Below are 142792 nucleotides of genomic sequence, written 5' to 3'. Positions count from 1 at the left end.
AACTAGTTTAATTTAAAAGTTAAACTTATATAAAAACAGATGTAGGCCTAATGATAATTTGGGAAATCAATCTTTTAGGATTACTTCAATAATTTTACATGAAGTACTACGTAAAATATTCTGAGAGCATAGCTAAACTAACCTGCCTATAGGTACCTAAAGTAAAAGTAGCTATCTAAAATGATAACTCTATGACAAACTAAAGGCAAACTATACCACGTGTAGTTTCGTTATCTTGGTTTTATTATATTTAAAGGAACGTCAATGATTCTCTTCTTTTCGTTCTGTGCCGTGAACCTATTCTTTATGATATTGGACTCGACAGGGAAACCTAGTTTTCTTCACAAGTACAAAATACAAAAGGACAAGAACATGCCGGTCAGAATGCAATATATCCTTTTATTAGGTATCACAAAAAACATATACGTGTTGTTGCCAAGTCATTATAAAAAAATACCTAATCCAAGTCAAGTTATTCGTAAAACAGTTGAGTGGATTCAATACTAAATAAAAACTTTTCTATTGAGCCGTTGCCATTGAATGTTAAGTCTATTTAAATATCATTTGTACTGAAAACATATTCTAAGATCTGAAAACTACTTAACTTCCGATTAATATTTGGCAAGAAAAATACTCTTTTAAGCGGGTAAATTAATTTAGCCTACGTGTGCAATGTAAGTGTAAACGAGACACTCAAAATATATTCAATAAAAACAATAAAGTCTTTGCTCTAATCAAAAGTCATTTTTTACCCAATTAGGACAAGTAGAGTCCTTTAAAAAGAGTAATCTTCACTTTATATGAAATCATAACGAAGCAATTTGTAACGATTCGTGGGAATCATTAAACAATGTTTCACGATTTTGTGTTTATGATAAAAACAATTGAACACTGTAGTAAACAACAAGATTTTAATTTAATTTATCCCAAAGGCTATGCAGTTTATTTCTACGTTGACGACATGGCTATATAGTTGTCCAATTGCCGCTGAAGCCTAAGTAAAATTTAAAAGTGGCAGCTAGAGAAAAGTACTCGATCACACATTAAAAATATAATATGTTTACAGATAGTTAAAGTATTTTTTAACACACTGAGAAATGCGAAAACGACTAGCCGTGTCACTTTTTTATATTCAAATTTACCCAATTTCAAATTTTGTCTATAGTTTTATCTATTTGATAAGTAAACCGACCTCTCATCAGGCTATGTTTGTGTAGGTGGACACCCCTCGATTTATACACTGCTGTCGCGTCGTCTTCCGAAACGAGCTACTGTCGTGCGGGGTCGTTCTGTTGTCTTACCCGCTAATGAGGTGGTCGGGTATGTCCTGTCAAACCCCGTTACCACCGGTTTGGCGAGCCCTATTTGACTTTGTAGTGTTTGTCCTAGTTGACGAGTTTATCTTCTACTACTCGCACAGGTTTGTTGCGTGTAATTGTTTTTTTAATTCTGTCGGGTTCGTGTTTAAACGTGTTGTTACTGGCTCTTTTCGCAGTTAAACGGAAGAGATGGGATTTCTTTTGTAATATTGAATCGAAAATACAAACTTTATTTTAATCTCGTGATGCCGGAGTTGACTACACACGGCCCGTGGGCCAGATGACTAAGGCGCAATATATTTAAAAAGCCCGTACAGACTAAAGCACATTCAACTCTTTTTTGCAGGATGTTGATGTTTCTAACGGGATCTTAGACAATTTTGACTTTGTATTTTATCGCACTGTAATTTCATTAGGTCCACTGCGGACTTCTTCATTTTACATTCGAATTTGATTTACATTCGAATTTAAAACACTTTTGCGTGTCTTTATAAAACAATAAATATTCTACCTGATACAACTCCAACGTTGCAAACCTCGCAACTGATCTGTTTGCTATAGCCAAACACTGTAAACAGAAAAATAAGTTAAGAAAATCGTCTACAATTTGTTGATCCATTTACTAAAAACGTTTTTCAACAAATGATTTTTTATTATGTTGTTTGAACGTAGCATATAAAATTATTTTCCTGCCTGAAGGATGTTTCATTGGCCCTCTTTGTATAAGCACATCCACAAAATGCATCACGAGTGGATCGCTCCAATCAGCATCGCTGCCTCTTATGCGCATCCCATCGAACACTTAGTAAGTTTTTAAGTTTTTTTAATTAATTTTTAGGTTAAAAATCCGCTCTTTTGTGCTTTGTTAATAGGTTGCCGTATTAAGGCCCGTTTACACTACAGCTGCACTGAGCTGCGCTGGGCGTAAACATCGCTCCAAACGTAACGTGTTTCTATAGCTGCACTGGGCTTGAGTTTAGCAAAGCGTGAAAATCGCTCCAAAGCGTATTTTTAAGCTAGCTGCAGCTGCTGCACAGGGCTTGAGTTTAGCAAAGCTTGAAACCCTCGCCACAATAGAATTTAAATGCAAATTACGCTTTGCTCAGCTCAGTGCAGCTGTAGTGTAAACGGGCCTTTAGTCATGCGCCTCGTAATACAACTATTTTATTATGATAAATAAGTCCTCGCGTTATTTACAAAATAACTTGTTCATTCGTTTTCAGAAATAATTATAAATTGTTTTAATCCAAGTCGTGAGATAGCAAAGTAGAAAAACGACTTTATATTTGTTACGTCACAAAAGCTAACATGAGACCAAGCTATTAGGGCCAACCAACGCCAAATACACGGCGATTCGATGCTTTTAACAAAAGGTTTGTTACGCAATCAAAGTGTCGCATTTTTAGCCGGTCTAAAATTGCGTTTTTTGCATTCACTTGGCAAAAGGTTTTTAAGCAGGAGACTTGACATATTAACATATTGGACGCATAAACAGATTAGCAATGTATTTACTCCTTAACTGAATGGCTGCACGAAAACAAACAAAAAACTGCGTGCGGTATACTTTTCAGATTTCAAACGCCATTCCACTGTTAGCCGGGCCGATACTGATGGGCTCGCATCTATCAATTACCTGGTTGTGGCTTGTTATCGGCCAGTTCGAGACTTGCCTTCATCACTGCAACTACCACTTCCCCATCATGTCTTCGCCTCAGTTTCACGACTATCACCATCTTAAGTAAGATAAAATGAAAAACAAACAAATACCATACAATTGAATAAAATAACTTGTAGGATATTACGAAACAGCTAGGTGTTCAACTCCAACATGCCGACGTGCCAAAAAGTGGCCTACCCAGCGGCGCCCGCAGAAAATTTTTCAGGGGGTGCATTATTAATATTTTCACTTAATTTAACTTTATTACCTATGATATTAATATGTACATACGATTTTTTATCAGTATAAATGTATATACAAATCAATATTACTCCACAACCTTTATAAAGAATACATTTTACACTTATAAACAATAATAATAATCGCATTTTGAAATTCCAAAAGGGGCACCGGTGGGGGCGCCCATGAGCCTACCCGACTATTTATACACAGGGCTGCGGAATCGGTTGAAAATAGCCCTAGTCCGACTCCGGCTCTAAAGCCTGTATTTAACACATTTTCGTTACTTAAATAAGGTGAACATTTAGCAATCCACTCATAGTGGTGTCATATATTTCATCTGCCCACAACACAAGATAGGAATATCTTCTACAATATGCTAGTCCTTCTTTAGGTTACAATTTACATTTTGCGGCCTTACCGGTTTCGAAATGTGGTAATGCGCATGCGCACGTCCGACTCCGTCTTACATTACTGGAGTCCCGAGTTCCAAGTCCGAATCCAGCAAAATTAACCGTTTCCCTCGAGTCCTAAGAGTTCGACTCCGACACGCAGCTCTGCTTATTGGCAAAATAAAGTTGCAATGTATTCACTTACCCAACAATCGTTTTGAGATAAGTTTTCAAAGTTTTTTTTCAAAGATGTTTTTTCGATATTTTCAAGGATAATTGGTTTTTCGATTTCGATTCCTGGAAATTCCCTAATCGACATTTTTGGCAAACAAAGTTGTCCGGATTAACGAGGTCTCTGTACTTTAACATTAGAGGTTTTTAATAGGCTACCAAAATTTAGCAACGAATTTCCAAAAGCCAAAGAAGCGTGCCGTGTCAAAAGTTAATACAGCTAATTTATACCTAAAAAATTTCAATTGATCTACAGATTCAACGAATGTTTCGGTACCAACGGACTTTTGGATTGGTTCCACAAAACTGACGTGCAGTTCAAGCAATCTATCCAATTTAAAAGGCATATCACGTTTTATAAATTGTCTCCAATAACTGAACAATTTCCGAGCAAGAACGAAAAGGAGAACTAAATGTATTTATCCGGCTTGGACAGAAAATTAAAATAATTAGGATTGTTTTTTATCAATTAGTTTTAATTAAATCGAGGTTTATTTAATTAAGATTTGGGTGGTCGATTGTTCGTTCGTTTGTATCGTGAAGAACTGGCCGTTAAAGAAAGGTGTAATCGTTATTTATAATTTTTAGTTTTACGGCTCATGTGATCTTGAGTTGTGTTCGCATAAATTGACTTAAAGAAACTTGTTAAAAAATGATGTAAAGCCAGGGGTGAAACTAATAGAATTGTCTTACGCATGAAAGTTTTCATAGATGACTTTATAGGGCTATACGTCCTAACGAGGTGTCTAAACAAGTAACCCTATATACGAAATCTAAAACTGTTCGTTCAATGTAGTTTGTCAATATGCAACTAAAATCCAGTTTAAATGCATTCCAAGTGATTAACACTGCTTAGAACCCTTTCCCCGCTGACTCGCCACATACATTTTAGCACTCGCCACATAAATTTTAGCACTTAAAAAATAGTATACTCTAGTCTAGTTACTTTAAAACGTTTTCTGCAAGAATATACTGAAGAACGATTTTAGATTGAAAACGACGTTTCGCCCAGTTCAGCTACGACGACACTGGTAATGCCACGCCTTGAACACAACGTTCAATTGCAGCTTCTTATTCGCACCTTATTTACAAGATATTTCAGCTTTTGCTAGATTTTCTGGCGTCAAGGTTAGAACAACATTTTACACTTATGTATATGAGCGTTTTAATTAGGTCAGATTGGACACTAAATATTTTTCAATAGACCTATACGACTATTCGTACTAATATCATTCAGTTTTAGTCACGAAGTTAACAGCATATCGGTCAGATTTAGAACGTCTTGAGGGTGGATATATGGTTTCATTGGCTTTATTTATATAGCAATGAAAATCTATTTCACAATAAAATGGTTAATAATACCCAATGGCCAACAACAAAAAATACCAATTAATGTTTTAGTTATAAATAATATTCATTGTAAAGCAAGGACTAAAGTACTGCATATCGAAAATAAGTTACCTTAAAACCAAGTTTGTTTATATAACCATATCAATGTGATTTCGAACAACATTGCGTTTACGCTTTTATTTACAACATCTAAACGAAATAAATCATTACGATGTATATAGTTAAAATATTCATAATTTACATTATATTTTAAGCATTTACGAGTGCTTATTGTTTGTTTGTTTTTTAAACCAAGGGAGGGAGCAATTGGTTTAACTAAACTAAAGGTTGAGTTTTATCTTACGGAACGGCATCCACATTGGTCAGTTTTGTTTCAGCGAATACCTTGTTGTGTGTCTCTTTATTTGCCGCACCTTGTGAAACATTGTGTGCTAGAAATGGGCAACACATTTTTCTTAGCTTTTTAAAGGCAATGTTAACTACGTTAGAATAAATCAATGGGTTTAGGGCGCTGTTGATCGGAAGTAAAATTCCGGCGCTGACAATGTACACTGTTTTCGAAATCGGTACCCCTGCTATTGTTAAAAAACCCAGGATACAAATCGGAACCCAGCAACAAAAATCGGTAAACAAGAGAAAAGTAATGCGTTTTTGCAATGAACTGTTGGCCATGCCCTTGCTTTTGACTTTAGTCATCGCAGTACTACGGGTGTACATCAATACATACGATACAAACATAAAGAGAAACAGGATCAAATCGATGCTAATAATCAAAGCAGAATATCTCCACGAAGCATCGTGAACTGTGGCAAATAACCTTGGCAAACAAACGCTTGAAGTGCCGTAATATTTAAATTGACCTTTGATAGGGAAACTTGGAAACGACACTCGAACCGAATTTAATATCTTATCCCACGATGGTGGATTTGCTTGTAATGACACATTATTAGAATATAAATATATTCGTTCGGCAAGTATCAAAATATTGGCTTTCGATACCTCATTGGTCTTAAAAAAATTGCTAACATACCAGACTTCAGATACAAAGTAACCGGATTCAAAATAAAATACTGGAATAACAGCAACTACCAACGCCGCCAACCAGGCGCAAAAACATGCAAGATTAATCCATTTCAGCTTCAAAGATCTACTGGCAAAAGGATAATAAATTGAATATAGTCTGAAAGCTGTCATGATTGCCATCGAGTTTGCCGATGCCTGTATTGCAAGAATACTTAATACGCCTAGAGCCGAACATGTGCTGCTGGTTCTCCACTTGGCATCCTCGTAACAGTATCTGCCAGATAAAATTGCACCCTTTGCTGCAATTCCTAGCAAATAAATGCTCATTAAAAAATCGGCAAAAGACAAACTTAAAATGAACATCCTAGTGGCAATTTTAACGTTCGGCATGCTCACTTTTTCGGTAAGCATTTGTTTGGCAGTCGTCGTAAAGACTAGAAAATTACCAACCAACGCTATAAACCCCATAACCCAAAATAGTCCTCGAAAAATTGGATTCGCGATCATTTCCTTTTGGTTAGAGAAAATTGTGTCTTTGCTGCTAACAGGAGGGCATTCATCACTTCCGTCCGAGCACTGAGCAGTTCCATCTTCAACGAAGCTTTTATCCACCGAAAGTGTGTCTCCTGTAACGCAATAGAACCGAGTTGAGTTGCACCGAGCTCTGGTTTCGTCCGATCCGTCGTCGCAGTTAATAATCCCGTCACAAAGCTGACTGACATCGATGCTGGACAGATTGCCGTTTCTGCACGCGTATCGTTTGGGGCAAAGGTGCCTTGCATTTTCATCGCACGCATCACTACCCAAGGTAATGAATCCCATGCAAACACTGATGCCATAACGTGAAAGTTGTCGGGTACAGCGATCATTACAAAATGGAGGTGGGTCTTTACATTGGCACTCGTCAGAATAATCGCTACAATCCGGGCGTCCATCACACATTGCCGCTTGTAGGCCTACCTGGCCAAATCTGGTACACGTTTTTGTGTTACCGCTGTTGGCAAACTTCGGGTCAATGCAATACTCAAGATTTCTGGTGCAGTTTATGCTTTTGTTACACAAGGCAACGTCTAAGTTGACACAAGCTGTTTCGTTGTTGCAGTACATTTGTTTCGGCCCGCACCTTTCTATAGCGTTTCCTACAACGGCCTGACACACCGTTTGGTTCTCACAGAAACACTCGTCTGAAAGATCAAAACAATCCGTAATTCCGTCGCAAACTTGACTTCGCGATATGACAAGTTTTTTGTCCATGCAAAGAAAGCACTTAAAAGACCCGTTTACAAAGCATAAATCCGATTTGTCAGCGCATTGTGGCTGGTTATCGTACAAATTCGTTTGCGACAAAACGCACTTGCCGAAATGGCCAGTCGGCCCAGAGCATTTGAATCCAACACCGGTAGAAATTTCATCTACTTCACATCCATAATTACCATCGCAAAATTCATTTTTGGGAACAAAATGGTTGTTTTCGCACAGATATACCGCTGGACAACTCGCGGAATAGCAGATCCACTTGCCAGTAAAACAGGCCTTATCTTTGCGGTCACCACACGGTCCCATCATCTTGTCGCAGTGGAACGTCGCCCAGAAGTTGTTCTCGAGAAATTCCTTTGCGCCTTTGGTGAGGCAAACATACGGACTCGCACATTCGTCGTTGAGCTCCCTGAAAGTCCTTCGGCTTAACTTTGAGCAGAGCTCGTCCTCACCACCGGGACAGTCTTTTGTGTCGTCGCCAAATTTCTTATTGTTGACGCACTTTCCTGTAGCATTGCAAGGTGGGCCGCCAAGACAACCGCACATCAGGGCATCGTGATTGCACGAAAAGCAGTCGCGCTCGTCGCTTCCGTCAGAACAATCACTGATCCCGTTACACCTCTGTGGAGGTCGAACGCACTTTCCGCTCGGTTTACATTGGCTTGAGTTGAAGCATCCGCACATGGTGGAACCTTTGGCGCAACTGGTACAGTTTAACTCGTCCCCGCCATTTTGACAGTCTAGTTTTCCATCGCAGATATTACTCTCTTTGACACACTCATTTTTTTGTGAGCAATCGCCCTCCACACAACCGCACAACTTCGCACCAACAGAACAGCCTTGGCAGTTGTACTCGTCTTGGCCATCCTTGCATTGCTTTGTACCGTCGCACCTTTGTTTATAGTTAATGCAACGCCCAGTCGGAACGCAGCTCCGCCTATTAATACAGCCACACATAAACGCTCCAGCATTACAGTAGGTACAATTTTTCTCGTCTATCCCGTCATCGCAGTCCTCGCGGCCGTCGCAGAACCGATAGACGGGAAGGCACCGGCGAGCAATTGTGCACGATGGCGCTTTGGTGCATACACACATAAGTGCTCTACCTCTGCACTCCGCACAGTTCATCTCATCGCTGCCGTCATGACAATCCGGATGTCCGTTGCAAAGATATTCAGTTGTAATGCACCGACCCCTTGCGTTACACTCGGACTTGTTTAGGCATCCGCATAGCAGACCGTTTTCTGAACAACTCAAGCAGTTTGCTTCTTCGTCAATGTTGTAGCAGTCGACTCGCCCGTCGCACTTCTGTCGCAAGTCGATGCACTGACGAGTCCCCTCTCGTTTTCCGCAATCGAATTGAGTCGTTTCGTTGCATTCCAGCGATAGGCAGTGAGAAATTACCACCAAGTAAACCACTAAAAGCGAAATCATACTTCCAATCTATTTTTCCCTGTAAACAAACGGATTCCTCGTTAGGTTTGTCAACAATCCATGCTCGAATTTAGTTTCAGCCAGAAAGTTTGGCGCATTTATAAACGTGACACTACACTATCTTAAACCATAGGCTACTAAGGGTTTATATTCATAAATTATAATAAAGATCCTAACTAAAATTACAGCGCTGTGAAATTGGCCAACATCAAGGTGTAGTTTTATCACAAATTAAGAAAAATTAATTGAGCTTGTGCTAAAATACACTTTTATTGGTTTAGTAAAACGTACTTGGAATAGACTGGCAAAACTAGAGCGATAATAAACTTAAATAATCTGAGCGGCATAGCAAGTAAACATCGCAAAGAGGAATAAATTTTAAGTTTTATCATTGACGTCGCATAAACATCATAGCAATGTGTTTAAAGAAACATTTGTATTCAAACGAAGCCCGACAGCCTACAAAAAATGGTATAGCGGGAAACCAATCGATTTGTTTAGTTCTCAAGGAAGTTGCTATTAATAAAAAAGCGTTTACAAAAGTTTGTCCATCTAACGATGCTACAGTGTAAGCAATAAACCATGCCCAACCACGACTTCCCACATGCGTGATTGATCATGTCAGCGAGATAGCATTTTTATTTATTTATTATATACGCTATATTTCATTGTTCAGCAATTTTTTTATTATAAAATGTCAAGACATTACATTTCGAGTAACAGGTTGGGATGTTGGTTTGATAACTGTACCTACCACTTAAGTCGTGACATCAGTTGTTAATAGGCTACTACGGTATGAGTTGTTAGTTATATGCAGTGTTTACAAAACCTATTTTTCGTCCTAAAATCCATGTGACTTTCCTCGCAAAGAGTATAAATAAATGAAACCACCAAAGGTATTTCAGACGAGAATTAAAATTAAACCTCGATAATAGCTCTAGATTGATAAAAAATCTCATTGAATCTGCCTAGATCTGTTTGATATTAAATTTCAACGCGAGCACTGTACTTCATACTCCATTGAACAAGTTTCTCCCTGTGTATTGCATTATTTGTTAGCCTTTAACTTGAGCCAGAATGAAACAATCTGTGCTTGCATTTTACCCTGCGGCACTTTTTAAACAGCTCACAGCCACGTTTGAAATTTGTCGAAAAGTCTTAAAATGAAACAAAAACCTGCTAAAATGTTTAATAGGTATCCGCTAAGCCTGCCATCTGCAAACGTATTTCCAATATGGAATACTTAAAATGTTTTAAAATTTCCCAGTCCTCCTACCAAAGTATAACTAAAACCGTTTTATGAGCTTGTTTGAAGCAACCTCATAAATCTATATCAACATACTGTAGCGTAAAGAAGTCCAACCGAATCCTAACCGAATTTCTATTAACCGGTTTTGTGTTGATTTTTTTCCGAAATGGAACTAAACCAAATTATTTTAGTAAACTGAAATTAAAAAAAAAAACAATGTTTGGCTGTCAATATTTGAAAGAGCGCATAGGATAACTATCATTTGTGGACGTAATTTTAGGCTATCATGTTGATAACTTTAAATCATTATGAAGCCATCAAGGTAGCCTACGTAATGAAAGATGATCTTAAAAAGGGTAATCGAGTTATAAACTGAACCGCCCTTAAACTGATTAAGAAGTGATACAAGCTTCGACAGTGCCGATGAAAATACAGTACGTGTTCATTAAACAAAACGTTGTATTGTTCTTTTTCAGGTAAAAACTGAACCACAACTGGATGTTTTTATTTGCTACGAACAAAAAACGAAACTATCGTTAAACCTGAATAGAAATGTCCGATAATATTGGATCGAAGCTATTAACCGATACGCGGTTATGGTATCGAAACTTATCAGAGACCGGGTTGGAATGTTTACCGTTGTAATTCCATAATAATTTGTGCATTATACAGCCATGTTTTACAATCAGAGTGGAACTTTCCACTATGAAATGTAAAAGCAAATGTCAGCCAAACACCCTGGAAATCTTTCCTGCATTTATTAAGTGTGACCAAGTTTGCTTATTTGAACATTATGATGTCATCTAATATCGGATCGGACCAAGAAACGTTACTTAAAATGTCGATTATTAGTATCGTAATAATATAGCAAGTATCAAACATTCGTTTTTGTTTAAGAGGGGGACATGACATTTTTTAAAGAGATGGAGTTACATATAGTTACGTCATTAAAGAAGTATATCTAAAAAAACTTGCCGTTTTCGGTCGAACTCGTAGGCCAGTGGTTTTCCAAGCGGGGGTCGCGACACCAGGTTGTAAACAACTGCTTTATATGATTCCTTGCAAAGTGTGTATTAAACAAATATTAAGAACGCGGCATATATCGTGTTTATATCAGTGTTGTTCAACCGGTGTGAAAGGCGCACCCCAGAGTGCACTAAAATATCCATGAGCGCACCAGTACAAAAGGTGCACAAGGATACATAAAAAAATTCTCGAAATATGTCCCGAATCGTTTTATACCCTTGACGATATATATTCCCGCAAACGGCAAAAAATATTTAAAAATTAACTGTACTTCGTTTAAATCGCATTTTTAGAGAATATGCGTTCTCATCAATAATGAAAGAAAATTCTCTTCTGGAACCAGTAAAAAATTTGACGTTAATCTATATACGGTTAGCAAAATTTTATTTTTGAATAGGACGATTTTTTAACGTTAACGTTTAGTTTAGTTAAAGTTGGCAGCGTAGTTAAGTTCTAGTTAAAAGTTCTGCATTGGTTAGGGTTAGGGGTTATTGACTAGGTTTAGAATTTGGTTTAAGTATAAAGTTAATTCATCTTTGATTTTTTTACTAGATAGGCTACGTTTTTATCGAAATTGAGGTATTTTTCTTCTTACAGTATATGAAACTAAATCTGGAAAAAAATTTCAATCATATACAGCCATATAATGATGAAGGGGCAATTAAAATGGACATAACCCCTCGGGTAAGTTAAAACTACCCCAGTCCCGAGTTTGACTTTCGCATGCGTACTGCCAAATTCGCAACCGGCAAGGTCACAATACTACATATTAAAGGAAGAATAGGGACCATTTTCCAACCATGTGTTGGGGATGGATGAGTCCTCTGCTCCCATAAGTGGATTAAAATACTATGTTTGGCCAACGGTTGAATTTACGAAGTTAAAGTAGGTAGAAATAGTTTGGTGGTCCATTGTCTCGTAAGCCGTAACCCGAACGCCCCTCTGTACCCTTCCCTGTGATCTGTTTAATTTATGTCAAACAACTCGTGATTGAACGTATAACCAATAAATCATTTGCACCATCTTAAAACCGATAAAGATCCCTGTAATTTATTTACTTACCGCAAAGAGATTCTTTGCTTATTGCTTTGAATTCCGATCAGTGTGAATACTGCATGGCCTTAACTGTGCTATTCAAAACGCTTAATATCTGAGCAGTTTCATGCCATTAATTCGAATAAGCCCAATAACATTTTTATGTTAGCTTCAAGTTTAGTTAGAGTTATTCAATTTGTGTAGTTATTCGTTTTCAATGCGATATAATAATTAAAGCGACCTAATAATTTCATCAGCTAATGTCAAACAAACTACTACTCATGCGTGTAAACTACGTATATAACTGACGTTTGATTTGCAAAATAGGTTATCGATGGACTTAGTCATGCTGACAGAATTTTTCCAATTTTGTATTTTTATAAAACCATATAAAAATGTTTCTAAATGTTTTGTTTTGATATTTAATAATTATGCAATAAAACTTTTGCATAATTTTACGTGTAATCCAGGTCTACAGGTGTAACATACAAATAATAATGGATATTTCTAAACGATATATACCTTATGTATTTTTTTAATTTTTAGCATAGTTTGTAGCGATTCTTTACGTTATTTTGAGGTTTAACATTTTTTTCGAACTTTTGGCTTACTCGAAGAAAAGTTCAGCAACCACGCGATAGAGTCAAATAAATAATTATTTTTTAAAACTCTCTTTAGAAATGTGACAAATTTGAAAGTTTCGCCTAATAAACCTATATATTCTTCCTGAAAAAAGTCATCCCACTTAAGCTGGTACAAATATTAATTCTTAAACTTGTAGCCTACAACCTTTGCCATCTTACCCAAAGTATATTTGGCAAACAATAACGACACACTTGGTACACCGGGAAAAGTGCTAACCGAAATTAGTCAATCAAATAAAGAATTTTTGTCAAGCTCTGTACTTCCGCAGGTTCTTCGTGGAAATTAATTAATAATGCTGCAACGTAAATAAGCGAACTATTTCTCTTTATAAAGCCTAAATTTGTTGACGATCTATTGCATTACTTTATTAAACATAGCCATTTTATTCCGCTTTAAAAGGAAACAAAAGCAAAATATACAGAATTAAACAGAAAGCCAATTGCGAATCAACCTTAATAATCTTAATTTTCTTTAGCCTAACTGACACGCATACGAATATACAGGCCTCGTAATGCGAGTTGTGTTTAGCCGCGTGCTGCCCAACGGAATATGTACGTCGGAAACGAGAAGCGATGAGCCTTCTACATTTGGCAAGAAATCGAAACAAGAATTATTAAAGTCATTAAGTGAGGTGTTTAATGGCAAACTAAATGTGTAAAACTTTAAATCTTTTAGAACTTACAGGTAAACGATTACATGACTTCAAATGGAAGCAAAAATTATTTTACTTTCAATTACTACAAACCAATTTATATGTTTATTTTGTTTTGATGTTTGTTTTGTTTGAAGAATAAGTTGTGTTTAACTTAGAAATCCGAAATCTTAGTAATTTCTCTCGCAGCAATAAACATTGGGCGATGAAAAAGTGTTTATTTCTATATTTATTTACATGCAATAACTTTTTACGCTCGGTAAAATATTTATACTTGAACATTTTGCATTGTCCATAATACTTTTGTTATGTAACGATTTTTAAACAAGACAGTAGTTAAAAAATAATACATGCAAGATTGCAGTTAAAATTTACTTAACTAAAAAAGCTATAAAAAAAGTGTTAACACTGGATGTGGTATCCGCAGTTTAAAAAAAGTATATTAAAACAAAAAATCCTGCGAGAATAGGAATGCAAACTGCTTTGTGCCCCTCACAAGCTGTAATTTTTATATAGTCCTTCTATACTATTTATTTTAACTACAAGCGTCCTTTTCACCCGACCCGTCAGAAATTAGTGCAGTTCTAAGCAAGAAGCTAAACGACAATTAGTGCATCCAAAGGATCAAAATGCCTGACTTTTAGACCTCGAGTTCTTGGACAAAGCACTAATGACTTAACAAATCTGCATAAGAAGATTAAGTTTAATAATACTTGACCCAACCCAACCCAACCCAAACGCTAACCAGCACACTAACCCTATTAATGTGCGTTGATTTAATAAACGCTTCAGGTCCCAATACCTCAATTTGTGACGTAACAATCCTATATACCCTGGACAAGGAATTATCTTCTGCCTACTCGAGTTTGGCCTTTCCCCGAGCGTTTAAATACTTAAATAGTTACTTATTTAAGATACATTATTTGCGTTTGGGTTCGGGTGGGTCAAGTATTTATTACCTCTAATCCTCTATCTCACATTATTTGTTTTCATGTGAATTTTCAGCGAATATTCTTAATTTATCTATGCCAGGAGGAAAGGTCCAGTGCATTGTCACAACCTCAAGGTCTAAAAGTCAGACCTTTCTGCCTTTAAATGCATTAATTGTTGTCGACCTTTTTGCTTAGGAATGCACTAATTTCTAATGGATCGGGTGGCGTTTTAGTTTAAATATATATTAGTTTTTTTAAATATTTTTTGCTAAAAGTGTGTTTGCTGGATAGCTAAAGCCAATACAAGGACTGTATACAAAGTTTAGCTTAATAACTGCACAACTTTCAAAGATATTGCCCAAAAAAATCTCAGCGCACCAAGTTCGACCAGGTGATTCTAGACCAGCGCCATTTTTTCTTGCATTGAAAGTAGTTATCTTCCTTAAAACATAACAAAATTTAATTTGAATAAGTTTATTTGAATTTGTGTTGCAGCAGGACAAAAAGTAAATAAATTTTGTTGATCATTAAAGAAAAAAATATTAAAGATTCGATTTTCTTCCTTTGTAGAGCGCTATAAACTAATAAATTTCATAAAGGCCATGAGTAAACTTTCTTAAAAGCTAAATTTTGTAGAATGCAGTAAACTTTATATAACCTTTTCTACCTTTGCCTAAAACAGTATATTAAGTTTATGCAAAACACATTTTACAGCAGGGAACATTGTTTATTGTTAGATTAAAACACTAATGGAATGTGATGACAGATAATGTCACATAAGGAGTTTCAAATTACTGTCAATATTTTTAAATCACTTTTAAGTTTATTTGTTATTGAAATCTTAAAATTCTAACACACATAAACCCTTTTTTAGCTTTCCAAATATTTATTCACTTTTGTAAAATAGTTTACTTATACAATGAATTCATCAGAAAAAAGTTTCTCTTACAATGATGGTAGTGAATATGGTATACAAAGTTCTCTACATACCAAGTAAGAAGTTATTGCTTATCTTGCGAAATTAACAGCTTTTAATTTATTATTAAATCTATGAAGTCCGGTATATATTACTAACATTATATATATACATTTAAGAATGAGTTATAGGGAATTATCATCAATTGTTTTTGTAAACAGTAATCAACAAGTTTTTATAAAATGCCATATTAGAGACCACTTGGTAGGTAAAACATTTGTTGCTGAATTTTTATGTTTTTGGGTGTCCATCAGTACTTAATATTCCAACCCTGTTATAGTTACTTAATTTATATATTGTTTAAAAACTTTGTTAGGCTTCACTTGTTGACTGGTCTGGTACTAGTTGAATTACAATTTTAACAATTTAATATCACCTTAAAGCTTAAGGACAGTCCAAAAAGATGTGAAAATTGGGCATCCTCTCGAGTCTACAGCAAAATCATTTAGTAGTCAAATGGATACAACCATGCTTCGTAATAATCAGGTAAATTTATGTGTGACTCTTATGATTCCACAAGCAAATTTACATTAAAAATTACTTTTTCTCTATTTTTTTTTCATAACTCTTTAATTAACCCCTGTGGATCACTAATTTTGTGTTTAAATGTACATCTGTAAAGTTTGGTTTAGGTAATTTGCTAGTCGGTGTAACATTGCAAATGTGTTTTATAGGGCATACATGCTCCACTGAGACTTCAAATGGAGATAAATGCTGTTAACAAAGCCATTACACGACTTCCTTGTTTACCCTCATCAAACTTTGCACTGGAGATTTTAAATGGTACAGATGACATAATTAGTCCTGAACACATACTTGGTAAGCCAAACTTGTAAACCAGGCCTGTGTAGTTTGTTTGCTGATTTTTTTTACCAGTATTGGTAACAATCGCAGTGCAGTATGTTTGATAGCAATATATGATAAAAAAAGGTTTTATTTGAATTATTGATTTTGTTAAGAACCGATTCTATTATCTTTCTTAAGGTTTTTCGGATTATGCAATATTATAATTTTTTGTTTAGGCTGCGAAGACAGTGAAGTAATGGGTGACCCACATCTAATGATGGAACACAAACTTGGTTTGAAGCCACTATAATTTAAAGTGGCGACTTTTGTGTTTTGTCTGCTAGATGAGATGATGAAGAACATTGTCCGCTTTTTGTTTGTTTTGAGCTGCTTTCACAGAATAAAGCACAGGCCACTCTTCCGAGTCATGCTTGCTACGTTAAAGCTCTAATCCAGGAATTCCCAACCTTTTTACGATCTCGTACCATGCACTTGGACGCTCTGTAGTGTCACGCGTACCACTTGCAGAACAACTAATTTGATCGAATCATATTTTTATCTATTTTTAGCTTACAACCAGCATTATTCAATGCTATTCGTAACTTAAACTATAAAACTGTAGATGATATCTATCTAGAGCAATTTTTTGACATGATTAACGCCCACTGTCCCACAGCGTTGTACGCTTTACAAAGTAACTGTGCTCCTTGTTGACAATTGACATGACCTGTATGTTGAAGATCGCATTGTTTTGAAACAACAGAAATAGTTACGTAACAATAAGAATGGGCTTCGGGGGGGGGGGGGGATTTTTTTTACGTAAACAAAACCAGATAAACAAAATATAAAGTTGTGAAACCAGGTTTTGTGAAAAAAAAAAACGGAAACTACTCGCGTACCACAGGTTGGAAACCCCTGCTCTAATCTAATAGTGTAATGTAGACTTGCTGTCGATTTTATTTTCCCCTATACTAAACTACTTAATTCGCCACTCTTTTTACGTTCGGCATGTTAACAAGATTTTTTCTGGGCTGCACAACATTGCAAGTGTGCATCAGGGCTGCGGACTCGATCTGAAACAACTCTGGTCCTTTATGTCAGTCAAATAAACCAAGAACGAATCCCCACAGCGAGCAACCCGCTGTTAGAAGTGATTACTTTGTCAAATAGTGTTTGCCATATTTTCCACTTTTTTTTTTTTTTTTTTTTTTTAAGTTATCAACGGCAAATAAGCTTCAAACGACAAGACAACGCAATGCTTTCTATATTACAGTAAACATCGTCGGCGTGCCTGGCGATGTGTGGCTTGACTTTGACGTTGCTACTTTACGTGATATATATGCTCATGTTTATTTTTTTTTAATAATTCGATAAACAGGTATATAAGTCCCAGGTTTATGGATTAATAATAATTGACAACAGCGCTAAATGCCGCAAAACCTTCCAAACTAAATGAGCAAACTGACACGACGGTGACCGTGTCTATGTCTTTATTGTGCTATCGCAACGGTCGTAAACCTATGGCTCGCGAGCCACGTGGGCTCTTTTAAAGACGGCGTCTGGGTCGCAGGTAAATCTAAATATATCCAAGTAAACCAAATAAATATTTTTATTTAAACAACGTAGTGAAACATTTTTTAGGCCTAATGCAGTTCTTCTCAACCTATGCATCGCTTTTGATTTGGTTGATTCGCGCAGTGCAGCATTTCACATTGTTCAGTATAAAATTCTTCACGTTAATAACAATACAGCCATTAATCAACGAATAAATGCACTTATTTTCTAAAAATTTAACAAATAAGTCATTTTAGTTCAAACTAACTTATTAGTGAGTCGTTACAATTTTTTTTCTTCGATGCCACCAAAGTTTTTTTTTTATATTCGGCCCTGTTTTGTACTGATCCAAGCGATGTCACTACATTCGTCGAGATGATTACTCGATTTTCGTTTTATCAATGCGTTACTATTAGCCTATACTTGACAAATAAGCTGCATAAACCGCTAAATGTTGGCCTAAAATGACCTTTTGAATAACCCGGTAGCGTAGGCTACCTTATGCGTTTTACGGTGAAATGTTTCTTTTGCAACTTAACGCCCTTAAAGGAAATTGCGAACCGTTGCACCTGGTAATACACACTAGTTGTTCGCCTAACAGCATTTGTCGGACACTTAGGCCTAACGATTAGGCGAAGGGTATCGCCAAGTAATAATTGGCCGCTCGAAAAAAAACGCTGACGCTGCACGATACAACTGGTAAACTTTGAAAATAGTGACACTTTGTTTTTTGCAATATCTATAGCTGGAGAGTTATGCCGGTGGCCCCCCAATGACAGCTCCGTGGCCCCCCAGGGGGGCCGAGGGCCACGGTTGAGAAACCCTGATCTAGATGATGTCGACTTACTCGACCTTTTTGGCTATGCAATTCATATCAAGTTGCAAGTTCTTGTTGCATAAAAACTTGTGTAAAGCTGATGGGCGTAGGCTAACTTGCAAAGTTAAGCTGTTTGTATCTTCTTTGTTGTTCGGAGTTTAATTCAGAAATTCCTGGATCCCCCCTGTGTGACATCGTCCCGTTTAACATTAAAAAAACAAGTTATTCTCTCCTCCCACACACCCCCGTCATAAATTTGAGTGTCATACCCGAAAGCAAGTCGGGATTTGTTGATTGCGGTAACAAGAAAAATTTCAAGTTGAACCTTAATCGCACAATAAAGCGCGAAAATATTGTTTTAAAATAGCGAAACTTACTACATTAGACATAACACATTCCGCACCCACAAAAAGCATATTGCTTGCGCTTTACAAAACGGTCCCAATTAACGCGCTTTTAATTTAAAAGCCCACCTAGAAACGAATAAAAAATGCTAGTTAAAACATTGACAAATCGCAAAACTATAAATCATATTTGGCAACAAACTAGACGGGTGAAAATTTAAATTGGGCTAAAGCATATATGTAGGCTTGCCATACGTCCCGGTTTAGCCGGGACAGTCCCGGTTTCAAGGCCTTGTCCCGGTGTCCCGGCCGGTTAACCAATTTGTCCCGGATTTTTCAGTTTGAGATTTACAAAAAAAAATTAAAAAATGTAAAAACTCTAGTTAGCCATATAGCAATTCTTTCTGAAAACTAAGTAATACTTTTTACTTTTCATTTTTGGTTGGTGAGGCTGTCAAGCAAATTTTTTTAACATAAATTGATTATTTTTCCAGCGGGTGTTAAGAAATATTTTTCTGGAGTGAGGTTGCGGGGAGGGCTAGTTTTTTTTGTGTGAGGTGAGTAAAAAAATGTAAATGGATATTATCCGGCGGGTGCTTGGAGATATCTTTTTGAGAAAGGTAAGCGAGCGCCGTCGCAAACCGGTCAACGTTAAGCAATTTTTATTTTCAAGGTTTTTTTTACGTATGACGCAGTTTGGTGCCGGTATTATTTGCTTGAATATTACGTAAGTCTAAACAATTGCTGTTACAATTTAAAGTTTAACGTTTGTTAGTAATTTTGGATCGTTAAATGTTTCAGCATTATAAATCAAATTGAAGTCATAACATACTGATTGCCTTAAGAGAAATAAGTTTTAATGTTTCCAACTTTCGCATTTAAAATTTCGCATTTAATGCGGTGGTTTTAATCGTAACCAATTTTCAGTTTCAAACGAGATTTTATCTATGTTGGACGCAGTATGGTAGCCTACCACGATTAGGCCTACGTATGGTACCAGGATTAGTTTAGCCGTACCCTTTGCTGAATATCACGCAATGCGAACAATGGTTGCTACAACTTAAGGTTTTACGTAAGTGAGTGGTTCCCTATTGACATATATGTCTCTCGTTTTCGTTACGTAAAATATGTTTGACGTGCTTAGCCGTTCGGGATTTAGTTGTTTCATTTCAAATAAGCACACATTATTTGGAATTTTGTTTCAACAATAAACTGTAAAAATTAAGTTTGCGAAGACGAAAATTAGATGTTTCACAGTCACGCAGATGAATGCGATAATTTATAACACGCCATCCGATTAAATGCTGCTTCCACACAGGCTAAATAATGTGACTCCATTTGTGTGGAAGCATTTAGTTAACCATTTTCAGGCACAATAAGCAAAAAAATAGTCAAGGGACGACCGTCATGCTGCACAACAGTTAACGATTAGAGAAATTAAAATGTTTGATTATGAAAAATTTAAAATGTTTACCACTTTACACGTACTATTTAGCACTCAAGCCAGGATATTACGCTTTCTGTTACATTACTTTTCAGTAACATGGTAAATTACCTTTTTAAATCGTCGGCAATAATGCGACTCAAGCAAATGACGCAGAGTATAATAATATGTAATTTTTTTAAGAGACCATCAGCTTGATGGAATCTTACATTTGTTTAACCTATGCTTGAGAATGATTTGGTCCCGGAAATACGAATTTTTTATGGACATTTTTTTATCGCCTTTGCCAAATGTACGGCCTAATGTTGTTGCTGCTTTTACGAGGGCCGCAATTGTAAAAAGTATTTACCCGACTCATTTTATTCACAAAACAGAACATTACTTTCGGTTACAATTTAAATTACTTGGACAAACCACTCTGAAAAATACCCCCTGACAAAATATAAAACAACCGCAACCCCGTTAAGTTATTAGTTGCGTTAAATTTTTTTGGAGTAGGTGTACATTAAGTTTGTTAGCAGTTTTCAGTATGCGTCCCGGATTTACGTTTCTAAAAAATGGCAAGCCTACATATATGACTGCATAAAAGCATAATTACCACCAAGCGTAATATGGACCTGTTATAATCAATATACACAAAGTTAAATTTTGTAGAGTAGACCTAAAAATGGGTTGGGAGCAAAGAGATTATAATCTCCTTGGTTGGGGAATAGGAATGACGTCATTAGGTATCGGATCGGATCTCGCAAATATATATCTACAAACGGGTAAAAAAGAATGTTATCAAGATTTTTTTATATCCCTTCAATACATAGTAGTGAAACATTTTTTCCAGTGCTTTGAAATAGAAAACTTCCACATACCTTAACTTAACAGAATGCGACGATGTGTAACAAACTCCTGTATAACGAACTCCTTCGTCACGGTATAACAAGGATGATAAAAAAGAACTACTTGCTGATATTATAACCAAACGGCAATATTAAGCCTAGGGATGTTTGCCATTGGATCAGAGCCGATTCCTTCATAGTAAGTGACTAGTTTAAGAGAATATGATATTCTTATTAATATTATTTACTGGTAAGTTATCGATTTCTACATTCCTGGTGTAGCAGTAAACAAATTAAAATATCCATTCAAAAACATTTACTGTAAAAACATTTTTAGCAACAAATTAAAATTTACAAGTAATTCGTTAATTAGTAGGCATGTTAAACTGAAAACAGTTATTCATAATTAAAAAAACATTAGTCAAATAACTTGGCGATAAACACCAGATCTTGATTCAAAGAAATTTGTGTGCACACCTGAATTAATATATTGCACACCCATATGTGGAAAAAAAGGTTTGAATTTCAGTGTTGTAATTAATTGAGTCGTCAAAATAACTTGGGTAAAAATTAACTGTTGGTCAATTTTTTGTTAATAAAACGAGGATATAAATCTCAACTGTTGCACATAAACCATTTGACTGCTGTATATCTTTTTTTTTAATCAGAAGAGTGTATGAATTTTAATAGTTTTATGCTTTATTTTTTTGTCAATGACTTGACTTGGGCAACGGACCTCCGGTATGCAAAATATGATTGCACGCCCAAGAAGGCCCATGAAATGCACACTAACAATATTTTTAATTAAAATAAAATATTTACATAACCTACAAAAATGGTTTAATTCTAAGTAAGAGTGACATGTATGAAAATATTCGGTTTGAGTTGTTGTTTGACTTTATTGATGAATTTTGACAACTGCATTTTTATTTCTGCAGCTGCTTTTTTTAAATAATAAATATGCATTTAACTTTTTAGAATTTCTTTTAGAGTTTTTTAAAAAATGGCATCAACTTGTATTGGATTTGGTTATCTTCCAGAGCATGGAGATTTGGATATACACCCCAATGAACGTGCAGTATATACCATGGCAATAGAATGCCAAAAAACAATACTGTGCAATATGTGGTATCGTCATAAGGAGTCAGCATGTCCAAACAATGGTTATCACAACTTTACATCTAAAAATCAAAATAATGGTGAATCAGATGAAATGGTTAATTTAAACTGTGAAGACAGTAGTTTCACTGTTAACTGCGCGAAAGAACCTAATTTGTCTACATCAATGGCTACCTCTAGCACACCTCAATGTAAACAAAATAGCAGTGTTGGGATAAGCTCAAACAAAGTTGTTGATGACTCTAACAGCCAAGTCACCACTGCAACTAACACAGATAAAGTAAGTGGGATTGACCCCGGTGATGACATGTTTTTCCAAAAAAAGTTGGTATCTAGTACACCAGATAGGGTAATAAAAGTATGGGGTTCATCAGTCGAGTTGCAACCAACAAACCAACAAAAGAGAACCCTCAAAGACTTTGGTAGTATACACTTGGATTCACAACAGCAAACTTACTCAACAATTTATCCAGATTCACCTGGCCCAAATGATTTAATATTAAATAAATTTTGTCAAGACAAGGAAATCTGCATTTCTCTGGAAAGAGATATTTCAGTTTCACATACAAATTCTAACACATCCCTAGACATTGAAACTGCTTCACCAGTTAATGACTCCTGTAAAGAACCTGCATACAATGATGATACCGCTACTGAAAAGCATACTGCTAACAATGCAATCAAGATTATGTTACATGATATTGGTAAACAATTAGAAAATCATAAAGTTTATACATCAGATGAAGATTCTTCAAACGGGTCCACACAGAAGGCTGATTACAGACAGAAAAAGATTGATCAGAAAGTTCTTGAAAAAAACAATAATTTTCAAAATTTATTCTGTCCTTTAGCAGAAGCCATTGCTGCTATGTCAACAGAATATAATTGTCAGATGCTATCTGGGGAGTATGTAATAGATAATTAGGTTTTACTGCAAAACAATTATCCCTAAGTATAATTTAACACTGTATACTTAATTAAGCATATTTTGTTTGTATGTTTGAATTTATTTAGAGAATCGGAATATTCAACTGTAAAATTTTAGGAGAAAAGGTGTTCTTATGCAAACAGAACTGATTCAAGGTCTATATATAATTACCTTAAAGTTACACTCTTTGGAAGTTGGTAATCAATTTTGCTTTATATATGGTTTCTCTTTTACCTTTCTTTTTACCCATTTTTTCTCACAACCCAAAAGATGATAACAATTGGCATCAACTATACAGTTTTTTAGTAAAGCAAAGCTTGTAAATAAGCAAGATTTTATATATTTACCTTTAACGTTTTTTAAAGTATTTTTAAGCTATGTTTAGCTTTGAAAAACTTTAGTATGAAATAAGAAAACAAAAACTTATTTTCTGACTGCAACTGATGCCACGATTTCATCCGCAATGAGCAGTATAGCAACAACACGCATTCAAAGAGAACTCAAAGACATTAAAGCAGAGGTAATTCTATTTATAGCCTAGGGAATACTACCAACTATAGCAGGGGTCGCAACCTTTTCACATTTTTTGAACTGCAGTTAATGTAGGCCTATTCGTCACCCCTGAAATACTTTTGCACGACCCACAGATTGGGCAGCCCTGATTTAAACAGTATAGTGCTTATCTAACGAAGAATTAGTTTTTTACTTTTATCCTTTCCTGAAAATGATTGATAACATTTCGTATTTCTAAAGAGACAAATGGGTCATTAAAAATCTGTGGTGGGTCATACTGACATCTGTTATCGGCCTATGTTTATTATGAATGGCCAATTGCAGCTGCAAAAAGAACCACCTTGAAAAGTTTTTATGTGCTAGGCTTGGGTGCCCAAAAATTTGGAGCAGTTTGCAATAGGTTTCTGGCTGAATGATTTACAGTGGTGGGCCAGATTTGGCATGTACGCCGACTTGAACTATAGTTTGCCGTGCAAGAATTTTGTTTTAAAAAATCTTACTAGGTTACTACTGTCTGGCATTTAAAACGTATTTGTACAAATTTAGTAAACAAAAACAGTCAAGTCATTTTTTAACTATACTTTTAATCTAATTACATTGGTTAAACAGTAGCTTTAGGGCAAATGTAAACTTTAATAACTAAAAGTATTAATAAAATAATTAGCTTGTTATTTTTAAGTGTTCAGGGCAGAATATCAAGATAGAATTGCGCAATGAGGAATTCAACAACTTGATTGGTGAAATAATTGGCCCCCCTGGTACTCCATATCATGGTTAGTCAACTATAATACCCATACTCTTTTAATGATAAAATATCATGAATTCTAATTTTTAAGTGGCACAAGGTCATACTTCACCAGATATGTTTAAATTAGAATATCAGATCCTTAGGATTTAAATCTATAGGTATATCTGCGATAAATATATATATCAGGTAATACGAACCGCTATACTTTTTTTAAATGTAAATGTAAGGTGCTCTAAATTTGTATATACTTAAGAGTTAAATGGAAGACAAGTCACTGCAGCATTTTTGTTTTTATTGACTTATAACATTTAAAACTACAAATTTTGGCTCAAACTTTAAAGGGGTAAATCCTATCATTCTTGCAAAACAACAAATTCCAATGCCAAGAGTCAAATGTTCTTGTTCACAATTATAATGCTTTGTTACACTGAATTTTCTGCAGAAGTTAAGTTAATCTACTAAAAATATGGTAACAGCATTTGTATTTGGTTTAGGTGGTGTTTTCAAACTAACTATCAAGATACCAGAATCATATCCTTTTAATCCACCAAAAGTGAATTTTGAAACCAGAATATGGCATCCAAACATCAGTTCAGTTACTGGGGCAATTTGTCTAGACATTCTTAAAGATCAATGGTAAGATGACATCGGTTAGTAGTTGCAACACACAAACAACTTTCTTACATTTACACAGGGCTGCTGCTCTAACATTACGCACTGTTCTTTTGTCACTTCAAGCTTTACTTTCCGCTGCTGAACCTGACGATCCACAAGATGCTGTTGTAGCCCGTCAGTACAAGGAAAACAAAAAGGTTTTTCTTAAAACAGCAAAATTTTGGTCCCAACATTATGCAAACGGTAATATCTGTGGCATTACTTTTAATTGTAATTGTTTCTGGCTAAAAACATTGCCCTGTTTTAATTTTAGCACCGGGACCTATTGATCGAGATTGCACAGATAAGCTAAAAAGGGCAGTAGAGATGGGTTTTTACCAGGTACAAAATGTGTTACAAAACTATTATAGAATACTTCATATAGTTTAATTTGCTGGTGTTGTACTTTCAGGACCTATCTCTTGACGCCTTGTCCTATCATTCTTGGAATTTAGAAAACGCAATACAGCATATGACAACTTGATTGAACTTTTTTGTGACAACTTGTACAATCAACCACTTTCAGCCAAAACCATCAGTGTGGTGCATTCTATAAAGTGCAAATGTCTGCTTTTTCTTGTTTCGAGGCTCACCAACTTACGTTTATTGCTTTCAGTGTATTTTTAACTTTATTTCTACTAGGATTTAGAATGTTTAATATAATATGCAGAGTATTCATGTTTAAACCAAACGTAAACAAATTGAACAATGGGATGCTTAACAATTTTTTATTAAAGTGGTGCTTATATTTGGACGGTAATATTTCAAATTAATTCTGATTGTACCATTCGGGGTAATATGGTGATTTGCAAATGAAATTTTTTGTTGTACCTCTTATGAAACATGAGTATAATATATTGAGCTTTGTTGGTATTTCCCATTTTAATGAAACATGCTTTATTTATGGGCATACTTAACATGTATTGTAATTGCAGCTAGTTGCTTGCTGCCGCTAAATTTTTAATATAGTTTACTGCAGTGGTCTCAACCTGGGGGTCATTACACACCATGGGGTGTCACCATGTAGTATTTATAAAGAAAGAAAAAACAATATAAACTAAATTGCAAAAATGTGTGTTTGTTGCTTTTGCTGCAGTAAAGTTGATTGGACCAGTGTTGTTTATGATGCCACCTTAATATCAGTTTTAAAGCATAAACATTCATCTAGTAAAAATTGCTTAACTGTAACTTGAATCCAGACATTTAAGCCAATTTCGAACAAATCGTTCTAAAAATGTAAACACTTTGTGAAAACACCATAATTGGGGGGCAACAGATCACGAAAACAAAAATGTTGGAAATCACTGGTGCTTTTGACTGGAGTATTTCTACTGTGTTCTCAACGTTTAAGAAATGCAGGAACTATCTCACTTGATTTCTTTCTACATAAGCAGGGTTGGATGATACATTAACAGTAATAAAACATAGAAACCACAAGGATTGTAGAAATAGTTTTGAATGACTGTTAAGGTTAGTTTATTTGGCATCTGGCATTTTTTTGCATAACTTAAGCAACTTTCCAGTATCAGCCCCCCTCCACAAAACCTTTTGCAAATCTTTAATTTAACTTAGAAGTTTATAATACATGTCAAAGGTGATTTTATTTGTCAGTCCATTCAGCCAACTGGAGAACAAAATATAAAGCAAAAATTTTCTCAAAATAAATATTTAATTAGGTTTATTTTCAGGAGTCAAATCCATTTCCATTCCAACAGGTGACCAGAAAGCACCTGGCTGCAAAGGTACTATGTATCCTGCCCTGTACATCTGTAACATAAAATTGAACTTAAATTTTAATAATATTCTATTTATTTATGTCTGAATCTGAACCTTACCATTACTGTAGTTGCAGTAAAGACTGTCCCGCCAATTAATAGCATAGCATTACCACCGACGCCCATAGGCTTCAGCTTCAAGGGTGGGAATTTATTGAAGTTTGATGCATTTCGGATTTGTGTATGGCGAACTATAAATAAAACACAAGCACATTTTGTTGATATGATGAATTGTAATCAAACATAATAGTGTTAACTTACCACCAACAAATGTCAATAACCTTGAAAGCATTATGTCAGAAAAGAGCACTTGAAAAGTATTCTAACTTTTATTATGCTCTAAAAAAATAAAGTTAAAATTTAAACAAGCTATCAATTTCTCTGAAGTTTAGTTAAATGTTATTTGTACGAAACCCTAATGCATTATATAAACGTATCTGTCCAATTGGCCACCAAGACATAAATCATTACTTAACTTAGCGTTACCGTTTTTTTGTCAATCTTGTAAGATAAGAAAATCCGGCGCTGGTCTAGAATCCTACCACATTATTAAAACAACACACAATATTTGAGTTAGGGTGTCGGTTAGTGTTTGGGTAAGGGTGGGTCAAGTATTAATATATTCATTATTTAATAATAATACTTGACCTACCCTAACCCAAACGCTAACCCCGCACCCTAACCCAAATAATTTGCATTGTGGTAGGATTCTAGACCAGCGCCGAAAATCCTTTTCACTATTTAACACTTGTTATTTTCTGGAATCATACCACATTTTCGTCCGCGGGTTTATATTGTTACCAATATTTGGGTTTGGGTTAGGGTGGGTCGATTATTTTTATTATATTTATTTTTATGTATTTATGCCTTTCTTGCAATTTCAACTTTGACAAGTCGCTTCGTTGGTGTTTAAATAAATGTGGTAAGATTCTAGACCAGCGCCTTATTTTTAATCAGTTATTTATATATCAACCAGAAATTCATAATCAAACGGTGCAGTTTTCTCGACTAACACTGAGTTAAAATCGAATGCATATTTTTTTAGTAAAAATGCAAAACTTCTCGATTCACGTAGCATTGGTAAATGTTACAGCTTTATTTTCTTTAAAACAGTAATGTTCATAGAAAGCACAGTCGGTCACATAATGGTGCACAAAATATGTGATTATTATAGTAAAATCTTAGTAATATTTTTCTAAATTAATAGTTCATGATCAAAACGTTAATCGCAGTGATAACTTTCATATTTTAATCAACTTTAAATTTCAAGAAAACGTATTTTTTATGCTTTCTGTGGTAGGGCTACTTTTTTAAATTTGACGTTCTAATTTTATCTAGATTTTGCGAAGTGTAATTACAATTATTCATGCGGAGAAAAGGTCACAGTTTCACATACATTTTTATTTAGATAAGGGTTTGAAAACGATTTTTTGTACAGTGTGTTAGTTAAAGACAAGTCATGTGGCATACCTAGCCTAGCCTATTGGCGTAACCAAGTGAACGCTTAGCAAGGTGGTGAGCTCCGGGTTCAATTCGGATGAATTTAAAAATTCAGGCGCAATCTCGGTTCAAAAAATTAAAATTCAAAACCGATACGACATGAGTTGCGTTAAAGCTAAAAATGTGTGCCAATAAATGTAGGGATATTGATTTAGTCGGACTAGAGTTAAACCGGAACATTCAAATTGCTCAAAATCTTTTAAATTACTGAGATTTCGAAAAATTCCTTGAACCCCAACCGAATCTGAGCCGGAAAAGTCAAACGGTTCGACTCCCTGATTTAAATCTAGTTTTGTGACGTACCAAAAATGTAAAAAAATTATTTATTAAAAAAAAAATTGTTATAAAATTTCAGGGAGTCGAACCGTTTGACTTTTCCGGTTCAGGTTCGGTTCGGGTTCAAGGATTTTTTCGAAATCGGGTTCAGTTCCGGTTTCGGTTTCGAGCAATTTAAAAGTTCCGGTTCAGCTCCGGTTCGACCCTCGCTATTTCAAAACCAGTTCATAAAGTTCCGGTTAAGATACAATAGAATTTGCGTTAAATCTCAAAATGTGGGATGATAAATGTAGACAATAATGTTTGAATTGTAAGTCATTTAATCTAAGTTACGTGACTTATTAAAAAAACAGCAACTCAATATTGAAATGTCTAAACAATCAAAATCAGCGATTTTTTCATTCAATATTCATATTTTTTTCATCAAATTTCGAATATGGCGTAACTTGACTCTGTAAAATAGAAGTTGTGACGTCATGCAGGAGCGAACCGCTTTTATTTACAGGTTCGGGTTCGGTTAAGTGTCAGGTACTTTCAAATTATTCGGTTCAGTTCCGGTTCGGCTCCTTAAAATCTTATAAAAACCGGTTCAGGTTCGGTTACGGTTCGGATAAAATTGACCCAAAACCGGTTCATAAAGTTCCGGTTCGGTTCCGGTTCGACTCCCTGTAAAATTTCCAAAATGGCATAACTTGGAGCTGAAAAATACAAGTTGTGACGGCATGCTGTAATAAACCACATTTTTGACAGGTTCCGATTCGCGTTCGATTCCGTTTCTTTCAAAATATTCGGTTCGGTATCGTAAAATCTTGTAGAAAAACGAAAACTTGGCCCAAAATCGGTTAATAAAGTTCCGGTTAGGGTCGATCTCTGCTTAAAAGTTTTAAACCACACACTCAGCTTTTTTACAACAAATTATAACAGATTCAGATTCAATTTATTTTTGTGCATGTTTGCAAACATCGAAAAAACAAAATAACATAAATAATAACACAAGGACAGCGAAAGGACCATTCGGTCATCGAGTCGAGCTGCCCCTCAAAAATAAATAAATTTAGTGGCAATATTGAAAGTTACAATAATTGGAAACAAAAAGTGCGTAGATAAAAAGTATGTAGATTTTAACGGTTTTATATAAATGTTTGAAATAAGAAATAGATACGAAAAAGCAATGTAAAACTAGCAAAAAACGATAAGGTCAGAAGGTACTATACAACGGTTACGTACTGCAGGATTTATTTTAAATCTGTGCCTTCGCACGTGTCTGTGCGACTGCGCCTACGGCTGGCAATTATTAGTAATAGTAATAAAATTAGTGGTAAATAATAAGTAAATAACGCTATTTAATATTCTGTTTATAGGAATACTGCTTGTCGTCCGATATATCGGGTACCAGTATAGGTACATAGGACATCGGACAACCTTTGTGTCGCGTACTTTCGTTTGGTAAAATACACAATTTTAAGTTAGTAATGCAGGGCGAATTCTAGGATTAAAGAGGGGCAAAACATGACACGGAGCGTTACAAACTTGTGCAATAGGCCTACTAATTATCACGTTACCAGAAGTTGCGACCTATTTATTTTTCTTAAGCTTATTGTTATAGAACAGTCTAAACCTGAGGGTCGCAAGAGGATATTTGTCAAATAACTAGACGAAAAACAATATAAAGTAAAAATTTAGCACTATAAGGAGGAAAACCAGTGCCACAATTGTTTTAATCCCGTTTGCCTCCATTGATGTATTTGTGTTTATGACGTCCATTTACACTTGTTATAATCCAAATTGTCCATTCGAGTAAAACACACAGCAGGTCACTGTGGGTCTCAAAGAGCATTAAATTTAAAAGCCAGACATTTTACTTTGAAGCCTATCATCGATTCGGGAATACTCGAACACACAGACTTACTCGATTCTGAGGGAGAATATTATAGTGTTCCTCTGCCTAGTTCTGTGTCAAAGACTAGACATAACACAAGGTGGTTTACTTAATTGCTTTCGCTATTGATACGTGATACATAATCATACTGGGTGTGGTCAATAGTCACGTGATACACTGTTTACATAGAAATCAAGTAATACTGTATAGTTTGTAAACACTACAAATATCTTAAAGTATGACAAATTGGCAAAAGAATACGACTTGAACAGAATAACGAAGACTTTAAATCGTTCATTAAAATGATTGCCGCCTTACCACCCGAATGGGACCATACTGACGACATTTCGAAAAATAAAGTGTGTTTAGGAACACTAAACAGGGATCTCTTCATAATCTTCAGTAGAAAGAGAGTGGCCCAAATAATAGATAAAAGATTCATTATTTTATTAGCAAACGTTTCGGCAAGTGCTTATGCCATCATCAGTGCGGTAAGTGACGCAAGATAAAAACGAAACATTATATAGACGCTCGGGCGTTTAAGAACGCAATATAAACAGAAAAAAGGAAGTCGCGAAGTAACGGTGATAAGAACTGCACGGAAAAGTACACCCGCAAGGCGAAAGTATGGCAAAGATAAAACAATGAGGTCAATGGGAAGCAACAGATACACGTAAGAGGGAATTAACAATAAAAATAAATTAAGAACTCGACGATAGAAATGTGCGAATATACCATTTATGTATTAAACAAATACAAGGGGACTAATACCGTGTCAACATTGAGAGCGGGCTTGTGCTGCTGTATAAGCAGCGACTCCAACAGAAGGAGGCGGTAGCGATCTCGTGCCGAGCCCATAATCTCTGGGGTAGTGAAGTCCACTCGGTGGTTAGGATTGTTGCAGACTTCGGAGGACGCCGAACGCTGATGTTCATGCATACGGGTTCGAAGGTTACGTCGAGTCTGGCCGATGTAAGAATGGCCGCATGAACAATTCAGGCGATATACGGAGAACGAACCGCGACAATTCCTTCTTGATGCGGTGGTTGATATTGCCTAGATAAACAAGTTTTATGGGAATATATCGCATAGCATTGTCCAGGGGTTCTTTCACCGTTGTGTCACAGTGTAAACGATGGAGGATGGACCTGATGTTGGCATCAATTAAATTGATAGGGTAGCCATTCTTCAGTAGGATATTCGTGATATTCCGGAACTCGTTGTGCATCTTGGCTTGTATGCGCGTGATATAAGTGTACGCACAAGTTGCTCGTTTTGGTGGCGTGGTACGAAGCTGGACCACTTGGTGTAAAGCCCGCTAAACGTCGGTTTCCTGTAGGTTGCTGTACTCGATCTGTCACCAGAATGTTCCACTAGGACGTCAAGGAAGGTAATGGGTTGGTTCTCCTCTCTCCTTAGTAAATTCGATGTTGCGGTGAATGTTGTTGACGTCGGCCATCAAGGGTGCTAATGGCGAGCCCATCGCAACCCCGTCTACCTGCTTGTATATTCGGTCATCGAACTGAAATGTTGTGGTCTCAGCGGTCCAATGAAGCAATTTATTTAGCCCACGGCGATCTAGCCCATGAAAAGAGTCATTCCCATCCCGAAAGATCTGCGATAGGATTAGTTCAATCGTAAAACATGACTGACACGTTCGTAAACAGGCTGCGTGCGTCGAATGTTGCCATGAATGTATTGGCATAGGAGTCATGTTTTGATCTTGGTGAGGAATGTGTCCTTGACAGAGTTATCATGACTGAAGATAACGATTTGGACAGCCATTTAGCACAGTCGTAATTGAAACTTCCCGACGAATCAAGGATTGGGCGGAGAGGAACGCCTGCTTTGTGTATTTTGGAAAAGCCAAATAGCGTTGGTGTTCTGGCGGAGGTTGGGTGCATTAGCGTGTAATCCTCGGGTGAAAGAGCCTTCTTGTTTTTTAAGTATCGGAGGCAACCTTGTAATCTCTTTAAGTTCTTGATGTTGTCATCGCAGGAGGTGAGTTGAAACTTGGTCTCGTCGTTAAGTAAGGTATCCATCTTATTGAGATAAGAGGAACTTATTGAGATGTATAAGCAGCGACTCTTACATCGGCCAGACGCGACGTAACCTTCGAACCCGTATGCATGAACACCGGCGTTCGGCGTCCTCCGAAGTCTGCAAACATTTGCAGAACAATCCTAACCACCGAGTGGACTTCACTACCCCAGAGATTTTGGGCTCGGCACGAAATCGCTACCGCCTCCTTCTGTTGGAGTCGCTGCTTATACAGCAGCACTAACCCGCTCTCAATGTTGACACGGTCTCAGTCCCCTTGTATTTGTTTATTACATAAAAATATTACATAAATTCGCGCATTCCTATCGTCGAGTTCTTATTTTATTTTTTGTATTAATTCCCTCTTATAGTGTATCTGTTGCTTCCCATTGACCTCATTGTTTTATCTTTGCCATACTTTCGCCTTGCGGGTGTACTTTTCCGTTGCAGTATTCTTATCACCGTTACTTCGCGACTTCCTTTTTTTTTGTTTATATAGCGTTCTTAAACGCCCGAGCGTCTATATAATGTTTCGTTTTTATCTTAGCCTCACTTACCGCACTGATGATGGCATAAGCACTTGCCGAAACGTTTGCACAAAATGTACAAAATTTTTTTAAATATATGATACTCCAAAGGCTCTTTACAATAAAATTAAGCATTTTGTATCGGTTCCCCCGGAAAAGCAACAAAAAACTGGGAGCGGGACTTGGTGTTGACAAAGATTTGTTGTATTGCTTATTGTTATGTGCGCGCTTCGTTATATACCGTTGTAAGTATGCAAAGACATGACCGACGAGTTTGTTTTGATGACCAAGTCTATTTTATTGTTGTTTCTATTTTGTTGTTTCAGCGTAATATTAAAAAAAACCTAGGGGAAGTGCCGGGCCCATGGAACGGATTTGTTTTTTCGGTAATATCTTTCGAAATACAACTTAGAAACACTCGCGATTATTTTCTTTGGAAAGCTTACATCTATGGGTACCTACATGGAAAAAATAATTGAAATCTGACATATCCTTCTAAGTTTTTTTTAAATATAAAAACCGTAACTTTTTGTTCCATTGGTCCCACCCCACAGGATATGGAACACCCCATGGGACCTATGGAACAGAGCATGACTGCATCTAAAAACACTGCGCTGAGTATTTTTGAAGTGCATAACTACTAAAGTTAATGGTGTAGAAATAGTGGCACAAGAAAATTTATTTTAAGAAATAAAATAAAAACACGTGGAAACAAGCACAAAATTCTGAAATGATGTTTTTTTTTTTATTTCTGGTAGAATTTGCAACCCGGGTTTATTATATCAATTGTTTTTCTTTTTTAGGAAAACATATTTGCAAATATAATAATAGTCAAATGTGCGATTTTGTCGAGTCCCGAGTCCGACTCTGACTATACAGCCTATATTTCGCCAATTTACGTAATTAAATACGGCGGATATTTAGCAATCCACTCATAGGGATGTCATATAATTAATTCACTCACAATAAATGGTTCGAAAATATACACAATATGCTATTCCGCTTGTAACAAACTGCAATTGACGGCAATATCAGTTTTTGGTACTGCGCATGCGCACGTCGGACTCGGGACTCCGGTTGTTTTACGTGGTCTTGCTCGAGTCCCGAGTCCGACTACTTCGAGTCCCTAGTCCGACTCCACAGCCCTGGTCCTCAGTGAACAACCCCTTATTTGATGTTCTTGTCTTAAAAGTTGGGTAATCTACTATTGTTAAAATCTAAGAATATGACCACAAAATGATCGAGAAACCAATGGAACAGACTGTTCCAAAGGTCCTCTAATCGCTATTTTTAATAAAAACACTCATGGCTAGTCAGTAGCCTACTCCGAATACAATTAATCAAACTTACTTTCAACATGTACCTAGATATCCCCTCTCTCCAGAAAAAATATTCACTGCTTTACAATTACCTAAAGGCTATCAAAACATCTAACGAATATCAAGCTAAAAAGTACATTTTTCACCTAGAAAAGTGAAAATGTGGAATAAATCAATCATTTCCAAAAGCACGCTGTAGAACTTTTTGGACAAAGTTCCGTACACAAAATCTCATTCCCACAACCAAAATTTTATTTAGTTCTGCCAACAGGGGGCGCAATATGCCAGTGTTCCATTGGTCCCCATGTTCCGTGGGGCCCGCACTTCCCCTACGAAAATTATGTCGATCGACAATAGACAACATCAGCAAATATCTTAGACAGCAGGTAGAAAAAGGAGGTATGTATGATAAAACGCGCCGTCGCCAAATATTTCACGAAATATTTACTTTTATCTTCTTATTTTGCGGTTTTGTAGATTTACTAAAATTTCCCAGAGGGCTTTTATAGCATTTAACAAATCCAACCTGACCTTGGTGCTTTGTACGATTTTCTTTAATTTATTTTTCGAACCAGCTGCCAAGACTAGGCTAATTATACGATCTCATAACGTATAATAATATATTTACAATGATGTTTTTCCTTTTCACTTTGGTGTAAAGTTTAAAAACATTTGTTGAATATTTCTTCTCCTGGTGGTTCCTGGCAGTTGAGTCAGTAAACATAATATTTTAATATTTGATTTCCGGTGATAGATAGCAACATATGTTTCAGAAAAGCTTAAATATTATGGAGAGTTCATGAAATTGCACCTGGATTATTGCATAAGTTCAAACTAGGTGCCTTGATGACATATACATTTTTAGCATTAATTCGAAATCATTTAAAAGTGCATCTCCGGAAACTTCGTGGCACCCTGGCACGGGCGCCCAGGAACAAGGGCGCCAAAATGAGGCCTACAAATACCAAAATGAGGCTGCTTCTTCTTTAAATACAATGTTTTTTTCAAAATTTAAATTGTTTTTCCGTATAAAGTGAGGTATATTATGTTAATGTAATAGAAAATGTGATTAATCATGAAGGAAGAGGCGGGGTCCAAAATACCCTGGCTACGCCTCTGTCCTGTTTAGACTATCAGCAGCACATTTTCCTAAGTTCCATTTACGGGACCACGCTAAATTGCAAGCACGTCTCTCGCCACCTGCAATACTAAACGAAGGTCGTTTTCCCGGGTGTCATTATGCCACGATTAGCGCAACATCTGCGCCACGCAGTGTGCCGAATCAGCTAAAATACAAGCTGCGGCGGAGGGAAAATAAGTTGTCTCAATTACATACTAAACACGTGGTATTAGGATATGCTTATAGAAAATAATTTTGCGGTAATAATCATAAAATAAAAAAGGCCACTTTGATAATCTGCTTCATCAGATATTCGCGCGAACCGCAAGGGACATTAGCTGCGCGTTTTTAACAATAAAAAAATAACAAGGCTGTACTTTGCGTTGTCAATTGTGGAATACACCCTTGCTAATCAGCCAACCTGCACGAATAACGAAAGTATCCTGCGTTTACGGTCGACCAAACAGCAGACGAAAAATTGCGTTTGCTTTTGATTTTAGTTTGGCGTAAGCTTAAGACGCGTGACTTAATTACATTAAAGACATTGCCGCGTAGGACAAAAACACGATAAATATCACTAACGAAAAGAGGGGGTTCGGACACCTAACCCCCCTCCCTGGATACGCCACTGGGGCAGAATAATACCAAAATAAATATGGTTTTAACCGTAAGACCGGTCTTTACGCTACACCTGGTTTGTTTTATATTTTGATCACGACCATATTTAGCTCATTTCTTTCCCGAATGACGCTTATCTTCGCTCTCAATAGCTGAGCGCTTGTCAGCCATCACTTGTATTTGTTACACTAGTACAGTTGTATGTGCAAAACATGGTTTTCAGCAATGCTTTTATACACCATATAAAGAAATAAATTTGCGTGTAAATGTTGCGAAATATGATTAAGTATTGAAACAAGTGCATGGCGGTACATAAGAGTTTTAGCTTCTACATGTGAAACTTTTCTGCACATAAGATGGTCATTGCACATTGTATTACAGAATACTGTGAGAAACAAACAAAATAGCTATATATTTCAAAAGAAACAGCACAAATACACTAGCAATTACACTGCGTACCCTTGAAGAATTAAATGATTTTTTATGAAATTTGATAAAAAAAAATGTTCATTACAGGCAAAGAATGTAAACTTACAGCAACCAACCATCTTTATGAACCAGCATTACTTAAATTTTGTGCACCAATTAAGAGATCAGTTTATAAAGAAACATACATATCTTGATTTAGGGCTTTCAACAAAACTCCAATTGGTGTCTTTTTTAACCCAACAGCTTCCACTTTGTTTTGTATCTTGTTTTTAAAGTTGCGCATTCTAAATGAAGCATGAAGAAGAACCACTGCAATACATATAGAATATTAAAATTGTGAGGCCAATGAGCATCTTGACTGTTAGTAAATGCCAGTAAGTTTTAACACACTGTGAATTATTTCCAAATGTTACAATATAAATGAAATTGACAGTTACTTTTACTTTTAACTGACTTTTTAACTGGATATAATACCAAACTCTAATAAACTAAAAATGTATATATATATATATTTATATATATATATAGCAATTTCAGCTTGTTGCAAGAGGTATATCGCATTACATAAAAAACTTACACAACATTGGCAAGGCAATACTGAGAGCAAAGACCATTATAGATCCCATAGAATACATCACCATAGTAGAACTCATAATAATCAAAAACACTACTAATGTTGGGTGGTTTCTTTTGAAAAGTTGTACACTATGTCTGAAAATATATAAATATATGTTATATTAAACATAGGAAGCTAAACAAACAAAACCTTACCTGTTTTCAGTAAAATAAAAAAACAGTATAGAACTTCCCAAAACAAGAACCCCCCCAATGAGAGTTTCCAAAGGCCGAAAGTACCTAAACAATCAAAATAACAGTTTATTACTCGTAATAACATGACATAAGAACAGGTAAACAACTCTCACATAACCAAACTGAAGACTACAGTTGCAACTACAAGATAGTTTGTTTGGTAGTATAACAAGTTTTGTAAAATCCGATTGTTCATTCTTTCTTTATCATTATAGCTGGGAGGTCCAAAACGTGCATTTCCAAGAAGAAAGTCATCAATACTCCGAAATGGGGGAAGTTGTATATCATTTGAAGCCATTTTAATATTGAGTAAATTGCTTGTAAGTCTAATCAAAACTGTAAAATAGAAGCAGAATTGCATGACACAGTGGTCCTAATAAGATACTGATGATACCTTTTGTGCTGTAACATTTTTTTATATTATTGTTTTAAAAAGTTTGGCTGATAAATTTTTAAAATGTTAATACAACAAAGACATGTTTGTACCCTTTTTTGAAACCTAACATGACTTTTTTTTATTTAAAAAAAAAACAAATGCCTTTTGCTTTTTTTTTATCTTTAAATACACTTAATTTTACCTAAAACAGCGACGTAACGAGGGTCTGATATTTTGATGTAAAATAAGCCCTAAATTTGGATGAAAAATAAGCCCTTAAGTTTACAAGACAAACATATTTTAATGATATATACCAGATTTGGCCCAGCGTTTTACAAAACAAACGCAAAACCCCTAAACCGTAAACGTTTACTCAAGTGCACTCCAAGTGCTTGAATACGACTTTGTGCAATGCTGGCTTTCACATTATGATACGTCAAGTTAATAGGTAAATTTGGTAAGCAGCAAACCGTGATCTTCAGTTGAACGTAAAACTGTAGTGATGTGATTTTATCTGATTCTATTTTGTATTTTTTCACATAAATATCTACGATATTGTAAGTTTTAAAATCTCAAAAACACTTATTTTAATGTTATTTTTGAAGATATTAATACCGTATATACCAGAAATTTTACGTACTATTACGTTCACGTTGACTGCAATTCCTGATCTAAAATATAAAATAAATATATTTGTTGTGACATAGTTTTTATTGTAGTAAAATTTATTACAAAATATTAAAAAAAGTAAAATGAATACGTTTTTGGCCCGCTTAAATGCAATGTTTGCCTTTAGTTTAAGTGTGACGGCCGGCGTCACATTTGCCTGTTTTTTAACAACACACTTTACCGATTATACCCAGGATGTCGGAATTGAACTTAATAGGATGATCGTGTAAGTACTTTTTTTATGCAGTTGTTTTAAACTCGAAGGTAATAATTTATAATATGTAATAAAATTTCTTTAAAGAAAAAAGTACTAAAATTATGGGTACGAAATAATGCTATTTTTATACTTCAGCAAAAATATAGAAGAGTTTTATGTTGGAGAGAAACACGACCTCGGACATATTCAGTTCAGTTTAAAAGCTAGTAAGCAACTAACTTTATCTCTTTGTCGATAATTATTAATTAATGTAATATATTTGTTTAAAAGCTTTACATTAACTATTAACTTTTACTATAGGGAAATTGAACTCTATTTTAATCTTATTATATGATTATAGATATGACACCAGCATTTAATTGGAACTGTAAGCAGTTGTTTCTTTACATGATGGCTGAATATGAAACACCAGACAATGCAGTAAATCAGGTTGTTTTGTGGGATAAGATCATTCAACGTGGCCAGGATGCTTATATCAACATCAAAAAAATGAATACCAAATACTATTTCTTTGATGATGGTTCAAATTTAAGGTTAGTCGTCTTTTTGGGTAAATTATGGTATAAAGGTTTTTTCAATGTTTATATTTGGAATATATTATAAAAAAATGTTTGGTTGAAAGAACGGGTAATTAGTAAGTAGGGCCAGTTAAAGCCATATTTATTTGGTGATACAGAAAGTTTTTAAACCAATAACATTGAGAAACTATGATGTTTTTTATTTTATTTTTTTTTATTCTTTTCTATTGCCTAAACGCGTTTTTTTGAGTGATGTTAATTTTTATTGTGACATCATCTTGATCATGGTTTTGCAACATGCAATGCGGTGTCTTACTATTATAAGTACTTGTAGTACGTCAGCTCATACAGTCAGACAGATCACAGTTATAGTTTCTGTTGTCAGCCAGTGCTGATATCTTTTACGACCTATTGGTAGCTTCGGCATCACAAATTAATAGATTTTATTTATTTATTCATTTCTAGCAGCGATCATTTCACTTTTAAAATCAATGCTTTACTCAAACAGAATTTTGGATGAGCAATTATTGTATATATGACACAAAAGCAGACTTGAAAAATGCTTAGTAATTTAGGGAAATTTAAATTTTTGTAATGATTTTTAGGTAAAAAATAGTTTTGTTTTTATTTAGATGTTTAAAATACATATAAACCTTGCATGCGTTGGTAATTGGATAGATTAGCACAACTTTAATATTGAAAATTAATGTCATATATTGGCTTATATTTAAAAAAAGTGATATTTTTTATTTTTGTGTTAAATTTCCTCAGTTATTAAGCTTAGTTGTGAAGGTTTGTGGTAGGCATAAAGCGGTACCTCATCATGTGAGACACGCAGTAAAGCAAAATCTTGTCATAAATCTTGCTTTGTAGAGGATCATGCATCTTTCTTCTGCTAGTCAGTTGTAAATAACATTAACACATAAATATTTTGTGTTACATATTTAGAGGGAAAAAAGTAACACTCTCACTGCACTGGAATGTGATTCCCAATTCTGGATATCTTTGGAGAGTAAAAGGAAATGGCAACTACACTTTTGAATTTCCAGAGTCTTATGGTGCCTCACGGAGTTAACTTTCACTTGTTATTTCTTTTCTTGTTTTAAGTGTAATAAAGGCACCAAAGAGTGATTTGGTTTCTTCTGGTGTAGGACATTTTGGAAAATGTGTGGGCTTACTGTAACTAAATTGTGCATTATGTTGATATGTTTTAACAAAAAAGCCTTTATTTAGTAGTGTATTGCATTGTCAGTGTTTGTATAGCCATTCCATGCAACCTTTGCTTGACATCACAGCTACACAAGTAAAAAGTTAGTGATGTAATATTGTAGAAGTGTGGTACACTGGTAAACATTGGCTACATTTAAAGAAAATAAAATTATTCATTAAAACTATGTGTTTACTTCTAGAAGCTTTTTTATCTTTCGTTGACGTGATTTCAGAGACTATTTGGTAATGTACAAAAAGTTAATATAATAATGGTCTTCTTGACTTACAAATTACATTTTATATTAATTGGATTACAATTTTTTTTCGTCGTTCTTATGTTTGAAAGGCGAAATGCGAAGCAAATGAAAGTGGAGGGATGTGTTTTCTTTCTTCGTCTAGGTCTAGGTATTGTGAAACACTAATAGCGTCCATAATATAGAAATAAAACGTGTCGACCAGAAAATGCCTTTTCAAAAATAACTTCATTTGCGATTTGACAGCAGCTTATATCGATCTTAAACAATGAACCATAAGCATTGTTCCCTCTTAAGGCAGGGGTCGACAACCTTTTTTGCTCTGCGGACCGGTTTAAAACTGAAATTTTGTCGCGGACAGGCCTTTTTGAAATATGTTACAAATTTGTTAATGCGAAATTTATGCTTGTTTTTTTAAGAGATGCTCCCATATAGGAATTCTTGACTGAAACCCGCGGGCGGCATCCGGCCCACCAAGCCCCCAGCTCATTTTAATAAAACCTTTATAGACCTTAACGTTTTTCTTAAATTACACTTGTATACCATTATTACCAATTCCTACTCCTACTAGCTTGTCAAAATAAGGATATTCAAAGCATTCTTTCAAAAGAAGTTAAATTTTGTATAACATATAATAATGTATTTCAGATCCCATTTTTGACAGGCCCTACACGACACTTTCTGTAGTTACGTAATATAAAAACTAAAAAAATAATGGCAATATAAAAAGTACGAACCACAGACCGACACCTAAAAAGTATAGAATAGATATAGCTTACGTACAAGGCTTGCCACAATAACGTTTTTGATAACAAATTTCAAAAAGATTGCCTTTTATCAACGTGATTGATGTCAGAAAAATCATTAGACTTTTTGAGTTTTTCTTTCATTTTTATAGAGTCAAACTAAAAGGCTTCCTAAAAGTAATTAAAATGCATACGTTTTTTCGTAACCTTTCCTGCTTAAATATCACAAATATTAAATCATTTTATTGGGGGACATTGCTTACATTGGTTGCATGAATGTATTCTATTGCACTTTACACGATGGGGACGTTTAAATTAAAACAAACATCATATTTTAGCCAATCTTTCGTTATTTTGTAAGTGCTAGGAGTTTTTGTTATAATAGTATGCATTTTTGCATGTTGTGAACGTGCTATGTAACTCATAAGGCCACAGCAAACAAGTTGTTTTCAACCTCACGAGGGCGTGATACTATTTCTGATTTTTATCATACCAATTAAACATGGGAGTATATTTAAACGAAAGTGAATGTATTTCATTTAATTCTTTGTGACATTTTCCAAGATTTTACCTACAGTCCGTGTTTAAAAACAAAATTTTAATCTGGCAACCCTGCTACGGACCGGTGACAAACTCTTCGCGGACCGGTGGTTGCCGACCACTGCTCTAAGGTGCCCAGTAAAATTCTTCGTGACGTTATCTCTAAAAATTTCACGACTCAATCTGACGCAGGCACCTGCTAACTCTTAAGTATTCTTGCGCAGTAGAAAATTTTCTTAGAGGGAACGCTGACCATCAGCCAAGCTGTTTCCTGTTGGGAGTGTTTCGGTTGAGCCTACGATTAAAAGGCACTTTAACCGGTAAACCGTTGTCCGTGCTTCTCTGCGCCCCTTGACGTGGTTCCGTTCGAGAACAGTACGTTTCTGTGTTTAGGCATATAAGTTAGCTTCATTTGTGCGGTTTGCAAACTATGGTTTTGCCGAGTTTATCTGCGTAAAAACAATACTTTTTCACACTTTGCGCGATTTAGGTGGCCTTTTAAATACCGGTATGATAAAAACCGCAGTCGAACCGAATCCGGAATGTCATAAAACGGGTTTCTTAAACCTTAACCGATTTTAATAAGATTTTAGGCAGTCCAAACAGAACCGAACCGAATATTTTGAAAGAACCTAAACCTTAACTCGGAGGTTCTCAAACTGCGAAGCCCTGTTGCGTCCTTTCAATTTTTCGAGGGCGTCGCACAATTATCCCCATACAGGTGCATTCGAAAATTAAATGTAACATAAAAACAGAGCGAATGATTTTACTACTAACAAATAGATAGGCCTACATAAAAAAATTCCAATCGCCGTTTGCGTCGCAAGTTTTAAAAAAGCTGACAAAGGCGTCGTAACAAAAAAGAGAAACTATATTGCCTTTTAACTTAACACCAATTTGTCAAAAAAATGTTCAAAATTTTATTAAAAAATGGACATGTAAAAAAGTTAGTGACAATGCTTTTAATTATATTTTTCAATGTGGTTGCAGGGTTGCCAATTCAGGAATAAAGTCAACCTTTTCTCAACGACTTTTATTTCCTTTAGCGACACTTTTTATAATCCAGCAGTAGGCTATTTTATAGATGTTTTTATGGTGAATTATTTAACAATTTGGCTAGTTATGTGATGTCAAATAAATGATGCAAATATTTCAAAGTTTACATTAGGAAAGTGTCAAGTATAAAACAATTAAGATTAAAATAATAGGTTTGTATTCTAGGTTTATTCTACAAAATCTAGGTAGGCCTAGGGGAAGTGCGGGACCCATGGAACGGATTTGTTTTTTCGGTAATATCTTTCGAAATACAACTTAGAAACACTCGCAATTATTTTCTTTTGAAAGCTCACATCTATGGATACCTAAATTGAAAAAATAATTGAAGTCTGACATATCCTTCTAAGTTTTTTTTTTAATATAAAAAACGTAACTTTTTATTGACCTATGGAACAGAGCATGACTGCATCGAAAAACACTGCGCTTTCTGAAGTGCATAACTACTCAGTTAATGGTGTAGAAATGGTGGCACAAGAAAATTTATTTTAAGATATAAACTAAAAACACATGGAAACAAGCACAAAATTCTGAAATGATATTTTTTTTATTTCTGGTAGAATTTGCAACCCGGGTTTATTATATCAATTGTTTTTCTTTTTTAGGAGAACACATTTTCAAATATAATAATAGTCAAATGTGCGATTTTGTAGAGTCCCGAGTCCGACTGTGACTTTACAGTCTATATTCCGCCAATTTACGTAACTAAATACGGTGGATATTTAGCAATCCACTCATAGGGATGTCAAATAATTCATCAAAATATAATTGGTTCGAAAATATACCTACAATATGCTATTTCAAACTGCAAAACGGCAATATAAGTTTTTGGTACTGCGCATGCGCACGTCGGACTCGGGACTCTGGTAGTTTTACGTGGTCTTACTCGAGTCACGAGTCCGACTCCTTCGAGTCCCGAGTCCGACTCCACAGCCCTGGTCCTCAGTGAACAACCCCTTTTTAGATGTTCTTGTCTTAAAAATTGGCATAGCTACTATCCTTAAAATCTAAGAATATGACCACAAAATGATCAATAGACCAATGGAACAGACTGTTCCAAAGGTCCTCTAATCGCCATTTTTAATAAAAACACTCATGGCTAGCCAGTACTCTGAATACAATTAATCAAACTTACTTTCAACATGTACCTAGATATCCCCTCTCGCCAGAAAAAATATTCACTGCTTTACAATTACCTAAAGACTATCAAAACATCTTATCAAGCTAAAAAAAGTACATTTTTCACCTGGAAAAGTGAAAATTTGGAATAAATCAATCATTTCCAAAAGCACGCTGTAGAACTTTTTGGACAAAGTTCCGTACACAAAATCTTATTCCCACATCAAAAATTTTATTTAGTTCTGCCAACAGGGGGCGCAATATGCCAGTGTTCCATTGGTCCCCATGTTCCATGGGTCCCGCACTTCCCCTACGGTATTTTGAATTTTATAAGTTTTTCTATAAATTTTCCCGGCAACCATGCAGTGATCATCAGGGCGCATCTGGTGTTTTTTTGCATTTTGAAATCGGAAGAAGAAGACGGTAAGAAAATAGTTCGCGAAATTTCATTTGTTGAGAGTTCTAGATGGTATATGCACGCGGCTCCTTTGGAATAAGTTATTCCCAAAACGCAAACATACTGCATGAATAAATAAATACAATTCGGGTGAAGTTTTGTTTTTTAACGTAGACAAAAAAGCCTGGAATGGCAAATAAATGTTATTTTACTGAGCTAAATATAACCACAGATATTAAAAAACTTTGCATAACTTCCAGTCTCGATTGCATTCTAGTGCCTATAAACCGCCAGGGATCTTGGAAATGCTTGCCCAAAATCACGCCAGTGACGTTATTTGGCGTGGAACATCACCGACCTAGTGCATTTATCAAAATAAATTGTCGTTTTTGGCATATATATCGTTTTATTTTGGCGTAGGATTTCAGCTAAAAAAAAAATTGGCGTTAATCTTTGGCGGCCAAAAATTATGGATTGCGGTCAGGCGCCAAGTTTTACATTTAAACGCCTCTTTGCGCTTTGTGCAAATGTTTCTATTTATCTAAAAACACTGCCCGTGTGCGAGCTTCGATAAATGGTTGTCAAGGATGGCGCGGCCCAAAAATTTTAGGTAACCCCGAGCAGTGTTCCCTCTAAGAAATTTTTCTTCTGTCAAATATTTTTTTTAGTGCGCAGGTGTATTTTATGGCTAAGTCGTGAAAAAATTGAGAGGTGACGTCATCAAACAAGCAAGCTTAAGAAATATTTTGTTCCAGGTTTAATTGGTGCGGAAACTCAAATTGAGTTTAAGATCATTTAAGGGTATCGTATAGGCTACCAAGCGCACCGAAAAATATAAATATTGAATTTATCAAACTGGCTGCAGGCTATAAGTCCACAACTATATGGCTGCACAGGAAATAAACTTAAAAAGGTCTGCGAACGCAAAAAATACAGTGCGCTTATTTCTGAATCTTTTGAGTCTACGCGGTGCTATCCAATGGACACACATAAAAAAATCACTAAAAACCGTTTAAAAATTCCCTAATTTTTATTATTATTTAGTTTAAGTTTGTTAAAGTTATAACTTAAAAAGGGTCGTTATGCTCTCGATGTTGTGCTCAACGGTGAAAAAGTGCAGTTGTGCTAAAAACATACCTAAAAAGGGTGTAAAACGTAAAACAGCTCAGTAAGAAAATATTTGCAGCTGTTGTTAAAATATGCAAATTACAGTTAAGACCTTTTATTAATGATAAATATGCGTTTTGGTTTGGGTGGGTCAAGCATTATTACTTTTAATCAATATAATAATAATTTACCCACCCCCACCCAAACGCTACCAACACCCTAATAATGTGCGTTGCGGTATGCCGCATTTGTAGGCCTTTTTTGTGTTACTTTTTTCGTACCAAATAGAAAGAGCCCCGATTTAAGATAGGCCTTATCTAGCAGTCTAGCAACAGCAAGTAACTTACAGCTGACACATGTAGTAGCCTACGTCACAAACGAAATTGCCGAACGATTGTGGACTTCAATCTAGTACAAGTTTTAATCAAAATGAAAGGTGCGAAATGCTAAAAACGGTTGGGCCGAGAAAATTGTTAAAATTTTTTACTTTTTAACTGGGAATGATTTAAGTGCGCAAAAGCAAATTTTACTGCGCAAATTGTGTCATGTAGCTGCGCAACTGCACAAATGCGCAGTAAAATTTTCCTTTTGCGCACTTACATCACTTTCAAATTAAAGCTAAAAAATCTTCAATTTTTGCCACAACAGTTATTTCGCATTCGCCATTTTTTGTTGATGTTTTTAGCTAAAAGCAAGTAACAAATCAAATTCGCATTGACGATTGTCATGTAATACTTGTTTTGCTGTAAATTACTCTGCCGAATCGGTTTTTATCATCCATGCTGTGTATGTATATTATCTCACATAGAATTTAATGTCCACATGGAAAACCAAGCATAAACAAAAAAAAATAAAAAATGAAAAAAAATGAAAGAGTCCGAACACAGCAGCCGAGTGTTTGACAATAATTAGGGATCATGAAACCGAAATTGTTTTTAGGGACTTACTTTAAACACAACCGCAATTTTACGTGATTTCTGGACAGATTTAGCTGTGGGGTCAACAGCCCTGACAAATTGACAAAATCATCTTGATAAACAAAATCATCTTTGATTGTATGCAAATGAGCGAGTAGTTCACGAATCTTGATTGTGTGCTAAAGGCATCTCATATCCTATCTTAAAATTGGACGTTTTGCCAATTTAACCCAAACAATCGGACAGTTTTTCGCGCGACCGCTTTGTTGCCATATCCTTGAACGTATCAAACTCCATTGCAGTTGCACATTTTCGTTTTTTGAGAACTTGTGTTTCATGACGTCACGCTTTGTGACGTCATCTTGAAAATTTTCACGACTCGCCGACATACAAAAAACACTGATCTGCCGCGGGACCCAGCCAATCAGCATTAAAATATTCTTGCGCACAACAAAAAACATTTGTGCAGTAGAAAATTTTCTTAGATGGGACACTGCCTACAGACCATTACTACAGAATCGTTCTTCGAAATTCTGGTTACCAGTCCTTAAATAGATTTTGCCATTTTTGTCGATCTAACTGTTAAATATGTAAAACACTGCTTTAGATCAGGGAGTCGAACCGTTTGACTTTTCCGGTTCAGGTTCGGTTCGGGTTCAAATATTTTTTTGAAATCCGGTTCAGTTCCGGTTTCGGTTTCAAGCAATTTAAAAGTTCCGGTTCAGCTCCGGTTCGAACATCGTTATTTCAAAACCGGTTCATAAAGTTCCGGTTCAGATACAATATAATTTGCGTTAAATCTCAAAATGTGGGTCAATAAATGTAGAGAATAAACTTTGAATTGTAAGTCATTTAATCTAAGTTCCGTGACTTAATTCAAAAAACAGCAACTCGATATTGAAATATCTAAAAAATAAAAAATGAACGATTTTTTTATTCAATATTCATATTTTTTTCATAAAATTTCGAACATGACGTAACTTGACTCTGTAAAATAGAAGTTGTGACGTCATGCTGGAGCGAACCGCTTTTGTTTACAGGTTCGGGTTCGGTTAAGGTTCAGGTACTTTCAAATTATTCGGTTCAGTTCCGGTTCGGCTCCTTAAAATCTTAAATAAAACGGTTCAGGTTGGGTTACGGTTCAGAAAAAATTGACCCAAAACCGGTTCATAAAGTTCCGGTTCGGTTCCGGTTCGACTCCCTGCTTTAGATTGCATGACGACCCGTTATGACGTTACTTGTGACGTCATATCTAAAATTTAACCAAATGCTCAAATAAGAATCCTGGATCCGTCCCTGGTTATAAACAGATATGCTTTCGACAGTTTGAAATAAGCATTATTGTGACCCAAAAGCACATTTGTTAGAGGCTTGTTTATTCCTAAAGTGAGTTTTTCGTAGTCAAACCCTTTTTCAATAAATATTATACAGCAAATTAGTTCTAAAATTGCCATTGGGATTAGCATCTCTGCTTATTCCTTTGTTAGTGACTCTATAAATTGAAATAGTTGCTGTTTGATAAGTGATGACAACATAAATATTTAAGATATCTGTGTTAACATTCGAAATATGCATTAGTATTTTATGATTTCGAACGGTCGATACTGCTGCTATGGTTGACTGAACTTAACGGTGTGGATCTTAATAAATTAAATAAACAGTAACGTGCGTTGTCTGGCGGGAATTTTAATTTCGGCATTCGCCATAATTGTAACTTTGTATTAACAACACGCAGTAAATATAAAAATGAAATTTCAGAAGCGCTAGTTTATAAACGAGATAAGATAAGCAAATGAACATAAGGTTCATGATAGCTAAAGTCACTGTTGTAAACAAGACATTTCCAAATGAGTTTAGTTCAAGTCTCGGTCATTTTATTAATTACCGATGCCAAGTCCAATTCCATTTCATCAGTTAACCAAGCCAAGTTGAATTCAAGTCATATAGTTATATGCAAGTCAAGTTATTGGCTTCCTTAATCAAGACATTGGCATGAAAAATAAACGTTAAATTTTAAAATTTGCAAATTTATTCCAAAGCAAGTTAGTTTTTGCATAGCGAAAAATGTGTGAAACAAATACTCAAATAGCCAGCATATTTGTTTTCGTCTTGAATACGAGATGAATAACCTAATTTTATATTTTTAAAGCACTTAATGATGTTTAAGTCATTTACCAAAAATGACTTAAGTTTATCTCATTTGGAAGTCTAGTAATTTTGCCTCAATGATTTAGTCAAGCCAAAAAGATTTTGCCAAAAAATTTAGTCAGGGAAGGCAAGGCTGGATTGTATGGCAGATCTTGACAAGATATTGCAAGTGCAAGACAAAAAATCAGGTTGACTGAATGTATCAAAGGTCAAAAGTGCACACCGATAAAATAGTGTATTGGAAGAAGTTATAAGATAAAAATTGGCACGCCGACATGTTTGAGTTGGACACCCCTGCTATAGTGTTTTGGTGGATGTTGCTATGTATATTTAAAAAAAAAAAATGTTATGGTCATCAAAATTTAAAACTACTCACTTCCATGTAGCAATCATTAGGTTTAATATTGTGCCTAGGCCTCTTTAAATCTATGGATCCTGTTTTTGACACTTGACTTTGTCATTTAAATTTGGAAATTCAACCAAGTTATCAATAAATGTGCAAAATAATTTAGTCTTAGTAAACCAAAAATGTTTAAAGCTTTCCTGAATTACCATAAAGACATTTTATGTTGAAGGCATTTTTTTAAAATTATTGTTACGCTTTGTCAAATAATTGTTACATCTAATTAATAAGCAATTTTGCACTGTCGAGAAAATAACGCCCTGGAATTTTTTAAATTCAGGGCCTATGTGTATGACATTGTCATACCAAGCTTGGTTCCAGTGTGCATTTCATAACTATTTTTGTGGATACCTTGTGTGTGCGGTGCCAAATTTTGCTTTGAAATACAAACACAACAAACGTTAGAATTTATATTCCTTTGGTGTGTTTCAATATTAATTTTTAGCTTAACTGATGTTAAATACACCTCTACTTGGCGGGAGGTGAAGTGTAAGTTAGGCAAACATGACCTCTGTTACTGAGAAGAAATATGTTGCTCTGCGTAAAAAGTTAGACCAACTTGGATATCGCCAACCACTAGGGATTGAATCCCTTCCTCTGGTAAATAGACTTTTGATATATTAATGTTTAAGAATAAAACAAATTTAATTAGTTTAGTTGTTTATAAAGTCACAAATAAAATTTAAATTAAGCATATTAATAAATTTATATCTATGTATATCATAATTCCACCTAATATTATTTACCCCAATATTTAATATATATAATTAACTTACCATGTAAATATCCTTGAATGTTTTTTTTTAATCTAAAAAACGTTTTCTTTCCTTTGTTTAGGCTGAGAGGTTATTCAGTGATTTGCTGCACACCACTGACAGCTTAAAAAAGGCAAAACTTGGTCCTAAAAAAACCAAAACCACCAATGTTGATGTTGATCAAGCCCTAGAAGATGCAATAGAACCCTATCGGTTGGACAATGCTAGACTTGTACAGGAAAACAACTCCCTGCATTTGGATTTAGTGAAGACAAAGGAAGAACTTGAAGCAAGCAATAAAAGTATTATTTAAAACACACTTATATTCTATGCATGAAAAAATAATTGAAAATAGTCTACCTCAGGGGTCGGCAACCCCTGGCACGCGTGCCACTTGTGGCAATTTCTCATTACTTGGAAGTTTTCGTTATTTGCTTTTAAGCATGCTTTTGTCATAATTACATTTTGGGTTCAGTTTAATTTTTAAAGGCCACCGGTCCGCAAAAACGTTGAGAAACTCTGTTCCACATTAAAAGCAAGCACGTGTGTTTTTGTGCGACTGAGAAATCAACAAAACGCAAATCTGATAGTTAACACCTCTAGGTATCAGCTTAAAAGCATCGAAGTATATTTCAAAACACATACGCAAATTAGATGTCAGATCACAGCAGGGCTGCTGAGTCGGACTCGGGACTCGAGTAAGACTATGTAAAACTACCCGAGTCCGACGTGTGCGCATGCGCAGTACCAAATTTCGAAACTGGTAAGCCAGCAAACTGTAAATTGTTAAGGTGAAATAGGATATGCTTGTTGCATATTTTCCATGACCCTATGAGTGGATTGCGGAATATCCACCTTAATTTAGTTACGTAAATTGGTGAAATACAGAGGCTGAGACGCGATGAAATGCGATGAAACCTCATATTCGGCCCGAATCGGACTCTGATTGTTTTTAACCAACTCTGCAGCCTTGATTGCCAGTGCGAAACCAAAAATAGAAAAATGTTTGGCACGCCAGTTGTTAATATTTTGACATTATTCATAAACTGGCACACTGCGTACAAAAGGTTGCCGACCCCTGGTCTACCTCAATCTATCAATTTTGGGATGTTTTTGTTTTTACTTATATGGCCTAATAGAATCCCACATAGTAATTATTTACTGTTTGAAACAGAGCTGAAGTCTTCTATTCGGAAACTTGAACATGAAAATGCAGATCTGCGATTTTTAAACTCGCAGTACATTCACAAAGTAAAGGCAGTGGAAAGGGAAAGTGCCACCAAGACCGAGACTATTCAAAAACTGCAAGAAAAGAACCTTCAAGCAGTTATTCAGACTCCAGGTAAAGTGTACAATGTATATTGTTAAACTAAACTATAATAGCACATGGTTAAAATTTTTACTCGCTGCTCCTGAATTGCGAGTGTACTTCACTCCTGGCTAGTGCGATTTAACATGCTCTCGCCAGGCTGGCGAATGCCTTTGCAAAAATATGTTGTTGTTTTTTCAGACAATTATTGATATGTGATAAATTATGTTTAACTACCCATCAATAATATCGTTAAATGGCGTACAATATATGCTTGCGCAATACAACAATGAAATAAACAAGCTCATTGCACATGATAAAAGGCGATAAAGATATGGTTTCTAGTTGCATTTAAAAAAATTAATTGCTAGAAGAGATGTTGGTTTGTGGAAAAGATAACAAGAAATCACTCAATAATGGTGCTTTGTAGGGAAACATGCCAAAGGCACACTCTCTATAAATAAAACTTTTTATGTGACAAGATAGATCTATTTAACTTTCTGTTTTTTTAACTTGTTGACCTATCCATAAGAATTTCCAATAAAAACGTGAGTTTATAGGGAACTGGGAAGCCAAAGCTGGAACCCGAAGCTCCGGAGCCAAGCATTTTTACTAGAACCAGAGCCATTTGTATTTCGTTTGTGGAGCCAGAGCTGGAGCCATTTTTATTATTTTTGTGTTGCTGAAGTCAAAGCCGTTTTTAAAGTTTGAGAGCTGAAGCTGTAAAACTATGCCTGATCTAACTCGAAAGAATTAAATTACTCAAATGAAAACTACAAACAGTTTAGTGTTTCAAATGTGACCTAATTTAGGCTGTGCTGAAGCAACTTGAGCCATTCTGGTTTATAGCGTGGGTTCTAAAACTTGGGTAATTTCGTGGGTATGCGAGCAAGTTTATTTAGTGTCACAAACAAAAGTGATTTAAAGAAATCGTTGTTTACATTTACGCGACCAGCAAGAATAAAGTTTAAGTTTACCAAATGCAGCATCTCAGCTATAAAACCACCATGCTGTACATGCGTATGAATGACTTGCTTCTAGAAATAAAAAATCGCTGTTATTAGAATGCTTTTTAAACAAACTGTAAGCTCTTAAACCTCTGCACCAAAAGAAATATTTTGTTTAATTTTTTTAAGTTTTAACACCCTTGGTAGTCATTATTGTCTGTTTCACAACAAACGAGTTTGCATTGATATGTGTACTTGCCGGAAGTATAGTAACTATAGTCAATTGCAGTTCCGTACTACTGTTCTCATGATGTAACCAACAAGTAAAACTCATGGTTAAAACATGAGTAAAAACAGGATAAGACGTTTTGTTTAAAAGGAAAATATATTAAAGTGGCGTCATCACTTCCTTAATTCGAACGAATGATGTAACCAGGTTTTTTTTGAGGAAAATTTGACGCTTATGCGATAATGAGCCGAAAAGTTAAATCATTAGAAAATCAATTCAGTAGGACGAAAAATCGCAGCTGTAGTGTCGATATTGTGACAGTGATTTATTTAGACGGATTAGTGCTGAACGAAAAAATGTCCAACGTGGTTGTTTTTGAATGCCTTTGATCCCTTTATCACGAACAGAGGCGTTGACAGGCAGTCAAACACCAGACGAAATATTTGCAAGTTTAGTTATAACTGGTAAACGACCACTGGCGTTCTTCCGGCGATGTGAATTAATTACAACTTCAATAAGCGCGACAATTTTCAAAATCTATCGAAATTTTGTGTGTTTAAACAAATTGAAACAATTCATTATGCTGTGGGCTCATTATCACTATTGCCTATTGTGTTGTAACATATATATATATATACGTATATATGCTAGCCTCGTGGATAGCCCATGATTATAAATGACATTGCTCCGTCTCTCTCTTGGTAATGAACGTATGCCGACGACCGACCTGCGGACAAACCAAGCCAACTATATTAAGAGATTATCGTCTACAAATGGCTTTTTTTGTTATTCCCAATAACTTTTTTTTAGAAATTTAAACTTTTACAATTTATTCAAATGATTTTGAAGGTGGAAAAAAGCGAACCATTCCCTTTCGCCGACAAAGAATGCAAATAGATTCAACGCTGCCAGAACCAGACAGAACATCCTACATTTCCTCCCAACCAGATGATCCTTACATTGCAGACCTGATGCAGGTTTGTTAATATAATACTTGCAACTTATCTCGTTCATGGAACTTAGGAAAATGCGCTGCTGATAGTCTCAACATGAGTATAAACATGATTCTACCAAAATCAATCGTATACTTCACTGTTTTGGTTTCGACGCACGTGTTTGCTTTGCTGGACGTTAATTGGCTGTGTCTGATTATTTTTTGTGACTTCATTACAAATCATTAGTTTATGACATCATATCTGTCACTAGTTTATGACGTCAATCTTAAGCAACCATACACGGAAACTAGGGGAATTCCCTAAGTTGAAAGTTCACCCTCCCGCCCCTTTTGATTTTCTGGATATGCCCCTGCTTGATATGTGGATTTTATTACAATGCTTGGAGGTAGGACAATACAAACATCAATTAAAATCTATATTGTGCAGGTGGCCGATACTAAAATAAATCAACTCAGTGATGAAGTAAAGAAGTTGGAGGAGTCGGAAGAGATCAATAACAACAAAATAGCTAATTTGCGACGCCAGGTCACTTGTTTTTTTCAATTTTTCTGCGGATTGTGCAACATTTGTTGAATAATTATATCCTTTTGAACACAATACACGTTTTTTTAGTAATTTCAATAAAAATATAGTATGGCTTTCATATTTTCGTTAAAATTATATTGTACTTTTTGCCAAACTTTTGTTTAGGTACCGCAAAATAATGAAATATTTCTCACAAGAATTTCAGGGGAAATCACAAAAATCTGATTAAAGTGAAATAAATCATATCTAGTAAAGAATGTATCTTTCTTATTTTATACACACACTTAGTGGTAAAGTCGCTTATACTGACGCTAATCTAAAATACTAAAGCAGTGGTGGGGGGCGTTTTGGGTGTTCGGACCGCTATCTACATCGTTTCTTCGTAGAACGCGTTTCTCAATTCTTTCAGGTGGGTTTATGCAAAGTGTGTATTCCACACTTTAGCGAATAGAATACATTCCGTACGAAGATAAATTAAAAATCTTTTGCTAAAAACGTCGTGCGGTTAGCTGTCTGTGGTAATATCTGGTGTTGGTGTAACAACAGCCTCTTTAACTGAAGCAAATCAAAGTTGTCTAAATTTGACTGCCGTGCGCCAGTTGGAGTCTCCTTTTTTATGAAATGATAGTTAAAACTGTTATCTGTATATGTCAATATTCTTATACCACGTGGTTCGTGTGCATTGAAGCAATTATTTTTTCCCGTCAAACGCCGCTTGTACTTCAGCTGTTTTGGCTCACAAATACGGTGCACATGTTGTAATATTCGCGGCATAAAAACACCCGGCAAAAGAGATCTTCGTTTTGTATTACAGGGGCCGAAAGGCTTGCTTGTAATTTAGCGTAGTTCCGTGCATGGAACTTTGGATTGTGCGCTGCTGAGAGTGGTAATAATATTGCATCAAAATTTTATCACATGTAATTCTTGGTCAAAGTTTCCAACTAAAGTTAACGATTGCATACTTAAGCGGTTTCGCAACTGGCGCGGCGCCTGGCAGGAGTCAAAATGGTGTATATACAACGTATTTTGTTCCCGAACTTAGTTCCAATTACTTTTAAAGAATTTAATTCGGTACATTCTGCTAATGCTTGACTATCTGTTGTAAATTAGTAAATGTACACATATTTGTACATTTATTATGTTCGGACCCCCCCTTTTCGTAAGTGACGTTATCGTTTTTGTTCGTTTTTGTCAGGGTTTAACTCACCGTCCGAAGCTGTGTGTTTTTTTCATTTTTTTTAAATGCGTGTTTTTGTAGTGTAATTGAGTCACGCGTCATACTAATGCGAAACCAAAATCAAACGCAAAACGCCTTTTTCGTTTCATGTTTGGTCGACCGTAAACGCAGGTTTTTTTTCTCTTTTGTTATTCGTTTGGGTTGGCAGATTAGCAAGTGTGTGTTCGACAATTAATAACAACCAATCAAGCTGTCTCTGTAATTCGTCGGGCTCGCTGCCTCTTCCACAAACTATACACGAGTCCATTTTAAATACTTTTTGACTATTATAACTACGTAAGTGCGAAAAATTTTCGCGCTTGGCGCGAATGTTCTTTCTACGTCCGTTTTTTTACGCTTTGGTGCTGTCTTTTGAACTAAATCAACGCTTCTCTACCGTTGCGCCATGGAAGGCTGCCAAGTACGTCGCGGAAAAACGGAAAACGTATACAAAAATATTGAACATGGATTTTTTAACGTTTTTTTTATTTTCGGCGATGTGATAAAAACTTGCAAGAAATTTAAATGAAATGCCGTTATCCCCCCAAAAAATTCGCGCTTGCTTCGCTCGCCGGGTATGCACTCAGTTAAAAAGGTTATAAACACTGAACTAGATTAACTATTGAAGTTGCGTTTTTGCAGATGTTGCGCTCACTCAAATAACACCGGGGAAAAACGACCTTCGTTTAGTATTGCAGGTGGCGACAGACGTGCTTGTAATGTAACGTAGTCCCGTACATGGATCTACCAAAATCAATCACATTTATTTTACGGTCTTGTTTAGTTTTTCGCCTGAAGTTAACGATTGTACACAAAGCGGTTTCGCAGCTGGCGCCTGGCAGGAGTGTCGGCGACGCACATGTGCGTTTTGCGTCTAAAAGTTTGATTTTGCTGGACGTTAATTGACTGTTTCTGATGATTTTTTATTATTTATGACGTCATTACAATCGCTGTTTTACGTCAGACGGAAAAACGGGGAATTTCCTAAGTTAAAAATTTGGGACCCCTTGTCATTTTCGAAAGATCTGCTTCAGGGACGCAAGTGACATTTTCTTCCAAAAATATCGCCTGCTTCACTTGTAGAATGGGTGATGTGGCAGGCAACGTCATGTAATTAATTTGTGGAATTTCATGTATCATAGAGTGAAAGAGGTAAAAAAGTCTTAATCAATGATTCACCTCGGACAGTGAACCAAAAGCACAAAGGCATAAACTTCGTTGCAGTTCTTCGGGTAAAATCTGTGAAAAAATGTAGTTAGGTATTTTAAACCGACTTTAAATAAAATACTGCCAGCTTTCTGCTGATTTTTGCGTTTTACCGAAAGACCTCTGCAGCAGTAAGGTGCAGCATTCAGTTCGTAATTTCTATAGAAATATTAGAAACGGTTGATTTGGCACTCACTCGTTTAAAGACTATGGGACTGGTACTCACGGCGAAGACAACAGCAGCAACCCATCACGGCAATTCATCGTGCACCGGCGCATAAATCATGACCAGCACTTTCTTGTTCGGAATTTAAGCAGCGACGAAAACAAAGGCCAACGACCATCGAGCAAGATTTCAGCCAAGAAAGCCTCTAAAGCCTTCCAGCGCGTCCTTCAAGTGGCGTCCGGGTCGTTATCCATCTTCCACTCGGCGGCAGTTTTCCCAGCAGCTGTCGACGACCAGTTTGGCATCAAAGAACGCACTGAACGGGTGCGACGGCCCGAAAGCCACTCGGCGGTCGGGTTCGACAATTCTCGGCGCTTTGTTTTCGACAAACCGCGCCAGCGATCTACCCGGATCCAAAAATAACGTCCTTGTTGAAAGGACCTTATCCGGTTTAGTCAAGGCCAAGACGCTTTTGGGGAATTTGAGCGTGAAGTCATTATCTATGTTCCAATGCAGACAGTTTTGTTTTAACACGTTGACAGGTCTTGTCAGTAAAACCACTTCAGATTGGTTGTGCGTCACTAAGTGCTGTATAGAGGAGTTGTACTTTCGCGAAAAAAGTTACTGAGCTGATTTACTTTTAAGTTGCGACTACGAGAAGACGGATCACAGCTAGGTTTCTAGCGCTGTATACAGATTTACCCCTATCCTTTAGATTAGATTAAAGCAAAACGGTTGTTTGTTCAAGTTCTAGAGATATTCCATTCCTTACTTCGTGAGGTTGTGGCATATCAGATGCAGTGAAATATTTCTCGTACTCTAACGTATATTTTTATCTGCGCCGTGTAGTTGTTCCTTAGGGACATGTAGGGGACAGCAACTGCGGCTTTTTTTTTAATGGGAAACCTGCTCGGAAAGAAATCCGTGGAACGCGGCAAGCGCGACTCGCTCAGATCCCGGCGTCACAAGAAGCAGCGGCGGAAGTCGCGGCACCAGAGTCAGCAAAGGCGCGACTCGGCATCAACGCGAACTAGTCGTCGCGAGCGCGGTCGTACTTCTAAATGTGCCACATACGGACACGTATGCGAGCCTTGTGCGTGCGCCCACTCGCGAAAAGCGTCCTCTACGCTCCAGCATCGCCGCGAGGAAGTTTGGCGCACTCCCTGCGTCTCCCCGCCCCACCAATGCCCGGCGCAGGGCAGGAGAATACGTTTCGATCCCCAGTGCGTCCCAGCCTGTGTGACCAGTTCGACAGACGTAACCGCTGCCGTTGCACCTGCCAAGTTCGGTAGCGGGAAACGACAAGCAAACGCCGAAGCGCGCTGCTCGGGATGCACGAGCCAAGTTGGGACCGCTGTTGGATCGAAGCACTGCGATTCGTCAAGCGATCCGGCGTCTAACGTATCGCGGATGTCGCGCGCCGAACGCCGCAAATCCTCCTCCTCGCGCCGTAACAGCCAGAAGTCGGTGGGCGGCGGCGGCAAGGACAAGGTGCGCGGCATGGTGGTGTACAGGGACGGCAAAAAGGAGCGCGTCCGCATGCTGGACAGCCGCAAGAACAGCTGACAACTACTGGACGTTGCGCCGGAGGAGGCGGCCGATGAAATCAACAGCGACGTTGGTCGTCGGCGCAACGACAATTCAGCAGAAACAGCACGATCTCCTAAGGAAAGGTCGACCCGAAAAAGCTCGCCACCAGGTCGCGGGCGTACGTTTTCCAGCACTCGACCGTTCACCACAACGAACGCGGATGACCTCCCGGAGTTGCCAACCAACCGAGTGATGTGCTCTGCTATTGAAAAACGATCGGTTTCCGGCCGATTTTGGAACTCTCCCCTCGGAAAACGGCTTCCGGTCGGCGGCCCGATGCGATGGTTGAGGCTTCGCGGTTTTATGCGCCGCTCCGAGCCGCCGACGCCTGTGCGACAACACAGAGAGAACAAAAATCGACGGTCGAGGCTCTGGAGTGGACTGAAGCGGAAGTTTATCTGGAAGTCAGTGAGCAGACGACGCCCTTCCTCCTCCGCTCCGGTCGGCCAGGAAGCGGAAAAGGAAGAAATTGCAGAAGATCGCGTCCCTACAGTGAGCCCGCCGCGTTCCGAATCCGGCTCCTCTGCCGGCCGACACGCCCCATCCCGCCAGTACGTGTGGAAGACTTCGAGCACGTCGAAAACGCCGCGTCCGCCGTCGCCGAAAATAGAAGACGATTGCGAGGTGATCGAACTTTCACCGCTCGACGTCGCGCCGAAACTTGGTTTGGCGTCTGCTGCGCCCAAATTGCAAAACGCACGCCAGCGTTCGCCGTTTTTCGCCAGCCGCTACACCTGGCGCAGCAACAACCTGAAGAGCGGTGCGGCGAGCGGTAGACCGACGGCTGCAGGGCGCGCCTTTGGCGAGTCGTTTGATTCGGATAAGAGTAAATGCAGCGCCGCGGCTCATTCGCGTCACCGCTTTCTGTGGAAGGAGGGGGAGCGAGCAGGGGGTACTGGCACACAGGCGTGGCACACCATGCCCGTATCACTGCCCTCCGACGACGAACGGCGAATGGGCTCGGGTATGCGCAAGTCGTCGTCTCGCGTCGTCCCGGTTTACTCTGCCTCCCCGCCCCAACAAAGGCGTGCCTACTGTTTTTCTCGCAACAACGAAAGGTGACAGCTGTCGCGTCCGAATTTTTTTCGATGTTCTTTGGACCGCAACGTCTTTAACCGTGCTAGGATATCGTATTCAAATGCTCTTCTATGCGACATCGGTACCGTTGTTTTGTTTTGTTTGTAAAACCATTGTTTTTCCATCGTGTTTATGTTTTCGCTGTAAATACCTTTGGATTGCTATTCGCATGGTTGATTTGTTTTTGAAAGACTTCGGAGAGAGATGGCTTACAAAGCAGACTTTATTCTGTAATTTGTGCAATATTTAGCTTACGCAGAATTTAACACTAAGATACATATATTTCTTTCATTTTTAAATTTCTTGTGACCAAATCCATATAGAATCATTTGCTGTGTGGCTTATGAAATTTGCTATGGTTGGCGGCATTTTATTACAATTAAGTTTTTTTTAAAAAACTTTTTTTAATTGAACTTCCGACTGTTTTATTTATGTTAAGAATTAGAACACAAAATTTCCCATTATGAAAGCCTGGTCTGGGATTTTTTTGTATAAATATGTTTATTCAGTGCAGTTGCCAACTAGTTTTCGGGTCGAAATAATTCGCCCTGATGCATGACAATATTTATCCTAGCACTACTTTGCCTATTGTGTACCAAGTAAAATATTTATTGACCAGCACATTAGGTAAAAAAAAATGTTTAAAGTAAAATTTGTCTTCACTCCTATTCGAATCTCTTTCTTGTTAGTGCACATCATCTAACTTTTTATTATTTTTTTACTTGGCTACACATCAAGTGGAACAGCCTGCAAGATTGCATTGTTATTAACTATCGACTTAACGCTAATACGTGTCGACACGTTTTCACATTTATTTGTTGTGTTTACCTTCATCGGAATTGGATTCGAAACATGTAAATTTAACAGTGTGTCTTTATGCCCAGTCGTAGAAAGTCGATTTGTTTCTTTTTAATGTTCAAAAATGACTCGTTTTCTACGCGTCCCTTTTTGTTTTCTGTTATCAGGTTCGTTACGGTATGTTTGTCGAATACCAAAAATTCGCATTTTGGTGAAACATTCACTCTTAAACACACAGGAGCCGTTTTGTCCCAGCCAGAAAGCCAGTGTGTGTGCACAAGGCGAAAGGCAGTTCGCTTTCGTCACTAAACAACACTTAAGTATGTCGTCGAATTACTCGACCAAAGCTTTTGTCTCTGACCCCGACTTAACGCCATTATCCCCTGCGCTCCTCGCTCGATCGAGAACGGCGCACTCGCCATTGGTTGAGCGCCGACCAATGGCGAGCGAGCGTGACGCCGTGGCAACCGATTCAAAAAACGCATCAGCTGATTCGCATAGTAGGCGTCTCGCTCTCTCAAAGCGTCGACCACCGATAATAAATTCGCCGTCTGTTTGCCCAGCGCTGACCGAAAATAAAGGAACAACGCTCAAACGGCTCGTCAATTCAATGTTCCGTCGGCGAACGCGTGTAGCAATTGTTGTCGGAGGCGGATAGTTATGGCCTTACTTGCAGGCGTGTTAGGACACAGTCTTTAGTTCGGCCCTGCTCGCTACTTACCAAGTTTCCAACCGGCTTTTTTCCGTTGGCAATTTGAACAATTCCTAGTTTACAGCGGTCAACGAGCGTGTGTGCATCAATAAACGATCGTTGTGAGTATTTGATTGTCGAGGACAGTTTTTGTCCTCTTGTCCACATAGACGTGTGCATGATTTGGTTGGCATTGAGCAATACGCCTAGGTGTAATTTCAAAGTGTTATATTACAAGCAGTAATAGTTAGTTAGTAAATAGCTTGGTTTATTTTCTTACCAAAGCATTGCTAATCCAAGTTAACGATGTAGTCAGTCAAAGTTAGGTTTATTGTTAAAGGGACAAAACCGGCCGAAACATTCTAGAAGTTGAACAGAGTAGTGAATTATTGGTCAGGGAAAGTTTTTTTTAATTAAAAACCTAGAAAGCTTTTTTGACAAACTTACGTCGTCGGAGTATCTCATCTTTGGAACTAATCTGTGGCTGTGCAAACCATGTTTCGTCATACAGATACGAAAAGCTAATTCATACTCTAGGGCTGATTTCTGATACGTAACAATGTCGTCTTATCGACGTCGAAACAAGCCTTCTACAACCAGTCCACGGGTGAGACGAAATGCAAATGTTTAGTTATTCATGTCAGTACAAGAATATGCCTCCCCCACAACGCGCTTGTTTTAGACTTAGTGTTAAGTCGACAATGTTGTTAGTTGCTGTCAACTTTTTAGCAGTTGTAAAGAAACTTAAGCTGTGGAGTGATTGGTGGCGATTTACGCAGGACAGCCAAACTAAAAATTGTTGTCTTATTCTTACCCTAGATTTTATAATTTCCGATTTTACGCCAATTTTTTAAGCGCATTCCTCATTTTAAAGGTAGATAAATCGCATAACTTCGACTGTTAACATTTCAACTTGAAAACAATAGCTTTACAAGTAAATTTTACCTCGATTGTTTGTTGCGTCTAATAAGCGCTGTTTCTCCGTCACGCGGCTAAGCACCCTTGGAGTCCATTGCCGTTTGGTCCTCGACAATACCGATTTACTCTTTTTAAGGGGGCTTTGAGTTAAGCAAAAACACAAACTCCACTTATGCGTGGTTCGATCACTGGTTTTCTCTCAAAAATATCAGCCCGCTTATATTGAAACGGATATATTTCAAATATTGCCTTTAAGATCGTGTATTTGCCAGTTAACTAAATCTATTTTGAAATTTTCTCCTCCCACAACGATCTGGTAGATAAATATATTTTTAAGTGAGGTTTCATATTCGAAATGACCAGCCTAAATCTTTATATTCAATGACTGTAGTTTGTCGTAGGTTTACAGTTTAGGTTTGGAAATAGTGTTTGTAAACTAATTTTAAGCAAATACCTAATTGTTTGAAGTATTATTTGCATCAATATACGCATGTAATTAGTCGCAATAGATATTACATCATTACAGCAGTGTATTTCAATAGAAATGTTATAAATCACTATTGAAATAGAAACACGGTTATTATATTGTGAGAACCAAAACGTAAGTAAGCACATTACAAACAAACATACTAACTTATAGTCTTGATACAGATTTTCGCTCACATGCATTACAGATTTACAGTATATAAAAAGCAAATTCAATTTGTAATTTTTACTTAGTTATCGTTATTCTAATAGTTTAAAACAAAAATCAATAGGGCCCAATTGAATCGCCTTCATTACTCCCCAAGTTTATTTAATACTCAAACATGGGAAGCATGTGTCACAGCGAACTCTTGATCACTAAGTTAAAAACTAACTCTAGTTCACTGTAGTCTGCAATGGCCCGTGTCTGTGACATTTCTGTTGTTCAGGTGGAAGGGAGAGATCGTGAAATTGACCGACTCAACCGCTCGCTAGAGGGCGGTAGACCCCATGACGTCGTTTCCTTGGAAGCGAAAAACCGAAGCAACGAAAGACTCATTTCCCACCTCAACTTGCAGGTGACTGGTGCTGTTTTCGTGTAAATTTAACATATTATGTCTCTTGTAACTTCCAAAACAACCCCCGAATGTGCTTATTTCATGTTTTTCAAAATTACTGAATTTGCGATGAATTTCAGTAGCTTGATAGCCTATAAAATATGCCTGGTTTGACCGACCTTCGCGGTAGAAATGAATATCAAATTACCTTTGTTTTAAACATTGTGTATGCCTAATATAATATTAGGTCATATATAATTTATACGGGGCATATCCAGCGCAAGCCACTAAAACTTCTCGCAAGCTGCATTTTTGTATGTTCATGCCACAACCCCAGACACTATATTAAACCTGATGTTAGAGTTAGAACAAGCTTCCAGTTGCAAGAAATATTTAACTTAATTCTGTACTTCAATAGTGTAGTAAAAAGAACATACAGTTGATGAGCATTGGACAAAAATACCACGGTTAATTGTAATCTGTTCGCTTTGGTATCACCCCTGGTAACTCGTAAAACACGACAAAGGTTTCCAATGAAAGCGAACACAATAAAAGCTATCACTCCACCGTCTTCTACAATGAAATCCATTTTAGTCATTTTACGGACCGCTGTAATCCAATATTTTATTCGTGGTCACTATTGCGCTTTCTTTACCTCCGTACCTAAACTTGACTATGCCCGTGCTGAATAATTTATTTTGGTCTCATTCTTCCCTAAACCCGTGAACTCGTCCTCCAGGTGGACTACCTCCAACAGACCAACCAAGAACTGGAGGAGCGCATCCGGGAGTTGGAGGATGGAAAGGGCACGGCGGTGGCCGAGACGCAGCGCCTCAACCGGGAGGTTGACCGACTCCACGCCGAGCTGCGCGACATTGATCGGCTCGCTCAGCAGCTGGAACAGGAAAAACAGGTAATTGGCGAAAGGAAGTATGTGGGTAATTTTTTCGCCGAACTGAATTTCAGTTGGTGTCACTGGTCGGTTGACAAAACTATATCGAAACTATAACTTTGGTGCACAATCTGAATGAACGAAAAGTAATGATCGAAACAGAGATAAATAATCATCATCGTGATTAAATTGTAAATTTTAGGACTGGTGCATGTTTGGAATGGCGTTTATCATGGTATTGGCAACCCCTAGTTAACTGTAAAAGCTTGGGTTGTCATTTTAATGCGAAGGTAACATGTTTTCAACCTATAACACCTTTCGTTTTGGTAAGAGTAAGGTAATATATTTTGGTAAATCATTAATTTGTTGCTATTCGTAAGAAAACCTTTTTTTAAATCACATAAAATCGATATATTCTACAATGTCAGATAAAACCATAGGTGAAACGTACGTATCGCAGATCTACACTTTATGGTGAACTTGGGTTTTCAACAATGCATGCATATGGCCTACATTTTAGTTTGTATATGGGTGGAGATTTTAAGATAAAAACTTTGTCTGTAATATCGCCAAAAATTGTAATGTCAAACAGCTGACCTGTTTTAAAAACAGTTAAACCACCTTTTAAATTCATGGCACTTGAAGTAAACTTCAATTTGCACCCAGGACGCAGTTGTAGCTGCCGATCGCGAAATCCACGAAGCCCAGTTGGAGCTAAGGCATTCTCAACGACAAGGCGAAGGTGTGGAGTCCAAACTGGTCGATGCTCACACGGTAAATCAGTTGCTAAATTTTCCCTTATGCGAAAACTTTTTAACCGAGCTATATTTCGTTTACTATTCATGACGTTTGTGTCCCCATCTCAAACTGTGTTTTAACAGATGGAATTTGATGTCGTAAATGTAACTTTTAACATGAAAAAAATGCAATGGAGAAGTGTTGAAAATTGTGAAAGCCTTTAATGCCATATTTCAAACAGAAATGACAACGTTTATACTGTTTCGTTGTTTTGTGAACTCCGTTTGCTCAAGAATCACTTACGACGTGTATTAAAACGACGAGTTGTCGCGATTATCTGGTTAGTCACGAATAAAATCTACATGTGCCGCCTTAATCTACGTGTGTAAACAGGACAATGCCACCAACTCTCTGTGTTTGGAAAATCTTTTGTATTTGAATCAATTTGCGTATTGAGAAGTCATGGAACTGTCTTCGAATTTATCTTTTGTTCAACCTAATTTATGTGCTTTGAAAGTGCTAGAATAGAGAACTTTTTTAGCTATTTGTCATTGTCTTAACGATCCAATTTTAGGTCTTTAAAAACCTATAATTTTTCCTATAAAAGTCTTTCAACTGATTTCATAAAATGTGTTGCAACCCTGACAAATACTTTTATAAACGTAAAAAAGGCAAGCCTGTGCTCTTGCAGCGTCCCTAATACACAAGATGACCGAGCAATATGTAAAAATCGCTTTTTGTAAGTTGGGTGTTTATAACCTTTTTCCGTACAGTTACCATAAAATACCAAAAACTCGTATCGTCGCCTCAAGTACGCGGAAGCCAAATAAATCTTCCCGGGCCATCTCTTATTCCGCTGTTCAGTAAAAATTCGTTGGTGTTGCAGGCTCGGGATCGTCTGATGGCGGAGAACAGCGAGTTGCGAGGCGAGCTGGAGGGAAGCAAGCTCGACATCCAGCGACTTAACGACCTTCTCGACAAAGTACAAGCCGACAAGCGACTGCTCGGCGACAGAGTTCAGTCGCTCTCAGCCAAAGGTGATTGCATGGCTGGCGATTGCTTTCGGTTTGCCTTCGTTTTCGGAATAAGTTTTTTTTCAAAATAGGTAGACAAGCGTAAAAACAATAACGAAATTATTGGAAGTGTTGATTACTTATTACTTTTTTTTGTCAGTATTTTACATAGGCAGTTATGCCAAAAGTACTGACGGGTAAACAAGTTACAAAAGAAACTAAAAATGACTTACGTTTGGTAAACTTCTAACAATATTAATATCGTAGTTGTTTACTGGGTATAAAAATAATTGTATTAGACATGAACTATATGTTTGGACGTTGCCAAATTGCCACTTAAAACAAAAAATCTGTTACTTTAAACCTAATTTTAAGCGCATCATTGCGAACGGTTTAAAATTGACTACGAACCGAACTAATTTTGCGTGTCAAAGAGGTATGCACTTTAAAATATAAATTATCTTACTCGGACGTCCGCAAATTTTCAATACAGCATACAGCGATTGTGAAGCACATACGCAAAATCTCCAGCTGGCGGACTGTTCCATTTTTTAACGTTTTAACGTCTCTTGTAGAAAAGAGCCTTGTTCTCGAGTTGGAGCAATATCGCACGAGCCCTTCGCGAGCCCGCAAACGTGACAAGTCTCCCAGCAAGCTCGATTCCTTCGTGCGAACTCTGGAGCAGGAACGCGACTATTACAGAAGCGAGTGCGACAACCTGCAGAACATGATCAGGGTCAGTTTGTTGGATAGTTTGATTTTGCCATTGGGGACAGTCTTATAAAGTTATTCCAAAGCTAATAATCTGACCCTTCGTTGTAATTGAAATCCTTGGTTTTACCCATCAGGTTACATTGACTGCCAGTGTTTTTTTCCAGTAATTTGTTTTAACTTCTTAGCCAATTTTTCTGATCTTTTCTAAAGTAGTCGGCTTCTGTTTTTACGCACCGTTTATTTTTTTGCCAATCTTTTGAATTTTGTACATATTTTAAGTAAAAATTTCTGGGCCCTTGAGTAAAGTGACATGTTTGATCTGATTAGGAATTTCAAACAGTTGAAATGAAATAAGATATAATTGGTAAAACATGATCCTAATTCCATGCATCGTACACTTCTCCTTCAATATTACGTAACGCTGATATAATGACTTAATCACGAACATTGATAGCATTCCATCAAGATACAACATATTTCGATGTGTTAGTCATGGGAAGGCGGCGTGTTGGAACAACGACTCTCATTTGTCACGCGATATCTTAATTGTTTTTTGCTGCTTGAGAAAATACTCACACGCTGTTCAACTGTTGTTCGCTCGCAGGAAAACAAAGCGCGAGCAAGCAGAACGAGCAGTCCCAGGTCTAGGAGTCCCGCCCGAACCACGCCCACAAAGAAGGTAACGTTCGCTTCCAGTTTTCAATAGTGGCTAGGGCCGAAATGAAATTTTGGTAATTGGTTGGATTTTGTTTTACGTCCACTAACCTTATATTTTTTCATAAAAATACATAGGAATAATTTTTTTTGGCATTATACTCTTTGTAAACAACATAAAAGGGCGTCACGCTCATAACCAAATTGCCATTTTTTTCAAAGTTTTTGCTTAAATCACTCCTTGTTACCATCCCCATTCATGAAAAAGTGCCTAGTCATTTTTTGCACATGCGCATGGAAAATGGCCTAAACCTAAGCATTTTTTCTTAGATGGGGATGGTCAACAAGTGACTTAAGCAAAAACTTTGAAAATCAGGAAAAATTGTCTTAAAGCAATTTGGTTATGAGCATGACGATGTTTTTTTTAAATTGTTGGGAAAGGCCGTTCGTATAGCTCTAAACGAGGTCACTAAAACTAACTCATCGTTTGTCTGGCGCGAACCCAGCAGTCCGACGACGACCAGCAAAAGCAAAAACAGGTGATGGTCCGCTTGCGCGAAGCTGAAAACGAACGCGATCACTTCAAGCGGGAACACAGGCTCTTGAGTGCCATCACGCGGGGGAAACGAGCGCTCGGCACCAGCCACTTGGCGGCCACGCGATCGGTGGGGTAGGGCATGCGAGAGGCGCCTTGTTGCGCTTTCTGCTGTGGCCGTCCAATCATACCTTCATTTTGCGATGACTTTTCTCACGCAGTCGACGTGACGTTTTCGTAATTGTGACGTCATCTTTTCTTGGTTATTTGGCATCCACTCTTGTGTGACGCGTTGATTTGTCATGTGCATGACGTGAGTGTGTTTTGCATCAAATGCACTATTTGTTTAACGTTTGCAATCTGTTGCCTGTATTTGTATGTATGTCTGTTGTCATCTATGTCATTTTCCTTTTTTTTCTTATTTCACCTATTGACAAATTTAAATTTCTCTATTTCAACTTATTTTGAAGGTTAATTACTAACATCAAAGTCTTGTAATTTAACACAATCAGCAACAGCAATCTATCATTTTCCCGAGCTTTAATTCAAATAAAATTAAGCTCAGTCTGTTTACTCACGTGATCAAGTCATTATTTATTTGACTTGTTTGGCACCACTAATCTTATTCGATTATCGTAATGTTGAAACTTGTATAATATATATAGTTGATGTTTAAATTAATTTAAGTTAGCCATAAGTTGCTGGGATTCCTAAGTGAGGACCTTATGAACGTAGCTATTTGCGCAGCCAACCTGGGATATACTATTTGTACACGATATAGGTTTCATTTGATTTAGCCGGTTGGATTTGAAAAGCTGATATCACAATACTTATCACACTTACAGTTCGCATTGGGCTGCAAGCTCAACATCCGCATTTAACCGCGTATTGAGTAAATAGCCAGCGTCTGGTCGAGGAAACTTTTTAAAACCAGAAAAAAAAGCAACACCGCTCAAATTAACGCTTTGCTCGGATTTGTTTATATATCTTTACAAGTTCAGTCGAATTATGCAACACCTGCAAAGGAGCATAGTGCGTTCGTTTGAGACGTTGCATTTCGGAGCCAATTTTGTTTTCTTAAGTAAAATATGTAACCAGACCAAGAGTGTGCTTTTTTAGTTAAGAACTAGGAATTAACCAAAATGAATATTTTGATGTTGAATGTATAGCCTGCCTCTCTCGCCGCCTACAAAAATGATGAAGAGCTTACAATTATAAAATCATCGGACCAACAATTTTATAACAAATACATTACCGGGTAGCAACAGTTTATTCGAAGAGTTTACATAACCTAAAAAACTTCAATAAAAATGTCCTATTCTCAATTGGACAGGGCGGCGACGTGAGCCAGGATTCGTACCAGCGCTTGATGCGCGAACGCGATGAGCTGCAAACCATGCTGGGCAAGTTCGAGCGCCACATGGCCGAGATCCAGGCCAACGTGAAGGTGCTCACACAGGAGCGGGACAAGACCAACGTGCTGTACGAACAGGTTGGTTCGAGAGAGCAGACACGCTTGTCTATCTACTTAATACTCCTTTTCTCACCGCAGCAATCGGCTTGGTTTTCTGGCGCATAGGTTATCAAACAAACTTTTTGATTTAATCTGGGACACTTGAAAGTCCTGGTTCGTATCCGGGATTTGGAGCTTGTAGAAAAATCCGGTACGCTAGTTGCGAAACTGCTTACACATATATTAATACTGTGAAAACCGATGCTGGTTATAGACGACAATTTTCAATAAAATGCTACTCATTTGACTATTTACTTTATTAGGCAGGCTTTTAAATTTGTTCTAACATTTGTTACTATTGGCTTTCAAGGTATTTAAACGCAAATGTCGAACGACTGGAATCTTTACGTAGTTTACATTATCATTAAAAGTATTTGCCCTGAACTCTTAACAATAGTTTCCCCCGTCGTCAATTTACACAGCTGCTTTGAAAGCACTGTCTACTCGCTTTTCCACCTGTTATCATGTTTTAGCACCAATTCTAGGCTTACAAATAACTTGAAAATACCATTTATTATTGATATGTATCGTAATTCATAACGAATATTTCAGTTTGCGATTGCAGCGGATAACTTGTCGCTTCTAATTTCCCTGTTTCCTATTTCTAAAAAAAGCCCCATATAATAAAATTTATTGGAAACATTTTGCACCATTCGGCTTTATGTAATTATGCTCGTAATTTCGCACAAGTTTGCAACATGTCTATAACCCAGTGGTACTTAACCGTTTATGGCTTGCGGCACCCCTCAGAAATAATAAATAGATTGCGGCACCCATGCAATATTTTTTGGTAGGTAAATCACTAGAATGTCACAATAAACGGAACTGGAAAAACACACATCAACTCACAACGTAGGAAGTTATAATTGGTTTTATTTCACTCTAATCTTATACAAAAAGTTGTAACAGTTGAGCAAAAATCAGATTCTTAAAAATTCTCAAATATTTCGCGGCACCCTTGAGCATTATAAAGGGCACCCCACTCCGGTTGAGAACCACTGCTATAACCTCTATAACGTAAAACGCGCCGTTTTTCGCAGAGCAACGAGGAGCTGCAGCGCATGCGGCGCGAGTACGTACGCTCACCCAAGTCGCCAAAGGCGTCGCTCACCGCGCAAGCGATCCTGCGACGCGTCGAGAACGAACGTGACACCGCCATTGCCGACCTGCGCCGCATGACAACTGAACGGGACAGCTTGCGCGAAAGGCTGAAGGTAGAAGGAACACGCTTGTTTGACATATTCAGGGATGAAGACCTTGTGTTTGGTTGTGCCTCATAGTTAGTAATCTAAACCAAAGTCTGCAATAACTTTTCGGTTTGGACGGCTAAAACTACAGGCCTACAGAGGGCGTTAGGTTTCTTGAAACTTGGTTTTATTTAGTGAAACTGTGTGAAATAAATTGCACTGTCACCATGTCATCGTTTTTTTTTTAACTGTTACCCATGTTTATTGCTCTCACAATGTCTAGATTTTACAGTTATAAAGGAGTATAATATGAAACTTCGAAGTCTTTCGTGATGCGTTCCCTATTCTAAGGCCAACGATTACCCGTTTTCATCAAATAAATTTGATGAAAAAATAGACCATTGTTTCATGCGAATGCAAAACTCCTCAGATCCAGCAAGAGCAATCCATATCGGAGCGATCCCGTCTTGAGCAGCGGGCGGAGGACCTGGAGAACAGAGCGCACGCGCTTGGTCAGGAGAAGGTCGATTTACAGGTAAACCCATCCACACTGACATCAGTATTTTTGATCTGAAAATACCTGAGTCAGGGATGTAAACGTTAGTTTAATTGTTGTCACTTTATTGATAACATTTATGCTAAAAAAAATACCAAACTTAGAACGTTTACTTTGCGCTTTTTCCAACCTCTGCTTTACGTGGTCACAGTTAGTAAGTCAGTCACTCTCCTTTTTTGTCCAACACACTTGTTATGACAGTCATACAAAGAACGGGCTTCACGCTTAAGCTGAAAGGTGGAGTCATAAAATCACCCCGGCTTATTGATTTTCCTGACTTGTACACTGTACAGAGCCGCGTTGACACACTGAAGGACATCAACTTGTCGCAAGAAGACGACATCAAAGTGCTGAGGTTAAAAATCCAACAGGCCGAAGATGACTATGATGCAACCAGGACGGAGCTGGATGACGTCAAGTGAGCAGCGTAAACAATAGAGAATACGAAATAGTTATTCAAACTAAAAATATTACCCCGCAAACACTGCCATTCAAGACCTGGCGCTCACACTTAATTCCAGTCATGCGTTTCCATAGACTGTTTGTTTGGCCATGTAAAAACCCCTATATAAAACGGCTAAAATAATATACTTTTGTCAGTAAGCTTAACAGCAACCGCAGCAAGGAACCCCTATCTAAGGTGCGACACTAATTCTTGCCCCATATTTTACGCACAAAGTCTAATCTTATTTAAATATGTGCTTGCCTAAGCTTTGAGCGTTCGCCAAGACTTGTGCGGCTCCCTCGTTTTGCCAACAACGCATACAGCTGTTGAAACTCAAACTCTCTCCTTGTCGTTTTGCAGGGTGCTGAAGTCGCAGGTCGAGGCGTCTCTCGACAACACGCAACGGAACTTGACAAGGAAATCGACCGACCTCGCCCTGGCCGAGGATCGAGTCAGACAGCTAGAGGTTTGTTTTATGCCAAGGTTTTATGATACAGCCGTAATCCTTATCCCAATCAATCTAGGAATGTCCGATATTGAAATAGAGCGGATAGCCGACCAAGTGATATTATCGGTACTCATCCGATACAAGTGGTTTCAGTGCCAATCTGATGCCAAATTAATATAGGAATTGCAGCCGTTTTGGCGATCCAATTTATAAAAACTATTTAACTACTTACCGCAAAAGCAAATTGTGCCTAATAACTTGGAAAAAATACCCTTTGACTGTTTTAAGTTCATCTTGTCGTCATTTTTTATCGGATAAGTGAGCTTAAATGATTTTCAGACATAAATAGCGTTTTTTCTGTTAACCAACACGTAAACTGAACCACATAAGAGCAAGAAACAAATAGAGCACTTATTTAAGATCAAGTTAAGTAAACAATCAACACCCTTGCTCAAAAAAATAAAAAAAAGTTTAAAAACCCGAGTGATACCAGGATCAGACATTTTTTGTAAAGGAACATATTATATATTTCGCCTATATTGCCGTATACATAACAAATCTTACATCGTTGATCGACAGATTCGGTGAGTCTGCGATGGCTTTCGGTGTACATAACAAAGTAATAATAAAATCCATTAAAAAGACAAAAACACACGAAATCAGTTCAGATTAGGTAAAAAGTTTGCTAACAAGCTTAAAATAAATACACAATTTTTTTTGCGATTCCTCTTTTACTAGAGCCGAGTGAGCGAGCTGGTGGATGTGTCCCAAAAGCAGACGGAGGACTCGGCGGCACTGAGGGCCACCACAACCGCCCTGGATCGGGAGAAGGACTGCCTCCAGGCCGCGCTCGACGAGAGGACGGAGCGAGCTGCCGCCCTGGAGGAGCAACTGAGCAGGAGGGAGCGCGATCTCTCCGACATGAGGATCACCCTAGGAGACCTGGAGGTGGGTTGCTGTGGCTGCCAAAGAATCGGAAGTGTTAATTTAAAAACGAGAAGCGCTACGGTTTTATAGTCGATGGGTGTCGGTGTTTATTGTGCGGTAGACCAACCAGGTTACAAATAAAGAAGGTTTTGGAATGTTTCGCAGCGTTTTTGTTCAAACAGTAATGTATAACGACAGCATGCTTTAGACAAACTTAATTGCATTTAAATATGCGGTTGGACATGTGTTCGTTTAGGCGTGTATGTATTTTTTCTCAAAGTGCTGCTTGTTCTGAAACTATTGATTGTTAGCAAGTATTACATATTTCCTAAGCCCTAGCTTTAACCGTGTTATGCGATAAATAGAAATACTATTTAGCGGGTTTAGGCAAAAACAATAGACCAATTAGTGTAGCTTTCGAAGTTTTCCTACCGGCAGCCCATTTTACGCCATTGGACTCTAGTTTTAATTCCGGTGTCTGTGCTATTGCCCCTGCTTGGAATTTTACCGAGAGTAAACCTTGCTTCAGGCGAAGCTGGATCGCGCTGGAGACGACTTGGCGAGCTCGGAGCGGGAAGTTCGAAGTCTTCGACGTCAGCTCGAATCGACCCAGAGCGACCTTTCCGAAGTTACGAGGGCAAAGGAATCGTCAGGGAGGGAGAACAGGAGGTATAATCGCCAATTATTTTTTATAACTTCTATGATGAAATGGACTCCAGTCCCAAGACCTAAATAAGAAAAACTTCAACTAAGTTAAACACAGTTCGGACTTCAGAGTAAGGCCAAAATAGGACTACTACCTAATAGTCGTAATAACGTCTAAATCAAGTCCTAAATCTGTCGGAATAAGACCTAATTGGTCAGAATCGGACCTATACAACCTTTGACTTAACCCCAAAACATGAATTTAGGACGTATTCCAACAGATTTATATATTATTCTGTTGTAGATATTACTGTATATTTGGCTATTTCTTATACTTTAGATATTGATGCCTTGTCGGTCTAATTTTGTGTTCCCGATGAAGTATGGTCAATATTGCGATAATCGCCCAAAGTTCACTGAATTTGCCGCCAAATTTATAGAAAACAATCTTAAATGTGACTATTACGTATAGATTTGTTTGCTTGAAAACTAAGAAAGTCCTAAATGTAATTACCGGATACTACGAGGTAAAAATGCCAATACTATCAGTATTTTGTAGTAAACAGCTATTGCCATTTGCCAACAAAACAGATTTACTCCAAAACCCCAGCCTATGATTTTATCCACACATCGTGTGTTTGCAGAATACAGGATGACCTTTCGACCTTGACCCGCGAGAACCAGGATCTTAACATCGAGTTGGACGAGGCGATGCGCGACAAGGACGACCTCAAGAACCAAGTCCAGGACCAACTTGCCAGAATATCGGCCATGGACAGCTCGCTGTCGTCCAAGGTAACATTTGGCTATGATGGTGCAACCAGTCCGAATTGATCCGGTAAAAAAGGTTAAGAACTACTGTTATAAAGTGTTACTTATATTGTCGGCGGCAAACTACAAATGGACGACCAGAACAAAATAAACACATACAAGAAAAGAACAATGCTCGTATAACAATAACTTGAATACTTTTTTCGCACATAGCTTAAAGCAAACTATTTAGGGCACTTTTGTGGTCGTACATAGCTCAAATAAAACAAATTTGGGCACTTTTTGTTCCGTGTGTAACGTTTGGCAAATATAAGTGCTACACCAGCTCTAATTGGTCCGGTAAATTTGCAAGTAAAGCCATCACGATTTTGCCGCCTCTTGTCCATGTTCAATATCCATGTTGCTGCCCGACCTAAACGGTTATTTGTGAAACTATGTTTTTTTGTTTTGCTTTGAGGCGTTTCGACTAAACTGTTTTCTATAATGCGCCATCAGACTGTTGACGAACCTGGTATTTTTTTCTATTCTTAATCTTACACCCTTTGACTGACTCGCATGTGATGTGTGACGTCATTCATACTCCGATATGTCATCACTTATTTTAACCAAGATAAAAAAAAAATTTTAATGCTTAAATTCTACAATTACCGGGATTTAATGTCCCGTGTATTATTTTACCTCCGAGCTTCCCTATTGATTTACACAGCTCAACATCCGCTATATTTTCGCAGGAGCGTGAACTGCAGGACGTTCTGGAGCAATATCGCAAGGTGTCGTCAGAGCGTGACTCAGCGGAAAGCAGGTACCGCGTCACGAGTGATGAGTCACAAACGCTGCGTTCCGAGCTGGTTGCCACTGACAACGACCGGAAGCGGCTCGCCGACAGACTGACGACCATGGAGCGCGAAATATCCGACCATTTGCACGTAAGGCGGCGTTTTGTCTGTTATGTAAGCAACTAAGCATACTGACTACTGAAAAAACAACCTTGTTAAAAAGTAATTTATCATTCCAAAAGTCAAGTACATCTGGGAAGTTGTAAATTTTCTATAAGTAAACCTATTTTTTTGTTAATTTAGTTAGGATTTCATGACCGCTTAATGACTTTATCATATACACACTGGTATTTAGCGAAGCTATTCAAAATTTACAAACTCAAAAATTGAGTCTTGTCAAGAAAATTATTCTTCGAAGGGAATTACTATGTAGATAAATACTGCGCGTTTAGGTCGTCGCATGACGATGTTGAGTTTGCCACGGCGCAACTATTTATTTTATAAACAAAGCTATTTGCCAAAGTTAACGCGTTAAATAAGATCTACCCCATATCGTTAGATAATTTGATTAAACTGGTTTCTAACCTCGAACACATACATTCTCAATTACACTTTCACGTTATGAACTCACAGACGTACCCCATTAAGCAGTTAATGTTTAAGGTTAACTGACTAAAGTTTTACTGATTTTGTACATATTGTCTTAACGGCCAAATGTTTAGTTTCGTTAAGATGTTGCAACTAATTTAAAAAAAGACTGATTAGCACCGACCGAGATATATAGGTCTACCCGAAATCGACACCTCTCCGCAAGATGTTTCCCGCAGTATCGTCGACTCAATATAAGACCTTTATTCTAATAAATGGTGACCTATAAAATGTCTTATCTTTTAAGTTACCTGTAATTGGCTGAAAATGTCTTATCGTTTAAGTTACATACTTACTGCTCACATTGAAAAAAACACCCTGTGCTTTTATCATTGTCATATTTTCCGAAACTATACGTTCTTAAATCGGTAATGAGATGTTTATTTGAAGGGTGTCACAGGAAAAAGTCAATTCGTGCTAATATATGTAATGTATTGACGCGAACAGTCTAAACCTGCGATTTTATAACGTTTTTTACATTTAATGTAAATTGAATTTCGTTGTGTTTCCTCGCAAAGGTTATAAACACAAAATGACTCACATAGGCTCAGCAGTCGTACGAGGCCCAGATATCAAGCCTCACCTCGGCCGTCGCCAACCTGGAGTCGGACCTGGAGCGAATGAGGAGCGAACGATTCTCGCTGCAGGGAGACCTCGGATCAGTGCGGGAACTCAACGCCAAGCTGGACTCGGGCAAGGAGCAGGTAGCCCGCCAACTCGCCTCCAAGAACGTCGAGTTTGAACAGGTGCGTGTGAATAATCAATATACATGTTAAAGAAACGGTATGACATAAATAAGTACACCGATTCGCCTGTTGAAAAGGAGTCGCGTTGTTTTTTAATGTTTTTTTCTTTGCTGTTACCTTTAACGACTTGAACTTAGTATTCTGGTTCGTGTAATAAAATGTGCACGTAAAATGTAGGGTCCGGTCAAACGAAATTGCGCCACTTATATCGACTGTTGAAAGTTGTAATTCTTTTTTTTTGCTGCCAATTGGACTTAAGTGCACTTTGGGAACTGTTTTTTCACTGATTTTTTTCTGATTATTCTGGTTCGTGACCCAAGTACAACGTTGTGACTGATCACAGACCTCGGGTTTACTCAGTGTTCTTCTTGAAAATTTTAATCTGTGTAACGAATTGTTTTAGTGAGCAGTATACTGACAATCCCAAGTAATCAGAGTTCTGACTAAGTTAGTCTTTTTAAGTTGGTAGAATAAGTACGAAATTTTAGCAAAATAGAAATACACATTTCACATATATTTTTCTTGTTTTGATGCTTTGCTATATTTAAACACTTTATTGCTATATTTGTCTCTAAAGATTGACTTTTTCATTTTCGAATTTTGTGAAATTCAAGCGCGCGGGACGCAACTTTTCTGCGCAAATTGTCTAATGGTGCTTCACGAGAAGCACTTGCCGACCTTAGAGGGAACAATGACACTTTATCATCCCCTCCTCTTCTTCATTCAGCTCCAGTCGCGTTTGGAGGACCTGAGTCGCGAGCTTGAGATCGTCCACAAGCACCTGGAGAGTGAACGGGTCGGAAACAAGAATCTCGAAGACCTGGTTGCGGGCGCGCGTGAAAAGGAGTTTCAGGCTCAGCTGGATGCCCAGGAACAGAAGTCGGAAGGCCAGTTGCTACGAGACAAGCTCGCCCTGAACGAGAGCAAGTTGTAAGTCGGAGCGGACATTCGCTAACCAACTTTCTCTAATTGTCCTGTTTCGTGCATGCGCATCCCGATTTAGTCCAAACAGAGTCGAGATTTTCTGTGGATACAGGCGGCCTACTTACCATCTCGCGTGCCTTTCTACCTTTTCATGTGGGGAAAATATATAACTCATTATATAGATATAAACAAACTATTTCTTCGACACACCAACTTTACCTAATTTTATAATTGAACTTAAATGCCCTAAAACACTTCCAACTTTATAGTGCTGGCACGTCTTGATGGCTCGAGAAAGTCATGTATCTATCAATATAAGATTAGCCGTTGTTCTGCAAAGTCACTTTACACATCAAATAATTCATTGATTAGCTGGAAAAAACTAGTTTTATATGTATTAAGTTGAAATTAATAATATATCTTTGATCAATATAAGAAGTTTGGATACACAGCATTATGACTGGATCGGCGTGTATCGCCCTATAAAATGTCTTGATTGAAAAGGAGTGCTAAAAAAGACCACCTCGGTTTGGGGGTCACCTATTACCTGACAATACCCTTTGTCTAGTTATTTTTAAGTGTCATTTAAACTTCGTTGCGTGCGAGCGGCTCCTTGTAATACTGAATGCAGATGTGCTCGTGTTGCAAATGTTGCATACACTGCAATTTTAACAAAGTTTATTAAATCGCTGAATTCGGAACAAAGTCCTACTCATGAAATAAGATATTGCTGCCAGGCATAATATATAACAGAGTGTTGCTCATCCAGCAGTATAATATATAAAATCGAAGAAGTTTCGACGTCCTATACAGAACGTCTTCATCAGGATACTGACATATCATGTAAAACAGATTCCTTATAAAGCACTACCAAAACCCAATATTCAGCGACGTTTCACAAAGCATTGTTAAGCAATAGTAACCCGTAAGTGGCAGCAGTAGTGTTGCATTGTTTGCAGAAGGACAAAAACAAAACAAAAAACAAGTAAAATCTAAACTGGTTTTAGCAATGCCCTAATACCTTTCCACGAACAAAGGTCACGACTTATAGACTGAAGGTTAAGGTTTGCAGGGATAATTGCCCAACAGGGGGTAACTGCCTACATGGCACTTTTATAAGACCGTGCTCGTTAAATCTCCCTTTTTCTCTTCTGGCGCTAAGCTACTTTTAAACCTGCCACGTAGGCATTTTTTTCCTTATTTATTCACGCCATTGTTCGCAGACAAAGCATGAACCGCGAAGTGACCTCACTGCGCGATCGCGCGTCGCAGTTGGACGCTGAATTGGAGGTGGCCAAACGACACCTAACCAACGAAAGATACGAAAGGTGACCTCAACATTTTTGTGAATGTTTTATGTGGTTTTCAAAGCCAGTTGGATACTTTTAACCGCGTATCTGAAATAGTGTTTATTAGTTTACAAAAAGGTTGTAATTACTTTAAACTCCTAACTTGAGTGCACTTAAGTAACCCTTTGCAGATGACTCAGTTTAAATTAGGCATTGACCAAGAAACGCTGACTTCAAAGCCTAAATGAATTTGGTAAATAACCGCAGTGTATGATAAAAGTATGTTTTTATGTTTAATTCCGATGATCTTTTAGTTTGGTGTTTGTTACTTTCATATGAGATTTGTTAGTAACATGCATAAAACGACTTGCAATGCGAAATTTTGACGTTGTGTTTTTAAATACATTTTAGGGAACGAGCGGTACAGGAACTTCGGCGCCATGGCCTCCCGTCACCGGGACTTTCACGCCTAAGTCGGCCCCACTCGCCCACGGGACGCCCCCGTTCCGGTAGCCCCAGCCGGGTCTCGTTTATGGACGACGCAAGATAATTTATTTGTTGATCTCCGCGCGAGACGAATTTAAGTCGCACGTGAATTATTTCCCAACAATGGCGGGTGCGTGATCAGCACCCCTACCGATTGACTTACCCGCCCAACCAAAGTACATTGTAACCTTTTTTGCGAGTTTCATCTGTTTATGTTGTAGTTTTATTATTACGTTGTATTTCCTATTATATTTGCTCGAGTTATTTGTTTTTTCACTTTCATTGAAACGTCCCAAGATTTCATTTTATCAATTGCTGGATTAAAAGTTTAAACTGCTTTTGTAGTACTACTGGAATGCTACCCGCTCAAGTCTTCCAGCGTTACATATAGTACCTTGTTCTTGGCGATGTTTTCTACATATTTCGTACAGCAAACTAGACGATGCTAAAATCCAGTTGACTGTACATAACTTCGTCAAAATGATATTGTAGTTGATATGTGGTTGTCGTTTCAAAAGTTGAATTGTTAAATCGGAATACGTAAGATAGGTCGCAATCTGCAATGAATGTATTACGTATGATCTCCGCATAGGTTGAACCATAACTACAAAGCAATATGCAAGAGAAACCGAATTCTGTTTGTTACAAGAAGCTCGGCGGGAAACTTGCGCATTTCCGTTTGCAGTGATTTTGTGAGTTTTTGTCGTTTTACTCCCTGGCAGCCCGCATGTGTAGTGATTCTCATCAGGCGTGGAAAAATATTGTTGCGTTCTAATGCAGAATAAACATTTATATTGTTTTTCACACTATTTGCGTCTTTGTTTCAAATAACATAAGTGACACAGGTATAGGTAAACGTCTAAAGTTTTGTGGTTTAAAAATGATGAGTAAACCTACGTTTCTTTTGAACATTTCTGTATTTGAGAGCCTACGGGTAGTTGGAAATATCATTGTGTGTTGCCTATTACCCATATAGTTTGTTTGGTATACATGGAAAAGTGCACGAACTTGTGCCCGCTGTTTTATCAGATGGCAATCGCAGATAGGCCATATTTAAGCATGTCTATAGGAGAACAAACGTGCGTTGACGCAAATGCTTGCAAAGCTTTGGTCGAAAACAGATTTTAGGTTAAAACCTGAATTTCTGATGAACAACGTGTATATTAGTGCTAGCTGGGTGCACGTGCAAGAAATAAGTCCTATATTTGGCGAAAAGTAAAACCAACACCGAAATAACAAAAAACGACAGCTCTTCAAATTTACATTTCTGTAGTTTAAATAGGCGAGAAGTACATGGCCTTACGCCTCTATAGAGACTGCAAACCCGCAGTGAATTTTTTTTTAAATAGTTGGGAATAGAAAGGTTTTTGTACATTTTTAACTTATAGAAGTAAAAATAAAGTTTGGTTTTATTTTCTTAATGCGATTTTGAAATCCGGTAATCCTTTAGTCCACCATTACAAGGGGTAAGGAGGCAGGTTTTCAGACTTTAAGCAACAGTATAGAGCAGTGGTTCTCAACCTTTTATGGCTTAAACACCCCTCAACAATAATAAATAGATTGCGGCACCCCATAAAATATTTTTCATGGGTAATTCACTAGAATGTCACAACAAACGGAACTGGAACAACACACATCAACTCTACACAACGTAGGAAGTCATACTCTAATCCTACACAAAAATGAAATTTTTAAAGATTTTCAAAAAATGTGGGATATATCCTTTCAATCCAACTGAACACAGTGACCTAACCGTTTATATGTGACAATTTGATTTCTATAGGTTTCTTGGAATCTAAACTATGTTTGTAATTTATCTTATCCCATTTTGATGAACAAATTTTGACCTTAAGGGACCATGCGTTTCATTGCACCCTCTAAAAATAAAAGCTTTTTTTTCGTGCGATATAATGTAGCCTACCTACCGTAGCTTACGTGTATTAAAACTTACGACGCAATCTTTTAAAAAAATTCCATGTCTCCAAGCAAAACTCCAAGATCCGAGCCTAGCTTAACCATGTTTTTATTTCCTGAATCTAACAGGCACACTTTTGAAATGCAATAAATTTTATCGGGGTACATCGGTCGTCATGCCCGACATATCCCCGACCACGTTATTTTTTGAAACAAGTGAAAACTACAGTTTCATAAATCCCTGCATAAAATACGAAATATGCTTCTCTTAGTATAAGTATTCACATCCCTTTACCAGCTCCACCACAAAGACATTACACGAAAGTCATGTTATTTTTATGGAAAATTTTCTGTAGAAATCATGAATTCCAGTAAAAACACAAGCAACCCTGGCTTTATCATACCCATTGATGTTATTCCGTTATTGGTCACTTAATAGCCTACTAAGTTAATTAGTGTGGATTACTCCGTAACGAACGTTCTCATAAATACGATAAAATTCGTAACTTATATACCAACACGTAGCGCCAACAGTTGTCAGTGGGTAGTCAAGGCGGTCGATAAAGGATGAACGACAACGCTGAAAAGCAAATGTTTGCGAATTGCGACGTCGCCGACATGCAACAAATATGAAGCTTGTTAGAACGCAGCTCGAGCGGCAATCGTCTGCTGAAGGTCAGCGCCTTTAGCCGATTCAACGATGAACCGAGACAAGTTTAAATCCCTTCTTTTTTTCTAGGCATCTCACTTAGTAGGCTATAGACGAGAACACCTTTAAGGCCCGTTTACACTACAGCTACACTGAGCGGAGCTGAGCTGCACTGGGCGTGGAATTGTTTTCACTACAGCTGCAGTGAGCTGCGCTGGGCGTGGAAATCGCTCCAAAGCGTATTTTTTTCCAGCTGCACGGGGCTTGAGTTTAGCAAAGCGTGAAACGCTCGCAACAATAGAATTTAAATGCAAATTACGCCCAGCGCAGCTTAGTGCAGCTGTAGTGTAAACGGGCCTTTAGACGCATAAGGTTTGCACAGCAAGGTTGCGCTAAAGCGCCCCTGGTGGATTTAATAACATGTGTCTGTTTGTTGACTTGTTTCTGCTAGGATTGTAAACATTTCATCGTGTGCCAGTGGTCAAAGAAAACTTCAAAGTAATCGTTTAGTTGTCAGTTTCCTGTCAGGTTTGAACAACTGGAGAAGGATGATTTGTAGATACACCTAATCAGGTTGATTGCAGAGTGATTAGTCAAAGTTCAGTCTTCTTGACTATATTTCAGGTTTAAGCATTTTTGTCCTTTGTTTTTATAAAGTTGTGAAAGCTGATTGCAAAGCCACAGCAATCATTAAACCTTTAATTTACATATTAAGAATGGTTGTACAGCTCCATTTGTCATTAAATATAAGGATGCTGCTTTCTGGTGTAGTTTGTGCAACATTTTTGCTCTGTGTCATTTCTGCATCAAATCTACCTAATGGTCACAAAGATTCTCTAAATGTCTGCTTGGATGGAAAGCACCACAAAACCTCACCTGGACCTGAAAACAATCTTCATGGGGTATGTGTATTAAGTAATTCTATACATTTTAGTTGGTTGAGAATTATTTCAACATTTATTGAATATTGCAGTCATATTTCCTTTTATAAACAACAGTTATTGTAATGACATAAGTCACTGTTTTACAATGGCTTGCCTTGGCGAGTCCTTTTACTCGAATTACTTAAATCATTGTGTCTAGTAACTTGGGTTTAAATTAAGTGTTTTCAATAAATATATTTTTAGATAAAATTGTGTTATTCTTGATTTTTGCAAGTAAAGCCATTTGCCTGAATGTGTGTTGCGTTTTAATTGTTGTTGATTACTTTATTGCTCATAATTTGAGTTTACCAATTTTAATACTTAAACTGTTTATTTTTGTTTTAATGACTTGAAGTTGACTTGTTCTCATAATGACTTGACTTGGGCAACTCATGACTTGGACTTGACTTTTTTTGGCCATATATTTTTTGCTTATTTTTGCCAAAGACTTAACTTGGACTCAACTTATTACTCAATTGACTTGACTAGTTGAGTAATTTCACCATGACTTGTTTGCAACACAATAAACAGTAGTTTGTTAATTAAAGTTTGGCAAGTCACAATGCTAAATTACTTGGTATTTTACTTAAATTAGTGCAGCGCATGGAATAACAACTCCTGCTGTCACAATGTCACTGCATTCCACTCAACAACGGAAGATGCCCCACTATACGGTTTTAATTTGAGCCATTGTGGTTCTATGTCTGAGGAGTGCAAAAATTGGTTTTATGATAACAATTGTTTCTATGAATGTTCACCCAATGTTGGACCCTGGACAAGACCAGTAAGACTAATAAGTTTTACCTGTAATTAGTAAATGTTTGTTATTTCACTATGTGTAAATGAATTAAAGTGTTATTAATGATGGTAAAAAAAATTCTTGAAAAATGTTCCCAGTGTTTTCCAAGCATCTTAAATTTGTTTCATCTCTTTATAGGTTGCTTGTATACAGCAATATTAAAGCTCTATTATTTAGTATTTTCTTACAGTCTGATAAATATCCTATCTATCTATCTGGTTTCAGGTAAAAAGTCGGTATCGCAACGAAAAGATTGAAAATGTTCCATTGTGTGCGAGTCAATGCAATAGCTGGTGGTCAGCTTGCAGGAATGAAAGCACTTGTGTCGAGCACTGGAACATTAACTTTAAGTGGACAAATAATCCCAGAGGTGGGTTAAGTTCTCATCAAACGTTGCTTTGTTTGTGGTTGCTGTTCCAGTGTTCCGTGTTCAGTTGGTGCAACCAATGTCCTGATAACAAACGCTTGTGTGTGCCTGCTGCCTTTTTTTCCAGGAAATAGCTGGTATGGAACGAAATACTCTTGTAGTCACCTATTGTATAATATATTTTTTAATCAACATGCACTCATTTCATACCTCAATAATCCAAACCACTTTGTTTCATCATAAAATGTTAGTTTAAACCAGATTAGCAGAAGGCGATTTTTATTACCAAAGCATTGTAGTCCACCCCTTAACTACACTTAAACAGATTACAAACCCACCAACACTGGTATAGAAGTTGTACAAGTTTAAAAACTGATTCTGCACAGTAGTTTCCAAACCTTTTCATTTCGTGGATCATTTTGTTTCCTTTAATGATGAAAGCCGTGGCAATTTTTAAAACAAATAAAATTTCAAAAAATGTATAACAGTGCAATATTAACTGATACAGTTTAATAAATACTCACACAAACTACTACACTTTATACAAGCTGTGAAAAGATTAACTATCAGCAAATCTTAACGTTAATAGATGTGTTTAGGCTAATATGTTTTATGAGCCCTTAAAACTCTCTTATATACACTGATCTGGGACAGGTGAATAACATTTTTGCATCCCTTCACTGCACTTATATATATATTCCTTTTAAATGTGTTGTATGTAGTTTTCAAAAAATGTTTGTTTAGCTATAAATATTCCTGATGATGAACGATTTATTGTTTGTAGTTTGCAGGTAACCATGCATCATACATTTAAACTTATTTTAGGTAATATCTGTCCACCTGATAAGCCTTGTAAATCGTTTGTTGAAATTTTTCACAATGCTACTTATTTCTGTGAAAATGTGTATGGACCCTATGATTATAAGGTTGTTGAGGACACGATGTGCATTCATATACGCTTCACTAAACAAAGTATGAATGTTAAGGTTAGTATTTTTGCCTTGTGGTCATTAGGCATTACACTGTTTCTTCTACTTTGGTAATCATTACCAGTGCTGTCTTGGCTTTGATCTAGCATATCATGTAAAATGTTTTGAATAAAAATTCGAAACTATAAACAAACTGTAGTTTTATAATAATAAATCCTAATAAAGTATTACACACCTCTGAATACTTTATAAAACATGTTTTGTTATTTAATAGTGAAAACTATATTTATGTAGGGCCTTAACATTCAATGTACAGCTTGATGTAGTATATAGCATTGGACTTGGACATAATTGATCTGTTTTAAATGTTGTAAATAACTATTTTTAGAAAACAGAATTTTTACATATGAACATGTTTTTTACCGTGTACATAATAAATAACTAAATCTATTTGCACTGATGGGTTTCAGTATTAATGTGATTTTAGTTTATACATAAATACACCTAAAGATAGTTAAATTTTAACAGGTTGCTGAATATTATGCTAGAAAAGCTGCTGAAACAACAACAACAAAAATTCAAAATTCCAATGGATCAAGTAAGTGTACTTCTCTATACCGATATTTTGGGTTTTCTTTGATCTACACAGTTTTATAAAATTGGAATTTTAATGTGTAATAAGACCAGTTTTTGTTGATGGTGGATCCCTAGCTTGTTTGTTTTATGGGCCTTGCCTTAGCATATTATGTTGAATAACAAAAACTGCTTTTCAAGATTTGTCAGGACTGCAATTTCATAACGAACAAATCTAACAATTTGTGCACTTTAATTTAAATAATTATTAACCTGAATTTAAACAATTTATTTTATTTTGCAGCCGACTTTGTTCCACTCCCACCTTATATTCCACCATCGGAAACCCCGCCCTTGCAAGTTCACGGAACAGTTGCCAGTTTGATCATTGCCATTTTAATCATCATAGCAGCTTGTGGTAAAACTTGAAATAGTAGTTTTGCTTCTTCCTATCTAAGACTTCCTTTGATAGATGTGACTATTGGCTTATAAATCATTTCCTACAATTTGTCCTTCCTGAGCATTATTAAACCCTTTTTCATTATATTCTTTAGATCTGACTTTATCAATTAATAAAATCCTTTTAAATTTTAGTTGGGATTGCATGCTGTGCCTATCGCAAGTGGCGACCCAACGCGTTTAGGCACCAGGGAATTCCAGTGCAGTTTCCCAGTTCCATAATTCGGTCGAAGCCTGTGGTCACTCCACATGGAGAGGATCGCATGGCAGAAATGTCGTTCATGCAATATGATGATGATGATGAGGCTGAAGATGATGACACTCCCAAACTCAATGGTTCCCTGCAAATGAAACTCTAGTGAAATGGTACACTGTATGTATGAAAGTTTTTGGTTCACCTATCAATCACATTGATTAAACTTACTGCTAACTTGGCAACACTGCACAAAATGACTGACAACCACCATAAACCCTTATGCAATAGTTTGAGAAATATTGTGGCATATATTCATTATTTAATTCAAATCTAACACGAATCAAAGTAGTGTCTGTCCTTTAGTGGTAGTTGTTGGCGCCGTTTTCTCTGAATTTTGTTTAGAAAATTGTGCCTTTTCCCCAAAGATTTTCATCAACATGTTTTGTTTAACTAGCAAATGGACATATTGTGTGGAAATGTTCTCTTTATTAAAATTTTAACTACTTTTTACTAGGCACCAAAAGTAGATTTTTTAACACCATTTTTATAGCATAAAAAATATTGATTAAGGTATTCAGAGACTTTGCAGCTAAAAAGGCCTCTGTTTTTGTGGAACTGCGTTAAGTTTAATCAATGCATTTTTTTAGGCTTGCAATGTAATTCTACATGTCTCATGTTATAATTAATAATATTCAAAACAGTCTTATATTATTTACCCCATTCAGCTACATAAATTAGTGAATGTCACTTTGTTTTTTAACCGAGTATAGCTTGCAACTTTACGGATGTCAGGTCAGATCTGAACAAAAATATGTGCTTGAAAAACACTGTATTTTTAAACTAATTTTTTATTCAGTGGTTAACTATCTGAAGATAAATAATGGCAATAAGTAACGATAAATAACTGCCAGACCAAAAAGTAATTATTCAAATCCACATTTAAATAATAAAAAGTTTTATTTAAAAAATACACTGCTGCTGTACTGTTACCCTTCTACATGCCTCAACTCTGGAAGGTAGATTTGTAAATTCTTTGTAAAAAGGTACAATCAAAATCTTTTCAACAAAAAATAATAATAATGTAAAAATTGTAATTTATTTGTATATATTGTTTAAAATTTCTTAGGTTCATTTTTTGATCCCAGAGTGTCAAGCAATGTTATATTGTATTTTTAAACTTGTAGAACTACCCTTTTTGTCAACAAATGCCTTTTAAAAAAATATCATTAACAACACTTAACTTAATATGTCTGTATCATGAAAACAGTCCGTTTTATTATATTCAAAATATGGTTCTTTAGAAAAAATATAATATTATTAAAAGCAAACTTCTTGTAATATAAAAGCACTCATGTAATGAAGAAAATTGGAGTTATATTTCTGAACACTAGTCGACTAAAAAGTGTAAAGTCCTTAAGGTTTCACCTATAAAATTAATATTTTGCAAAATATTATTAAAAAAACATAATTGTGTTTTACATATGTTATTATTGTCAATATGTGTACTAAACGAATATGCATTTAAGCAAGCGTACTAGCTGTGTTTGCAAATGAGTATAAAGCTTCTAATCCTTTTTTCTATTTTGAGGCATAATTACATTGCATTATTTGGCTATAATTCTACACGTGGCAAGAATATTCGTATAGACTGTTTTGCAATAGGCCTATTTGTAAATAATATCTTATAAGTGCATGTGTTGGTTACACATCCATATGTTAAATCTATTTTTCTATGCAATTCATTGCATACTCATGGTACCACAACATAAACATATTAAAAGACACATAAAACACAATAATATTTGTAAACACACAACATTTTGTGTCTGAACTTTTCATTAACAATAGTCAATACTTGGTTTTTTTACTTTATTTTACCTAGGGGTCATCAAATATTCAACAACTTTTTTACCTTCTGAACGGCCAGCCATAATTATTGTATTGTAGTGGTGTCAAACATGCAGCCTTTTATGAGCCTAAAAAGTATGTGTTTGTGTGTTCCAAAGGTTTTGTTTTCTGAATTCTGCAAAAACACTGTACATAAACTACACTGTTGATTAAACACATTAAATTTGCATGCAATATTTCTGTGTTGGTAACACACGCATATTGTTTCGAGGCCAACCAACATAATAAATGTTTTGTTAGGCTCTAACTCTAGTTTGGCATCACTACCGATTTGTTTGCAATATTGTAAATACTTACTTCTGGCCCTACCTCTGTAGTGTTTAATATAAGTTTTCATCTGTATGTAGTGGTCTTCTAAACTATGTTTCACTCAATTTTGCTAAATCACACTACAGCCAAGTGAACCATTTGTTATTATCTTTCTGAAATCTTGTGCTTTTTATTTGCAAAGTTCTTTTGTCTTGGTGTCTATTTGTAGTTTTAACCAATGTCAGTGTAGAGCAAATATTGAAATGAAAAAATATATTTTTCACACTATATATTTTTGTTTAATTTGCATACATTTACTTAATTAGGCTTGTATATGGAATTTAGAATGATGTGTTGATTCTACATTTTCCCAATTAAAAAATAAACTGTACCATTTATTTTATTTTTATTGCAACTAATTTTATGCATTTGGCTCTCTTCCGTCATCCATTTATAGTATGCTACACTTTTTGATGTGTGTTTTCACAATTTTCAATCGCTTGTTCCAATTCCTGCTTTCTCAATTGCATGTTGCAAAAGCGCCTGCTTTTAAATACAACATTTGTGCCATACACTCCAGTCGTTTTTTGAAACAGTTTATCCCAAGGGTCTTGCAGAATATAATACAAAAAGTGTCAGCGAAGAACTCTCCCTGTTATCATAAACTGAAACAAAACTTAACCATTCTGAACAATAATGCATACATTTTGTTTGCATCACTTTTGTTCAACTGTCTATTATAAAAGTAAAGTTGTAGTCCTAAATTTGTGGAAATAACTCTGCTTGTTAAGTTGGTAAACAGTTAATTTTTGTCAATTAATCTAGTTGCTAAACTTAATTGTTTACAATTTTATTTCTTTAAAACAAGAATATTAAAACTATACATCTATCAAACGATTGTACTAAAATGTGAGATTATCAAATGTTAATTTTTTTTTATCGTGTTAACCTAAGAGTGCCCCCTTCTGAGGTGATTTTTGATTGCAAGCATCCTTTACCTACTGCGCCCAACCACTGAATTTCTTTTGAGGTTTTAGTACAATAAAATACTTTTAAACTGTGTTGTTATTTAGGGCTTTAGGCTCGCTTGTTCCAATTCCTGCTTTCTCAATTGCATGTTGCAAAAGCGCCTGCTTTTAAATACAACATTTGTGCCATACACTCCAGTCGTTTTTTGAAACAGTTTATCCCAAGGGTCTTGCAGAATATAAGACAAAAAGTGTCAGCGAAGAACTCTCCCTGTTATCATAAACTGAAACAAAACTTAACCATTCTGAACAATAATGCATACATTTTGTTTGCATCACTTTTGTTCAACTGTCTATTATAAAAGTAAAGTTGTAGTCCTAAATTTGTGGAAATGACTCTGCTTGTTAAGTTGGTAAACAGTTAATTTTTGTCAATTAATCTAGTTGCTAAACTTAATTGTTTACAATTTTATTTCTTTAAAACAAGAATATTAAAACTATACATCTATCAAACGATTGTACTAAAATGTGAGATTATCAAATGTTAATTTTTTTTTATCGTGTTAACCTAAGAGTGCCCCCTTCTGAGGTGATTTTTGATTGCAAGCATCCTTTACCTACTGCGCCCAACCACTGAATTTCTTTTGAGGTTTTAGTACAATAAAATACTTTTAAACTGTGTTGTTATTTAGGGCTTTAGGCTAAGTAGGACATATAAGTATTTATTTGAATCATTTTTGACTATAAACTTTTTATTTCGACCTTAAGAATTTAACCAAGTTTTACTAAATTAGATAGGAAACCTAAAATATTTGGAATGATTTACGTTAGAGCATTTAAAATAGTTAATATATACAAAAATGAATAAATCTTCATAAAATTGTTACATATTTTGAAAGATGACATTTCACTGAAAATGTAAATGTTTAAAGAAAAATGAAATATCATAATGCGTTTACACAGAATTGAAGTTAAGATATTTTTAATGGCTCATATTGACCAATCCTTATAAAAGTTAAATTGTGTAGAGACTTTTGTACTTTACTAGCGACTACTTAATTGTAGGCCATTTCCTGGAAAATACAAAAAAATAAATTCAATGAATGTAGGCTCCGGGCTCATGAAGTAGATTTTTGAATATGGGTAAACTAATTATTTTATTAAATGCCTGAAATTGAACACATTACCAATACACTTAGGTTTCTAATCTAATTGAGTTAGTCGTAGATCAACTTAGTGCTTTGAATACTTTATGTAATGGTATAAGTAAACAATCAATATTTAGCAAACTGTATAAAAAAAAAGACCATAAACATTTTATAGTGCGCCAACCATAAAACAATCACGGTTCCGGGGCAGTAGGTAAACGTTGAACAAAATCAAAAATCTTGAAAAAAGGACGTGGCCTATTATCACGATTATAACCCTGTATTCACTTGATTATAACCTATATTTATGACTGTTACCAGGCAAACAGTTTTAACCAAACCACAGGTTGTTACTTTTTACTATCTTTTATTATTGGTTGAAAAGTCCTTGCAGTCATCAGAGACACTGCCAGAATCTTCACTTGAACTTTGGTGATCCAGAGTAGGTAATTGTAAGTCTCTATTAAAATCATTAAAAAAATCTTGCTTTCCACTGGAAACACCACTTTTAGTCATTTTTTCATTTTTCTTTTGTCTTGGCTTTTTAGCTCTTGAACTAACGTTTGTGTTCTTAAGATGGTCCATACTCCAAAATCTGAATGGTAAATACAAATACAACTTAATGGATAGTTGTTTATTTTTGTCAGTTTTGTATAGAGCAGTTGTGCCACATAACTCTAGGGGTGTGTTCTGCGGTTACTGCTATACCCTGCCAGGGGGATAGGCAATGACTACAATACACAATCACATAAGTTAAATACATCAAAAAGTAACCTTAAACAAAATAAACATAAACTTCAAATAAAAAGTTTATATGTTTCTCTAACATTTGTGACATTTTCAAATTTTTTACTTTATCTTCTTGCGTGTTAGTCATACCATTAAAGTTTAGTGCTGCTATATTTCGCTGTGCGAAAAATGTGCAGTTTTTTGCCAGAAAAGCCTTGCTACTTGCTACTCAATATTCATCTGACATTAGGGTGGTATCAGTGCCAAATATCAAATTAACTGGAACACACAATAGGACCTAAAAAGCGATAACACCTAGAGCAGAATAATCTATAAAACCATAATATTAAAACCAACAACATAATAATGCCAAATATGCAATAATATCCACGACTATTTGGTAATTAGTCCTATTTTGGTCTTATTCCGAAGTTAATGTTGTTCTGATTTTAGTCTTATGGCTGGAGTCCAAATTAACCTGCGCCACAAGTTATACTTTGAAAAGAAAGGCCTCCGAAAATACAGAGGAAACTGTGGTTCTTAATGTTTTTTCTATCACTCCACTTTTGTAATTGTCCAGTGGTTCACCAAACATTATTACCTATCTACATTTCAAATGACCCAGTCTGACATAGCACACTGTTTTATTTAACTTGGTTTCAAAAGAAATCACCATGTTGCCAAAAGTTTGGTTCTTCAGTAAGAAGAAAACTAACAAATTTTGCACAAAAACAAGTGCTTTAGTTTGGTCTTTATAGGTATTTTATTTAAAGCCTCAGTCACTCTTTTAAAAATTAAAAATTTGTATTGGAAGAACATTAAATGCTTTGAGACAACTAGAAGTCACACCTCTTGCCAAGCAAGAAAGTATAGCTCAGGCCAATTTGCTGGCAAAAAAGTATTACTTGGGTAAGTTTGGGCCAACTTAAACATTTAAGGGTTAAATAAGTGCTATACAAAAGCAATTCCGGATTTTTCAATTATATCTCATTATTTTAAAATGAAAATACACTTCTTTATCATGCCAAGCGCTAAATGTTAATCGCACAAAGCGCAAAACATGCATTTATCTGGTTTAAACAGATAAACTTTAATTTAGGAGACACAATGCATTGGGCACACAAAAATTTGTACTTCTCGATATATTTTATAAAAGTAGATTTTGACAAACATATTGTGAAGGCCATTGAATCCACAGTTAGAAGGCTCTATATCAGTGGTTTTCAACCTTTTTGTTCTCAGGACCCCTTTTAAGTTTTTGATAACTTGCACGACCCCCCAATTACAGTGTATGATACATAAACCTGAGTAAATAAAAAAAAAACATTTTAAAATTGGCACAATTCAAATAATGAAAAAATATAGTCTAGGATTGTCTCAAAATTTGGCTAAAATGTGCTATGTACAACTAGCCAAAGTTATGGTTTGAGCCCAGGTTGCCAGATGCTTGGTTTAGGATTTGGACATTGTTGGTATGGTCAAATAATATTTAGCATGCACCTATAGTGCGAGACCAAAGGGAATTAATGATGGTAACTCTTCTTGGTGAGCGGATAGTCGTTAACAGCAGTGCAATAGTAAAGCTGTCTGTAAATTCTATTTCCTTTTGCCAAAATTGCAGAACCAAAATTTATTACTGAAATTCTGTGAATGTTTTGGAAAAGGCTATGTAAAAATGTATGATGCCGCTGAAAAATAGAAATACTTTGCCTGTAACCTATTGTAAAACTAGCAAAAATGTAATGTAACTTGACCTAGATTTCAATTTGGAACTAGAGCGCCCTATACTACACCTGACCTGACGCTTTTGTGCTGCCCAGAGTTAGTGTAGAAATACGCATTAAAATCGTATTTATGTTGTTAAAGTTAGTATAAACAAAGTTTGGAGGCCTTGTGAGCCCGTGGTTTTACTTCATCCAACAATATTTCAAATAAATTAGGATAGATAGCTTAATTGTCCTAATGATTTACAAACCGTCGGGCACAGCAGTTAAAATTAGGACAATTTATCGTTTTAATTCAATTTATAGCAGTTTATCGTTCTCTTTTTAGGCCATTCAATTAAACTTTAAGCGTTCATTCATTTTTATTAGACATTGTTAGACTGAAACTACGTTTGATTCATTAATTAAAAAGTGTAATTGTGACGTCATAAACGCGACAGGTTCACTGCAGCAAAAATCACACAAAGATAATTGCTTTTGCTTCGTTTACAGTGCTAAACTTTTAGTTCATATTGCCTAATTCTTAATTATTTTCTTTATTGAATTCCACATGGCTACCCCCCCTAGACAACCCCTTGGGGGTCGTGACCCCCAGGTTGAGAACCACTGCTCTATATAAACCATGTAAAACATTCATGTGAAGGGAAAAGTTATACATCGCATTTGTGTTGTTTAAAAAGGTGTTAATAACAATGCTACGGCCATATTGAAAAAAAATATATATATAGATTCGCCAGACAAATTTGGGCTAAACAACTTGAAAACATTACACTTTAAATTTTTCGCTTGTGATTTTACGTATTTTGTTTAAAAAATGCTATCTTTAGGGTATGAATTAGATTAGTGTCAGGGTTCAATCATACTTTTCTCCCTATCTATCTATCAGAAAACCTAATTAAACTTTTATTAAGTTTACTATATTAAAAATTGCCACCTAAATCTGTTGATTTTCCTTTAAGGTTAATTAATTTGAGGTAAAGGTTAAATTGTTTTTTAAGTTTTTATAATTTTTGGTTCAAATTTTTCTAGCAAAAAAATTATCTGTATTTCTACATTTTGCAATAAAAACATTTTTTTTACAAAAACAATATATTGTTTATATTGTACAAAGAAGTCTGCACTCTCATACCATGCTGTTTCCCGAAACCACCAAATTGATTTTGGTGGCGCTTCAATAATAGCACAAGAATCAGATTACAGGAAAAGATTATTTTTGGAATCGTGGAATATTCATAAGAAGGGTAACACCATGAACGTCAAAACTGACGTGATGATTTCTGCATGCTACAAGCACCTGCTGAAGGACTAGAGGCAGTCGCTAATTACTTTCTTATCGTTTAGTTGCTCGCGTTTATTTCTGCTTTTTTCCTTTTTTGCTTTCCATTTATTGTACGAGCGTTCAGTGTCAATCACCCTGACGAAGGCGGCTTGTATAGGTTGCCGAAACGTTGGTTAACAATTACAATTACCAGAGGAGCTGTTTTTGATTTATATTACCATGCCTGGTAGCAACAGTTTATATAAATATATTGTTTAATGATTTATTATATTTGGCCTGAAAATATTTAAAATGTAGTAAGACTACCGAAGCCCATACAGAAGTCGGTAGCATTTTAAACGTTTTGAATGTCTCTTTATTGATTTTCAACATATTTTATTTATTTTTAACATTGGACATTTTTTTACCTTACTGAACTGTCATGGGAGCAACTTGCTAAAAAGGATCCATCATGGGTACAACAGATCTTTTCAACTGGCATTCCTTTGTGCTCTCCAACAACCCCAAGGAAACGATTGGGCAATATGTGAACAGCTCTGCATTAAATGTATTTGTAGTAAAAAGTTCATTTTCGAACACAGTTTAGCAATAAAAATAGACGGTATTAAAGAAACAACCTACTAACGCCAAGAGAAAATGATCAAAATGGATTTCATCAGGTCTTCTAAAAAGTACTTACCGAATCAATCCATCACTTGAAGCAGTGCAAAGAATGTCATCTGTCACTCTTGCCATATGGTCAACAGAACCAGGGTGACCAGGAAAACGGTCAGAAATAGCAGCAAATTCATTCCAATTGTAAAACAGTAAGGGGCCATTTCCAGTCCCCACAACTAGCTTTTTATTGTCCTGTAAGCGAATATTCTCATAATTTTTAATGTGGCCATTTTTTGAAATATTATCAAACTGCCCTGCCAAATGGAGATAAAAACCATTAACCCTTATCAAGCAGATGGATATTAGTTTGATTGCATTAATGACAACAAACATTTACATATGCAGCTCTTATAATAAGAATTTTCAACGACCAGCAAATGTATAAAACTTATTGAACTTAGTTTATGAGCAATTTGAATATTAGTAAGTTTAAACATATGTTATTTGCCTGTAGCTCCAAGAAAATAAAATTGAAACACATATGATATCGACTGTACCCTAATCTAAAACAATGTAATTTAAAAGTTTATATTAAAGTTTAATATAAGTGTAAGAAATGTTAAATACTTTTCATGTCTAACTTAAACATTTGACATTTTCCAGCCATAACAGCAAAATTAGTTGCATATGTATGTCTATAAAAAAGTATTTTGTATTAGTATTTGATAAAATCACTAAATCTCCATGCAATCGTTTATTCCTAGGTTTACTTTAATATATGAAAAATGTGTGATAATTTAAAAACCTTAACCTTCATAACTGTTGCACACAACAAATCACATTCCTCATTTTCAGATTGAATGATAAATTTCCTCTGTCGTGCATTGAATGTTGCCATGGTACCATCTCCACTGACAGCAAATATCAGCCTCCGTTTGTTGTCCACTGCAATTCCGCTAATGTAATCTTCAAACATTTTTTCTTCCATGACTGCTGTGTCACCCTTTCTTAGATCCCATACCTTTTGAAATAATAATTACACTTACAGGTAACATTTCACTGTTTTATTGATTGGCATATAAAAAAATGGCATATATATTTTTAGAACCTCTTTGGACACTACTATCCTAGTATAACTTAAATATTAAGTACAATCTAAAGTTAGATTAAATAAAAAGAAATTAAACACCTTTTATCTATGAACATTTATTTGAAGAAACTTTTAAATATAGGTGTACTTTACACAAAACTATTGCATTTTTAGACCAAAAAATTGCGACAATAATATTTGGTGTTTAAAATCTTAAAATTGCTTTGTTACAGTAAAAATAAAAAAAGATATAAACATTGTTTGCACAAACCTTTAACTGTCCATCATCATCCCCAGAGGCAACAATATTTTGGTCAATTACGGCTAGGCAGTGTGGAGAAGAACTGACAATCACATAAAAAATACATATGTATGCAATAAGTCATACCCTTACTAAACCATAAATTTTGTACCTGTGTACATTTAGGTATTTTGAAGAAACTTGACCAGTTGAGCAACATATCGTTTGAAAGTTGTTGTCTTTTGTTAGAACATATATTTCTGATAAACACACAATGTAGTATAAAAACATCGCTAGAAAAATACTTCTCTATTATATTTGTTATTTAAGAATCCTAAATACATTGATGGCTTAAACCCCTTTAAATCATTTTCCAGATCAGCATTTTGTTTAGCTTTACCTATTTCATTTTTACAGTTTTGTAGTTGTTGAAAAGTATTTATATAATGATTGTTTGGTGAAGAATTTTAACTGGTATTATTATACAACAATTACTATTTAAATATTATTTTTAGTGTGGAATAGTGGTTTATTTAACAATAAAAAAATATTTTATTACACATAATATCAACCAAATACCAACAGTAGAACTCTAAATTTACTCAGGGGATGAAAAACATTTTTTGTATGCCTACAGTACATAGTCCCACTTTAGATAGATAGATCCGTAGTTCCGAGGGGGGGGGGGCAAAAGACTGTTAAGTCATAGAATCAGCTGCCCCCTGACTGTGATTTAATTAGTGTTACTTTGAACATATTGACATATTTAAAATAGATGCTAAAATGGTATTTTTAAAATTACCTTAAATATATCATTTTTAAAAAACGTACCATTTCCTGTAGAGGAAAAGGAAATGCATCTACATGGTGCTTTCGCCACCCGCGTTTTGAACTGAATACTTGATTCCAATTCTGGTTCACACTTGTACCTTAAAAAATTTGAATATTTTAGTTATTCAATCTTTCCATAAATGCAAACTTAATTGTTCATTACATGGCAACGTAGCCATTCATGTTAGCTGTTGCCAAGGTTGATGAATCAGTAGGATGAAAGTTAATGTCGACAAAATCAGACTTTCCATGAATTGTTCTTGGACGCTTTACAATACCCTCTTCAGAGCTTTCTTCATCTGATATCGAGGAATCCGTATCAGACATAGTTTTATATTGTTTAAAATCTACTTAGGTTTTTTACAAATAAAACATAAAATATATGACCTAAGGATCAGATAGGTCCAAAAAGTAGGGCAGACTTTAGCTAGATCTTGCGGGTTCATTTGAAGGTTTTTACTTAACTCGGGTGTTTTTAGTATTTTCAGTGATTTGGGTTGGGTTTGTTAAAAAACTTGCAGATGAATTTCCACATTTTCCAAAATGTTTTCTAATAATGATTTTAAAATAAATGGTAGATAAGAATAACCAAACACAATGAAACTTGAGTTCCATTGCAGAAAATCATCAATCTCTTTGCTTTTAAGTAATCAACCAAATTAGTTTTACAATTCTAAAAATTTGCTACATTGTTTAACATTCGCAATAAATAAAAAAACTACTTGTTTAGCACTACCTCTACTATTGTTTCATAAATAAACTACAATAGTTCAGAGAGATAAGAGACCTTAAAATCCTGAAAAAAAACTTATTTATTTTATTTCGCTTCACTCAGCTACATTGAGTCTGAGTTTTTATATAAGAAAGTCGCGCAGAATGTTTTGTTTCTCTTGGGTAAAGCCGGCACTAACGCAACCAATTGATTAAATTATGTTTTCAATTTGAAATCCAGTGTCAAAACTCAAAACATTGTAACGCTTTCATGCTATATCTAGGTTAATACATACACAACGTACTATCAGATTCATACATGGGTATTTTCCCTAAACCAAATATCCTCAGCGAGGTCATTGTTGTATAATATGAACGCCAAATATTTTATTTAAAAGCGATGACCAGGAAAAACATCAACCAAGTAAAAAAACGTCTAATAACAGCGACAAAACAATAAAAATAAATCCGTCGGAAAAAGTCCTAAATCCGTCGAAATAAGGCGTTAAAGGTCAGAATCAGGCCTAAATAACACTTTAAATAACCCCAACCCCACCCCTAAGGACATCACTAACTCCCCTAATAATTTCAACACTAGCATTTTCTAACACCACTCATTACCCACCAATAACCCCAAACAGGACCAAATATCCGGTGCCAGCGGCGCCCTGACGGCGCCGGTCAGACTAGGGCCTCCAAACGTGGTCACCAAAACGGCCGATGCCATTGCCAGACCGATGGTCCACGATTGTCCTATACCCTACCCACAGGTTCGGGCGTTATTTGGCCATTTAGGCCTTGTTCCGATGAGTTTAGGACTTATTCCGATGAATTTCGGACTTATTCCGATGAATTTAGGGCTTATTCCGATGAATTTAGGCCTTATTCCGATGAATTTAGGCCTTATTTCGATGAATGTAGGCCTTATTCCGACCGATTTAGGTCTTATTCAGACGATGTTGATATGCTGTACTGGATAGCTTATTACTGCGTATTTGGCTGTATTATGTCGTTGGTCTTAATACTATGGTTTTATAGATTTTTCGGCTTTGGGTATTGTTGCATTTTAGGTCCTATTGTGTGTTCCCGCCTATTTATTACCATGTAACTTATGTATAATTGCAATGCTATTTACGCATACTGCTATTTTTGTTTTCTTGTATGTATTTTCAACCCATGACGTCACTTCGTGGCGTAACTTGTGACAATAATTTTTATGTACCCCTTAAACAAAAAGTCTTGATCCAGCATTTCCATACAACAAAGGCTATTAAACTATCTTTTATTTGTGGAGTCCGTTTAGCCACCCAGTGGTCCGTTTTGCCCCGTGCAAAAATCGGCAAAAGCAGTTAATTTATTTAAAAGCTATGCTTCTTTCAGTTGTTTTTTTAGCATGCATAGGAATAACTTAATTTCAGTAAGACCTTTCGATTGCCACCCGACTCATCAAAAACTATTTTGTAAAACTCGAGAAATAGCATTTATTCCTTACGGGGTCCGTTTTCCCCGCCTTCCACTACATTCGGTAAGAATCGGGCCCTTTTTAATTATTACCAAGATTCGCCGCATGGAAGTAGCCTATACCAAGACAGAATTGCGGCTTTTATAGTGGGTCTCTATTTGGTAATTACAACCGTCGGGTGCGTCGTTGTTTATCATTTTGAACATACATACTTGAAATGTCATGTGAACTCTGAGACATATATTTTAACTATTAAAGGTTTTATTTTGTTAGAATATTAATACTGTTTTATAGTATTTATTTTTTGTATAAAATTACCCAAAAAGTACCTCACGCACGTAACATAAAAAGCAAATATTTTTTAAGAGGTAAATTATGCTATCAAGGAAGCATGAAAGGTTAAATAATTCTATTCCTTTTTTATATTACCCTGGAAACAAACCTGCGAATAGTCTCTTAAAAATAGACCGCAAAAGTTTTATTAACATTGTTCAGGGATTTATTAAGCAAAAACAACGTTCGGCCGCAAACCACAGTCAACGTAATGACCTTTATATGGAGGCCGCTTATTTTGGGCAAATCCCGCGTTTCATGTTGCTGGCGACGGATTAGCTCCTTTGAGAATTTCGTATAGTTTCTGCTTTCGTGCAGATTATCTGGAGGAGCAAACAACAAACAAACGAGCGGGCGACGGGGCAAGGCAGCGATGATCAAGGCTTGCTGTCGCGTCTTCTCGTCTTCATTTGGGTGGCGTGAGTCTGCAGGTCGGATGTTTCAATCCTGGGCGACAAAGAATATCAGCGCCGCCGATGGAGTATTCGGCGAGCCAGCTTAGGGATTGATGATTTAAAAATTAAAAATTATCTTTTATAAACAGAACGCTTTTTGTTTGTGTAGATATTGCGGACATTGCTGGCCAGTAAAACCGTTACCATAACGTATTAGCAACTGGCTGGCAACCACGTGTTAGTTAACAAAACATATTACAACGGATTTGCAAGGATTAAATGGACCACAAAACAAAAAACTCCCGTTTTAGATTTTGACTAATTTTAGGCACGTGAAGGCAAATGGAAAACATTCGTATATTGCCGTCCATTTGTCGTTACCGCCGTGACTCGCTATCGCAACACAAAGCTATTGTGAAAAGTCGCGGGAACTTGTCATTTATAATGTCTGCCTTTTGAGTCTACTGAGCTGTGTTGGGAGTATTGAATGTATTTAACGGAGGGTGCAGCGCAAAAAGTGTAGCCATAATTTCCTCCGCGCCGATGGCTTTGTGTTTGTGTCGAAGAAAGCGGTACCTAAAGTCGCTCGCAGAATATTAAAAGCTGCTCCTGGGGCGCTTGTCGTAAGGCGCTGTAGGTAAATAAACTGATAATCTAAGAATACCTTCTTATGTTAGCCAGATAGAAATTAGCGTTAGATGTAAGCACAGTTGCAATACTATAAAATGCAATGCGTTCCCGTAGAATGAAATAAGTTACAAAGAGCAGGTTTATCAATTGAAACAATTTTTTATTGCATTTTCTAGTAGTAAACATTTTCCCTTTACATCTCTTTGGATTGTAGGTAAAACAGCGTAAACGGGAAAAAAGAAAGTATTAGTTTAATGGGTAACGTGAAGATAATAAAGCAAAAAAACTTTTGCTATTTAGAACCTAAAAGATATAGTTTATTTTTCTATAATTGCGTTTATGATTCAGGTTGGGAGAAACCATATTCAGTAAATGAAAACAGCTTTGATAGTGAAATGTCGGTTTATAACCACAAACATTATATGTTATATAATGTTAGCTTCAAGTACCGAATGTAATCCGTAAATACAATTTGTACAGTATGAAGCAATGTGTCAAAATTTGCTATTCTCACCATGCATGGAGATACGACAAATCCAAAAGCATTTACATTTCATTTGTATTTTCAGTTTTTTGTTAGTTATAGTTAACTTCACATACCCTCAAATGAATAAGTTTTACGTCACCGTTGGCCAACAGCCAAATCTTGGCAGAAGACAAAGTCTACCCATCAGTAAGTATACAGTTTGCGTTTTGTCATTTATCGACTAGCAGTTTTGTAAGCTTCTTACAAAAAATGATTAAGTATAATTGTTACTTAACATATGTCCTATAGTTATTTTTTGAACTCTAAATCCAAGTAAATGAAGAATAAGTTATAAAACTAGGTATAACGTTCTGATGCCTATTTGAGTAGAATAATATTTAACTGGAGAATATTTTATTATTTATTTAAGTCAAATAAAAATTTCAATATTTAGCAAGTAAAACGAACACCAAACTACTGAACGTAAATGTAATATCCTGTGTAAGTAATGGGTCGTTTTAACTCGTTATCTTTAGCGTGATTAAACTTCCCAACAGGTAAAATTTTCTATTAAACTCGATCCGGGATAAGTGTCGCATTGGAAATTGGAAGCGCGTCACAAAGCTACGTAACAGTGTTTTATTTTTGCCTTGGACGGTGTACCGTCCGTTAATGTCAGCACACCTGCTTCATCGTGTTTCCTGCGAGGCAAACTACCGTTTATTTGACCCCTGGGAACAATGACTCTCGTAATTGTGACGTTACGGCCCCACCCTCTATTCGAACAAGCCCTCATGAATCAATCAAACCTACCAATGTGTTTATACGTCTGTTATGTACGTAATCTTATTCCTTTTGGCCATACTAGACCGAGGTAAGATCAAAACCACAAAATTCGGGCCCAGTCACGTTTATTTTCGTGCCCGTGACTTCAAAAGTGTGTGTGAATTGAGCATATTTAATGAGCATTAGGTAAGCACACTAAAACGTGAGTAAATTGCCCTTGCTGATTCTTATGCACTTTAACACTACTACACAAAAGTTCACTACCATCCACCCGTTACTGAACAGCGAGTTCCCGCGATGTTTGAACATCTGCCAATAAGTTAATTATTAATTTTTATATCTTAAGAAGGGTCGTAATAACACCTCTGAGTTTGACGATTACCTACGTTCATTTAGACTGGATGTAGTGTTGCAAGTATTATTGAACATACGATGGTTCTTAAACTATTCTTTTTGTCTTTTATTATTATCAAAAAGTTGCACTGTAAATATTACGTTGCAAGATTAATTAGAAGTTGAGACATGATATATTTAATCATTTTTTATATATTTATAAGTCAACGATGCTCGAGGTTGTTTAACTACTTCGAAATGTGAAAAATCAGCTTTGTTTGATCTGCGACAGTCGCAATATTTTCAAAAACAGCGGAAATTGGACGTTTATTAACGAGCCAAAAAACCTATGTAATAAAGGATGCAATGTGGCACGATCGCCCGGCGTGGCGATAAAGCGCCAGTGGCAAACCGGCAATTATCGGATCCCGTTCGGCGGAGAGGAACCCGCTCGAAGCCGTTCTCCAAAAACGGTCGTAAAGAGAAGGGAAGCGTGCTGACTTACCCGGGGCCCCATCAGACGAGATCGGCGCTTTGCGCGGTGCGCGTATTGGGAGCGATTTTGCCCGAAAACACGCAGCCTTCGAATCAGCAGCAACAGCAGGTTGCTGAGACGCGAGAAAAAAAGGCCAAGTCGAGACAGGTGAGACGGTGAGTCAGCCTGTCATCGGCCAGGGGGAAAATCTTTTGTCGCCCACTGTGATTCCTCTCTGTCTGGTGTAAACACGGCAAAGGAGTAGTGGGTCCGCCTGGGCCGGACCGTTTGCCCAGTAGGGCGCGTTCTCTGCTTCTGAATGGCAAGAACCAACTGCAGGTTTTAGTAGTAGATTGTTTTTGGCATCGCGTGGTCGGTTGAAAGATAAGCACTAAAATAGATTCGCTTCGAGCATGTTTTTTCGTTGATATACGCGGCACAAGGGTGAAGTTGTCAGAACAACAGGCTCATCAAAGGAGAACGGGCCATTCACTGCGAAAGGCATACCAGGTTCATTGTTGAAAAACAGCTTTACCAGGTTCATTGCTGAGACTAGAAGATTGTTGAGTACATACTGAAGGGTTGTTGTTCCGTACATACGAAAATGTTTATTTACTAGGCTTGTTTAGGATTTCAGAATGTTCATACCCAGATGTTATCAAACTTTAATTATACAACTTCTTTATTCGAAACAGGAAAGTTTACACTAAGAATCAATGTTAAAGGACAGATTGAGTGTAGGCCAAACCATGTCGAAATATTTTTTTTAATATTTTAATCTCAATATAAAACACGCCCGCTGTGGACATATGGTGACTATTTTCCATTGATCGATCGCCAAGATATAAACCGATCTGTTTGTATGCTGTAAGCATCGGCGTTACTGTGTAACATTTTCAAAGGCTGAACAGGTGCAGTGCTTTGGGCGTTAACTTTTGCCTTAGCCATTCTGTTTGATCTAACTAGTTAAAGTGGTTATGAGCAAGCCAAACAGTTAACTTAAACTCAAAGGAGCTAAAACAGGAACACAGCAGTTTAAGCCTGTTTTAAGGAGAGAAAGTAGAGCAATTGCGAGTGCCTAAATAAACACTATGCGTTTTTGGGATCGCCAATAAAATCATTTTGCCTGTCGTTTAGGTGAAAGTATACACATAGCGTTGTGTAAATTCGTGAAATAAAATACTTCTGCAAGCAAGCACGCAGCGATCTAAAGAAGACTGTTTCACTCCAGTCTTTACACACGAAGCAATGGGTAAGCAACAGTGCACAAATCTCATTGGATGTTCTCTATTTTTAGCAAATACACTTGCGACCGGTAAGCAAGCGGAGAGTAAAAGCCGAAGAGGAATGCGCGGTCTCTGTGTCGGTCGTCAACACGCTAATTTTTGTTTGTGTGCTTTGTTGCCTGTCGAAAGTTGACTGCAAATTGCGTTCGGTTTCCTTCGGTAAAGTCTAATGCCAAAGTCATTTACGCTTCGCTGGCCACGGCGATGTGGCTGCTCTAACGCCGCGCCTCGCTTGCCGTGCAGAAGAGATAAAAAGGTTTGCGATGAAAGGGCAAAACCCCGTAGCAGATGAAAGGACTGGTACCTAGTTTCTAAACCAATCCAAATTTCACAGTGTTACCGTGCAATGTATGAACAGTTGGAAGCCACTGATTGGTAAGAGGCCATAAAAAGTAGCCAACGGCGCTAAATGTTAAAACAAATGTAAATACCGTATATTTCGCAATCGACGGCGTGTCTCGATTCAAAACGCGAACAACAACCGCGATTTAGTTCCTTTGTCGTATCAACAAGCTCCACTGTGCTTCTGCGGTCGGACACATTCGCGGCGTGTAATTGTCCTAATCTGACGAGAAGCCGTCAACAAGTTTTTAATTATTCACTCTCGCTCGCTCGAATTCTTTTGTAGGCGATCGCGATTCCGTGACAAGTGCGCCGTTCGACACGCGAGACGTCTAGAGCGGCGTGTTGCCGCAGTTGACCTCGCCGTGACGTTTAATATCGTTTCGCGATATCTAGCCTGACGTTTACCGAACTCAGAGCAACAAAGAAACCGCATCCGCGTTCGGGATTTATCTGGCGTCTTTACATCTACACGCTGAATTAGCAGGGCGAGTCACTTGCACCATGTTAACCCTAAAACAAGTCGGGTATAAATCTAGACATTGCTTAGTTACAAATCCCGTGGCCCACATACAATAATTACAGCAAATTAGGTGTTTGCTCGGTTTTGGTTGGTTCAAATCGATATGCATTGCATCTTTGTTATTTGGATTTAATTTATAGGCAATCTGATTTTAATACTTGAAATTTCAATTTCGTCTTTTTACGGTTTGCAGCTTTGTCCAGGACCCCAGAGCCCGTGAGCGCCGTTAGTAGCCAACAGGCAATCGGTGTCGGCAGCAGCAGCGCTCGTCATCACACGCTGCCCCACAACACCGACTCCTTTCAGGCGCAGCGGCTTTCCTTGCTCAAGCAGTGTACCTACTATCAACACACGGCTCACATGAGCATCAGAGATCAGATCTCGCCAAGTATCCAACAGCAGCAAATGCAGCAGCAACAGCAGTTACAGCAACAACAGTACGTCTACACCGATACCCGCGATCAGCCGCAGTCCTATGTTCGGCGGCTCGACTACTCGCCGGCACGCCACGACTACGAGCGATTCACGATCCCGGAGGAGCGGGACCTCGACATGGAGAGCACGCGACGCGGCAACGACCGTAGCCGTAGCTGCGACCGATATCCAAGGGCCCTGTCGCCCGTCTCGCGCTTTACCAACACGCCCAGCCCTTTGCCGCGTAGCCTGAGCCGCGGTAGCAGTCAGAGTTGCCAGAGTTCGTCGGCCGACGAGAGCGGGCGTGAAGGTGGAGGAGGCGCCTCGTCGAGCGGCATCGGCTTGAGCGGGAGCAGTGCGGATAGCAGCAGAAGGGCTAGTTGCTGCAGCAGCGGTACAGGCAGCAGCCGACTCACTTTCCATTCAAACGCCGTCACTTTGGTAGGCAGCAACATGTCGCGCGACAGCATCAACAGCCGCATCCAGGCCGGCACCCCTGAGCTGACCGTCACGGACGTGACGCACCGGAGCTCAGAGCGAGCGGATTATTACGACGACGACGACAACATCCGACAGCATCAGGGCACCAGCGAGCCGAATTCATCGATCAAGTCCGACTGTTCGGCGCCACAGCGTGCCCAAAGCATGGACTCGCTGGAGAATGAGCTCACCTGCCCGATCTGCCTGGATCTCTTCCACGAGCCGGTGCTCCTGCCCTGCGCACACAACCTGTGCTTCGCCTGCGTCGACCAGTTCTTCGCCACCCATGGAAGCGCCGGGCCTACCGAGTCGCCGGGAAGTCGTGCGGTCTTCCACTGTCCAACCTGTCGCGAGATTGTCGCCCTTGATGACCGAGGCATCGCTGCGCTGCGACGCAACCTCACACTGCAGAACATAGTGGACGGATACAGACGGGCCGCCGTATCTTCCGTGCCGCGGGTCGTTGGAGCGGGCAGTGAATTCGGGGACAGCAGCGGGGAAGAGTCGAGGTGGGTGTTTTCGTTATTTGCTGAGGTAGTTGTTTAGACGGTCGGTGAAATATTTTTGTAGATTTCGACACGTTATGTCTATTTTTTGCATTCTTTCTTAACCTATTACATTTATAAAAGTACTTTGGGTTCAGTTCAGTCTTATTGGATTGTGTACGCCATCATTAAATGTCGACGTTTATTTGCCAAAGCGCGAGTTGATATATTTTCCATTTTAATTTTGTGGATGGTTTACAATTAAGTTATAAAATTTAAGAAACTGCGTTTTATTATAACTTAAAACAATGTGTCGTTATTCATCATTTATAGGATTGCCGCTGGTGCACTGGGCGGTGTTTTGTTCGTTTCTAATCCAAACAGCTTAGCATAGTTCTCGATACCAAATAGCCACCACACACCATCAGCTTCGATCGGTTTCACCCTCGTCATGGCTTGTCAGTCACCAAGAAAACGGGGCGAGGGTCCAGTTAGGCTCCCACGGGTTAAGCGTTCTCAAGCAAGGTTACACAGGGCTATCGTTTTCCCTAAAAAAACAGTTAGGGGGGTATGTGCGTGTCTGCCACTGGCCGACGGCGTTAAACCAATTTGCAGGCACCGCAAACAAATTTACACGTTTATGGGCTGCCACCTTACGATCTCTCGACAGCTCGCCCCTTTAAGATGAGAAAACTCGTCAAAAATGCGCGCCTCTCTTTCGCGAACGAGCGATGGCCGCCGCTGGCAAAATTTTGATAGATGCAGACGATAAGCAAGCGATCCATTTTCCTTCGGCATCTGATATCGCTTTGTGCGGGAGAAATTCGTAAACAAAGGTTCGGCGGCAGAAAATGCCTAAACTATCTCACATAAAACTTTCATTCCTATGTGTTGTTCGTATTCTTTAGAGAAGCTATATATATCATAATCGGCCATATTATCTACCAAACTCGCTCATTCTTAGAAGATTATAAACCCCGGGTTAAGTTTTTAAATGCAAAAGCGTTTTATTTTAAAAAGCGTATATTTATGAAGGTTTCAATTAGAACGTTTTTAATCCACACCAACCAGTTATGTGGTACTTGATCTACGCGCAGACTTTACAAAATAAGGCCTCCTCTTGTGACAAGCGAAGTGTTAATAAAAGCATTTGTGTTTTCGTTATCCGAGGCTGGCCGAAATCCTAAGCTGTTTAAAGCTCCTCCATTAGACAAAATCGTTTTCGAACCCGTCAGCCTCGCGATCCAGGCAGGTATTAAAGCCACTTAACGCGTGCGCTGCGCTGGGCCCTCGACTTACAAAGATGGAACGACGCAACGGTACAACTTAAACTTCCTAAACAAAAAACGATCTGCCGTATTTTGGGCTCGGATCACTTGCAACATCGAAAAACACAAAACCGCCGGAATGCTGCGCATCGCCGAGCGAGAACGGGCCTTTGTGCGCGCGCAACTGCGCGTGTACGGAAACAGTGTTCATGGCGACGGCCGTGGCCGCGACTACAAAGGCAAATTGGCCGCCGCGCTATTGTCACGCGCCTCTCAACGATGACTTTATCAACTCGCACAATCTCATATGGGAGGCCAATGTTTATGGTCAAAACTCACCGGTTGAGCGAAGCAAAATATCTTACGGTTCCGCATTTCGGCGACAAAGACCGGGGCGCTGGGCGTGATTTTGTGTGTCATGTTGACCCGCCAACGCTATAGCAACATGCCAATGGAGCGCGAAAGGGATTTAGCCCGTCTCTCATCAGACAGCTTGCCGTTTGAGAGCTTCGTCATCTTTAGTGCTCGCTCGTTGTTCCGAGGAATGCTTTGTGTCACACCCAGGAAAACAACTAGTGCTACGTGGACTAATACACGCAATAGACTATACAGCTGCAATTTCATTCAACCGGGAGGAATTCAGTTTAAAAAATGTAAAAGATGCTGAAACGTTTTAGCGTGCTTTCATATTTAAACGTTGTTAACAACTAACAATAAATGCCAATAAATTGCTGAACAGTACAAAGGGTGAAAACGCTACACTTAAAATAATTCCACAGTAATAAATGCCAACATTTGTAAATTACCTTATAATTATAATTTATTAACTTAACTCAAATCACTGTGTTTTTAGTTAGCGATTGAAGTTAACCGAACGCCGCTTCATTGAATCGATTTATGGCAACTGCTTTGCTCATGTACGTGGTTGTGCGGCAGCGACTGACTCTTTCCTTCCATTTCAGCGCTTCAAATCTGTCGACGCAAAGCGACGGCAGCCTCGGCCCCAGTCGCAGCCATCGACGCTCCCGACCCGGAGTGGAGGGGCAAGACCATGGCCACGGCGCCGCGGGGAAGGACTACGTCCATCTGTCCAACACGACCAGCAACGCGCCCAGACACCACCACCTGCTTGAGGAAGAGGCCGTCTTCTGCCAGTTCTGCGACATGGAGCCGCCCCGGGTCGCAGTAAAGACGTGCCTGACCTGTCGCGCCTACTATTGCGAGCGCTGCCTGCGCGTCACCCACCCTCGCAAGAAGCCCTTTGTCAATCACAAGCTCGTTCCGGCAACGCCTGGGAGCGCCGGTACCCTGAGCGCCCCCAGCACCAACAAGATGGTGGCGGCTAGGCGGAGCCATCCGTCCTGCTACAATCATTCACAGGTAAGTGCGAATGATATCAGTGGTTGTTGGACTTTGTCTAAACGGGGAAACGTTGATTTTTAACCAGCTGCTTTTTGCTATTAAGATTTTTTTCGTAGAGGGAACAAATCTATCGCATGCACTTTATAGTATTGTTCATTTGGCTGACTAAATCATGCTTAGCTTAGTATTAATCCAATCATGATACGGTATAATCGTATAACTCCAGACATCTAGACGCCAATATTGTTTTGACCACCAAACTATGCCTTGGAAGATCAATTAATTTGTGATTATGCACAGACATTGGTAAACCAATTCAGTAACCATGTGAGCCACCCCTTAAGGAGTATATTTGACAAAATAAATTGTATGCATGTTGGAGTTCAAAACACGATGTGTCCCCGTTAATAGCTGTGACAGTAAACCAAGGTAAATATTTTGTCAGCTACGAAAGCAAATTCTATAAGCAGGGGTGGCGCCAAGAAATGTACGCAAAGATTTACGCTGAGTCTCGCGCACTTATCATCAAATAAACACGTGTTGCTCCAAGCAGCATTGCTGCATATATATATTTAATACCGCATGAACTTGGGAGATTCCATAAGACATTCATTGATTACATTCAAGCCTACGCCTTGTTTAGACGACCAGCGCGAGGCAACGGGTCCGTCGCCCACGACGCCGATTTGTCTCGCGGTTTAAAAGTCTTTGATACTAGCCTCTCCCACTTACGCCTTAATTTCCACACGTACTCGCGATTCGGGAGACTCGAAAAAATCGTCCTTCTAAAGCAGTGTTTCTCAATCTGTTTTCACGGCGACCCAAATGCTAAGCGTATAACAGCGAAGCGTGAATAACAGCGAAACGCGATTATCTTCACTAATTTTTTGCAAGCTTGAAGTGAACAGAGAAATAATACAGTAGCATGATTAAAATATTGTTTTTATAAATATGGGTCACGTGTTCGTATAGTTTCCGCAATTTTTGTAAATTTTGAAAAAATCTTACTGAGAACCACTTTTAATAAGTCCAACCACATAAAACTACTTGTTGGTGACCTAACCAAATCAAATGGCAATCAATAAGTTGAGAAACACTGTTCTATAGCTCCCTTTTAGCCAAAGTAAAATGTGGAAAATGCCTGTTTCCGTGCAACTTAAGCGCACGGTTCAATTTTTTTACCGTCATCTTTTCTTATTCCACCATATTGTGAATTAGACGACTGTTTTAGAGCTACCGTTGCCACTTGGTTACTTGGTACATTTGTTGGTAACACTGTCGTCCACGGTACGATTTCAGGAGACCGCAGACCTGTATTGCGTCAACTGCGATCGAACACTGTGCAAGATATGCAGCCTTGATCCGGAGCACGGCAGTCATAACGTTCAAAACATCGCCGACTGGAGCCAGCAAGCCAAGGTGAGTCGCAAATCCCCGCGAGTCTTTCTTATAAGATTCCTCTGAAATCGGTTTAGTTGCGTCTTTCCTAGAAAAGCCTACGTGGCAACAGTAACGGTTCCTAGTGTTTGCGAACGCCGGTTCGTTTGTTTAGGCTGTATTCGGAATTTTTACTGCTACAGGCTGGCAGCACAATCAATATGAAAAACCAAATAAGTACTACAAATTTATCAGTCTATAATCCACGTCGTCTTCCATTGTGATGGTAGATTGAAACTGATAAATTTTATATTTTCTGCCTGTCTACTTGTTGAAACGTTCACGGAAAATTGGTTGTATGAGATATGGTTTTATCGACATAGAATGTATTGTAATAGAACATTGTTGCTGAATTATATGTGTTGCTGAGGCTTAACTCATAAATACGCAAGTACATCATAGCGTCTCGCGGAATTTCCTAATGCCTCTCGGCTTTGAGAAGCGTTAAATTAATAGCCCCTATTAAACTGCCAGACAATGTTTCCTTTCGCGTTTGAGCGCTAACGGTGAAAGACACCCGACCGCATCGCGTGCCCTGACACAAGGCAGACTCAACGCTCCCACCCCCTGTACCAGTATAGCGCACTTAGCATGCGTCGGCTTAACAAAGGCACATACGCGCCTGAATTGAGGTCCGAAACCCAGTATTAGACCCAATATTCGCTCTATTTTCGTCGCAATATGTCCATTGTCATACGATGATATATTGATATCGCACGTGGGTAGGCAACGCGCGTTTCACGCGGCAACAAACATAGCCGACGCCCTTTGGCAAGGCAACGTTTCAACGCCAGCGAAATGTTTCTCCTGTCGTTATTAAATGGCAACTAAGACAACCGCGATCCTAGTAGAGATGCTTAACTTTGTCACGATGTATCGATTATCCCTAAAGATAAGGGAAGTAAATAACCTGTTCGGCAATTAACCTATATGGGGTTTTAGCTGCAAGAACGCGTGAAACCGCGATGGTGGTCCCGCCAGCGAATCTTTCCTAATTAGCTGAGGTGCAGTTTGCATCTGCGTTGTCAGCTCGGCCAAGCGAAACGAACCGCGATTTCGCATCAAAGTCAACTATACCGCTGTGAGATTACGATTTGAAATATGTCTTGTTAGTGTACTGTAGATTAACAAAGGTAGGGCTTAAAGTACGAGTGTGGAGCAAAAGCAATTTTTGCAAAACAATAAGATCAGTATGCAAAAAGAAGGAACACAACCCGCTAATCCTTTTGGAATGTGATAGAATTTGTTTAAGCAAAATATTAAGTACACATTCAGCTATGAATTTATTCCATCGTTTAGCCCCCGGCTGTAACCAAAAATGCGAAGCGGCGTCTCAAGAAAATTGCTGCGCACTTCTCCACTAGAAAAGTTATAGTTTTGATTTGAGTGTTGTTCAACGTATTTGATTTGAGTGCTCTCCAAGTTTACACGACCACTTCTAAAAGTATACAAGGCTCCTTTTTAAACAGCTCTTACGATTTTTCCAACCCTGAGACGATTGATGTAAACGTTTAAAATCAATAGGCTTCCGTTTTACCCGTATATGGGATCTGGTGCTTTTGAAGTGTCTGCGTTGTTACCTTTTTGTTTCGTAAAGGCTGGCCGTTTCGTATGTGGTATGTACACACACGTCTTCCGTCACTCGTCCTGTCCCAGGCTTGTAGTATGCTTTGACGAAAACAAACGATGACGCTCGTACGTTTGTTGCATCATAACAAACTGTTGCATTTGTACTCGAATGACCGTTTGACCTCTGGGTGTATACCTTAACGCACGTTTATTTGGTAAACTTCCCTCTCTCAATTTTTTGTTTGGCGATTTCAATTTAAGGGAGAAGACAATTCGCTATTTTTTACATTTGTGTTTATAGAAAAGCCTGTAAAAGTCTGATTTAGCGAGGCCCATTTTTTTGACTTTCACACATCTCCACTTACATTAATAAAGTCGTCTTTTACAGGTTGACCTTGAAAACCAAGCGGCGGCCATGAAAAAGCGCAAGGAAGAAGTCGAAAGGAACCTCGGCAAGTTCGTCGAAGCCTGTCGGGAAATCGAGGTGTGTGGATTTTCCATTAAAACTTAGCGAACCTGGCGTTCAATACGTGCCATTCACGAGCGCTATATGAGTTGACGCAATGCCAGCGAAAAAGTGAACGAACTCAAAACCTAATTTACTGCTGACTTAATCTGAATCCAAAATCAGTGGTTCGCCAACAAATGTGTCGCTCATTTGCGAAGGCAGAACTGGTAGTTGAGTTCAGTAATTGCCGCATTGACGTGGCGAAATTACTCCAGATAGCGCTCACGGTGCAAGCCACCCGCGGCCTGCGCTAATAAGCGTAAAAAAATGGAAATTGCACTTTCTCACGATCGGAAAGCGGATAAAAACAAACTGCAATGGAAATTATTTTTACACCGACGACGCAATCAATTAAAAGCGTGCATTTTACTGGTTTCTAGAGGTGCGCGTTTAGTTGCCGGGGAAAGTTAGCTGCCGGTGATACAATCGTGACAAATTACGCTTTTGCATGCTTGGCGTGCGCGGCGTTTTATGTGTGCCGTGGCGCGCCGGCCGCTGTGCTAAGTGAAGCGGTAATCGCGCCAAACAGTCGTTGAAACGGCACCTCGCTAATTCGCTAAGCCCGCGCCGCAGACGGGTGTCATCATTCAAACCCTTCCTGGAAAGGCTGATAATCGCGCGCTGGACGTTATTCGAAAAATGCCGATGCAAGTTCACTCAACGGTGAAGTAGTCGACCTTTTGCCTCTTCTCACGGCGGAGTTACCGCCAACAAAGGCAGCGATGCACTGTCGCCATCGAGACGGGACTACACTTTCTCTTTATCGAAGCTTTGCACAATGGACTTGCGCTTGTGTCGTCAACAGGTCTTACGGTATTATGCCAACACGCCTGCGACCATCATCAGCCGACACAAGCTTACCGCTGTAGCCGCGTTGATATTTAGCCGAGACATCATTAGGCCAGTTTACATGAAATCGTATAAACGCCAAGGCAACCGGCCATCAACCTGTGCGTGGCTTGCTGGCAACGCCCAAGGGGTACTCGTTGAGATAAGTGCTGAGATAAGGGCAATAAACACAATTCGACAACGTCTATCAAAATTACATGGGCTCGCGCTAATGGGAATTGATGATCACATTCGTCATACTTGAATCCGACGTTTAACCCGATGTTATCAAGAAATGTGTTTGCGTTTAGCAAGTAATTTAAATCCATGCGTATATTAAGTCACGAAATCTTTGGCAGTCCGTCGTTTTCAGTCCCTATCAGTTTTTAAATTTGCGAAAAACTTTGTTCGAAAGCAGACTAGTCAAATGGTCCCCTTCGAAATCGCATCGCTGCAAACAATAGATGTTCGCCTGAAAGTGCGCACCTCGAAAATTCGGCCGACAGCAATGGAGGCAGCCAAGTGCGTTATCTTCGGCGCGAGCATAACGCGCTGGGGATTTATCGCGATTGCATCGGGCGAGCGCGCCGACGGCTGATGGATTATTCGCTAATGCACGGGATCATCGCGTCGCCACCGGTTCGGATCAGGACTCCAAATCTCCGTCTTCGCGCTTTCCACTCGACCTCGTCGTTTGTTCTTGCTCGCCACCGACGGGCGCAAATTCGCGTTGCGCTGGCAAACCGAGCGCTTCAGGTTACTATGTAAGCATGCCACCCAAGAAGGAAAGGTGTAGGGTCGCGGTAAACCGTCAGACGTGCATGACTAAGGCCCCTTGTCATCTGTGAGTGAGATAGTGATCTGCCCCCTTATACCCGCTTGTGCACCGCTGATGGTTCACCAGTAGTGGCGTCTTCCTCGTAACCAGTATTCTTCCGTATTGCCCCGCGCGCAGCCAAATCGAGTGTGTGTTTTGTATGTGCTCCTGTCATGCGTTAAACATACGCGCTCGTGAAACGTTGCCCATATTTGTTCCTGTTTTGTTGGATGTGACGAGTATTGTGACGTGCTTGCTATGGTATACCCTTCTTGTTGCTATTGTCAGTGTCGACACGCGTCTGCAGCTCGGCAGATGTTTTCAACTTATCCGAGGGAAGTTCCGTCAACAAGCAAACGATATATACGCATTTTTGTGCTACATGTTGCAATCTGAGCGCTCCATCTCCGGGACACGTGCGCTCTTATTTGTCGGGAAACGATTTCGTGGTATAGCTGGAAAACATCCTCAAACTCAGGCCGATCCACTCCTCTCCGCGAGCCCGTCGAACGTTTAACGGCCTAATTGTCCACGCCGCGCGCCAATTTCGTCGTTAGCTGTGCGGCTTAGCGCGCCCGCACCAGGTGTTTAATTGCCGTCGACTCTGCTGCTAACGTTATGACGATGCGCTATTATCGTCAACGATCGGTACGAGTTGGACTCAAGCACTGACGGAGGCTGACACTTCAAGTCCCGAATTTGTCGCAATTTCCGACCCTCCGCAAAAAATTACGACCTTTGCGTATGTTGTCAAACAAGGCGAAAAGACAGTTGTTATGGCCCTATTGGTCAGTACAAACCGATAGGATTGCAGTGTTGCCTTTAAATGGGACTGTGCCGTGTGCGCAAATGCGCCTATAAACACAGCTTGCGTGTCCATATATAACCAGACGTTTCTGTAGGAGAGTCGCGCTTCTTTCGATCGCAATCTTTTATCTCGCCCGGATCGCGGGCGTGGGATTTTTAATCAACGGCGTGAGTTATGCGCCGAAAATCGTATTATTCGGCGCGAACTTCTCCCGTCATGTTTACAGTCTAACCTCGTCGGTATCAAAAGAAATAAAACGAGGCTTGGGTGCGAAAAATAACCGATCGCGTGAAATATTGAGCTGGAACGAGCTCGCGATTGAAGGGAAGATAAGACGAGATTTTTGACACCATTTAGGCCAGTTTACATGGTCGCTTCAAAACGAGCCATTCTTCGACCAAGCTAGAGCTTTTTTTCTTCTGTTTAACTGGTAACATATAACTTACTTGGAAGTGAAAGTGCAGGAGAAAAACGGTACTAAATAATATAAATTATAAAGCAAGAAGCTGTATATTTTTAAAAGGCCATGTAATCTCACCTAAGAGCGAGGTCGTGACCTACTTTACCTCCACAGCAAAAGGCTAGCAGGTGCGATGCGCTTTCGTCCGCTTGTCTGCAAACATATATACAGCACCCGGCCGACAACGGCTTCTATAGGAAAGGGCGGCGGAATGTAAACAGGTAAATAGCGCGCGTTTATAGCGTTTAAAACCGGACGAATTTGTGTTCCAGGACAACGCGTCCGCCCAGGAGGCGAAACTGGTCGCCGAGTGCGAGTCCCTGATGCGTATTGTGCAGGAGCGAAAAGAGGCGATCTCCAGCAAGATAAAGGAAACCAAGGTAAGATATGGCAAATAAAATATCTTCGACGTTGCGTGTAGAAAAGTAAAGCTGTTTTCGTGCTCTTTTTGTTTTTTTGAGCATACAATTGTTTGGAGAATATAAACACAGCCACTTGATTCACCCCTAATCATGTCAACACTATACCGAATCGCCTGTCAATATTGACGCGAGTGTAACTGGCAATATATTCACCCTTGACTCGACTGACAGTTGCACTAAAGCAATTCATACGTCAAAGCATTTACAACGATCCCGTTCACTGTTATTTAAAAGGTGCGTGCTAAAACTAACACGGTTAATTACCAAAGCTATTTTGCCTCTCTATAAGCCTCCGTGAATTGTTTACCTTTCGAAACACAAAATACTCGAAACTTTATAGCTTGGCAGTAGAAACAGGTGCACGGGTCGTGGATGTCTCGCGAGTGTTTTTCGGGTCACGCCATTTGACACTCGTTTTCTGCTGATCAGTGACAATGACTTCAACGTTCTGAAATCTTCGTTTTTTTGTCCGTGTGTGGTTTTCAAGGGCGCAACCTTTTTTGCGTTCTTGACCGAACGAATGCTCTCGGCCTGGGTTTGTTTTCGCTTTCACCAGCACTTACCGTATCCTGCAAGACCGCACGGCAACCTGCTACCTACGCATTGCTGTTTGTTTTACCGCTTGAATTCGCGTTGGCGTTGGCGGAACGGTCTTGCTTTTCGTGGCGCAATATATGGAACTCCACTCTAAATTGGTTTATTATCAGGTCATTCATACGACATAATTTTAACGGGTTATTTTTGTTTTAAAAATACGCCCTCGTAAAACTCAAGACACCGTTGGGTCATGTCGAGTTAGAACAAAGTAAACAACATAGCAGAGCGGCATGCGACACTCTTTAGGACGCAAATTTACGGGCTAAGCTGCGTATCGAGAACGAGTACCAAAACGCGCCGTCGCATCTACTTTAGAGCCGCATCCAGGTGAATCAGCACCACGATTGGGCAATTACCGAGCGGTAGGTTTTATATGTTTAGCTCGTTGCGTGCGCAGTCTGTTTAACAGAGCGAACCTCCTCACGATTAAAGCTGTTCGAGAACGTGTAAAGTTTTCTGTTTGTGCGTGTAAAGTTTACGTGTAAAGTTTTCTGTTTGTGCCAAGTTTTGCACCTTGTCAAAGCGAAATGCTAGAAGACGCAAGAAGGTTTAAGCATTTGTAAGACCCTTCCTTTAATTATTATTTTATCCATAAGGTCATTAAATTTATAAATTGCTTTTTTGAGCTCCAAGCAGGTTATTTTATGCTGCGAAATGATATGTATCAGCCTGGCATTCCTCATGGACTACTGGGCGCAAATCACGCGCGACCGATTTTAACCTTCGCGAAAACCGCCATGACGCAAGAAACATTCGCGCGTCAATCTGCCGAAGACTATAGCCTTGGCTGACACGTCATTCGAGAGCAGTTTTGTTATTATAGTTAACTGTTGTTGGTGAAAGTTGCTGACGCCGTAGTTACAAAAATGTCCTTTGTTATTCCCTTAGTATGTGGATATATTTTAGGCGAAACTTGAAATAATGTCAACGAAGGTATAGTGTTTATTCAAATAACTTCTCGATCGGATTAATGTTATAACGATAAATAGCTAAAGACACATTAATCTAAAGTCGGGAAATGCCGCTTAATAAACTGCAGCGTTGAATTCCTACCGCAACATCCATCATCGGTTGCACTATATATACAAGAATAAATTGTTGCTTAACGTGTGAAACAGGCCCAAACCGAAAATCGGCTCACATATGTCTGAAGCCAATAATCCTGGTGGTATAAAAAGTAAATCTCGGCTCTTTGTGGCGTCAGCCTTGTTTTTATGTCGACGTAAAATGCATGACCTGACACGTTCTCCCTACGTTCATCCATCGAACGTCCAGCCTTCAGACTGCGTTTAAAGAGCGGTTAACAACTGTTTTTCTTCGGTTATTGGGAGGGAGACAACACTTGTATACATACGTATAAAGACGAGCGCTTTCCGGAAAATCGCGGCCACTGTCAACAGCCTGAAACCTTTAATCTGCGCCAGCATAACAGAACACCACAATCACCTCTAAGCAGTCGATCATCGGCGACTAACGACAAACAATCCAATTCCAGTTAAATCACTTGGCGCTTGAAATCCCGCCGTTAATGAGAACGGGATTCCCAGGACATGTTGTGCGCCCCTTTTTTTAGGCCCTGGTAAAGCAAGTGGTTGATCTCGCAAACAAAATGTTGTCTTGTGTCGAAACAGACTAAGCCCTTTGACGAAGTTGACCTAAGACGAACAGGGCGTTAAGGAATAAGACGTTTATTTAATGTGTCTTCTGAGAGAAAAGTTTAAGGATTTGTTCGTGCTGCTCAAATATTTTATGTCGTATTATTAAACAGCTAAACTTGACGCTAATTATGTAAAATTTAGTGTAGTATTAAATAATATTCCATTTGGTTTGTCTTTAGTTTATCAGAATTGTTTTGTTTTTTGTAGTCCAACAGAATTCGCAAGTTTACCCAGAGCTTACAGGCGGGAAAGCAGTGCCTGGAAAACATGGAATCGGCCATCAACGGCGCGGTGGAAACCAGTCGCCTGGACCAAAACTCCGCTCTTTTCCTTAAGGTACAATTTCCACAAACAAACATTCGATTACACAGCTGTGTTTTGAAACTCCGACTTTTCACATTTTTGCTTAAAGCAAATATATCTTTATTAGGGCCACTTTAGGCTTCAGGCGTGTACGCGAAGGGGAATAAATATGTTTTGATGCGAAATTGGCGTGTTTCACCGTCGCGCGGATAACACGTGACGTCAGTGTGGTGTATCACGTCCAGGTCTACAACAGGCCACTTTTATTACTCTCGACATCTTTTTTTTGACCGACTTTAGCTTTTATCCATTTTTGGGCATGCATAATTTTTTTGCTATATTCTTGCGATAGTATAGTCTAGATAGAAAAACTATAAAAATGCAGACAACTTGCATGGTCGCACATTTTCCACTTTTACACTATTACCGTATTTTTTATTGCCCAATTTTCCACAAATAAATTCCGTTTATGACGCAACATTGTATCGCCTTCCAGTGTTTCTATTTGTGTGTGCATAGCAGTGCATATACATTGTTCGAAATTTGCTACCCCGAATACCTCGCAATTGTTCAAATGATGGATTATACGATGGGCTGATACAACAGCGTGCCAAGAGCAACGTCAGGTCGCTTTTCAATGCGACCGCGCGTCATTTCTTATTGCATTTGTGGCGTCGCCGATTTTTACCGCGATTGTCACGTGCGACATTTCGATGATAGATCGCCCGGAGAAGACGCGCATTACCTCATTTTAATGGCGCAATCGCCTTTTCGCGGCATCAATGCTAAATAGATTAGTAAACTTGGATGCTGTAAAGTGATTTTACTGCGATTTTAGACTTGTGCTTTCAATCTTTAAATCGGTTTTAGCGACCGCGTTTCTCTTTCCATAAAAACGCTTTAAGCAGTGGTGCCAATTTCTCCTCATAATGTAATTCTAAGAGGTTTAGCGTAAGTCAAACTCGTCGGGAAAAGGCAGTTTTTAGCCTTCGCAGGAAACTGCAGACAATGCGGCTGCGTTGCATTGCATTCCTGGCATTTTTTTAAAGAGGCGTTAGATGCACGGCGAATAAAAAATTCTTGAATTTTCTATCAAACAACGAAACTAATTAAATATGATTTTGTGAAAAGTAATCCGTCAAAATTTTATATTTTTTACCATGAAATTACTAATTAGATTTAAACATTTTCTCGTGACTTTCCTTTGAAGTAGATGATAAACAATGCAATGCAAGTTGTCAACTCTCGTTTGCAGTGCCGCTAAGCTTGTAGAAAACGTTCAAGATAAAATTCTCTTGCATTCTGAAACAAGAACGGGCAGACGTTATCTGTTTTGCCTTGAACCGCGTAACTCCTTGGATACACAGTAGCTTCAGCAGGAGCCAAATCGACGCCATACCGCACTCAAGGGCCCGTGTCCGCTTGCACACAAAAGCCGCGGGGTTGCTGCAGCATGATTTTGAGGGGCAGAGCGATACAACTAATTGCGCGTTGCGCACTGACAAGCAAGCGGGATGAGACTGACTTTGCCAAGTAACCGGGCGGGGCCAGGGGCCAGCCGCTGGGCCTTCTTCCTCGCTTTCGCGTTAAACTTCGACGTTTCCGGACGATTGACAGTGAGTGCTTGGCCGTCGCCCGCTAATGCGCTGTTCTCGAGCACGTGACAGATGGCCTGGGGCTATTGGGTTACTTTTGCCTCCCTCCCCCTCCCCCGGTCGAGGGGAGAAAAGGCCGTCGAGGCAACGGGGGCACTTAAAATCGCTGGCGAGCCTGCCTGAAGGCGATTGAGCGACATTTGTAATTGTCCCGCACCGGGAGCGTCCAGTTATTTTCGGATCATGGTTGCGCATTATTTACGTGTATGGATCCGAGACACAATGAATGTGACGCACGAGTTTACGGATTTCGAGCGTCGCGTTATAACAATTTTACCATAGTCATTACTGGTATATGGGCAATGCCTTACAATTATATGGATTATAATCCCTTATATTTTATTTCAGAATGCAAAGGCAACATCCGAAAGGTGAGCATTTTGATTTCCTGTTGTAAATTTTATATCGTAGATATACACAAACATTGTTTTTGTACCAAGCAATAAAAGTTATCTTATTTTTTAACGATCTTACTTTATGTATAATAAACTCACGTTCCAATACTTAAGCTACATTTAAACATGGCAAATGTTGACAAGATTTACGAAAAGAACGTCAGTTTCGTCTAAATTTTATGTTGTTTAGTGTGCGTTTATATATTTAAAATCTTCAACTTTTCATGTTTTGCGTCAGGATAAGCCAAGCACGCAACTCGGCCAACGAGGTGAGCGCTCAAGCTGTTGAACTCAATCCGCCCGGATTCTTTCTTGACTTTGCGCAGGAAAAAGCCCTTCTGGAAAAGCTGGACATTCTTGAAGGTCAGTATGTCTCACTAGGCCTAAATTGCAACATGTATAATTTTAGGCTACTCTAAACCAGCATAAATGTCCCTCAACGCGAAAAATGCGCCAAAACTTGCAAAGAGAGCGAATTTTAAAGCTGCAATGTAACCTGCATTTTCAAGGGTTTCATCAAAGCCAAAAAGTAGCTTCGCGCTTTAAAGTGCTCATGTAAACCCTTGAATATTATCGCACCATCGAGCTTTTTGGTGTGCGGCCCGCTGTAATGAAACGCTGTCGAGTCATGTCTGTCGGCCATCCCGGGCGAACAAAGGCAGGCGGATTCCGAGACACTCAGCAGATACCGCAGCTCTCAGTTCCCCGTTGTATCGGCGCTCTTGTCGACGAAGGCATCACCTGTTTCGCGACGACAGAACAGGATACGGGTCGTGCGCAAACAGAGTGTCGCCTACGCCCCGTCACTGAGCAGTTTCAACACTCGCGTTTCAACAGTTGCCGTTTGGGGTCTTTTGTTCGAAAATTGCGCGCCCTCGTTATCCCTACTCATATTATTATTATATTTTCGCGCTGTTTTTTCTCGATTCGATTAAAGGCCGAAGGCGCTTTAAAGCAAGCGTTTTATCATTATTCGATATAAATATACTTTTGAGAATAATAGTTGGATGTTGTTTAGTAAGACGTAATAAGAATATCAAAGCCCATATAGAAGTAGGTATCATTTTGAACGTTTCGTATAACTCTTTATTCATTTTCAATATCCTAAATGCATAAAGGGTTATTCGAAACTTTAAAATGATACCTACTTCTACATGGGCTTTGATATAAATATAGTTTTTCGCACTGACTTTGATGTTTCACTAATGATTTGACAACCTAGATATTTCATTGCCTTTCAAACGCAATCATGGTATGAGTTTGTTAGGTTGATTTAGGGTGAACAACTTTTCGATTTTTTTGGCTTAACCATAAAGCAATTTTAACTTTGCGATAACCATTTCTAAACACCAAGTGAAATATTGGGTCGTTCTCATTTCTAAACTCTGCTCTTACCGCTATAATAATCCCGCGCCTCGTATGAATGACGTATATCATTGTTATGGGGTGTATCCAGTGAATTCCGCTTGTCGACTAATGCAACAGGTACTCTCGTATCGGGCGGGCATTTAAAACACGGTCTTTTGTGCGTCGAAGTCCGGGGTCCGGTGTTGTTCCAGGCGATACGCGTTACTCGCGACGTGTTCTGTTTCGCCCGCGACAGGATGCGACCCTTTTGAGAGCGGGTGTGCGGAAATATTTTGGCTCGAAATTCGCCCGCCTTTTACCCTTGTCGCGGGTCAAGTGCGCAGGAAAAGGGAAAACCATTATTATTTCAAAGCGTCCCGGCCGAAATAGCACGTCTGGCTCGCACCGCTGGGGTAGGGAGGGGAGGTGGGGCCTTTACACAATGGGCCCTGATGGAATTTCCTCCAAATGAGTTTCTTGAAATGCGAATGAATGCGGTGATGTCATGTTTTTCAAAAACATTCTACAGCAGCTCAAAAGATGTATGTTAGTTTATTTGGAATTATCTGGTTAATGTCAATGTAATGATTATGAAGTACAAATTTTAACAAGTGTTAAGTGGCAGCATGTTGAACTGTGTTGTTTTTCTAAAAAACTCATTATGCATGTATTTGAATGTTCTTTAAGTAAGCCGGCATTCCTCAAGGGATACACCACCCTGGAAGATATGTCGCCTTTTGCACATAACCCTTCTAAAAAATTCTAGCCTTTTTACCACGTAGGTAATGCTTCTGTTTAGGCTGTTGGATATTTTGGCAACGATAGCCTTGGCAAACACAATCGAATTTTTGTGTCCGCCCAGCCTCGGAACTTAAGTCGTCGGTAGGTCAACTAGCGGTCGAATCGAGCCCGTAAGTTCCGAGTCGGCCCGAAATAGCTCGGATCGGCACAAACAGCGGTGCCGGTAAATAAACCTTCGCAGCGGCACTTAATCTAAATCTCTTAATTGTAACGGCCATCACTCAGACGGGACACGACCGCGGCCGTGGGGGAAAGCGCTGCAAAAATTCGCTCAGTTCCGTTCAGCAGATATGTTGATCCTCGGCGGCAGCGTCAGCGAGAGAAGAAGCGACGCGTTGTTGTTTTCGACGCAAATTAGTTGGCGCGAGCAACAAATTAGTAATTTGTGTGACTCCGGGCCGGCTTATATGCCTTCGCTTTGGCGCTGCCTTATGACATGTACGATCGCGCCCAAATCCGCTTTACAGCTTCGCACGGGCAAAGAAATAAACAACTCGCGCGCCTCGAAGCTTATGGCGTATTAACCGCGCTCTTCGATTCCATGCTTCCTTATATCAGTACATGCGTGGCTTTTCAGAACCTAAAGCTGAGAATTAAGTGTTGGTCGCGAGAGGGTCGTTTCTCTCGGATAATTGTCATTAGCCGCCACCGCCACACAACGTTATATCTTGTCTTACAATGCAGGCGGCTGTGCAAAGTCTATGCATACCAAGGTGTTTGTATTGCAAGCAAGGACCACGACTAATAAGGTTGACGAAAACAAACTTCAGTTTTGGCCTTTTTTAGGCTATAGGTCTAATTTGAACCTCAGGTATTTTAGTAAACAAATTCCTCCAATTTAGAATTTGATAGAAAGCCAGCGATAAGAGCTTGCTTTGCAAGTGGTACTTCACATAATAAAATATACATCATATATGCGCTCTATCTTAGCCTTAAAGTTCTCAAAATCAATTTCTTGGCTAGCTTTTTATCTTGTTGTATATCCACCTGCTGGTTTGCTTATTTTTATTTTCGTCACGGTTTTGCCTTTAAACTCAAGGTTACCGACAAAGTTAGTGTTTACGCCAATGCGGTCACAGGGTGCAGCCGAATTTTAAAGTTTACCCCAGTACCGACCCTAGCAACCAGCGCGCTCGAAAGGATTGTTTAGGGTCGTGAATTGCGAGGAGGCTTTTCGGTGTAACGCGACGCCAGTGACCTTCGGTGTTTCACCTCTACCTTATAAAGACCTGGTTTGTTTTTCACTTGAATGGGGTTGGGCTCACGACGACCGCAAGCCTTTTCACGCTCATCGGCTCTGTCGCATTTCCGCACACCAACACTAGCCTTGTATATACAACCCTTTGTTTGCCGTCGCCTCGCATTGTTGACGACGACCACTTCACCCCTTCACCCGGCAAACCCTTGGTTTTGAAATGAGTTAAGATAAAAATTGCTCCCGAAAATTAAATTCTTCCGCAACCAAACGGTAACTCGGCCTTTAAAGGCATCAATTGGGTCAAAAACAATCCGTTTCGTACCAATTATGATATTATTTCTGCTTTTTATGTTGGCTTAACACACATCCACCCAATCACTTTCAAATCCTGTGGCATTGTTTGCCTTTCGAAAACACGAAACCGGTGTTGCGCTATCATTGACGAATACATAATCACGCCCGAATCTCCTGTTGGGCTGCGCCGTTGCAGTTATACGCCAAATATGCGAAAAAGGAATGTGGAAGTGAACAGAATATCTCCCCGAAAGGCGGGACTTTTGGGGGTATGCCTTACAGTTCGTAGCAATGCTCACTCGCCCGTCTCTCTCATGTGCGGCTTTCGTCAGTCACGGGCGGTTTGCTTTGTATTGACGCAAGGCCGAGGCCCCGGTAGGAACACCGCAGCGCACCTGCGAAGATGACCCGGCATTCCCAAACCAATCGCATGTACACGTCAAAGCGATTCGCTCGTAGATTCCACTTTGTGAGGACGTCAAAACCAGATTTGTCTATATGGTAGACTTCATGGGAACCGGCGTTGAAACGACGCGAAAGGGCTTCATGTTCGTATTGGCGGCGCACGTGCGGAGTGTCCAATCCAAGGGATTTTGTGCTTGTAAAAATTCTGCCCTGCGTTTTTGGATAGCTCGGGAATGCTTAAATCCACTAATGAAAGGCATTTCCTTGCAGGCAAACACGTTGTACCCATCGCCGTTGTATTTAACTACTATTACAAAGGTTGTTAAACTCTCTAAACATACCTCTAACCGCTTCACCTAAAGCAACCTAATTTTATGATCCCTGTTGCATACTTGGTAAAAAGCCTTTCGTCAGGAAAATGCCTTCCAAGCTGACAGTCGCACTATGTGGATTGTTACTTCAAAATGAGTCATGCAAATTAGGTTTGTAAAATGTCACTAAATTTTGACTACAGTGTTTTCGAAGTTGATATTAAACTGGAGAAATGTCGCATGCCACTTTGGTAGTAAATACACCAAGCAGACCTTAAGTGTTACAACGCAGTCTTGTAATCGAAAGTCTAACCGTTCTTCTTTAATTGCAGCGCCGGCAACTCCACGCATCTGCGAAGAGCTGTGCACGCAGTCACACGACAAGGTCACGGTGCAGTGGAGGTCGAACGATCATCGGCACACTGAATCCTACGAACTCCAGTACGCTATCGACGACAAGTGGTCGATGCACGAATCGCCGCCGGACGGATGGATGGTACGAACAAAACAAAACAACTTCTATTCTTCGCTATATCTAAAAAAACTGACCATTTATCCTGTCTTGTGATAAAATTAGAGCGCCACAACTTAAATTATAGCGCCACAACTTGGTTAAATTTATTTTTTCGCCTTGGTGAATAGTTGGTAATTCATGCATTTTCCTATCGCTTTGTTCGACCAACTATATATTGCGAGTTCTATGTCTACTAATGAATGGGCTGTTCATTATTATAATTAACCAAAACTATACCGTTATACTGAAGATAATCAACAGATCCGTGTTTAGTGTTCCTAAATATACCGTTATTTTAATGAAATCAAGCCGTTCCATTACCATACACATTTTGCTATTGACAAACGTTTCAGCAATCACTCGGCATTACTTAGCACTTCACTTAGCATTTCATTTCCAAAAATCGATATTATATTATCAGACATCCCTAGTGTGAATACTTATTTTGTTAGAAACAATTTGCACCCTTCTTAAAATTAAAGTAACATTCATTGTTAATTTTAGATCGTACCCAACATCAAGGATTGCAACTACACGATCCACGGCATGCAAACCGGCACTCGTTACGTGTTCGCCGTTAAAGCTCGCAATAAGGCCGGAGCTACGCGAAGCGAACTCGTATCAATCAAAACACTTGGTAAGTACAACGAGAAAGTACACGAACCTAAAAAATATATAATACAACATGTTACAGTTTACTGATTAGTCACAGCACATTTTTTCCCTGAAACTTAGTCTGGCATGCAGCGAAATCTATTATAAATCATACTGTAAAGTAAAAACGCGTGTAATTTTTATCCAATATCATACGTCTTTTTAAAGTTTTAAAAAGGGTAAATTTGACCTTAAACGTTTCTTGATTTATTGGTAACGCGTACGCTAACAGTCCTATGTTAACAGGCATGCCGTTTTCGTTCGACACGCACAATATGCACAAGAAGCTGCGCCTTGCCAGTCACGGCTACACCGTGTCCCGTGACGATTCGGGAAAGAAGGGAAAAGACAACGGATCGCCTTCGTCGCTTTGCGGTGTCACTGGTAATGTGGCCATCGAAGGTGGACGCCACTACTGGGAGGTAATTGCACTGTTTCCTTTTAACGATCACTGTCAAAAAACAGCGTCAACAAAAGAAACAAAAGATTTTAAGCTTTAAAATATTTTCTGTACTATGAAATTGAAACAACGTTATATTTAGGCGGTAGTTTTTAATAAAATAAAACATTAGTAGAAAACTGTTCGTACTCACTGGTCTGATTTTAGATATATAGTACTGACGTATAAATGAGCATTCAAATCACGTGTACCTCTCTGGTCTGATTTTAGCTATACTACTGTCGTTTAAAGTAGTATTTAAATCAAGTTTGTTTTGCTATCCAGGTCGTGGTCTGCCAAAGCACTTCGTTTACGCTTGGTGTGGCTTATACCAACGCGCCGAGGTTCGAATGGACAGGACGAAACAACTTGTCGTGGTGTCTGTGCAGGTAGATACATTTGTAACACTGTAACATACTAAACTTGAGCGCTTTATTACGCATGTACATTGTGCAATGTACATAGTGCTCGCTTCTTCACGCCCGCTTCGCTGATTTAAATGGGCGTCGTTACAGCCAGGTACAATTCTAATCAAGTAAAGCTTCGTTAAAGTAATTTTTAAGTAATTTAAAACCAATATTTTGGTCCTAATAGCTTTTCTAAACCGTCCTGCAAATAATTCAGGTCAAATCAAGACTGGAGTGTTCGGCACGACGGCAAGGACATTCCCGTACAAATGCCTGTAAACTTTCCGAAGAAAATTGGCGTCCTGCTTGACTTTGATTCCGGGGTTCTTTCGTTTTTCGATGGGGCCAGCGGCTGTCGACTCCACGCGTTCAGAGCCGGAGCGTTCAAGCTTCCGCTAAAACCAGCCTTCTCTGTGGGCAACAAGTCACTGACCATTAACACTGGCATCACCGTACCTGACCATCTGAACATTGCTTCTGATTAAACGAGCCTCGTTGTGTATTGGCGTTCACGCGCCTTTGTTTATTAAAGTTAACTGAAGGCATTTTTCTGCTCGTTTCAGTTTGCCTTAGTTTCGACCAATGAGAAGTGGGTTGAACAAACAATTCTTAATGGAATATGGACTTTATTTATTTACAGCCACGTTGACGTCAATTTTCCTTAACGGGACAATGGGGTTGTTTCCAAAGTGATGTTGTTTCAACTTAAAATGCTTGTAGAGGTCGTTCTGCTGTGTATTGCTTCAGCTTTTTCTTGTCGTGTGCATTTCCCATCTTAATGCTCCGTGTATTTTGCTCCGTTAGAAGTTCCCTTATTACTTGTGTGATTGTGTACAAACACCTTAATTACGCGCAGTGTATCTAATATATGTCTTGCTCGCAATTTTAACTGTAAATAGTAATTCGTTTTGAATATTTTCCGGGGCGGTAAGCTGGACTTACTCGTCTACGGCTGGTCGTCTCTTTATTATGATTACTTCTGGTCGGTGTGTTGTATGAAAAAGTTATCGCCAACTTTGGTGACTAAAATTCAAGTTTTCTTTGATGAACATACCATGCTACATTATTTTGTGCTTTGGACCATTTGAAAATTTTATGTACGTTACCGTTGAAAAACTGTAATTACGTGTATTCTATCGAAGTTTTTCACCAATCATCAAAGTATGCTTTTTGCTTGCTATAGCTGCTTCCAGTTACTGACGGGCCTTTTCGCTTTGACCACACCAGGAATAAAAGACTAAATAAAAACATGAGATTCTTTGCAATAAGTCTAACGCCTGCAAAAGCCAAGACAACAAAACCAAGTAGATTTACAAATTTTATTAGAAAATTGCATAACGAGTACAGCATGCAATTATTCATTTAATGATTATGTCAAATACGACGAAATACAGAAAGGTAAAAATCGAATTTCTTGGGGAGATATCATCAAGATTAAAAAGGCTCCAAATTGCTTTAATATTTCCAAGTAAACTTAGCAATATTAATATGTATAGGCTATAAAGTATTTACAAACTGACGAATTTTGAGATTATTTACAGGCGATTCTCACTTAATAATTGCACCAAGTAGTTAAGAAAAAAAGAAATTTGCAATTGTTTTTAGGGTCTTTAAATCGAAAAAAGGATCTTAAAAAACTAAAAAAAGTTGAAAAAATATTTTTTTCCGGATGAAATGAAACACTGTATTTTGTCCTCTTCAAAAGTAGTATCTTTTGACGGTACATAACAAATGATATATTTTGCAAAAAGGGCATAATGATAACCACAGAAACATTCTTCCGAATAGCATACGTTTCTGAAATTCAATCGTAGTAAACGCGATGATTCCTATCATAAATAAAAGTAGTGTGACGATCGATCCCTCATAATTTATTCTTGAATTTAGAAGGTTATGACCCTTGTTAATTGCGGCCTAATAACACATTAATTTTAAAACAGTAAAAAACAAATAAAAAACAAAAGATACATAAGACGCTTAATATTAGCTTTATACTGCCGTATTTATGGCAGCTTCAACTTTTGTCGTACAAGAAGAGTCAAAATGCGCTTGCCAATCAAATCCAAAGTCTCAAGACTTTTTTTGATGCGAGCTTGACGCTCCACCGCCACCTTGCGAAAACTGCTGTTGCATCTGCAGAAAAGCAAAATAAGATCTGTGTTGATAAACGTTTTGCATCCATTGAACAGTCCAGTGATTTTCATTAAAGTAAAATATAAATTTAAAAATATTTACCGAACAGTCTATGTTACATTACTTTTTATACTGTTTACCGATAAAAATTGTGACAAAGTTACCTGGAACTGACTTATTCCTGTCGGATCGGACGCACCCCAGGCAAACGCGTTTGGTGTGCTGTTAAAGTATGCTCCGGGACCAAACATTCCTGCTCCGGCTGCATTAGCTCCGGGAGAAAACATGCTTGGACTTGTCGGACTAAAAGCACCCGGGTTGGGCATTCGCGCTCCCATGTCGAATCCAGTGGGAAAACCAGCTTGCTGCATTTGTTCTGCGAAGCCTGGCATAAATCCGGGCATGCCTGTCATTGGGAACCCCGTAAAGCCAAAAGGTTCAACCTGAAATTTCAAGTATCGCAACACAATAGTGTTTTATTTCTGGAGCATAATGGCTAAAGGTTGTCACTAGACTTAAGATAAATGACAAAGTCTATATAAGAGTAGGTAAAGTATTTTGTAAACGTTACGAATAAATATTTATTTATTTTGAACATCTGATGTTAAAACGTTCAAAAAATCACATTCATTCTAAATTGTTTACTTCCTTTTCTGCTTACCATCATACTTGTTTAAAATTTAAGAATAAATAGGCTACCCGAATATTGATGTAGAATAGGTTGTCCCGGATATTTTCTAGTGCCGATAGAAGTTCGTCATCCGAACTGAAAGCTATCGATTCATCCTGATCGTCTTTCCAGAATAATTTGAAACTTCCGGTCGAACATTCGGGAAAGAGTTGACTTATCTGAAATAATAAATAAACAAAGCGTAAGTCAAACTAGTCTGCCGAGTTTTACAGAAGTGTAATATAACAATTGTCATATTGGAGTCTAGTAGTGTTCTATTCACATTGCTTGTGTGTGAATAGAATACAGCATTATGTTAGGGGTGAACAAAACTTCAAATGTTTTTGAAGCAAAGATTAAAAACCTAATTAACTTACTTTGTTGCGTAGTATGGCAAAGCTCAAAACATTTCTGTCCATTTTAAATCTCCTTATTTCGTCGTCCTGGCCATCTTTGAGTAATTTTACCTTTAACTGCAATTCCACCATGTTTCTCGGTCTTAACTCTGGCCAGGGACTTTCCTCAACAGGAACTTTAACTGGTTGAGGTATAGTTCTAACAGGACTTCGCTGATTAGAATTATTTGCACCAGTTATAGTTGAATTCGGTGCACCACTTGCAGGTGAACTAGTTGCACGACTGACTGATGGTCGATGTGTGATATTTGGACTTGTGTATATCCGCATAACCTTGCTGTAAAACGGAGCGCCAAAAGACACTCCAACAACCTGGCTTAAATTCAATTATAGGCACACTTTTTCTGTTATACATTAACAGACCCCTAAACGTCCAGCCGTGAAACGCCCTTTTGTTGAAACTGTGACGTGGTATGTAAATAAAACTCGTTCGCTACTTTTAGAATTACGTCTGGGTTTTCCATGGACTTTTGGTCCACATTTTTTTATGATTTGCAAACCAGATGCAAAAGTTTACTGGAATTTACGGGGTGGAGTAAAATTCCTTGCTCTGCCCCTGATCTCACCACAATAATGTCTTGCGCTGCAAACTCGGTGGCCGACTAATTACTATTTCCGGAAGATATACGTCACGTACGGTGTACCAGACTTTCACTAGATTTTTTCAGGAGCCTGAAATTTTTTTCAGGGAGCCTCACAGCCCTGTGAGTAGATTTTTTCTGCCTTTTTAAATAAGATGAAATTTAAATTATAGATTTATTGTTTTCTTCAATATCAATAAAAATTTGAATTTTTGAATTTTAAAATGTATCCAATCCCGAAATGGAGCTTAAAAGACAACTAAAGTTGCCTTTTACCGGCTACTGTAAATTTAGACCAATTTGCGATGTTAGAGTTAGTAGTATAAGTTTGGTTGCGGTACTTTTAAGTAAAGTTTATTTAGATAATTTTTGACAAAACATGTCGGCCAAAATACTTCAAGCAGTGTTCTATGTGTTTTTACTAGGCTGCAAAGTTTGACGTATTTCGCTAAAAGAATTTGTTGAGAATAGTTCTTCTTTGCCTTTTTCGCTATCTTTCATTTTTTTTATTTGAAATATTTAAATTCGCAACAGGAGTTAGTAGCCAGAAGAAACCAAGTAAAGTCATATCAAAAAATAAAAAAAATGCCAAACCAAGTTATTCAAAATGCGCAAACACTGTTTTATTGTTTTTTTACGTTCCCAAAGCTCTCAATTGTAAAACGAGTTTAATTACAAAACAAAATAAAAACAAGAGACTGGTCTAGAATCCTACCACATTTTTTTCCGCGGGTTTATATTGCTAACAATATTTCAGTTAGGGTAATAGACTAGAGTTAGATTTTGGGTTTGGGTCGGTCAGGAATTATTATTATATTTATTCTTATATATTTATGCCGGCGCTTTTTCACTTATGTACGTGAAAAGTTATGCAAAAAAACAAAACAAAATAATACCGCATACCACAACGCATATTGTTTGGGTTAGGGTGCGGTTTGGTTGAGGGTTGGTCAAGTAATATTATGTTCATTATTAATAATAACTTGACCCACCCTCAACCAAACGCTAACCCTAACCCAAACAATATGCGTTGTGGTATGCGGCATTTAAAGAAAGTTTTTTTTTTAATAATTTTTACGTACATAAGTGAAAGAGCGCCTTTATGCCTTCCTTGCAATTTCAATTTTGAAAACTCGATTTGTTAGTGCTAAAATAAATGTGGTAGGATTCTAGACCAGCGCCATTCCTAAATTAGATATTTGAAAAAAATTAAGAGGCTGGTCTAGAATCCTACCACATCATTAAAATAATTTCAAAATTTTTGGGTTAGGGTGTCAGTTAGTGTTTTGGGTCAAGTATTATTATTTAACAATATTGCTTAACCTACCCAAACGCTAACCCACCCCTAACCCAAAAAATGTTTGTTGTGGTACGATTCTAGGCCAGCACCAAAGATTTTCTTACATAATCAAAGTGTCCTGAAGAACTTTTTGATGTAGTACAAATATCTTTATATAATCATTATTCGATGTATGCATTCTTGTGCAAATCAGGTAAAAATTATACAATATAGCTGAGGTTATTTACCCGACTAACCAAGTAAAATGATATTAAATATGAAGCAAATCTGGAAATAAAGCAAATTTAAGAAATTAAATTTAATATTATAACAACCTGAACCCAATCGCTAACCCAGCACAAACCTAAATCAGTGTATAATCACCAATAGGAGTATGCATTGTATATAAGTGATTCAGGCAAGTAGCCATTGATACCAGATAACCCTAAACAATAATTTCGCCAACATGCAAATTAGCACTTTACAGACTACTAATTGTTTAAATGCTAAAATAGTTTGATATCAATAAAACCTAGTGATGAAGGATGTGCTTCAGATAATATAATTTATCCCAGCACTGTGCTAGAATAAGGTTTAAAAACACATCTAACCCACCTCTACCCTAACTTTACCCATTTTTTACCAATAACCCCACCCTTAATGCAAACTTAAACCTCATTCATTGTAAAAAGCATTGCCCTTTAAACAACAGCACAAATATGGCCGGGAATAGACAAACTATTAAAGCCAGCAAACTGGAGTCCTGTAACCTACCATAATGTGTTTAGATGTTTATTTCAGCTTTTGCACTATTCTTTTGGCATTATTTTAATAGTGTTATATATTTTTGTGTTGTTGGTGATATTGTACACTTAGTTATATTTTAACAGATGTATGACATCATAGATATTTTAAGGTTTAGACCAGAGGTTCCCAACGTGGGCGGTACCGCCCCCTTGTGGGCATTGGCGAGTTACAGGGAGGCGTTTTGGGTCTGTTTCTAATTTGGGGGGCGCTGAATGCACATAAGGGGGTTGTTACCTAAAAGTACTTATAGGCTAAATTTTATAAAAAGTTCACAACAATAGTAACAAACAGGACTCTAGGTAACTTTTAACCTTAAATGGCAATTTTCGTACTGCGAACTTGTAGTAGTTTTCCGACCATTTTACGTAATAATTGACTTTCTTATGCAAAGTTGTTGGTTGTTGTTGCGTTCACAGTTTTATACGTGGCAAAATGTTTGTATATTTAAAGCAGGGGTTGCCAACCTACGGCCTCTTTGAAAATTAGACACGAGTCCATTTTAAATACTTTTTAACTATTTTAACTGAGTACGGGCAAAAATTTTTCGCGGTTCGCGCAAATTATCTTACTATGTCAAGTTTGTTTACGTTTTGATGCTGTCTTTGGAATAAATTAGCGCTTTTTTAGCGCTGTGGACAAACGGAAAACGTATTCAAAAATATTAGACATATATTTTTTAACATTTTTTTTATTTTTTCGGCAATGTAGTGAATACTAGCACGGAATTTTAAAGAAATGTTTGTATACACACAAAAAAAAATCGCGCTCGCTTCGCTCGCCAGCACTTAAATATCTATAAACACAAAATATAGATAGTTTAATAAAGGTTATCACGTTTCCTCAAACTAGTTTTATAACACTTTTCATTAGTAGCATGAATAAAAAAAATCCGAGGCCCGCCTGATTCACAGTTGTTCTAACATTCCAATAACGCAATTCTTAGTGAACATTTTGTGCGGCCCACAGATACCTTTTTGAGTTTGATTGGTGCCCGTGACAAAAAAAGGTTGCCGACCCCTGATTTAAAGTATTGGTGCAGAAAGTTGAATTTTTCCTGGTAATGACATAACCTGGTGAATTAATGTATCCATAAATTCCTACAGTGAATGTATGTTAGACCACCTAAAATAAGACTGACAGCTTATCGAAACGAAAGTGAAGACAATATGATGTTAGGCAACGATTATTATAATACTTTACTGTAAAGCAATATGAGGGGGGCGATATGAAATAATATTGAGCCCAAGGGGGCACTAGTGTCAAAAAGGTTGGGAAACACTGGTTTAGACAGTTTGACAAATCTTTTATTTATTTTTCTGATAAAAGATATACTTTTACCATAATTAAAGCTATGTATAGAAGTACGGTAAAATAATAAATACAAGCATGTGTGTAAAATGTAAATTTATATAACCATAAATTTTTATTGCAGTTGAGTTTAACTCTGAAATGTGTTTTCTCTAAACAAAATATAGTATTTACATAGTAAAACGAAGACACGCAATCCCTCACTATGTCGATGTCATTTGGCACATTTTGTGCCTTGTTTGCAAGATGGATTCCCTGCATTTTTATTATTTTAATTGTTTTGTGGTCTTACTATGCATATGTTGTTGAATTATGTGTGTGTAAGTATGTTTTTTGTTTTGTTTGGAGTATCTTAAACTTGGTCATGATAAATGTTATTATGAAATTGATTTATTAATATAATATACATCAAACCTATCTTGAAGTTTTGCCCCAAAATTCTTGATAAGGTTATAGTTTCGTGGTTCAAATAAATTTGCAACATTTTATTCAAATCGCATAAAAATACTTGTTTTGCAGATACTGTAACATCTGTTGCAGAAAAAGGTATGTGAGCTTATAAGATTTTTGGTGTTGATTGACTTACCAACATATCAGTGTGGCAGAATGCTGGTGACTTTGGACTATCTGCCAAAGAATCAGGCACAAAATCGAAGATTTTTTCCCAAAAAATTATTTTATTAAAAAATATTTAATTTTTAATAGATTGAATTTATACCTTTCACCTTATTTGTTTTTACACATAGTTTCTCTCATATCTTTAGGAGCACCAATATATGTGAACATTCAGTCTTGAATTAATTATTGGCGAGAATTAATTTTGTTGCCTATTTTAAAAAAAGTCCTGAAAGTGCATTTAGGTGCAAATAATCTTATTATATTAGACGTTAAATACTGTTATTTCAAATAAAATGTGAATCTAAGTTGTTTGCCTAATTAGCCATGACTCATCTTATATTGTAAATTTTTCCCAAACCAAATAAATTACTATATTTTTCGAAACTAGATTTGAGTTGCATATTGCGCACAACTTCGGTCGAGAACAACTTATTTCCTTAACAGTGTTAAAGCAAGAAAAACAGACATGTGAAACGGCAAGTTTTACTTTCGCACCCACCTTATGTATTTGCTTATGTCACAAAAAACAAAATTTAACTCCTAGATGAATGAAATGCTTGGTTATTCCCTTGTTTATCACCACATTCATTAGAACAAAGCATTTAAATTAAGAATAGCAAAAAATAAAGGAATTTTAGCCAAAAATGCTTGTATATGTACCAGAAAGCTGGTAATTTTATCAGTCTGCAACATGTATATTGTTTATTTTTTGCAGTGCTTTATTTGATATTTTTCCATATAACATTTGGAATGTTTGGGTGGTCCTACTGGCAAACTATATTTACAGACACTAAAACACCAAGTGAGATGGTAAGTTTTGATTTCTTCAATGGAAAATGTTTATATTGTTTTCCTTTAAATACTTGGCATATTAATACTTTAGGGATTGACATTTTTTAATAGATACAGTTTTAAATTATAATATTCACTTCTTTCTTCTTTACTGCAGTGGGAAACTGCTTTTAATCAATGAATAAATAAATTGTACTGCTTACTGTCTGGATTTCTCCAAAGCTTTTTGCTCTTCATACATATTTTATGAGATACACAGATACCAGGTGGTGCCCACCAAGTCATTGTTTGGCTTTCTGGTTTTAATTGAAGTGCATTTAAAGAAAATGTTACTTGGTGAAATGTGTTTTTTAATGTATTTTCTACACAGTTTTAAAATTCCCGTTTTCTGTGGCCAATTAAACAATTATATACTTGTTAAAACACTGCTATCTTACTATTAGAAAAAATGTGGTTTATAATATACATTTTCAGATTGGGTGTTTTATTGACATGCTTCTTTATTGTTAATGTTTTTTTAAATATAATGATGAACTTTCTTTTTTTTATTTTGTAGTACAAAATGCCTGAGAATGTGAAAGAAAGAGTTGTTGCTGCCTCCAATGAAGAGCAGCGTCAAGAGGTTTTAAAGGAATTTGCCAGAACTATTCCAGTTGAAACACGAACTCCTGGTGGTGGTGAGATATAATTTTTTTTAATTATATATTAGAAATGGTTTCACCTGAATAGTGAACACAGTATTACTATGGTAAAATCCCCATACCAGGGTATATATCATTTTTATTACCCAGTATTATAAAAACATGGGTTTTCACTAATGTAACTTAACCTTTTGCTTGTTGTGCCTTGTGCACAGTATATGTCTTAGTTTGTTGTTTTTGATTTTCTTTAAAAAAAAAAAAAATAAATAAAGTTTTGTGGTAGATATGTGTACTGCATTATATTTCCAAACCTAATAAGAGCACACAAGCTAATCCAAGAGGTATATAGTGCCTGCATAAAGTAAGAATGGCAAACCAATCACACACAAGAGTCACGTTTCTTACTCTGCTAATCGCAAAGAGCCACCCCTTAAACATGGGCATAATGAATATCACACTGTTTTTTTCCTTTCTTACACACGTCACATATGTTTGCTCAGCTAGATTTAGTACAGATGTTGCACATTACCAAATTCCATAGGCTACATTTAAGTGAATTTTTGTTCACACTGCAAGACTTCTCAAATAAATTCTATCCTGCTTTCAAGGTTTCTATAATAATGACTTGACACTATGAAAGAGAATAGTCACAAAATAAGACTTGTGCACAAATGTACAACAGAAATTCAGCATAAATACATTTAAGGGTAGGACGAGAAAGGCCTTCGCCCCTGATGTGGGCAAACTGCTATAAGAGGCCCGGTGTGTTTAAGCAAGCGCTATTAAACCGGTGCACCATTGAAGGCTGACAGGTGCGCTGTGGACAAAAGGGAAAAGCATTTCACATATAAAACATATATTTTTTTATGGCTTAATAAAACCAAAGCTGAAATAAATATCCAAAAAATGATACTACCACGTGTAAGGTAATTTTTTGCCCAGGGCTTGTTTTTGTCCCGTTTTATTTCTTGTCATTAATGATAGCTCTGCGACACCGTTTGATAACATGCTTATCAGTTGCGTGCTTTTCTCTTTCTTGCCGTTTTGTCACGTTGTCGTTTGCTGCCATTCGCTAGTTGTTGCTTTTGCATCTGACATCTGCAGGTGTTTTATGATTTTAGACCTATACGCTATCCTACTCTTTTTAATTTTATATATTTTACTTTTTAACCACCCATATTGGCATTTTTACATGTTTGTTTTTTGTACAGAAACTGATGATGCCTTATAGGCGTAATATATATATTTCTTTAAGATTTAAAGAAATGATTTTATGTTTTATCTGTTTTAATAAATAAACAGTCTTAAGATCTTTGGATACGAAGACAAGAATCTTTCTTTTACATTTTATTGTCCACGGGAGATCCTTACTTTCTAAAGTGTTTCAACATTATAAAGACTAATTCCCAGTAATAACCATGACAGAATAAGGTATAAAATCGTCTAAATAAGATCTAAACATGTGGGAATAAGTCTTAAATTAATCGGGATAAGGCCTAATTTGGTAAAATAACGTCTAAAATTGTAGGGACATGTTATTGAACGATTAAGTGATACCTGTCTGGCATCAGCCTTTTGTTGTCGATGTTTCGACTTTGTTATGGCGTTGTCGATGTTTTTATCATTCATGTTGTTCTAAATTCGGTCCTGGCTGAAGTCCCTTTCAGGATATGTAACTATGAAGCCTATGTAATAAATAGTTGCAAGTAATTTAAGGGAACTATACTCATCATTATTTGCACTCACTTGGTGCGTCGTCACATTTTTTAATGTCTCTTGGGGCGCCCTGAAATAAAAAAGTTTAAGAAACACTGGTTTAAGCTGACAAGTAAAAACTGGTTTAAGCTGACATAAAATGGTTAAGACATATTGAAAAGTTGTACAATTTTTTGTATTAAAGTTATTAAAATAGGCAAAAATTCCACACAAAAAATGATACTGAACATCCCAAAAAAGTATACTCAAATACAACCTAAACATATTAGCCACTTAAAACTATATGAAGAGCCACATGCAACTCTCAAGCCATGGTTTGGCCACCTCTCACATAACATAATCTTGTATCTTTGATACTGCACAGAAAATAGTGCATACAAGCCTGTGGCATTAATGCAAAGATTTATTTCAAACAGGGATTCGGTATTGCCTTATCACTTACTGCATCAAACCAGATCGATGTCATTACTGTTCTGTGGTTGGCCAGTGTGTTCTCAAGATGGATCATTATTGCCCATGGTATATTTTATAACATCGAGTAATGTGGTTTGAGTATTAAAAAATATATAAATACATTGTGTCATTTTAAGGGTTAACAACTGTGTTGGATTCAGCAACTACAAGTTCTTCGTACTTTTTCTTTTCTACGGCTTGCTGTACTGTCTTTATGTTTCTGCAACTGTCCTGCAGTACTTCATTTTATTTTGGCAGGTACACACATAATATTGTGATTTTAAGTCAACACAACCTAAATAATATAAAAAAATGATATAAAGTCTATTAATGATATTTAATCAGTAAGTTTGAAATATTAAATTTACATACTTACTTAAATATATATTACAGTTTTATTAAATATGTATCCATTGTATTTTTGTAACTTTAACAGCACTTTTATAATTATACTTCTAGAATGCCCTTGGATCTTCAACCGCAAGATTTCATATACTTTTTTTGTTTTTTGCTGCCATAATGTTTGCCTTCAGTCTTGCTGGATTGTTTGGCTACCATATTTATCTGGTTTTAAACAATTGGACCACTCTAGGTAGGTTGAAACGACCAATAGGACAGTAATTGTTTGACAGTCTTAATTAGAAAACTCCATTTTTTACTCCTTCTTTATACACAACGTTTTTGTGGCGTACCTGTTAAGTAATATTTCCATTAAAATAATTAGGGCTAATTTTCTGTAGAATCTTTTCGTACACCAATATTCCGATATGGGCCTGACAAGCGAGGTTTTAATCTGGGATACAAGCGCAATTTTGAACAAGTATTTGGAGAGGACAAACTTTACTGGTTTATTCCAGTCTTCACCAGGTAACAGCATAGAAAGCAAGCTGACAGTCCTCTTTTGCAAATTTTTTGTGCGATTAAAACAAATTTTACTTTCGATTCCTTTATAAATTATTTTATTGGTAATTATTATTTTTGTTTTTTGATTAGTTGCGACACCCAATATTAGTGTAAACAGATAACTAAGATAATATTAAAATGTTTAAAGAACAACCAAAACTTTTTTTAAACTTTTTACTATTAGATCATCATTTATTATTTCAAGCCAAACATATTATTTATATGTTTTTTATAGTTTATGCATAGCAACATATATCAGTAAAATTATGAAGATATATGTTCAAGTATAAATAAATTAACTTAGTTTAAACCAAAGCTTTCAAAACACAGAGAGTGTTATGCTTCACCAGTAGAGCACATTTCAACTTTATGCATCATGTTACACTTTTGTCTAACTGACCACTTTTGAATTTAAATACTTGTACATTATTACTTAAAAAACACACAATGGGAGATGTTCTGTTTATCAATATCAAATGATATAGGTTGCAGAAAGTTTCAATTCTTTAAAGGGGGTGCCGACAAAAAAGTTTAAGAAACCCTGATTCACACCTTTAATACATGTATTTAGTTCTATATACCTAAAATAGTTATAGGTACAACAGCTCAAAAAGTTTCATCCTGACACTATTTGAAGTAAGCAAATTTTACAAAGCGCAGTAAAAAAACATAATTATGATATTATACAGTTATGAAATTATATTAACCGCTCCAAAGGTTTCCCTATTGTTAGGAATGGTGCTAATTTTTTTGTGTTGCACTTTTATAAAAATTTAATAAATAGCTATAAAGCTGCTTGTTCTTAAAATTTGCTGCCTTGTGCATAGCTGTTGTAATTCATTTGCAGTTTGGGCGATGGCCAAACATACCCAGTGCGACTAATTCAATCAGATGTAGAACAGACAACCACTCAGGCAGGGTATGTTTGTTGGTGCGGCTACTAACTTTGCCTGCTGTGATAAAGAATGCATACCATTGTAATTAACAACAATTTCCTTACTTTACTGACCTTCGGACTATTGGATTATTGTAATTAAAGTCCATTGCATGTGCTTTGGTGTGTACACTATACACATATTTCACTTGTATGTACTACAGTTTATGGTTTTTTGAAATGTTATGCTTGTTTGCATGACTGAAAGGAATACAATGTCAACATGCTTTTTTGTTTAACTAATAAATTAGCATTGGATGTGTAATTTAGTATTGAATGTTTCCTTTAGCAGACAAATTTCATAAAAATGTCTTGCATGTGCTGTTGATTGATTAGAAACAATTTTCACAATTTCTGGAAGAAAGTTTAGTGGGCTAATGTTTCTTTTTTAGTTCTATCCTAAACATGGTTCCCTGGCTGCGGGCTGTTTAACACTTTTGTTAATGAATGCTGTTATTTCTGCATTAGCCACGTCTTCTTTTATAAAGCCATATTAGACTAAACTTGGATAAGGTAAATAAACTGTTTGAGTTGGTTATAAAGTAAAATGGCTACTCTGTAGCTCTTGTTATGCTTCCTGTGTGAAAACCCGCTCGACCCTGATAAACAGCGTTTTATACTGGTAACAGAAACAGAAAGTACCCACAGGTGCACGGGCGATTTCGCACCGTATATTAACGACGCTTCAATTTCAGCCAGGGCAACGGCATGACGTTTCCACAGCGCCCGAAACCGGATGACTCCAACGGCTTGCTGTCCAGTGACGAGCCTGTGTGGAGAGACGAAGCCGGCACCGGTATGATCAGCGATTTTAATTTTCTAACTCTTCGTACTAAACCAGGGGTGTAAGGGTTTACACGGTACGGGTGGGTACAACTAACTGGCTAAGAGTAAATAAACTGCGCAAGATGCGAGTATCTCAATCTGAATAAATTCCTTGAGAACCACCGTTTACATCAGTGGTCGGCAAACTGTGGGCCGCGGCCCAAATGTGGGCCGCAGAGCCATTTTTAGTGGGCCGCGAGTTACTTTTGAATAGATTAATGTTATATTTAGCTGTGGGCCGCGTGATAGCCGTACGTTCATTGTACTTTGTTTTAAAAATGCATGTGGCTTAGAATTTTTATATTGTCCCAGCGTAGTTCAGATCCACGTGCCAAATGTGGTCCTCAGTAGGTGTCGAACTATATGTTTTGCCTACTTTAACTATATGTAAACGCAAAACTTTTCGCGCTGCGCGCGTATATGCTTCGTTTTATAGTATGTTTTACATTATGCCGTGGTAGGCCTAGATGTTTTGAGAATAAAGGCACCGTGTAATACTTCACCATTAAAACAAACATCTTAAATCCGCCGCTGTTTTCGTACAGGTTTTACGTAGTGGGCCTTCAAAAGTTATGTAAAGAGTACTTTGGGCCGCGACAAAAAAAGTTTGCCGACCACTGGTTTACATTTTACACACATGTCAGCTTCGTATTTTTAAGTAGCAAAGCATAACTCACTTTTAAATAGCTAAATGCACCCCATGCCGAAACTATAAGGGTAACTTGGAGTAGATGTAGTATTAGCTTAACCAATGATACTGTATTTTAATAATATGTGTATGTCGTAAATCGTAACTTTTTGTTAACTAAAAAATGATGCCCATAGAAAACGCCTCGGTCTTAAACTTTCCCCGATGGTTCAACATCTCTCAAAGTAAATATATATAATGTTCATGTAGCAAAAAGGCGGTCCACCGACATACACAGGCCTAATTTAAAACAGCCCATGCCAGATAAAATCGGATATAATTTGAATAAGCCAACATCGAGATTTAAAAAAACAGTTTTACCAATCTCTATTTGTCTATATCTGCCCAGCCGCACTTGTAGAAACTGCGAGGTTATCGTCAATTTGTGGGCGACGATGCCAATGAATATTTTATAAAAACAGCGGGTCACACATGTTTGCAAATTGTCACTGCCCTGTCTAATTCAAATCATGGTCGATTTCCTTGAACGTGAGTTGTTAATTCCCGATTGTTACGTTGTAATAGGGAAATACTCATAAGTCACGCCTTTAAGCTTTAGAAACGTGACGCTCGATCTAACGTGACACGTTTGACGTAGATGCTGTCATATGAGCGGTGTTGTTTTGTCGTTGTTTGGTGACTGGAGGTTTAACTTTGGATCGTTATATGTTATCATGTTTCTTTTTTTCTCGAAATCTTACCATATTGGTCTGTATTTCACAGACTTGACATATCGCAATATATCTTGCTGCTTAAACTAAAGGATCCCAGGACCTTTTTAAGCATGTCGATACAATGTCTTCAAAATTTATGCCGCCCCGCCATTAATTAAGTTTCTAATCTTTTCGTTTTGTAGATAACCACGCCCAGCTGCGCGAAACCAGCCACACAAACTTCAGCACGATTGACGAAAGGTGAATGCGTAGCAACGAACGTTTGCTTTCTACATCGTCGAACGTTTGGCCCTCCATGTCGCTTTTCCCGTCATATGTTACCGTCCATAGGGCGCTTGTGACGTATTTTTTTATTTTTTCGTCGCCTTATTATTATCTTTGCTATACGTTGGACCTTCGCCGTTTCAAACGAGCGAGCTCAAATGGGCATGAGGCAAATCCTTTAACCCGATTTGCAACGATTTCCTTTTTGAGCGCGCACGTCTATTAGGTCCACCAGTCTATTGTTCAAAATCAGAATTAAGGAACAGAAAAAAAAGAAGCATATTCATCCAAAAAATCTACACATATTTTTTTTAATAAAACCGTCTGTACCACCCGCCTATTTTTGTTTTTAATCGAGATTTTTATAGAGTTATTGAATTGCTGAATCAACACGTTTTGTTTTATTAGTAGTGGGCATTCTCGTATAGCTATAGCTTAAGAATAAATTAGTGTTGTTTAGCTAACCGTTGCGCCAGATATTGACGTATTGGAAAGTTCGCAAAGCTAATCACACGTGCACACCACCATACGTCTCGTTTAAACTAATGTTTCCGTATCAACTAAAAGTTTTGAAACACTTCCGTTTGTTGAAGCAGTTATAAACGTTGTTTTATTTTTTGCTAAACCAATGTGTAACCTTAAACGTTTTTTCTTATGTTTTATATTCGCTTTTAACTAGTTCTTATACAGTTACATTGGCGTGTTGAACATTCAGAAGCTGCCTTTAAGTCGTTAAATATTTAAATCTTTATTGTTTCCCCCTTTGCTTGCGCGGATTTTAATTTGTACAGCAGAACCTGCTTTCGGCTAAGTTTTTTTGAATGAAATATACATTAATGTTCTGATATTGAAGGTTTGTGCGACCGCATGTTGAATTTCAGTATCAAAACTAATTAACAGGTAGCTTAAATAATAGCGACCCCTTATATGTTTGCGGTTTCAGTGACGGATTTTCTTTTCTTTTGCGCTTGCCCTTAAAAAGTAGCTGTGTTTCTTTTAATTTAACGTTTCTTTTAAAGTTGGACGATATGGCACACCCGTTTGGGAATTAAATTGCTTTCGCATTTGCATTTCATTTAACGTAAGTTCTCTTGGCGCGTGTTGTACATCTCGCTGTTGTATCGCATTTATTGGATGCATGCACTTACTCGTTTGCAGTTAGTTGGCGAGAATGGAAGACGACTGTACTTAATCTTGATGCATGGAGTACATGCGAGGCTTAATCACCACATTGTTAAATGCAGAAGTCGCAGTTGGAAAGTCTCAAACTCAGTTGCGCTCATTTTGAGTCGCAATAAGTTGTGATTTTATGCTGAGCTTTGTTGATCGTTGTATCATAATACGACCATAAATTTGCAATTGTTCGTTGTAAATAGTGTTGCTGTTTACGGTCAAGTATTCCCTGACGAACGCTTCGTTTTGAAGCTTTTGTTCTAGCACAAGTACTGTTAGGGGCAGAAGAAGATTACGTTTAGCATCTATTTAATAGTTGTTACTTGTTATTCT

At 37.7% G+C, this 142792-nt stretch overlaps 11 protein-coding genes across 13 annotated transcripts in view; 8 read left to right on the top strand and 3 right to left on the bottom strand.

Annotated features, from left to right (window-relative positions):
* LOC146160795 (fatty acid hydroxylase domain-containing protein 2-like) overlaps positions 1–4252 on the top strand; it is a 4443-nt gene extending 191 nt beyond the window's left edge. Inside the window, exons 2-6 of the mRNA XM_083385020.1 lie at positions 257–378; positions 1218–1420; positions 2019–2124; positions 2891–3057; positions 4096–4252. Of these exons, the coding sequence (XP_083241146.1) occupies positions 257–378; positions 1218–1420; positions 2019–2124; positions 2891–3057; positions 4096–4252 (755 nt within the window). The remainder of the gene's footprint in view (positions 1–256; positions 379–1217; positions 1421–2018; positions 2125–2890; positions 3058–4095) is intronic.
* An 11062-nt stretch (positions 4253–15314) lies between these two features.
* On the top strand, positions 15315–16622 carry LOC146160794 (proteasome maturation protein-like). The gene is made up of 4 exons (XM_083385623.1): positions 15315–15435; positions 15802–15904; positions 16093–16237; positions 16441–16622. The coding sequence occupies exons 1-4, from the start codon at positions 15362–15364 to the stop codon at positions 16512–16514; spliced, it is 396 nt and encodes a 131-aa protein (XP_083241749.1). The 5' UTR covers positions 15315–15361; the 3' UTR covers positions 16515–16622.
* Positions 16623–21289: 4667 nt separating this feature from the next.
* Positions 21290–26017, top strand: LOC146160793 (ubiquitin-conjugating enzyme E2 K-like). Its single transcript, XM_083384172.1, has 6 exons — positions 21290–23760; positions 24433–24526; positions 24996–25137; positions 25196–25359; positions 25430–25497; positions 25568–26017. The coding sequence occupies exons 1-6, from the start codon at positions 23704–23706 to the stop codon at positions 25637–25639; spliced, it is 597 nt and encodes a 198-aa protein (XP_083240298.1). The 5' UTR covers positions 21290–23703; the 3' UTR covers positions 25640–26017.
* A 720-nt stretch (positions 26018–26737) lies between these two features.
* LOC146160792 (uncharacterized) lies at positions 26738–27341 on the bottom strand. The gene is made up of 3 exons (XM_083384173.1): positions 27192–27341; positions 26991–27121; positions 26738–26922 (listed from the first exon to the last, which is right to left on the bottom strand). Exons 1-3 carry the CDS (start codon positions 27220–27222, stop codon positions 26824–26826), a joined length of 261 nt encoding a protein of 86 aa, XP_083240299.1. The 5' UTR covers positions 27223–27341; the 3' UTR covers positions 26738–26823.
* A 9017-nt stretch (positions 27342–36358) lies between these two features.
* Positions 36359–37780, bottom strand: LOC146160791 (PRA1 family protein 3-like). Its single transcript, XM_083385430.1, has 4 exons — positions 37562–37780; positions 37410–37493; positions 37216–37349; positions 36359–36947 (listed from the first exon to the last, which is right to left on the bottom strand). The coding sequence occupies exons 1-4, from the start codon at positions 37744–37746 to the stop codon at positions 36808–36810; spliced, it is 543 nt and encodes a 180-aa protein (XP_083241556.1). The 5' UTR covers positions 37747–37780; the 3' UTR covers positions 36359–36807.
* Positions 37781–38459: 679 nt separating this feature from the next.
* On the top strand, positions 38460–40759 carry LOC146160790 (signal peptidase complex subunit 3-like). Its single transcript, XM_083385381.1, has 4 exons — positions 38460–38719; positions 38846–38916; positions 39051–39243; positions 40177–40759. Exons 1-4 carry the CDS (start codon positions 38577–38579, stop codon positions 40301–40303), a joined length of 534 nt encoding a protein of 177 aa, XP_083241507.1. The 5' UTR covers positions 38460–38576; the 3' UTR covers positions 40304–40759.
* Positions 40760–49603: 8844 nt separating this feature from the next.
* On the top strand, positions 49604–79208 carry LOC146160789 (centrosomal protein of 135 kDa-like). Of its 2 annotated transcripts, XM_083386119.1 has the most exons (24): positions 49604–49721; positions 49959–50178; positions 51051–51218; positions 53211–53338; positions 53744–53842; positions 62419–62547; positions 63266–63439; positions 64085–64192; positions 65043–65193; positions 65745–65905; positions 66488–66562; positions 68406–68564; positions 69626–69799; positions 70203–70307; positions 70622–70746; positions 71134–71239; positions 71960–72169; positions 72678–72817; positions 73438–73588; positions 74296–74490; positions 75534–75734; positions 76462–76664; positions 77882–77986; positions 78359–79208. In XM_083386119.1, the coding sequence occupies exons 1-24, from the start codon at positions 49626–49628 to the stop codon at positions 78495–78497; spliced, it is 3522 nt and encodes a 1173-aa protein (XP_083242245.1). In that variant the 5' UTR covers positions 49604–49625; the 3' UTR covers positions 78498–79208. The 2 variants fall into 2 exon arrangements, with proteins under 2 accessions (XP_083242245.1, XP_083242246.1); XM_083386120.1 differs by lacking the exons at positions 49604–49721; positions 49959–50178; positions 51051–51218; positions 53211–53338; positions 53744–53842 and adding an exon at positions 60687–61193.
* Positions 79209–81690: 2482 nt separating this feature from the next.
* Positions 81691–87973, top strand: LOC146160788 (folate receptor alpha-like). The gene is made up of 7 exons (XM_083384069.1): positions 81691–81898; positions 82515–82703; positions 82944–83088; positions 83911–84071; positions 84543–84612; positions 84892–85005; positions 85182–87973. Exons 1-7 carry the CDS (start codon positions 81713–81715, stop codon positions 85403–85405), a joined length of 1089 nt encoding a protein of 362 aa, XP_083240195.1. The 5' UTR covers positions 81691–81712; the 3' UTR covers positions 85406–87973.
* A 1358-nt stretch (positions 87974–89331) lies between these two features.
* Positions 89332–96383, bottom strand: LOC146160787 (WD repeat-containing protein 55-like). Its single transcript, XM_083384752.1, has 8 exons — positions 96170–96383; positions 96007–96104; positions 95348–95435; positions 95206–95278; positions 94656–94865; positions 93927–94096; positions 93655–93783; positions 89332–90110 (listed from the first exon to the last, which is right to left on the bottom strand). Exons 1-8 carry the CDS (start codon positions 96331–96333, stop codon positions 89876–89878), a joined length of 1167 nt encoding a protein of 388 aa, XP_083240878.1. The 5' UTR covers positions 96334–96383; the 3' UTR covers positions 89332–89875.
* Positions 96384–102733: 6350 nt separating this feature from the next.
* Positions 102734–126825, top strand: LOC146160786 (E3 ubiquitin-protein ligase Midline-1-like). Its single transcript, XM_083383689.1, has 14 exons — positions 102734–102849; positions 103942–105151; positions 107358–107775; positions 109057–109176; positions 111152–111247; positions 114457–114564; positions 117069–117197; positions 119168–119190; positions 119453–119577; positions 123903–124066; positions 124589–124721; positions 124985–125160; positions 125463–125566; positions 125802–126825. Exons 1-14 carry the CDS (start codon positions 102846–102848, stop codon positions 126067–126069), a joined length of 3078 nt encoding a protein of 1025 aa, XP_083239815.1. The 5' UTR covers positions 102734–102845; the 3' UTR covers positions 126070–126825.
* A 5462-nt stretch (positions 126826–132287) lies between these two features.
* LOC146160785 (palmitoyltransferase ZDHHC20-B-like) lies at positions 132288–142433 on the top strand. 2 transcript variants are annotated; one of them, XM_083384208.1, is made up of 11 exons: positions 132289–133098; positions 133298–133324; positions 134112–134206; positions 134745–134865; positions 136962–137064; positions 137136–137256; positions 137458–137590; positions 137739–137865; positions 138749–138820; positions 139531–139631; positions 141205–142433. In XM_083384208.1, exons 1-11 carry the CDS (start codon positions 132984–132986, stop codon positions 141264–141266), a joined length of 1077 nt encoding a protein of 358 aa, XP_083240334.1. In that variant the 5' UTR covers positions 132289–132983; the 3' UTR covers positions 141267–142433. The 2 variants fall into 2 exon arrangements, with proteins under 2 accessions (XP_083240335.1, XP_083240334.1); XM_083384209.1 differs by lacking the exon at positions 138749–138820 and having other exon boundaries at positions 132288–133098.
* The last annotated feature ends 359 nt before the right edge of the window (positions 142434–142792 follow it).

The sequence above is a fragment of the Ascidiella aspersa genome, chromosome 3 (genome assembly GCF_963924565.1).
Source record: "Ascidiella aspersa chromosome 3, kaAscAspe10.2, whole genome shotgun sequence".
NCBI lineage: Eukaryota > Metazoa > Chordata > Ascidiacea > Phlebobranchia > Ascidiidae > Ascidiella > Ascidiella aspersa.
Note: the sequence above shows the minus strand (reverse complement) of the source record. Positions and strands in the feature narration are given on the sequence as shown.

Excerpts from the sequence above, each read along its gene's own strand:
- LOC146160792 (XM_083384173.1), bottom strand. The coding sequence starts at position 27,222 with ATGCTTTCAAGGTTATTGACATTTGTTGGTG. Across the intron at positions 27,122-27,191 it reads GTTATTGACATTTGTTGGTG|TTCGCCATACACAAATCCGA; the intron begins GTAAGTTAACAC and ends TTTTATTTATAG. Across the intron at positions 26,923-26,990 it reads TTACTGCAACTACAGTAATG|ATGTACAGGGCAGGATACAT; the intron begins GTAAGGTTCAGA and ends TTTATGTTACAG.
- LOC146160786 (XM_083383689.1), top strand. Across the intron at positions 114,565-117,068 it reads GCAAGATAAAGGAAACCAAG|TCCAACAGAATTCGCAAGTT; the intron begins GTAAGATATGGC and ends TGTTTTTTGTAG. Across the intron at positions 124,722-124,984 it reads CGTATCAATCAAAACACTTG|GCATGCCGTTTTCGTTCGAC; the intron begins GTAAGTACAACG and ends CTATGTTAACAG.
- LOC146160791 (XM_083385430.1), bottom strand. The coding sequence starts at position 37,746 with ATGGCTTCAAATGATATACAACTTCCCCCATTTCGGAGTATTGATGAC. Across the intron at positions 37,494-37,561 it reads GTAGTCTTCAGTTTGGTTAT|GTACTTTCGGCCTTTGGAAA; the intron begins GTGAGAGTTGTT and ends TTGATTGTTTAG. Across the intron at positions 37,350-37,409 it reads TTTTATTTTACTGAAAACAG|ACATAGTGTACAACTTTTCA; the intron begins GTAAGGTTTTGT and ends ATATATTTTCAG.
- LOC146160790 (XM_083385381.1), top strand. The coding sequence starts at position 38,577 with ATGAATACGTTTTTGGCCCGCTTAAATGCAATGTTTGCCTTTAGTTTA. Across the intron at positions 38,917-39,050 it reads TCAGTTCAGTTTAAAAGCTA|ATATGACACCAGCATTTAAT; the intron begins GTAAGCAACTAA and ends ATATGATTATAG. Across the intron at positions 39,244-40,176 it reads GATGATGGTTCAAATTTAAG|AGGGAAAAAAGTAACACTCT; the intron begins GTTAGTCGTCTT and ends TTACATATTTAG.
- LOC146160789 (XM_083386119.1), top strand. The coding sequence starts at position 49,626 with ATGACCTCTGTTACTGAGAAGAAATATGTTGCTCTGCGTAAAAAGTTA. Across the intron at positions 53,843-62,418 it reads TAGCTAATTTGCGACGCCAG|GTGGAAGGGAGAGATCGTGA; the intron begins GTCACTTGTTTT and ends TCTGTTGTTCAG. Across the intron at positions 64,193-65,042 it reads AACTGGTCGATGCTCACACG|GCTCGGGATCGTCTGATGGC; the intron begins GTAAATCAGTTG and ends TTGGTGTTGCAG.
- LOC146160793 (XM_083384172.1), top strand. The coding sequence starts at position 23,704 with ATGAGCAGTATAGCAACAACACGCATTCAAAGAGAACTCAAAGACATT. Across the intron at positions 25,360-25,429 it reads GTCCCAACATTATGCAAACG|CACCGGGACCTATTGATCGA; the intron begins GTAATATCTGTG and ends TTTTAATTTTAG. Across the intron at positions 25,498-25,567 it reads TAGAGATGGGTTTTTACCAG|GACCTATCTCTTGACGCCTT; the intron begins GTACAAAATGTG and ends TTGTACTTTCAG.
- LOC146160794 (XM_083385623.1), top strand. The coding sequence starts at position 15,362 with ATGAATTCATCAGAAAAAAGTTTCTCTTACAATGATGGTAGTGAATAT. Across the intron at positions 15,436-15,801 it reads CAAAGTTCTCTACATACCAA|CTTAAGGACAGTCCAAAAAG; the intron begins GTAAGAAGTTAT and ends ATCACCTTAAAG. Across the intron at positions 15,905-16,092 it reads CCATGCTTCGTAATAATCAG|GGCATACATGCTCCACTGAG; the intron begins GTAAATTTATGT and ends TGTGTTTTATAG.
- LOC146160785 (XM_083384208.1), top strand. The coding sequence starts at position 132,984 with ATGTCGATGTCATTTGGCACATTTTGTGCCTTGTTTGCAAGATGGATT. Across the intron at positions 134,866-136,961 it reads AACACGAACTCCTGGTGGTG|GGATTCGGTATTGCCTTATC; the intron begins GTGAGATATAAT and ends TATTTCAAACAG. Across the intron at positions 139,632-141,204 it reads GAGAGACGAAGCCGGCACCG|ATAACCACGCCCAGCTGCGC; the intron begins GTATGATCAGCG and ends TTCGTTTTGTAG.
- LOC146160787 (XM_083384752.1), bottom strand. The coding sequence starts at position 96,333 with ATGTCTGATACGGATTCCTCGATATCAGATGAAGAAAGCTCTGAAGAG. Across the intron at positions 95,436-96,006 it reads CTTTTCCTCTACAGGAAATG|AAATATATGTTCTAACAAAA; the intron begins GTACGTTTTTTA and ends TGTGTTTATCAG. Across the intron at positions 93,784-93,926 it reads TCAAGTGATGGATTGATTCG|AGCTGTTCACATATTGCCCA; the intron begins GTAAGTACTTTT and ends CATTTAATGCAG.
- LOC146160788 (XM_083384069.1), top strand. The coding sequence starts at position 81,713 with ATGGTTGTACAGCTCCATTTGTCATTAAATATAAGGATGCTGCTTTCT. Across the intron at positions 81,899-82,514 it reads CTGAAAACAATCTTCATGGG|TGCAGCGCATGGAATAACAA; the intron begins GTATGTGTATTA and ends TACTTAAATTAG. Across the intron at positions 85,006-85,181 it reads AATCATCATAGCAGCTTGTG|TTGGGATTGCATGCTGTGCC; the intron begins GTAAAACTTGAA and ends TTTAAATTTTAG.